This window comes from Stegodyphus dumicola, chromosome 12, assembly GCF_044657685.1.
Source record: "Stegodyphus dumicola isolate Sdum_Otavi_A_Nest chromosome 12, ASM4465768v1".
Lineage (NCBI taxonomy): Eukaryota > Metazoa > Arthropoda > Arachnida > Araneae > Eresidae > Stegodyphus > Stegodyphus dumicola.
The window spans coordinates 102,680,895-102,825,073 of NC_140779.1; the positions used below are offsets into that span (position 1 = coordinate 102,680,895).

General features: G+C 31.4%; 2 protein-coding genes across 5 annotated transcripts; one reads left to right on the plus strand and one right to left on the minus strand.

Moving 5' to 3' along the window:
• The first annotated feature begins 4,290 nt into the window (after positions 1 to 4,290).
• Positions 4,291 to 54,082, plus strand: Kyat (Kynurenine aminotransferase). 4 transcript variants are annotated; one of them, XM_085806747.1, is made up of 14 exons: positions 4,291 to 4,421; positions 5,173 to 5,328; positions 5,692 to 5,750; positions 7,659 to 7,809; positions 10,511 to 10,660; positions 15,647 to 15,733; positions 27,244 to 27,366; positions 30,817 to 30,937; positions 33,368 to 33,444; positions 36,392 to 36,481; positions 40,852 to 41,038; positions 43,451 to 43,524; positions 51,997 to 52,083; positions 53,919 to 54,082. In XM_085806747.1, the coding sequence occupies exons 2-14, from the start codon at positions 5,206 to 5,208 to the stop codon at positions 53,982 to 53,984; spliced, it is 1,395 nt and encodes a 464-aa protein (XP_085662873.1). In that variant the 5' UTR covers positions 4,291 to 4,421; positions 5,173 to 5,205; the 3' UTR covers positions 53,985 to 54,082. The 4 variants fall into 4 exon arrangements, with proteins under 4 accessions (XP_085662873.1, XP_085662871.1, XP_085662872.1 ...); XM_085806745.1 differs by lacking the exon at positions 36,392 to 36,481 and adding an exon at positions 36,528 to 36,617; XM_085806746.1 differs by lacking the exon at positions 36,392 to 36,481 and adding an exon at positions 36,528 to 36,617 and having other exon boundaries at positions 4,302 to 4,421; positions 5,194 to 5,328.
• On the minus strand, positions 54,049 to 97,168 carry LOC118186784 (uncharacterized). The gene is made up of 3 exons (XM_035356928.2): positions 96,922 to 97,168; positions 83,536 to 84,244; positions 54,049 to 55,580 (listed from the first exon to the last, which is right to left on the minus strand). The coding sequence occupies exons 1-3, from the start codon at positions 96,966 to 96,968 to the stop codon at positions 55,410 to 55,412; spliced, it is 927 nt and encodes a 308-aa protein (XP_035212819.1). The 5' UTR covers positions 96,969 to 97,168; the 3' UTR covers positions 54,049 to 55,409.
• Between the last annotated feature and the right edge of the window lie 47,011 nt (positions 97,169 to 144,179).

Below are 144,179 nucleotides of genomic sequence, written 5' to 3' on the forward strand. Positions count from 1 at the left end.
GCTGGGGAAAGTGGGATTAAATCATCCGGATTTTCAGACAGATAGGTAAGAGGTCTAGAGTTAATTACTGACTCGCAGTCACACAATACTGTGTACAACTCCTCGGTTGTAAGAACCGCGTTACCGAGTGTCCTTCTCAACAGTTCCTTTACTACACGAACTAACCTCTCCCACCAAGCGGCTGTGGGAGGATTAAACCTTCCATATTATGCGTTATATAGCAGTTTGACTGAAATTTTTTCCCAATGTTACTAAGTTCTCTTTGCGTTCCTCTGAAATTAGTTCCTTTGTCGGAATAAATTATTCTCGGCCTCCCGTTTCTGGCTACGAATCGTTTCAACGACAACAAGAATGCGTCGGTAGACAATGAGGAAGTCAACTTCAAATGAACGACTCTATATATTGCACATGTGAACAAAAAAATCCAAATTTTTTCACCTCCCTTCACATGCAAGGGTCCTGCCAAATCAACTCCTACCACCTCGAACACCGATGCGTCATTGACACGATCGCCTGGTAGGGACACCGGCTCGCAACCGGGAGACTTGGCCTTGTATCGATTGCATCTTACACAATTTCTTACGACTTTCCTGACCGCTCTTCTGTCCCTCACTATCCAAAATCGCTCCCTTAATACTCCGAGTAATATTTGGGTTCCAGCGTGACAATTTTGTAAATGATACTCGTAATATTCTATCAGACGCTGAGTGAAAATGCACCGGACTGGTAAAATAATTGACAGATAAATTCAGGGTCGTCTGATCGCTCTGTAATGCGCGTTATCATCCTTTTTATACCCTCTCTATCTGAAATGACACTCATATTGGGAGTAAAGTCGGCGGAGGGAAAATACTTATTTTGTACAATTTTTATAATAGTTTTTTCGGCATATTCCATCTCATGAACGTCTCTCGAAACGCACGTTTACTTTTTGCGTTTTTCACAAACCGCAATATCCCTGCGATTAATCGAATGGTGAATTGAAAATTCGAAAACCTAATTGCATACCAAGGTATTTCCTCTTCAACTGAATTAAGGTTACACAACCTGACCTTCCTTTTTTCTTGTTCTACCTCAGAGGTCTCGTAAGCCAAACGGTCTGGTGGCCAGTTGTTATTAGGTTCCAGGAGCCAGGACGGACCCTCCCACCAAAGAGAATCGGAAAATGAACGAGGAGAACTGCCTCTTGAAAGCATATCTGCCGGGTTTAAATCACCTGGAACATGGTGCCAATACTGAGAAGGAATCAGACTGTTTATTTCTTTTACTCTATTCGCAACGAACTCTGACCTATCACCACGGTTCTTAATCCACCAGAGTGCTACCATATAATCACTCCATGCAATAATTTTCAAATCAGGCAAATCTAAAGCGGCGTATACTGAGTGTACCAGTCTCGAGCCAATGCAACAGGATATCAATTCTAACCAGGGTATTGTCAGATATTTTAACGGTGCTACCCTGGATTTGGCTCTGATCAATCGAATTTTGACTCCCATGGGCATTACAGTTCTAATGTAGACACATGCACCATAGGAGCTCTTTGATGCATCAACGAATAGATGTAGCTCTGACTTCTCATTTATCTCTACATATCGTGGAATACTAATTTTCTCAAGATATTTAATTTCATCCTGCTACTTCTGAAAAGTTTTCTGAATGTTGTCTGGCAAGGGGCTCATTTTAATTTCATAGTCCAAGCATTTTAATTTCATAGTTGTCTGGCCCATTTTAATTTCATAGTCCAAGCATCCTGTAATAGTAACTTAGGTAATAAGGTAGTTGGACTCAAAAAACCCTGCGGATCAAACATTTTATGTACTATAGCCAAAATATTACGTTTACTTACCTCATTATCCATTGAATAATTAAGATTACATTTTAATGTATCGTTATCCAAATCCTATAAGATTCCAAGAAGAGAAGTTATACCTGAACTATCGGAAATACAATGACCTGGAACATTACTTTCCGAACCCGTAGGTTAAAACATCCCTGAGCCATTACTTCTGTCACCTTAACTATAAAAGTTTCTTGCTGTTTGATATTGTGAACCCCAGTGACACAATTGTCAACATAAAACGAATGCTTTAATTTTTGGGTCACATCGTCAAATTCGGCAGGGGAATTATCCAAGAGATGCTCTATCGATGCAGAGAGTTGGAATGGCGATGAACAAACGCCGAACACCACGTTCTGGGATAATACTCAGCTGAAGAAACGCTTTCTCAATGTCCGATGATAAAGCAACGGAATACCATGTAAAGCTGTCAATTATATCACGTATGAGTTCAATTCGGCCCTCTATTTAAACAATCATTTAGGGGCGGTTGATTTCTCTCTCGGGCTGAAGCATCGATCACCGGCCTTACCTTCATTGCCTGGCTAGTATGCTTTATAACAGGTCTATGGGGCAAATAATAACTCAAATTATCAATTTAAGTTTCAGGAACCTTTTCTATTACTTTGAGATCTTCCCATAGCTTAAAAACTACCTTATAGTTATCTAACTGATTTTCCTCATTAATTCGTTGACACATTCTTTGATGCCTTTTAAAAGTCAAAGACTTATTGTTAAGTAACAGAATTTCAGATTTAAATGGTAGTGGCAATTCATATCGCCCATCAGGAAGAACATTTAATTTCTCTTTAAATTGCTTAACGGTGTCAGAGTGAGCAAGTTTACGTTTAACATCTTCATTTGGGTCTGTTATGCCAATGTCATTTAAATTCCAGAGTTCGGTTACGCTAAGATTAGCACAATGCAACGAAACTACATTATTGCACAAATTATTTTCTAGTAATGCTGGAATAGTAGCTCAAGCAGGTTCTTTAGATAAGCTGTTTACTTTACAAATCACAGTGTATCCGAATTTAGTCTCAACTACAGTTACACCCAAGTTCAGTTTCAGGGAGCTACCAGTAATAATGTCCCCGATGGCATCTGCTCCTAAAAGCAATTCAATGTCATATTCTTTAGTTTGCAAATCAGACAAGGGGATATTTCTTTCTTTTAATTCTTTTAGGGAATTGGGATCAACTACTTTTGGAACACATCCACATATTTTGTTTTGAGAAAGTACTTCAAAGTTATGGTCATACGTTCCCTCAAAATTTCTTAAATTAACATCAAACACTAAATGGGAATGAGGACTTCTCTCCCCCCCCAAACAAACCGTGTATAATGGTTTGTTTCGATTTAGGGCGCAGTTGCAAAAACGCGATGACGATTTGTCAAAGATAAGATTTCTGAGGACCACTGTCCAAAATCGTACGAACTGTAAGTTGTCTACCTTCGAATACTAATTTTAAAACAAGTGTTTGCAAATACACATTTTCATTAACAGTTGACTGATTAGACAATACATTACTTTACTTGAAATAACAATACTGTCAGTTTCATTTGGCTTTACAGGTTCGCTATTTGAGCACATAATGGTATAATGAAATTTATCACAAGTTAAACATTTTACTTTACTTTTCCATGTCCGTGAACTATGTCTAACTTGTAGGCAGCGAAAACAGACACGCTTTTGCACCAAAAGCTTTCGTTTATCTTCTAAAGACATTCTAAGAGCAGAAAAACATTCGGCAGAACTGTGGAATTTCTAACAAAAATACAACGTAAATTTCGCCTACCTGTACTGTCTTTAACATTTACCAAGGCATCAGCTGTAGAGCAATCCGGATCATTAGCATGTGGACGCGAATGTGCAGAACTTGAAGCTCCCAACCCGAAGCGAGCTTAATCATTACCTCACTTTGCACTTCATTTCGAAGAAAGCACAAAAGTTTATCCAAAGAACGCGCCCTATCTTGCTGTGACGCAGTATCTTCTATCGAGCGACTTCTTTCCCACGCACGAAGAACAGTCTCTGGTAAACGAAGAACACTCTCTGGAACAATCTCTGGTTAAATATCTTCACTTCTTTGTTTCTCTGACAAATGAGAAAGATTCATAAGTATTCATCTACAAGAATAAACATGGATAATAAACTAACCATAAATCCCTCATCAAAAGCAGGACGGATGGTAGTTTAAGTAGGAATTTTTACTAGAAATGCTTAACTTCATTCTTCTCAGTCTTTAAAAAATTTTTCGTGTTTATGTTAGCTGGATCGTTCAAGTATCAAGAAATGTGTACTACACTACCGCTGTATGCAGTGCCGTAATCTTTGGAAAAAGACCGGTTTTCTCCTTTAACAGTGTTTCCTTTTGGTCATTAATCTATATTATTAACTCTTGCAATTTTTTTTGTTTATTATTATTCTTTCCTGCACATGCGTGTTTCACCTTGCAGGATAAAAGACTTACTGGCTGCAAACCGGTATTGGTCCTCTGTCGGCCTGGATATTTTAAAAGGTGTAGAGGAGGGCTAGTTTTGTTTACTGTAACAGGAATTTCTGGAATATCAATACAAGGTTTGTGAATATGTGTTTCGATCTTTTGAAAACTGTGTAGCGATTTTCATACGTGTACTGAAATAAATATTATATATGTATTTGATCCATATTTTGTAAACGTATGGTTCCATAATTAGGTACTAATTAGTATTTTTAAAAATCTTTCATTGCAGTATTTTTATAATATATATACACCAGTGCTCTGAGTTATATTTGAGGAAAACGTGAGATGTAATCTACGCAAATGCAATTAAAATTGTAGTGAAATAACCATAAATAACTATATAATTCAGTTTTAGAAATTTTATTTTCTTTGCAACATCAAATCAGTGTAATGACTTCTGTCGTGTATCTTCTCTGAGCCTTTTCTAATAGTTTCCGCCCACCCCATAATTATAATCACTGGTATCATTTAAGCTTCAGGCCACAACTTTTCCGGGTGCCTAACTCTGGGACAATTCATCGTTATTTATATGATTTACTTTAGCTGTTATTTATTTTTCTGAGTTTCTTGTGGAAAAAATGAGTGACTTTATAATATTAAATGCTAATGATTTGATGTGTAATTCCTTTCATAAATGTCTGTCTAGACTTGTGTGATTTGCATACTATTTATCATTATTTTATATTTTTGCAAAAATTCCTCATATGTTATAAATTTTTAGAATTATTCTGTTTATTGTTAGAATAAGACTTGTTCTAATGCTTTGTATTATTCATTTGAAATAGTTCAAAGTTACTTTTATTTATTTTAAATTATCTTTTTTAGTGTTATCAATGCTATTTATAGATTACTTGAAAGATGATAAGGCACATGAAAAGATTATGGACTTTAGAAAATAGCTTGACAAAGTTTCATAAACCTGTCAGATCTCATTCTGTTATAGGACAAGCTGTTACTATTTCACCATACTTTCAAAATAAAGTAAGATCTCAAATTATGAAGACAATTTACATCTATCTTTAATTATTTATTTAGCATTAAGGTTTAATTTTTCAAAACTTAAGTTTTCATTCATATTAATATTTGCTTTCTGAAACTATCAGTAATGAGTTCCAGGTTTATTCTTTAGAAAGCATGATAGGTCAATGCAATCATTTTACATCAATCTGAAAGTGAAGGACTTTAATATGAGGAATAGAATTGGGGGGAGGGGGAGAAGATTCTTATACGTTGTTTACTTGTCATTAATTCTAAATTTGCTTTTATGTATAATTTTAAGAACTGTAAAGATAATTTGATATTATATTTCATTTAGTATACTACAGATATTATTTTCCATTTCAGAGAAATATGACTTCTCATGGCCCTGCCAAGCGACTTGAAGGCATGCAAGAGAGTGTTTGGTGAGAATAATTTTTCTTGTAATATATACATAATAACATTTTTACATGTAACACATTTACATGCAACCTGAGAAAAATGTGATTTTTTTCTATATTCTCCCTCGAAATCCATCTTTTGGAAGAAATTTGTTGATATTTTTGTCCTGCGGAAATGTTTAGAAGATGAACTTAAAGCTGTTTTTTGATTTAGTTCAGAAATTTCCTTTGTCCGAGATTTAGGATTATCAAAACTGATTTCAGTTTTCAAAAATTTCTGTGTTTTAAATTATAACTTTAAATCTATTAAGATGACATATAAACATGGCATATAGTGATTGCAGTACAGTACATCGGTATATCAAACATTGGAATTTTGTCCTATTTTTAAATTTTGTGAAACCAGGATTTGCTGAAGTAAAATCGGGTATTTTGGGTATTAGCTGTAAATAATGATTTTTTTTTATTATTAAAAAATTTAACTTATTGGGTATCTGCTGTTATTTGAAATGCATATTTCTTTTATCAATCCAAATGTACCATCATCAGTCATTTTCTGTCTCACTTCCATTCCAATATCCTATCTTTACATAATGTCAAGGTTAGGCATAGACCATGTATGAAATGTAATCTCACATCATGTGACTCAACTGTACCAGCGAGCTTTTACTGAACTATTTGATTTTTTTCATCATCACTTTACTGTAGCCTTGTATCTATTGCTATGCGATGATCTTCCAAACATTTATAAAAAGCAAACTCAAACCTAAACAGAGGAATTTGTTGAAGGTGATGTTGATATTAATATCAGAACAGAATTTTTGCATTATAAGAAATTACGGTTAGCTATAAATAAAAGAAATGCCGCAAAGAATAATACAAAAGTAATATAAAAAATAGATTTATGCAAAACCATCATTCGAGCCCCCGATTTATGAGATGATCAAAGACTTCAAGGCAACTATTTAGACTAAGTATATCACTCATTATTAATAGTACCACCTCAACCAGCATGGGTGCAGAAAAAGAGCATTTTCAGCTGCTGGTAATTTGTGCACAAAATATGTTCCAGTCTTAATAGTAGTTCAGTAGAAGCATTGTGTTTTTTTATGGTTACATTTAAAAAATATGCAATTAATAAATTAGTTTTTTCTATTAATAATTATTATACAATAGATTATGCAACAAGATTTTTATATGATATTTATATTATTTTATGTACTCTTCTTAATTGTTAATATTGTATGTTTTCTTACTTTACTGTATTGTAATCCTGTATTGGTTTATTTTTAATTTTACATTTTTTGTTCCTATATTATAAATTATTATTTTACTGCTCTTTTAATATTTGATTATAACATATGTTTCTTTATTTTGTATTTGTACATAACTAAAATTATTTATATTTTAATAGTTTATGCATTTTTTGTATAAAACAAATAAATATGGCAAAGAGACAACTGTAATAAATATGGCAAAGAGACAACTGTTTGTACCTTTCTTTTTAAAATTCTAATACTGATATTCTAGTTCAACATTTAAAAAAATAGCAAATACTAGTAATATATTTTTGGTCTGGTATTTCAGTCATTAATGGCAATATTATCAGATAGAAAAGGTGTCATTGTTTAGGTCAGATAGAAATTGTAAGTTCTCTATTTGTCCCAAAACCAGATTCATAACTGAAAGAATTGAATTTAAGTAAAATTTAAGAATTGCATTTATGTACTTTGCCTAGGCTTATTTTACACTTATCTTTAGTATATGCTTAAAAAATTACCATCCTGTCAGTCACTTCGAAATGCAAATGAGAAATTCTTTTTCAGGTGTCTTTAAATCTGATTGTAAAAATGCATAGATTCGAAGAATAATTCTTGTAATGTAAAATATGCTTCTAGTACTGTACTTGTGTTAAATAAAATACATTTATAGGGTGGAATTTATTCAGTTGGCTCTTGATTATAAACCTGTAAATCTTGGTCAAGGATTTCCTGATTTTGCAGCTCCAGCACATGTAGCAAAAGCACTCAGTGATGCAGCTATTGGCCCTAATGTTCTTCTGAATCAATACACAAGAGGGTTTGTAAGTGAAATTTTATTTCCAAAAGTGCTGAAACATTTATGTATTTGTGTTATCCTCATGCTGTTAGCTGCTACGTTTTAATTTTTTTAAGTTGACTAAAAAATATAAGGTGGCATAGCTGGAACTTTTTTTGCTTAAGGTGGTCCCTGAATTTGCTGCCTTTCTCAGTAAACAAAAAAAACTATAAAAAATGATGTATTAGAAAGTAAGTTGATATCCTATGTGTGTTTCTAAAGTGAAACCTTATATTCCACCGTTCTTAACTATTGTTTTCTTGCTTTGCTATTAATAAATTTGTCAGAAGAATTATTAAAATATTTTACATTACTCAGATGTTGGTGTGAATATATAGTAAGATTTTATAAATGCAAGTTACTCATTTAGAAAATTGCAGGTACAGTAAAAGTGCAGCTATCCAGCATTCAACTAACCAGAAAGCTCAAGTAATCAGAATATTTTTTTAATTTTAGAAAAAAAATTTTGCCTGAAAAGTTTAGTAAATGAGAGATTTGTTAATGCAATTATAGAGCATTTAATTCTGTTAACATGTATTAATTGTTGCCAAGCAGTGTGTTTACCACCAGTAATGTATAAGCGTGATGTTGGAACACAATCTTAACATATTCGCTTTGCTTTAATATAAATTTGATTAATTCTCAATAAGACAGTTTAATTTTTTTAAAGAAGGATTAATATGTGGGATTGCATTAAGTGGAATATTTTCAAAGTTACAGTCTCCAGGCATCAACAAATACCTTGATGCATGACTTTAAAAATGGATGAACAATGGTGATGTAATGTGAAAAAATATGATAAGCAATTTAAGTTTTTATATGCTATAACTCTTTATTATTTAAGTAAGTAAAAGATTATATGTTCATTTAAACTTTTGCTGAAATGATTAATGAAAGTTCTACCAACTTTCATATTCAACAGGATTTCATAATCGGATCAGATGTTTTACTTTAATAGTTAAACTCTATGAAATAAATCGGCTTTAGTGTCTAAAATGCACTTTTTTTCAAAATCTAATATAATTTTAAATGTTTTGATAATTGTAACAAATAAGATGATTATTTTTATAATTTTAGAGCAGAAATTTTTCCCATTGATTAGGTTTTTGCTAATGCAAGTTCTATTTTTTGTATGCTCATCTTTCCAGAATTTAGTATTTCCAGAGTTCCCAAATAGTTGAGCTTTTACTGTAATTCTTTTGTAAATCTGGAGTTTAAATTTTTATTTCTTTCAGTTGCAAATGTAATTGTTAAAAATTAATTAACATATTTACTCAGTTTTTCCTCCTTAGGATTTCAGCACAAAGTTCTGAACAATTTTTAAGTATTCATTCAGAAAATGAGATTACTTAAATTTTAAAATGAATTAGTCCACATAGTTGTTGTTTTCATCTTAAGTGATTTGCTTATGGATTTTGGTGTATGGGCTTTGACAGGTAAACAATGATAGTAAAGATCTTCAAGAAAACAGAGATCTCTTGATGGTTCTGAAAATTGTTACATGGGGCAAGATAGCCCGAATGGTAATGAAATCGATGACTGTGGTGTCAATGGTGATGAACTGCAAATCATGGTAGACAATACAGACAACAGTTACAGCTACATTGAATTATTAGAGGCCTAGAGAGTAGCAATGAGCAAAATAAGAGCAGGCGAGAATCAGAATGCCAAAAAAGTGGAAATGTTGTTATTTTATTAAGAAACTATAATGATATTATTAGTATGTATTCTTATTGAAAGTAGTTTTCTTTAAAATAAATAATATTATTGTAGTTTAGTTATTCATGACTACTTTTCATTTGTTATAGTCTAAGTGTAACTGCATTTTTTTAAAATAAAAGTATTCGCATAATTTTCTCTCTCTCAGTTTTCAGACAATGACATTAGTAAAAAAGAGCAGCAAATAGGCAATTATATATGGGTATGTGATGAACATGTTAATAGAATAAAACTGTGTTTCATGTCAGAAGTACCATCCTTTAAAATGTGCATTTGAGGCAGGCGACCCTCTCTGCTCACTCTAGCTATATCATTGGCATCTATTCATTATCTTATGTACCTGGTATATGTGCATTTTCTCAAAAATGATGCCTTTAACCAAGCATGAGCATTTCACAAATTAGAACTCAAAATTTTTTGTGTTATAGAATTTTTTTAATTTGTTTGAAGACTATTGGATACTTCCTTATTATTATGGTCCCAATTTTTTTTAAATACCAAGTTGGTGCTTGGGTTATTCCTAAGTTCTTTGCTCTTGTGGACTTCTATTCTGCTATGTTTCCACAGCTTCTTTTAATATAGCATCAGAAGTGTTTCCTCATCTCAAAACTTTTGCCACATGAACTCCACAATATAAGATTCATTATTAAGGCAAAACATACCTTGTTGATTTGTATTTAGTTCATTAGCAAAGTCTGACAGGCTTTCAACAGTTTGTGCATGAATTTTACCAGAAGTGTTAAAAACACTGAGAAACAGTTAATTCAGCAGTTTGTATCCACAAATAGTAGTGTCAGCTACCAGAAACCTAAAATTGTTGTTGAGAAATTGGTTCCAAATTATTCATTGTTCAACTTGTGAGGGTTAGAATGTAATAAATGATAAACTTTGTGTAAAATTAAATTAATTGAATTATGTTTTAAATTTAGTTTCCAAGTATGATTAAGAATTATTTTATTTATTTTTAGGGTCACCCTAGACTAGTTAATGCTTTGTCAAAGTTATATTCTCAGTTACTGGGAAAAAATATCAACCCTCAGAAGGAAATTCTTGTTACAGTTGGAGCTTATGAAGCAATATATTGTTCCATACTTGGCCTTGTAAATCCTGGAGATGAAGTATGTTGTTTTGTTTCTCATTTTTAATACATTTCCCTTATTTATGCATACATATTTATTTTCTTTTACAAGTTTCTTTCTGATATGCTGTTGGTAATTTTGACTACAGTATAACTTCGAGATATGAGCATCTCTGTGTACGAGAAATTCGAAGTACGAGGAAAGTATGAGCGAAAAATTTCTCTAAATACGAGCAATGAGCCAGACTGTTGGTGCACGTGGCGCCATTTCTCGATCCGGCTCAACTCGGGAAATCCCCTTGGTATTCTTTGATCTATGTGTTTGTGCGCTTGTGAGTCAATTGTGAAAATAATTATTTCATGATGCCTTCCAAGAAGATTGTTGCCTCAGATAGTGCTGCAAAGAAAAATAAGGAAGCCACGGCCGTTGAAATTAAGAAAGAAATCGTAGATAAACAAGCGTGGTGTAAGTGTGACAGAATTCGTGAAGACTTACAGCCTTTCAACATCTATGATTTTCAGTGTTCTGAAATAGCTATAGGAGTTACCATTAGCACCATCCAAAACTCCTAGAAGATATTGAGAAGCTGTTGTTGGTGTGGATTAATGAGAAGCAGTTCAACGGTCCGTGTTGGTGGAAACTGTCATAAAGGTAAACTATGGTTATATTATTTACCAGTGTTATTTATTAGAAAAACTGATTTTTATATTGATATTTTTGGGGGTGCGGAACGGATTAACTGGATTTCCATAATTTTCAATGGGGAAGTTTGTTTCTAGATACGAGAAATTCGCTATACGAGCTCAATGCTGGAACGAATTAAACTTGTATCTCGATGTTCCACTGTATTTGTAATCGTTATGTAAGCTTTCATGTGGCTATTTGTAATAATTATTATTTTTAAAGTACTTTTAAATTGCTGTTATTTGCTAATAACAGAATTGTCAAACTTTCCATAACAAAATATTAATCTCAAATAATATAACTATTTATCATCATATAAGATTTGTATGTCGTTTTATAGTTAATATTTCATTTTGTACAATACGGTTTGCTAAATAAACTACTATATTTAGTGTGCTCTTAATGATTTCAGAAATGATTGGAACCATTTGCGTTTTAAAAAAAATAAGCAGTTTATGTTCTTGTGATTTATCTCACTTGTCTGACAGTAGTATCAGAACAAGCCCATGAAATTTATCATGCCAAGGAGTGCAAGATTGTGCCTGTCGTCGGCAAGAGCCTTGAGCAGCATGCAAGTGACAGTACAATTTCACTTATTCCGTCCCCAGTTTTTATGGGGGGGGTGGATCCAAGGGTCTCCCACCATTCTTTTCCTACCAACTTCTCGAGAGGACTTTCGGCTTGCCATATATTTAGAGTGCCCCCATGCCGCACAGACAGTATACATTTACAAACATCCATGCCTTCTCCGGGATTCAAACCCCGAGCCCTTACCGAGGTACCACAGTAGTAACCACTATACCATCTGAGTGGCATAAGCAGTTTATTAACATTATTCTAACAGTATTATTATTATATATTTTTATACTTGTAAGTTTTAAAGGAATTACCTTGTTCGCTCATCTTTAAATGTTTTAAATGCTTGTTAAATCATAAATTGTGATGATTAATATGGCAATAATGTTGCTTATATATTTTCATATAGTTTTATAAAAATAGTGTAGAATTGTTTATTTATTCGTAAACATTTTATGTCATTTTCTAGATATCTATTCCTTTACAAGTAGTAAATTCAAATAATTACAAATAAAGTAGCTGGGAGCTGTAACATATTTGTTACTGCCACAGAATCATGGAATGGCTTTCCTTATTTTTTACCTATCTGAATGATTAGCAGTTGTTAGAAAGTTAAACTTTTGGTTAAAACAGTTATCATAATCTGCATTAAAAATCAAAATGTCAGAAATTGCAGGAAATTTATTGCATTGCTGTCACTTCCTTAGATATATTGGATAATATAATTTACTAATGTGTAGTGCTGCAATCAGTCAATAAATTTAAGCAGCAAGAAATATCATTAATAAAACACTTAATTTTTTTAAGAAATCTTTTCTTTTTTGTGTTGTTTTCATTCCCATGCACATAATGGTCTGTTTTTGCTTTAAAACAATCAGAGTTGAACAAACTCGACTTTGTATAATTTCTACATTGCACATCAGTCATATATGTATATACTTGGGGTGTCAAATAAATATTTCTGTAAATCTATCTTATGTGGCAACATCATAAGATGTCACGTAGCTATTTACTGACCTACTGCTTTGCCTCATAAATACTTTTTCAATTACAACTTTCTGGTGGGCATGTGGATAATAAAAAAATACTGTAATTTTTTTATAAAGGGACCTTAAATGGTTAAAAAAAACTTTAGTTAAGTTTTATGGTGTTCTTAAATATTAAGATTTTGATACTTAATGTGTTGTAGCCATGTACAGGGTGATTATAATTAAAGTTTAAGTTTCAAAACTCTATAAAAAAAGAACCACTGATGAAAATGATGTGAAATTTGAAAGGAATGTTATTGAAGAAGGCGGAACGAGTATGGCAGAAGAAAAAATTTAGTTTCAAAAGTTAGCAACAGATGGCGCTGTAAGCGGCAGAATCATGACGAGAAACGAGAAATGTTTCGTAAAACAACGGCTAAGGTGGAAGTTACACATTAAAACGCATTGACAAATTAGAATTGTTGAATAATTTTATTTGCATGACTGTACATATCACATCGGAAGGGACAAATCGGTTGGTTTCAAGAGTTTTGCGGCGGCATACCGCATAAGAACCATTCATCAAAGAAGTTCAAAACTGTCGCAAAACATGTTCAATATGGTGTCCACCGTTGTGTGCAACAAGTTGAAAGCGACAAACAGCATGTTCCACAACGGATCGCAGTGTCTCCGGGGTGATGTTCAGAATGTTTTGCGAAATGCGTTCCTTTAATTCCGCTAAATTTGCAATTGGAGCATGGAACACAACATCCTTCAGATATCCCCACAGCCAGAAATCACACGGAGTAAGATCAGGCGATCAGGACGGCCAGGCTGTAGGGAAATGACGGCTGATAATTCGAGCATTTCCGAAATGGTGCCTCAGCAGCTGCTTCACAGGATATGCAATGTGCGGAGGAGCGCCATCTTGCATAAAAATGATTTCATTCACACATCCACGCTGTTGCAGAGCTGGAATCACGTGGTTGCGCAAAAGAGACGCATACCTCTGACCAGTGACGATTGCGGTAACAGGACAGGAAGCACCCATCTGCTCGAAAAAATATGGTTGTAGGATGACTAATGCCGTAAAGCCACACCATACCGTGACCTTTTCAGGATGAAGTGGTACGGGGTGCGTTGCCAGTGGATTTTCTGTTGCCCATATTCGACAATTCTGGGTATTCACGTATCCTGTCATATGGAAATGGGCATATGGTCATATGGAAAGTGGATAATGAATGGCCGTGGAAAATTTCCAACGTTTCCCTAGCTGTCAGGTCAGAAGGAAGCAACTCCTGCACATGGCCAATTTTGTACGGATAGCATTGCAGGATGTTTCGTACCTGTCGTTTCGAATTTTTGCATCATTTTCTTTAGACCTACGACACTCATTGGACCAACGCCTTCTTTTATACCCTTCAGTGTCCTGAATTTTTGCAGAGCTACTCTTGCACAATCATCATTCTTGTAATACAGCTTTACCAGCAGAGCGCGGTCCTGCAGTAAAACACCCATGGTGAACGCCTGAGTCGCGAAATGAGGAACTGCTTGGTACCTGGCGGCTTTATAACACTGAAATTTAACTAACATTTTAATTTACGTCTTCTTCCGCTTGCAGCGCCATCTGTTGCTAACTTTTGAAACTAAATTTTTTCTTCTGCCATACGCTTTCCGCCTTCTTCAATAACATTCCTTTCAAATTTGACGTCATTTTCATGAGTGGTTCTTTTTTTATAGCGTTTTGAAACTTAAACTTTAATTATAATCACCCTGTATTTGACAGTATCATTTCTGTCTGTATACATTCTGCAAGTTAGTGTCTCAGAACCTTGTGGCAGCATGTATGATCTGTCTTTTCAGTTCCCATGTAGAATGCCTTCTTATAGGTATTATGGGGTTATTTTCTACCTCCTTTCTGCATGCCTTTGTGGTCTTACACTCATCTCATCACTTATTCGAGAGGTCCTGGTGAGAACATTACTCATTTTTCATGTCCTCCTTCTTCAAAAAAACCTAATGACTCTGCAGGGGTGCCCAAACTGAAAGGTAGTGGATGGTGACTCTTAATACCAGGATTTGGCAACTGGGTCCTCTAATCTCCAGTCGCTTTTTAAAAGGGGAAATATATAAGGTATTTTTTCCCTCCTTTCTGCATGCCTTCATGGTGTAATTGTAGCACACTTGGTGCATATTCCAGAAGTCCAGGTTCAAGTCCCGGCAAGGGCATTGCTTATTTTTTATTGCTCCTGCTTCAAAATAACCTAATGATTCTACAGTATATCAATATTTTATTTCTTTGTAAAGGTAATAAATTGTTTGTAAGTGTGCTTTATTATTGGGTATTATTGAACAGTAATTCAGCTTGCAGTATATAAATTCAAGAGCAAGAAGTAATAGGAATGACAAGCGAGATTTATTAATGAAACAATTTATTAATAGCTGATCATCTAAGATTTAATGTTGAGGCCATTCTTATTGCAGATCCAATAGAAGTGGCAAGAGAGAATTAAAATCTCTTAGTGAATGTACTCTAAATTGTAATTTCAATGTTCTCTGTCTAGTAATGGTTAAAAATAGGCATAATTAATAGTTAATAGATGTTTCTTGTTGTGCTGCGTTATCTTGAACTGAAGGACCAGGAAAAATGAAAAGCTATTCAAATTTAAAAAAGACAGTATCAGTCAGTTTTTGGGTTAAGTCAGGTAGTCAGAAAGTACCAAAATTAAAATTTTCTTTTAAATATAATTAAACTTTAATTTTGAGTTTTCTTATTTTTTTCATTTTTATATTTTAGGTTATCATTATTGAACCTTTTTTTGATTGTTATGAACCTATGACGAGAATGGCTGGGGGTGTTCCTGTCTATATTCCTTTGAGACCTGTAAGTATTCCTGAATGTCATAATGATCATTTTATATATTTATTATTTTATTGCTTTTAATAATTTTCTATGTATTGATTTTAATATTACAATTGATTACAATATATTAAAATTAATAAGCAGAAAATTATATAGTTATATATTATTTTAGTATATATATTATGCAGAACAGAACAGAACTATGCTGGAGTAGGTTCTTGCTTTGGTATTAACAGTACAAAATTGTTGCCAGCCTGGCAGATGTATTTTATATCTAAAATGAGTTAAATTAGAACATTAAAAGAAAATTAGATGAACACTAGAAGTGCAGATGGAATCATATACACACATGTAATTATATAAAAAGTTAGGTTATTTAGATTTAAATAAGTACTCATGATGTAGTGTAGGTATATACAAAAAAAGTCTTTTTATAGTTTTGAATAACAGTGTATGCTGCATATTGTAAAAGTAGAAGATATGAGATGATTTATAGTTATGTACATCTCTTGACATGTTAGTTCATCACCTGAGATGAAAAAAAGCCACAGTTCAAGTTGTGAAATTGTTTATCATAGCCCAATAATATGGTGCAGTTTTGTGAGAGCACCAACTGTAATATGATATGGCTGATTTCTGTGGATGTACGGAAGCAGTCTTTTCCCTTGAGTGTTTCCCAGTTTGTTTAGCAAATAATTGCCTTTATCACTATCATCTTCTTGGCTATCATCCATATCATTATCTTGGCTGTCCTTTCTGATGATATTTGGATTCTCTGATCATTTTGCAAAAATTACATATATGTCTTGCTTCTCATAATTTTATTATGTACTGAAAATGATTCTTTGCATTGAATTTTTTTGTCAAGAAAATTAGTGTTTATTAGATTATTTCCTATTTTGAGAAATTAACAGATGCTCCAATTAGCGCATATTTCCTTATGCATATATTATCCAATAAAATATGCTCAGTACTGCATACATTACCTTAGTATATGTATTATTCAGTAAAAGATATTAATAATTATACAAAGATCCTTTTATTTTGCTTAAAACTACAATGTTTTATGTTGTTGTTTTTAACATTGCTACTGATGTCCAATATCAGAGTAAAGACATCGAAGCAACATTTCATTCATGAAACAAACATTTATTTGAAGATAATCGCAAACGAGAATCTTTTAGATCTCCTCAGATGAAAATATTACATTTCTAGAAATTATCGTAAAAATCGCATTATTTTAGAAATGAGTCTTTAATATTTTTCTAGTGTACTTTCTCTACAGTGCGTCTAAAAAATTACTATAAAAATAAAACTCTCTTGCTCTTGATAAGCATTAGTCGCAAAACCTTAACCAAAAACAAAACATTGTTCTAAAATTCTTTGAACTAAGAAGAATTTTACCTGTAGCCACCAAAACATAGTGAAATATAATTAAAAGTACAAGACTGTTTTTATTCTTCCTCACATATTAGATGGGGAAATGTAAAGGTGCAGTTTCTAACATCTTCCCACCTAAGTTAACTTACTCTCTTCTAGAACATTTTAAATCTGGTTATAATGAATCATTAAATAGTATAAAAGAACATCCTTGATAAGGTTCAAATAATTTTATATTGTCTGTGTTATTAATGCTTCTCTGTGTATGTTATACCTTCAGCTTAAAGCAAAATCTGTGATTTTAAGTTGGCAAGAATATAATTGGGCTACATTTATACATTGAAGACGAGAGATATCAATCAAACTTTGTTTTCAAATCGGTAAGGGAAAAGAGTAAAGTGTTGTTCGTCCCCCTTCCCCCCAAAAAAGATGAGAAAGATTTGGATGTTTTTAGATATTTACTTCTGAAGGTCTTTCTGTTAAATAAAATGTTTGCTCAGCACTTTGTCAAACTGTGTAATCTAAACTGTGTAATCTATATTTGATATTTAAAATTATTTCCACTTTTCTTGCATCAATGAGTATTTATTAGTTACATATGCAGTATAAAGTAACTAGTTATGGCAGAAGAAACACTAAAATAATATGTGTCTCTCTTTAGGTATATGTATACTATACACACACACACTATAGTTTGCATATATATATATATGTATACGTGGCATATTTTTTAAGTAAGGGCTGTCTTGTGGTATACACAAAATACATGCATAGACTCCAACTACTACGGATTCTCCATAGTTTGTATGGAAATTCATGAAAAACTACGAGCTACGAAAAATATGGAAAAAACTACGGATTTTACAGAAACAAGAGCAGAAGAACCAGTACGCGAAAGAGAACCAACTAATTCATCCGATGATTGGCTGAATACTCATGTTATCATATATCACGTGTTGAGTGCGTTCTTAGTTTTGAAGAATTAGCCAATCGTAGATCAGTAACTCCAACCGTTAACGACTTATCAATAGTTCCACCCAATTGTCTGTCTCCCAGGTTCCTCGCTGATGCGTGTTTAGGCTGCATTCGGCTGCATTGTGTAGTTTACGGCGAGAGCTTAGCGTGTGTCTTGTGAACTGTGAATCAGGTGAAAGATTTTTAATCATAATGCTGCCTCGAACGAAGAAGCCAAAATTATCAAATCAAAAGTTTAAAGATTCATATTCTTCAGAATTTCCATGCATTAAAGCGTCTGAAATTTCTGTGAATCACGCACACTGCAGTGTATGCAACAAAGACTTCTCAGTTGCTCATGGCGGAAAAGATGACTGTAAACGGCATGTGTTTTCTCAAAAGCATATAGAACTTGGCACCGTAAATTCTAAAGAAATAACAAATTTCTTAATAAAATATGATGAAACAGATCCTATAAAAGCCGAATGCTATTTTGTTCATTTTTTAATTGAACATAATCTACCGCTTTCTGTTTCGGATCATTCCAAAGAGCTTTTCAAAGCAATGTTTCCGGATTCTGCCATAGCAAAAAAATTTAGCTGCGGTCATACCAAAACTGCTGCTATTGTGAAAACGCTTGCAGAAAATACTGTTGCTGATATTATAAAATCAGTGTGCAGTACATCATTTTCTCTAAGTACTGATGGAAGTAATGATAACAATGATAACAAACTGTACCCATTGGTTATAACATACTACAGTAAAGAAAAGGGAGTGATAATTACTTCATTGATTTCTATTTTAGAATGCACGAATAATACAGGAGAAGGTATTTTTAATTGTATAAATGAAAACTTTAAAAACAAAGGTTTAGAATGGAAAAATTGCTTATCATTTTCTTCAGATAATGCTAGTAATATGATTGGAAAGTTTAAAGGTGTAGCATCATTTATCAAAATGCATCAACCAAGTATAATCACCCGAGGTTGTCCGTGCCACCTCTTGCATATAGCTGCAAAAAAAGCTACTGAAAAATTAATTGGCTCAGAAATTGAAATGTTGATAATAGATATATATTTTTACTTGGAGAAAAGTTCGAAATGGAAGCATAGCTTCAAAGTTGCTCAACAAATTTTGGGACAGAATGCAAAATCTCATAAAATTTTGAAATATTGCAGTACGAGATGGTTGTCTCTTTTAGAATCTATAACAAGGATTTTGGAACAGTGGGATGCTGTGATAAATTTTTTTGGAGATAAACCAGATAACAGTGAGAATGAAGGAAAGAGATTGCAAAACATTAAAAAAATTTTACAGTCACCGACCACCAAATTGTACTTGTTATTTTTGAAAAATACTTTGCCTTTGTTTATAACAGTAAATATTAATTTGCAACAACAAGCTCCTTATATACATAAATTGAGAAGAGAACTTTTTGAACTTTTAATGAATTTATTTGTTAGATTCGTAAAACCATCAGTAATTTCTAAAGAAAATGAAGATGTTACTCTAACGTCTATTCCATTTCAGAAGTATAGTAAACAAAAAGAAAATGAAAATTTAGTGATTGGTGCGGAAACAAGACTATATTTAAAAAATGCCAAGTTGAATGAAAGTGAAGTGAAATCATTTTTCAATTCTGTGCGAGCTTTTTTTGTAACTGCATGTTCATATATAATTGATAAATTTCCACTGAGTGATCCATTTCTAAAACATGCTGAAGTTGCTGACATCAACTTGAGAACTGAAGTCTCATTTTCATCTGTTCTTTACTTGATGAATACTTTTCCATCCATTATTGATGAAAAATGTCTTAATCAAGTAGAAATTGAATTTTCCATGTATCAAGTAGATGATTTGAAAGAAATTGTAGATTTGCGTATTGATATAGCATGGGGAGAAATTGCCAAATTAAAAAATATGAATGGGTGTATTAAATACAAAGTATTGCCTTCTGTAATGCTTGCTGTCTTAATAATACCTCATTCAAATGCAGCTTGCGAAAGAATTTTTTCTATTGTTAAAAAAAATCAGACGGAATTTCGACCAAATTTAGGTCTTAAAACTCTTGAAGCAGTTTTGATTGAAAAAATAAATATGCAGGCAAATGAAGAACTGTGTTATAAAAAAACATTCTCAAAATCAGAACTTAAGCTTGCTAAGCATGCTACATATAAATCTTTGCATTCATAAATTATGCGTATTTTGTTTAATACTTATATGTATCATTCGTGGTTATTTAAATTTTATTTCCCTGTAGAAATCATATCCAGAATAAAGATATGATTTATAGCTTCTGATTTTTTCTATGATTAGTAGTGATTTGAAGTACTTTTTATTAGTGAATGCTTGAGGAGTTAAAAGAAAATTTCTAATTAAATGTGCATATAATTTACAAGGTATATTTTTAATTATTCAGTTTTATATGTATATGGATTTTAAATGTAATAAAATTGATTACAATTAATTATTAATTTAAAATTAATGAATGGTTAATTACAACATACGCTACGCGCACATTTTCAAAGTTGTAAAAATGTCGTTCGCGCGTTGACTACTGACAAGGTTTGCTGAAGGTTGGAGTCTATGTACATGTCGTGCAGGCAGCAACGAGTGCTTGCATCATGTCCCGGCATTCCTTGGAAACAACTGTACTCAGTAGCAGCTGTGTAGGTAATCTGTATGGTCTGTTCTGTGTCTTTAAAATGTTCAAGATTATCGAATCGCCTATCCCGTGCAAGGTATGATCAGTGATACGTTTTTTGTTGACAAGAAACTTGTCTACTGCAGACATTCACTGACAGATTTTTGAAGTTTACGGAGCAACTGGCATGAGTGAAGGGAAAGTGCGTAAGTGGGTCAGAGACTTCAAAGATGGCCATCACAATGTCCATGATGAGTCTCACTGCGGTCTCCCATCTGTGATTACAGACAATATGATGGTTTCAGTTGAAGCAAAAGTTGAGAACAGATGCTTCACCATAAGCACTCTTTCAAACGATTTCCTGAAGTGTCTATCCTAGGACGTGAAAACGGCCATGACCTCTTAGTTATCAGAGCAGGCAGCAAATTTCTATGAAGAGGGTATTCAAAATGTAGTTCTAAAGTATGATAAGTGTTTAAAAAAAGCCCCTCATATATATATATACGAGGGCTATTCAGAAAATAAGGAACATTTCTGTCTAACGTCGCTAGGCCTAACGTCTAACGTGTCTAACGTCACGTATATTTTGGTGTCTGCTTGCTCACCTCCAGCCATTAAAACAGGAACATTTCCATGCTACCCGTTTTTCCGATATTCAAATTTAAAATGTGCGTTGCAGTTGAAAATCCGGCCAGTTGTGAGGTGCGGTCTGTGATACGGTTTTTGTTGGCAAAAAATCTAAACCCTATGGAAATTTTTCAACAAGTGTGTGAAGTGTACGGAAATAACTTAATCAATGAAAGTTCAATCCAAAAATGGTTCATTCAGTTTAAAAATGGCCGAACTGACGTTCCCAAGGAAGAGAAGAGTGGACGCCCTAGCATAGTGACTGCCGAACTGATCGCTAGAGTTGATGAAAAGATTCATGAAAACTGCCGTTTCACAATAACGGAGCTTTCACTTTGTTTTCCACAAGTTTCACGGACTTTGTTGCTTGAAATTGTCACACAAAAGTTAGGCTACCGCAAATTTTGTGCAAGATGGGTGCCGAAATTGCTTACAGACCACCATAAAGGACAGCGAATGGGGGCAGCTTTGACATTTCTGGTGGCCTACGACAGACAGGGTGATTCATTACTGGATCAAATCGTAACTAGTGATGAGACGTGGGTGAGACAAGTGAATTGCGAGACAAAATTACAGTCCATGCAGTTGGGGCACACAAGTTCCCCCAAAAGACCAAGAAAATGTTTGCAAACCTTGCCACCGAAGAAGATTATGGCGACTGTGTGTTGGGATTGGCAAGGTGTGCTTCTAATTGATTTTATCGAACATGGTGCCACAATAAACTCTGAGTGGTACTGTCAAACTTTGTGCAACCTTAGGAGAGCAGTTCAAAACAAGCACCGAGGAAAGTTGACATCCAAAATTTTATTTTTGCATGACAATGCCTTGACCTCACACAGCAAACTGCACTCAAGAACTTAATTCATTCAAATGGGAGGTTTTCCATCATCCGCCTTATAATCCCATTGCACCTAGTGATTTTCACTTGTTTCCAAGAATGAAGAACTGGCTAGCAACACAGCGCTTTGACGACGAGAAGGAGCTGCAGGTGTGCATTGCTGAGTGGCTGAGATCGCAGGCGGCAGAATTTAATGATGAAGGAATGTTAAAGCTTGTTCACTGCTATGATATGTGCCTCAATTTGTATGGCGACTATATAGAAAAGTAGAATTTTAGTCGCTCTTTCTGATGTATATAGTATTTTTTTTTCCCTTGTACTTTCTTTTTAATTCTAAAACGTTCCTTACTTTCTGAATAGCCTATGTATATGCACTTAGGAATTTAGTTACATAGTAATATGCATAATGAAGACAAAGACACTTTTGAATGTGACCAAAATTAATTATTTCCTTTTTAGTCATGGTTAGCACACATTTTTAATTAATCCAACAAAAATGAAATAGGCACTATTGTGCTTTGTTTTTAAAAAACGTTTTACATTGAGTAAACTTGGTGTGTGTTAGCAAAGTGAAGCAAGTGTGTGTGTTAGCAAGAGTGAAGCAAGTGGAAAAGTGAATATGCATTCAGAAGAAATGTGGGAGATAAGTTAAAAACCTTCAGTTTTTAATTGAAATCTTTAATCTGATTGGTTAAATGGTATATGTAAGATAGTATGATATAGATTAATTTTGAAATGAGAAGTTTAGTGTGATGTATTATAAATAGTTACTATTTTTATAACAGAAAGGGGAAATACCCAAATTAGAATGAAGAATAAAGGTGCTGCTGCAAAATTTAAGTTAAGAGTTTGCTTTCATTTCTTTAAAGTTTATGCATATTTGTATGTAAGATATAAAATATGTAACTCAAAATTCTTAATTTTAATCTGGCAATAGTCCATTTTATTTCCCATTATAATTTGGCTATGTCCCCTTTCTGTTCTAAATTGTTTATAATAATTTTTCTGAACTGCATCTTCTGAAATTAATTTGTTCATGCTTGCCTATATAATCCTTCTGCATTGTAGATGGCTCTCATCCAGTCACAGAACTCAAAATTTAAACAAAGAAACCAAGTCTTAAAATGCTACTGTTATTATTGCATAGCCCTTTTTCCCCAGCATCAGTTTGCCGCTAGCCACAAAGAGTTTGCTTTCCACTTAGTCCTTTATCTATGAAGATGTAAGCTGTGCAAAATTGTGGTGTGCATCTCTCACCCATGAATGATGCTAGAATAAATCAAGAGCATCTTTTTGGAATCTGTTTATGCATATCAAGGCTTGCTCTATTATGAAAATAAGATTATATGTTCAAACCCACAGACATGTCTGAAACCTTTTCTTTTCCATTCTATCATCTTAAATAGACACACAGCTGTTTTTTTAATTGTCAAGTCATCTATTCAGTTTGATATAGTTATTTTTTATCTTACATATATATATATATATATACATATATATATTTATGTAAGATAAAAAATATGTGAATCAAAGCTAGAATTTAAACTAACAGTAAAACATTAATTTTCCTTCTCTGTTCTAAAAATCGCAATAACTTCTCTGGGTTGTGTCATTTCAAGATCATTCTATGGCCTGCGCAGCTCTGATGACGTAATAATTGGGAACTGAAACTACCATTGTAAACCAAAACTTTTCTCTTCGCGTGCTTCCATCTTTCATAACTACGCACTTCGGCTTCTGTCTGTGCTGTGCTTGGATGCAATTTTGCTACGCTGCTACCTATTGCTATAATATCAATAATGAAAATGTTCTTGAACAGGCACAATTAGGGTGCCAAGTGATCTGTGGCCATATAATATCAATTGGAAATAAAAAAGGAATTAAAATCACCTCGACTGCCAAGTTTTATTTATCATGTCAACACATTAGCTTACGATGCAATCAGAATACTTCCTCTTCAATATAGCATAACTACGCATCAACAGTGTTTCAGCTTTTCCTTTCCTTGCTTTTATTATGTCATATATATTCAGTCAAATACCGAAAATCCGCCAACTCCTGAAATTCGCGTTGCCTCTCAAAATATAAACATTCAGTTTATAGGTTCCGGAAACCGACCCTTTGAGTATGAAATATCGAAGAAAAAATTCTTACCGAATAATAATGTAATAATTACTGAATAATAATGAGTCATAACGGAAATACCAAATTATTGACGTCATGATAAAAGTTTTGGAGGAGTAGAACTCAATTTCCCAAACTGTGATTAACTATGTTATTGCCAGCACGAGAATACTTTATGATATGTGTGTATAAGTCAGGCAACATCACATTCCATATTAAATTAATAAGACCATTTGAGTTTTTTAATGCTTAACTCTCCTTGTAACGTATTAGTACCATTTTTGTTGTTTCATGCTGCAATTTTACATCATATACAGTTATCTTAAATTTTTATGTTTGTAATTATGTTATTGTGTAATATATCACTTCACACAGATTCATAAATTTGTATTCTACAGTTTCTGAGAAATACGTGATTTGATGCATGTAAAGATAATTTTGGACATAGGTGTATCATTCTTTCTCTCACTCATCCCAAGATGAGTAATAGTAATAGCGTTTTACTGCCAGTTTGTGTGTGGGTGTTCCTCTTTTCTTTTTAAATATGTACTTACCCTGAATCATTCATTAATATGTAATATAACACTTTTGAGAGTACTTTAGATTTAAAAAATATTTTTGGTGAAATTGTGAATAGTTATGCTGCTGTTTGATGTTTAGTCAGATATCAAAAATTAATATTTCAAATTTCTATGTCATTTTTATATATAAAATGATTTATACTTCTCTCCAGCTCAAATTGCTGTTGGTTCCTCATGTATTAAAATTCCATAGACATTATCTGTTTTATATTAAAATATTTATCTATGATTGTAAAGGAAAATGCTGTATATAAAAAGGTGAGGTTATATAAATATCTAAATCTTGTGTTTATGTTTTCTAATTTTTTAAAGATTTCATAGGTAATTAATTAGTATTTGTTATCTATGTTGATATCGTACAGCATGGGTATTTATATACGAAGATTTAAGTGATTTTCATTTTATTGCTTGGAGAGCTGCATGCAGAGTATCCATTTGAGACCACTGCCTTAGTATTTTTTATATCACAAAGAGTTACTTTATGTCAAGTGTATGAAGTAGTTTTAATCTCTGTTAAATAGTCATATATGTATGTTTACGTTAAAGTAAACTGTAACTTTTACCATAGTCAGTCATATATCTAGCATATTTTGTTTAGGCTGAAAAATTATGTTTTGATTTATTTCATGAACAGTGTGGAGGTATCTTTCTGGAACTGATCACTTGAGAAGTCCAAGAAACAATATTTTAAAAGATTATAAAACTGCATGCCCAAGTACCAGAATTTTAATGTTTTTTTTCATTGTTACATATCTGCATTCATTTAGCAGTTAATTTTTTTATCATTATGTATATCTATTAAGAGGCATCATCTGGCCTGTCCTACATTGTCCAAAAACGTTGACCATGAGAAGTTTAAAGAGCTTCCTTGTTAAGTCATTAGTTTCTTCACAGTGCATTCTAAAATCCCCCTCCCCCCAAAAAATTAAGCGTTATAATTAGTTGTTGTTGATATGGTAAATGAAATTTAATGGCTGAAATCCTTTACTTGAACTTGATAGTTGAAAATTTAATTAATGCAAGACTAAGTTACGATTAAGCTTAAAAAATAATTCAGTTATAGTTTTTATTTCAAGCACTTTTTTGGTGCATTAACTAGCATTTATAATATAAATTTAGAAATATTTTTATCCCCCTTTTTATGTATTAACTAGCATTTATAATATATATTCATAAATAATTTTATTGGTTTTAAAATCAGATTAAGGATTTTACTATGCTATAGCTTACATAAAGAGAATGTTTAAATTTCAGTTGTAAATGTAATGCATAATGTTTATGATTTTCAAATGAAATTAATTCTTATGGTAAATATAAAATGCCTGGAATCCATTTGTATGGATGAACCAAATTAAACAGTTTTAAATTTGCAATGCAATTATGAGGTTGGTGGGAAAGACAAGTTATTCCATCTATCAAATCTTAGTCAACCTACAGTAACAATTGCAGAAAAGGGGAGGAATTATCACTTTAAAAAGAAAATACTACTGTCTATTTTTATAATTGTGTAACATACTTTCATTATTGTATAGCTGTGTAACAAAATTTATCTTACCTGCAACAGAGAAGGGGAAAAAACAGTATTGATCTTTTTGTGCTACCTTTTATTTTGCACTCATCACATAGCAGTTTATAAAATAGTTTTAAATTTGGGGAATTGTGTCTGCTGATTAACCATGTTCATTGCTTTACACTATTTAGCAAAAAAAAAAAAAAAAAAAAAAAAAAAAAAAAAAAGGTGGGGGGGGAAAGAAAGAACTACAGTAATAATCATTTTACTGTAGTTCTTTCTGCTGTTTGTGGTAATAAATCCAGAAATGCTAAAGTTATATTTATACAGCAAATTAGCGAATAAATACTATCATTAAATAATTGCTATTTTCTTTTTATTCATGACCCACTGATGGCTGAGTGATAAGAGTGCTAATTACTAATAGTTTGACCTGTATTCAAATGTGACAAATGGGCTAGTTGCATCGAAGTTCTGGTTTCCCCCATCTGAAACATGAATGTGAACCAGTTCCCATTAAAAAGTCATTCACAAAGCCATCTCTTTCTTTGGACAGATGGCATTCATGTGTTTTGCCACAATTTAAAGAATCCAGTCATTTTAGTCATGAAATTTTTCAAGTATTTTCAAAATTAGTATCCTGCATTTAAAAATTTTATGCTGTTTCCAGACATATTTTATAAATATACATTTTTGAAATCACTAATATAATTAATATTTTTATATATTTAACTAAAGAGTTATTATAATATTTAGCTTCTGTTATGATATCCTGCCTTGATTCAAAACTTTTACATTTTCTTTCAGTATGTTATTTTTAGTAGGTTTAAATGTTGTTATTTATTTAATTTTCTATTGTTTTTCAATACATAGAAGAAAACTGGGCAGAATGTTTCAAGTAATGACTGGGTGCTAGATCCAAAGGAGTTAGCTTCAAAATTTACTGATAAAACAAAAATGATAATTGTAAACACACCCCATAATCCATTAGGAAAAGTAAGTTATGGTTAAATATTTAATTCTATATTTATGTGAAACTTACTACTATAATGCATTATACATCAAAATTTCCTAATACAATTGTGATGGTAATTATAAATAATGTAGTATATATTTCAATATGAAAGATTATAATTAAGTATTTAATTCTAAAATTTATATGAAATCTATCACATAATGTGTTAAGTTATATTTAAGTGGGGTTAATTTTTTTTTTTTTTTTTTTTTTTTTTTGCATGTACTTTTTACATTACAATATAAGTAAGATATCATTTATTAAATCTATATATAACGGGTGGGCAAACTTCATGTCAGCAAGAGCTGCATGTTGGAATTCAGAGAAGTTCAAGAGCCACAACTAGATAACACTACAAAAGAAACAAGTCCATATTTACATAATTTAAAAGTAGTGAAACAGGTTTCATATGAAAAGAAACTTCTGATTTTAAGTAAACATTCAATGACAATTTGCCTTACTTTCTTTTTGGCTTTGAGTAGTTTTAGTTTATCATATTTCACACATATATTTTATTTGCATTAGAGCTGCACTATGGCCACCACTGGTATTTCATATAGTATTTTACAATGTTTATCTGAAGTGACTTATTTATAAAAATTTATCTGTACGGTAAATAAATTAAATAAAATGTACATGCAGATAACTTTCATATAACAGTGTCATTAAATACCTAATAACTATGTTTTATGAATTTGTGACACATAAATAAAAAAAAATGTAAAAGCAAGTCTCAAAAATTAAATATATGGATTCACTACTTTCATTTTGTAACTAAGATATATGTAAATGGAAGCAATTATTGATAAAAATACTTCTTATTAATAAAACATAAAATAGTGTTTATTATCATTGTTAAATGTTTTTTTTTGGGAGGGGGAGAGGGAGAAATATCTTCATAATCCCAGTTTTCCTCAACATCTTTAGTTATGCGTTACTTTTTTTTTTTTTTTTTTTAATCCATTATTTTGTATTGTTTGCTTTTGTTTGAGAGATTTTTATGAATTGTGCATTAAGCATTTGCAAAATTCTGTCTTAAATGTATGCTTCTTCATGTAGAAAATATAATATTAGTTTAGTTAAGGCTAGACCATGGGGAGGGGTAAAATACTTAGTTTTCATATACCTGTATTATCATCCTTTGAACTAACAAACTAATTCACAAAAAAAGAAGTGTTTAACATTTTTTTTTTTTTTTTTTTTTTTTCAGTAGTAATATATATTTGAAATGGTGTAATCAACATAATTTGTGCACACACAGTCTAGATGCATTAAAAGAAATACTGATTAAGATAACATTTGCTTTAAAGAAATCATGTTCCATGTGGAACATGATTTCTTTAAAGCAAATAAGAATTTCCCTAATTCTGGAAGCCTGTAGGAATGATTTACCCAAATTCTTGAAAAGTTATGGCAGTTTGGAATGCTGTTGCTATGACAATATGGAGTGCAGTCATCATTCCAGAATCTCACTCCTATGTCTTCCTTCTAAGAGGATAAACAGAGGTCTGCTCTGTGCAGCAGATGATTTTTATACCCAAGTGAAGCACAAATAACTATATGACTTAGATGAACGAGTCACATGGTCAGGCACCTGGGTGAATGCCCCATCCTGTATAGAACTGCATTGGCAGAACATAATGTAGAATTATGGCTAACATGATGATGTGGAAGAGAGGGAAAAGGTAAAAGCCATTTCCGAAGTCATGAAATCATCCAGACAAAGATATACCTCCAGAGTAAAGTTTGGTAGAATGATTATAGCATTTTGTATGGTGAGTATGTGAAATATGATGAGAATTTAGGGAATGAAGTAGTAAGTAGAAGATTGTGAATGTTAGAGAGCATGACAGAAGTCCAACATCTTGTAAGGCATCCAGCAACAAAATTGACTTGAAAATAGAAAAGTATGGTGAAAAAGTATGACTTGAAAATAGAAAAGTATCATTTAACAATGATGACTCAAAATAGAAAAGTATGGTGTTGAGGACAAAAATTTATAGAGAATCTAAACAGTAGTCAGAGAGGCATGGCAATCCACCATGATGTACCATTGAAGAAATTAATGAGAGACTGGAAGGAGGGAATATATTAACAAACATAACAGGCATTGGTTGGAGATGAAGCTTAGACTTTTAAATAAGTTGGCCGAAAGAGAATAAATTAAGTATGTAATTAGAATAAAGATTAATGTGTAATAAAAATACTACCTAAGGTGCAGTAATGCTGCAACAGGCAGTTTTCTATTGAGAGCTTCTGTAACATTGTAGTCTATGAGTGGAATAGATTTATTGTTATTAAGACTAATCTTACTGGAATTTTTTTAGCTATTCTTGCTATGAATGCATAGATGACTTCAACATTTAGTTCATCTTGAATAGCAGAGTTTTTAATAAACTACCTGCTTTTGGTTATTTGTCTAAATGTGACAATATGAAGAGTCTGTAGTCTTTTAAACTGAGTGTCACTAATAATCCCCTGGGTGGGACAGGTGTAGGTGGTGATAGGCCATAACATGTTTTTATACAGGAGTAACTTATTATCAAGAGACAGAATGGAGTTTCAGAAAATTAAAGGGCAGAGTGAAATTTTTAGAAGCCAGGAACTTGTTGGTAATATATGTAATGTGGGGGATCTATGAACGTCTTTGGTCTAATATTTTACTTGCTTGGTCCATGGGATAATTGGTATTGTACATATTGATGATATGATATATTGATATTTCTTTTTTTGGTGAAGAGAACTGCTTCACACTTTCCTACATTAATTTTTATTTTCCATTTGATGAGGCAAGACTCAAGTGTATGTATATGTTCTTGTAGTGACTGTGTAACAACACAGAGCTGCATTTTGTGCTAGGATCACAGTATTGTCTGCATATATTGCTAGTATAGTGTTAAATGATTGTGAAATATGGATGCAAATAATTATATCTGCTTCTTCACATATTTTTTATTTTGTATTGATGATAATTTCTTTTAAGTAAGTTACATTTTTAGGCATTGATATATCTGCCATATCTACTTAGTAATTTATGGTCAAACCATCTTAGAGAGAAATTGTTTTATGATTATGTCATATTATTAGAGAATTTTTCATAATTCTCAAAATAGAAAAGTATGGTGTTCGAAATGTTATTTTATATGAGTTTGCATGTAGATTATTATTAAGATCTTTACCAAAAGTTAAATTTTTAATTATTTTTTGCTAATTATCTATTCAGATTTTTAAGTTAAGGCCAGGCTTATTTATTATTTGTTAACATTAAACAAAAGAGTTTAATCTGTAATAAATATTTAATGTAAAAGTGAAGCATGTACTGATAATTTAAAATGCTGGAAAATATGTATTGTGCAATTATTTTATTTAAGAAAATTTTATTTTAAAATGCTATGAGCTATATATAATATGAGGTTGAATTTGTAAAATAGATATTTTCAAGAGATGAACTAATGATGATAGCTGAATTATGCCAAAAACATGATGTCATTGCTCTCATGGATGAAGTTTACGAATGGATAGTGTATAAGGGAAATGAACATATAAGAATGGGTAACAATTGCTATTTTGTTATATAGTATATATGGCAATTTTTACTTTAATATAGCATTACAATGCACATCTGAGAGCAGATATGCTTAAAACTTTCATGGGTAATATAAAGCAATCAATTATTAATGCTATTGCAATCTTATTATTATTATTATTATTATTTCTTGTAAGAATGTAGTAACAGGCTGTTTTATTGGCATATTGCTTACTTTATTATTTATGTTACTTTACAAAGTAAGTAGTTTTTAGCAAATTTTGGTTGCATTTTCAGAAAGAAACTTGGATTCTTTTCAGATTTTAGCATTTTAAGATTGGCCATTAGAAGAGTAGTTGAGATTACTGAATATGGATTTTTACATCTAGTTTTTAATTTTTCATTGAAAACATTTTGGCTACAGAAGCTTTTTTTTTTTTTTTTTTTTTTCTCCACTTCATTGTGTTTTCAATTTAACCCCTTAACGCATTTGCCCGTGTCTCACACGGGCGAAAGTTTCCGGCAAATTAGCACATGCCCGTGTCTCACATGGGCGCCCTTGTATCTCGCGTTATTTTATTTCTAATGCTTGTCTGAGATCCGTTCCAGTAAAAATAAATAGGCTAGATTATAATTAAACTTATTTGACATAGATGGCACCACTATTCAGCATTTTTCTTGTGTAAACCACGTGGCACATTTTGATGATTAGCTATAAGTTTGCTAGGAATTCTTTGCTATAAAGTAGTCGTTTGGTGTGGAAAAGGTAATATATTCATTTTTATTACATAAATATAATAAAAGTAAGCAGTTAACTGCAAATTATATTACTAAGTGTTTTTGTAATTTAAAAAAAGTTATCTGATAATGAGCGACTCTGACGATGACAATTTTGAATATGCCAATTTATCAGACAGTTTCAGCGATGAGAGTGATGATTTCTTGAGTGATGGAAGTGAATCGGAAGATAATGACAACGAGATTTTGGATATAGCAAGGAATTGGTATCAAATTAGTATAAATCAACCAAACATTGCACCACCGAGATTTCGATTTGAAGCTAACCCTGGCATGATTATGCAAGAAAAAAAATAGGTGATTTTTTGACCGAAAATTAGAAATTAATGTGTGCCTTAAGGGGTTAAATATAAATCGATCTACTGTGAGAGGTCCATCATGAAAATATTTCTTAAGATATATAGCTACTGTATGGTTTTTTGTAACATATCGCCTATCTTTCTATTATTTACTTCATTAGTGATACCAATCTAAATGATATGTTAGTTAGTATATGTGCAGCTGGACCTGAAAACAAATCCTCAACAAAGTATGTGTACTTATATATGCATATATGTGGAATGAGACTCTTAAAATTTCTAAATTCAGTTGCCTTAAAATTTGTAAATTTGTAAATTCAGGTTAGTAATAGAGGCAGAAGATGACACAGCATTTAAATTGCATTTGCTGAGATATATAATTTAAATTGCATTTGCTGAGATATACCATTCTTGGTTATAACTAGAAAGCAGATTCCACTGATAGCTATCAGGCATTTTGCGTAAATGTCAATACAAATAAATGTATGTCAGAAATTAGCATTAGACAGATAGAACGATTCTTTATTTCAAATAAAGAATAATCCCAAAAACAATTTTTTTGCCATTAATGCAGAATAAATAAGATCACTGAATGCTGGTTTGAGCAAGGTTTCGATCCCAGGAAATGGGTTTACTACATGGGTTTTCCCATGTGTTATGTGAATATAAGGAAATTTCTTTAGAATGCTTACAAGAAGGCATCAGGTCCACCAGCAGTAAGTTGCTGAACACTGATAGTTCATCCCAGGTTCAAATCCCATTAAATGGACTTGTTACATGAGGTGTTCATGCTTTTTCTTATTGCAATGTGGATACAAACCAATTTCTTTTAAAAAGTCCTTCACAAAAGCATCTCTGCCCATAGGCAAATAACCCCCAAGTTCTTTTCCTTAATGAAATAACATCTAAGATGACAATTTTTCCCTCTTAGGCAATTAACTGACAAATCACACCGGCATGGGATATTATATATTCTCTAAAAATTGCTATACAAACAAGAATATTATATATTCTCTAAAAATTGCTATACAAGCATGTTGTGCATATACAAGCAAACTAGCCATAAATTATTATGTATTTGGCTATACCAGCAAACTAACCATAAATGCTGGGTATTTAAAATCTTATGGCCATTTTTTTCCAATATTAAAATTGTAATCTGATGGTATCAATAGTTCAGTAATAATTCAGTGGTAGATTTTTTTCGTAGTACTATATTTTCATTACAGTTAAATTAAGAGCTTTCAGCTCTATCTTATTTATGTGGAAAATTCTAACCCCAAACTTACATATAGGTACTTACAAACTTATACATATGTAAAAATGATGTAATGATATCATATTTGTCTTTATTAATAGCTACACTACCTGGCATGTGGGAACGAACCTTAACTGTTGGAAGTGCTGGGAAAACATTTAGTGTTACTGGTTGGAAGGTAAGTCAAAAATTAAATGCATTTTTATTGAAGATGTTTATTCGATTTTACAGTAACTGTGTTATCAAGTTTGTATGGGTTTATTTTAAGTTTCTAATAGCTATTTTTATTTTAGAACGAGACTTTCCTTTACTTCCTCGTTTCTCACCTATGATTCCCTACCAAAATAAGTTTTCAGAATTATGTTTTATGTAAAGGAGATAGAAACAAGTATTTAAGTTGGAGTCTTGAGTTATTTCACTAGATGAGCCTAGGAGAGTGTGTTCTGCCTTCTAGCCATGTCTAAGTCTTACGACTATTCGGCCATATTGTTACAGCTATATTGAGTTAAAGCCCAAGTGGAGGCTTTGTATAAGCCTAAAAAGGGGCTGTCTGTGTATCTATTTTGAGTTGGAATAAAGAGTAAATTTAATCCTTCTTTGGAAGAAAAGAGACTAGAACTCTGCTCTAAGTCGCTACACAGTTCTTCAATATTCTAGCCCTCAAGGACTTCCAGATTATCTAGGACATTACAAGTTTTAAAATGCTAATAACTTATTGGTAGAATTAGGAAATACAGAATGCAAATGTGGATACATATTTGATTAATTATTAAATAAGATATGTATGTGTAGTATATCATATTCTCTTACTGTATTTATTTATTATAAATAAAAGAAATAGTATAAAAATATGAAGCTGATATGATCAGTATGCTAAATACTACATTCTAAGATTAAGTTATATGTTAAAAAAGAAATATGATTGTAAATGTAATTTTGTATTAGTAAAAAGTAATATAGTAAATATAGATGTAAAATTATCGTTAGTAATTTTACAAATAGCTAACTAAGCTAATAACCCTCACTAATAGGAAGCAAGATACATTTGCTACTTATAGTGGTGTAGTGTGTAATTTGCTTGAATGTGATGGTAGTCTGTAATTAGCTCTCTGGCAGTGTAGGTTGTTGGCTTAATATATACAGAGAGAAAACAGTAAGTGAAAATATAACAAAGCTAATACATTTGCGTCTTATAGTGAGGTATTAATGTGTAATTTGCTTGATAGTGATGGTAGTCTGTAGTTAGCTCTCTGGCAGTGCAGGTTGTTGGCTTAATGAGCATTAAAAAGTCTTGTTTTAATGCTAATTAAGCTGCATGAAAAAAAAAATCATCATATTTCCTCATTTATTCTCCCCCCTAGCTTTTTAGTGCCAGATTCTGAAAATTAAAAAATATATTTGTGTAATTTTTCCCTTCCCCAATGCTTTCAGAGAATGAACTGTCCTAAATTTTAAAATGATTCACCCACATAGTGATCGTTTTCATTTTACTAAAAAAAAAAAAAACCTCACAAACTGCATGTGAAAATCACACCGAGCCTTTCCCATCTAACTATTGAACTTCATGCCAACCTAATGCAAAAACCAACTCAAAGCACAATGAAGCAATATTCAGTCCATGATTTTTCTGAGTTGGCTGCACGTTCACCTTCTCTAATTATTTATGGATCATTTGAGGCCTAAGTAGTAGCAGATTGGGCTACTACTTAGGCCTCAAACCAACAATGGGCAAGATTCAAGCTACAGGGAAATAAAAATGAAGATATCTTATTAGATATTTTAATATCAATATTACTATTTATTCTTTTTGAAATGTAGGTTTCTTTTAAAGAACTAATATTGTACCTGCAAGTTTGTTTATGACTGCTTTTCAGTTGTTTTGTTCTTACTGTAACTACGTTCTTCGGAAATTAAATTATTCACAAAATTTTAATCTCTTGATTTTCAGATTATAAAATTAGTAAAAAAAGGGGGGAATAGTCAAGAAAATATGTTATATATAAATCGAGGCATGCTTCGAAAGCAGAAAAAGAAAGTATTAAATAAAATTAATTGTTATCATCCAGAGACAGTGTGACAAATGATTAAACTGTGTAAATGTAATAATAGAAAGACTAATTAGAAATAAACTGTAGTTTTATGAAAAATCTGAAGTGAACTTGTAAAGCTGTGTGAACTTTTTAAGGAAACTGCAGTTGTGTGAAAGGTGAAGTAAAAAGCCAATACTACGTAATAGTAAAACTAGTACAGTCTACAAATTCCTCATTAGTCCCTATAAAAGTTGAAGAAACATGATAATAATAAACATAAAATGTAAAATGAACACAAATAGTGAACAAAGAAGAAACAGATAATAATAAACATAAAATGTAAAATGAACACAAATAGTGAACAAAGAAATTATGTGTATGTCTTGTCAGGAAAAAAATGAATACACATCTTCTTACGAGCTGCAAAACTGCAACTTTTTTATTATTGAAAAAGTACAGCTGTGAGATTAGAAATCTTTAAAACTGTAGAAGTAAACTCTTTTTGGGTGCTTTTGTTTTATTTTAAAATTCGACACTGGAAAGATGTTAAGAACTTAAAATCAGGTTTGTGCTGTTCTTGCATCCACATTTGTACAGGATTAACAGTTAATCAATACTTCTATAAAATATTTTCATGATCACTAATTTTTTGGTTTGAAGTTTTGTACCTTCTATTTTATGGCCTTAAAATTTTTCTGCCACTTATTTTAACTCCTTTCCTGTAATCATTTTGTATATTTATAATATAAAAATGAGTTAGTTTTATATAGAAAATCCATATTTTAAAGACTGTCAAGCATCACAATGATTGAATTCTGATCAATTTAAATTGTGAATGAAATAAATGACATAGAATAATATCTAAGAGGTATGCTAGGGCTAAAATGCCAACTATTCGATTGTACAAGTTAAAAGAGCCAGGAAATTTTATATGCTATTAATTGATATAAAAACCTTTTATAGGAAAAAAAATCTTATAATTTATATCCGATATCTTCTTGAAGTGTTAATATCTTTATCATCTTTCCTGTAGTAATGTTATTAATATTTAAAAGTTTGATTCAAAAATGTAAGTAAAAATTTTATTTCCATTAGCTGGGTTGGGTATATGGACCAGAATGCTTGATAAAATGTCCACAACTTCTTTTTGCAAACTTCCAAAGAGCATGCGCAACACCAATCCAGGTAATTATTATTAAAATTATTCTAATAATCTTGAAATTCTTTTCAGATTGGCTGGGCTTATGGGCCACAACATTTGATACATCCTTTGCAGCTCCTTCATCAGAATTGCGTTTACACTTGTCCAACTCCTATTCAAGTATGATTTTATTTATTTTTAAGCTTTGGGAAGTGGATCTTTGTAGTAATATTTTATTGAACTCATAAAAGGAATTTAATGGATTACATCATTTAAATTTCTAAATTAGTACTTGCTATAAAGGAAAAAAATAACTAAAAAAATATTAATATGGTAGGAAAATAGTACAAGTAATGGATAATTTTTAAGTTCATTTGTTACTAATTGCTATGAATATAAATAAAATCTATAGCGTTTTTATCACTGTTTAAAGAGGATGATGCCAAATGTATCTCTTGAAACATAAGTAATTCCTCCCATTTCAGGAGGGTATATTTTTCATTCTCTTTCATTAAATTGCATCTATTAGAACATCTTCTAAATCTGGGAATATCACTTTGCTATGATATTTTCATTGCATGCACAAAATGTGTTTAATTACTACTGCAATGTATTTTTATAATGATCTATTTGGTTGTATATTTAAAATAAATTTTTTGTTTTGCTTATAGATTCAAATGTTTAGGTGGTGTTTAATGTAATTAATATAGAAAAGTGTTAAAAATATAAAAAAGGAAAAAATATGCATCTTTTATTAATATTATTACTCAACTAAAATGATTCAGTTTTATATTAATATTATTAATATTTTTATTAAATAAATTCAGCTGTTAACATTTTTATTAATAAAAGCCTATTCTGATTTATGTAACACTGAACCATTTTAATGAAGTATTTAATGTTTCCACATTCATCATTCTAAAACATTTTCATATCAACTAAGTAGCTGAGTTAATCTAAGAAAATTTAACATCTGTGTTAGTTCACAAATGGATTCTTAAATTTGCATGAGGTTAAATTTTGTTATATAAATTTTGTTTGCAATACTTTATTTGTTTTTGCCTACTGTTATTCGTTATAAGGAAAAGGCAGATGTGTTTGGTACTTCTTCCTAGATTATTTGCATTATAGATAAATTTGTTTAGATATAATCTGCATTAAACCTTTGTTTCTGTAATAGTTCTTCAGAATTTTATAAAAAGATTATTTCTGGTTTTATTTGTATATGTAACATATTTCTGTTTCGTTCAAATAAAGCTTCTTCCTTTTGAATATAAATGTAAACAAAAGGGGAAAACATTATTTTAAATTTTTTGACATGTAGTCACATCAATTTAGACATTATGCAATGATTGGCATGTTTTGTTGGTCATCAAATGCAATAAAAGCATTCAGGTATTTTATTTTGAAAATTAGTAATATTTGATAAAATTTCCATGTGGTGGTTGTAAAGTATTGCAAGTAATATTATTAAAATAAAAATGTTACAAAAGCACTGTAGTTATAATGTTCTGTTTGTAAATTTGAGTAAAGAGCTTTATGCAGAATCTAGTTAAGTATGAAGGAAATAAAAATTATTCTGATAGAGTGAAGTGTATTTACAATGTATGAGCAGATAGGAAGATAAAGATATCATTTATCCTGGCATTTTACAAGAAAATAAAGCTTAGAAGTTGCTTCATATGTGACTTATAATAGATGGCTAGCAAAATTTAATAAAATAACACTTCAATAAATAAAAAATTTTATAATTCTTATTATATAAAGATATTCAGATTTTTTTTTTAATGTTAAATTAATTCTGGAATTTCAGGGCAAAGTATTGGCATTGACAATGTGAATTTTTCTTCCTGTATTACAGAAATATTTTATTATATAGTAAAAAAGTAACTTAATCAATTCAAGAACATTTTTAGATTTCTTATTGAATATATTTTAGGACAGTAGCCAGTCTGAATTCAAAAATAGTCAACTTCTTGATATGGAAACATTGGTTTTAAAAATTAATTTACTATTGGCTAAAATAGTATGCATAAAGTTCTGTATAAAATTCCCTGAAATATCTTTAAAAATATTGAAATCTTAGGTTAAACTTTATCCTCCTTTTTATCTTAAAAAAAAAAAAAAAAGAAAGAAAAAAGTCTCACAGCAATGTAAATATTAATCCCCATAATGTTTCTAATTAATACAATAATGTTTCTGTGGTGTTGTGTGTAAAACACTATTTAGCTAGATAATTGCAAGAATCAAATTAAAGTGCATGTGCCCAATACTTACTGGCCTGAAAAACGATATGTCGTATATTGCATTGTAACCCTAAAATAGAGAATCATAAAATTACTTCACTTACCCACAAAACACATCTGCATGAGACTTGCAGAGACACATTTCTTTTCTCAATCTCTCTTTATTCAATTATTTAAACATTATCTGTATTAAATATATCAATTTGATAACATAGCACACAAGAATGGAAGAACATGAGAACAAGCTGTCTAGAGAAGATCGAAAGCAAAATTTATATCTTATTTCATTGTTCACTTTTTGAACTGGACATTCTTCCACGTTATGTGCACAGCTTGCAGATGTTGTTTTGTACACGCTTATATTAATCCTTTTTTTACACACATTCTTCTGGTCAGCACAAGGTAAATCCACGAGGAGACGAGCGGATGACACTAGCAGCAATTTCTTAATGCGAAACACATATTAACAATTTATATCAAGAGGGTTAAATTTTTAGCATAATTATTTTATAGCTGGATTAATTTTCTACATAATCTTTCAGGCTAATTTGTGCAATTCTCATGCTGCTTCGCTCCTTCTTCTCCATCAAAAAAAGACGTCATTGCATGAGTATGAGATATGCAAGGTTCGCAGCCCCGCATACTCGAGCAGGCCGTAGTCACAGCAAAGATAAGAGAAAAACCTGTTTGGCGGGTATTTATCTGCACATGCAGTTCTACGATTCCGTTTAATGTTACGATAGTGTCCATGCTGATGAACTGCGTGGTGTGAGAAATTTCTATTCTCAATAGTTTCTAATAATAATAACAATAGGAAAAACTTTGGGAAGTCTTCCTTTATTATAGTATTCAGCATAGCATGTGGATGATATTCTCCAGTGCTTCGATTCAACTGGATTTCACTGAAGCCAAGCTGCAGCACATCTCGGTTATTTTAAGGATTCCATCTGAAACCATCTATTCCATCTGGAACATTAGATAGATCAGATAGAATGAGATAGATTCTAATGATGTTTTCCCTGAATAGGTTTAACTTGACTGCTGTTCAAATTGTTTAGATTTTATTGATCTTGGTTCTAAATATAATTATTTTCCTCAAATTATATTTTTTAATTGCATTTTATTTTAACTTTTATTATTTATTTATTTGTTATTCAAATATTATTATTTACATATATATTTTTATGAATTTTAATTACTCATTATTTGTTTATTTTTATTTGTCATATCTTATAACCTTCCAATAGGGCTCTAGTATTTTTAGTTTTACAAATAAAGCTTTTATTTTTTATAGCCTTTGTGTAAGGTGCAAAAGCATTTCCCTTTCACTTTCAAGTTCAGTTGTATGGAATTCTCATGTTCAATTCTAAGGAAGGGAAAGAAATCACCGGGAGTTTAATCAATATGATTGGCAAGTGTAATGTCACTGGATATCAAAAGCAGAAGCAACTAAAGCAGTGATGGCATAAACATGAGGACAAGTCATTCTCATGTTCAATTATGATAGACTTCATTGATATGTGTCAAAGACAATCTTGTACCCCAGCCAACATCATAAATCAGCTTTTAGCATTTCAGAAAAATTTGATTCAATTTTGCAAAATTCTCTGGCATATATTAATCAAAGGACAACTAGAATTATTATCCCCTTCAGCTGGCATTCTCTATATTTTGATATAATTTATTGTTTAGTCCAAAACATTTTCACTGAAAAGTTGTTGAAACATATTTGTTTTTGCATTACTTTTATAACTTAGTAACAAAATTGAATGCCCACTTGTACTTTTTTACATAATCTATTTTCACATTCAATAAAATCTCAAACATACTAAACATAGTGGCAAAAAAGAACTTAGTGAAAAAGAAAAGCTAATGAAGATGAATTTAGCACATTAGTTTAATTTAGAAAGGCTTTTTGGAATGGCATCTGGCTTATATAGGAAATACTAATAGTTAAGGAGTTTCTTCAATTTTTCATGAACTTTCAAGTGGCACCTGATATATTACTTGACTGAATTTTTAACTATCTTAATTTAGCTTTAACTAGTTCTCTGTATAGTCTTTTTGTAAGATTTAAGTAGTTTTCATATAGTTCTTCTTTTAACATTGCTAATGCATTAACTATTATTTATTACTAATTTTTATTTTATAAATGCATTTCATATTAGGAAGCAGTTGCTATTGGTTTTGAAACTGAAATAGCACTACTTGGTCATCCAGATGGTTACTGGAAAGAACTTTCTGAAATGTTAGAAAAAAAGAGAGATAAAATGGCTAAGTTTTTATCTGAAGTTGGAATGGCTCCTATTATGCCAGAGGGTGGTTACTTTATGATAGCAGACTTTTCTGCTTTAGGTAAGCTTAATTACATTGCTTGCTATATGGTTTTGAAAAATTACCTATTTTACATTATCACATTTTCACCATCCAGCTGAAAATTAATTTTTGTGTAAAATTCTTTCACTCTTACATTTTATGTATCTTGCACTTTTTCAGTTATGCTAACCCTCTCCTGAATTCCCCCCCCAAAAGCGCTTCAAAAATTGCATACTTTTTTATTACATATTTCAAATACATATCTATTAGAATGAAAATATATATGCAGATATTTATAACCAAGATTTTTTTTAATATAGATTTCCTCCATGAGAACAGGCTTTCATAAAAATCAGTTTTAAGAATAACTGTATAAAGACAAAAATTCTAAAAATAAATCTCATTCAAACTACAATTTGCTTTATAGAATGAAATGTAAAGTATGTATACTAATGAAAATATTCAATATTTACATAAATTACATTACAAATTTAAGTTTTATTATTATTATTATTATTATTTTAAATTTTATTGGATTAGGATGTATGTGGCTTGCAGAATGGTGAGCTGTTAGTCTCATACAGTTAGATCTTTCAGGTCTGTCATATATATCACCATCTGACTATTTTTTGGATACTTTGCTCAAACATTTGCATATGAAACTTCAGAAGCTTTCATTTTTGCAATGGGTTGTCCTTTTTTGTAAAGCAAATAAACATTCCTCAGAGATTGTGGATATCCTGTTTTCAGATTCATCACTATCTGGAAATGAATCTGAGAAATAACAATCTGTTTTGATATTGCTGTCTTCAGAATAACGAAAAGTACTTTCAATATCATAAATATCACCAGGAACATACATTCTGTCACTTGCTGAACATTTTCTGAAAGCCATATTCTGAATGTAAAAAAACGATAACTGTGAAAGCATTTTGCAAAATTGGTGAACTCCTTTCAAATATTGAAACTGAGCTGACAATAATGCCATCTGTTGATCAAAACACAATTCAAAGTTTAAATGTTGTAGAAAATGTATTATCAACAATTAAACTGTGGAAGAACAGGATGCACATTTTTAAACAGAGGGAAAAATTGCATACCCATGAAAATCGTAGGAATGAGCAGATTTTGTTACTCTCGTGTTATGGGATAAGCAGTCTGAGGGTTAATCCTTTGATTTTGTTATTGTGCTTGCTCATCAGAATTATACTGAATTATTATTGCAGCAACATGTAAAATCAGCTAACTGTTGCTTGTATCAAATCCCAAAGTAAAACTACCTGTCTCCATTTATCACCTATTATTCTAATGATAAATAGCATCATATGAATATTATAAACAAAAAGTAATCCATAAAAGTGTTTTATATTAGCACAATCATCAGACAAAAATGTCTTAAGAGGTATAAATATGTAGAAAATTTTTTAATACTGTGTAAGGTTCATCCTAAGTTTCTAGCAGTTAATTTTTTATTAAAGCTACTTTCCTGTTCTTCCTAATTTCAGCTGACAATTTCCTACCATAATGTATTTTTAGTATTACGTTTAATGCAAATGAGTAAGAATAGTATTTAAGTCGAAGTTCCACTGAATTCGAGAGAGAGCTTCAGAGTTACCGAATAGCACGCGTTCGCCTTTTTTTTTTGGCTACATCTCTCTAAGCTGTTACTATGCTCGGCCATATAACAGGCCCTTTGATAGCTTCGCTAGCTTATTCGATATTTAGGGGCCAACTACTTAGAATTTTGATAGCTTCAGCTCTATCTTTTTAGTTAAGCATTAGTTAAGTCTTATTTTTTATTACTTTAAGTTCAAGCCCAATGAATGAATGGCTTTGTTGTATGCCCTGAGAAAGAGACCATCGGTTAAACACTTGTTTTGAACAATAAAGGGTAATTAACCCTTCTCGAGATTCTGTTCTTTAATTAAAGCAATTAGTCACTTAGTTGTTCATTAGGTTCCTCTACATTTAGTTGTTAGATAAAATGGTGAAACCCCACAGCTGTTTTGAATTTTATGCTATTTTTAATATAGAAAGTAACACCTATCCCAAAAAATTCATATAAACGTTATTCTTTTTCCAAATATTTTATAGTAGTTAATGGTAAAGTATACTTACTATAGTTGACAGTTTTAAATTGTTGACAGCTTTAAATTGTTTTAAATTGTTGACAGCTTTAAATTGTTTTAAATTGTGGACAGTTTTATGACTGGGAATCTAAATTAACTGGATTTTTCTTTTGTAACCAATAGTATCCTGAAGTAAAATCTTAATGTATTTTCAATAATATTTGAATCCATTTAGAATATCCCTATTGACTATAAGGAATTTTGGACATTGCTTTTAAAATCTTTCTCTATAAATATTGTAGTTTTCAAAAATTTCATGCTTCATTTTATTCTATGAAATTTCAAGAAGTATTGAATAATTAATAATTCACTGTTGTTATAGGATCCAAAGTGAATATTGATACTGAAGAAGGTACTAAAGATTACAAGTTTGTAAAGTGGCTGTCAAAAACAAAAGTATGTCAGTGAAATATTTTACCTTTTTGGATTTATCGTTCTGTTTTTAATGTTTATAGCATTAATACTTATGCTTAAATGAATGTTGATGTTACATTTCATCTGTGTATTATTTTTAGTAACCTGATATTTATATCTTTTGTGAAATAGTGCTTAATTTTATTTGTAATGTTAATTTAGCACTTATGCAATTAAAGCAGTAATATTAGTGTATCTAAGAAAATAACTTGGAACTTTCACTTCTTAGATTTTGAAATTTTAGTTTATAATTTTCTTTGCACTTCCATGCTAAAATATTAATATCACTAAAACATTAATAAAAAATATATTAATTCAAGTATTTTAGTTGTACCATTGTACATTTAAAAAAAAATGAAGAAAAAAGGACAGTAAAAAAAGAATTGTTTTCAAAGCATGAGGGGAGTAAAAATAGATTTCTGAAATTTAAAACAAGACATAAATCCATTTACAACTTTAGGCATTTATAAGGGAAAGAGAATATCTTAAGAAAATATGGCAAATGTAATAAAATATTAAAATACAGCTGATGGACACTTTTTTTTATGAAAAAGTATGTTATCTATTATTATTTTTATTAATATTTTCAGTTAATTAAGACACAATAACATGCCGAATAAATACTAATTCAGAAGTCAAACAACAAAATAATATAACGCTGATTTTTGTTGTTTGACTTCTGAATTTTCAGTTAACTTTATTATTATTCTTTTATCAAGAAATTATCTTATTTATTATCATTATTATTTTTATTAATAAATTCACTGTTTATTATTCTCTTTTGAATCAGTATGAATATGGTTCTTGTGAACCATGGTTACCTGCATCTTAGAGTCATCATTAACAGGCTAATTTTTTTAACCTCTGTTTGCAGGGCCTTATAATATGTTATCTTCTGAGCCAATGGAAACATTGGTAACGAGTATTTTAAACAAATGCTACAGAGTACTTTTTCTAAATCTTAAAAGGAAACTGATAATAACATTAAAACAAAAATTTATAGATTTTGAGTTGCATTGGTATTTACATATTATTGTGACCGCAATAGAAGTTGCAAAATTTTTAGAATGAGCCAAACTCTGGCAAGCATGTATATTAGCATTCTTTAGCAAACATGCTCATAACAATCCCTCAGTTAAGCTACAGTGCCATTTTCGTATGCATTCTCTTTGTTGTACTCCAATTGTTAATTTTTACAGACAAATCTTTTGTCTTTAACTCAATCTTAAAATATCTCTTGTGTACTTCACTAAAATGAACAATGATGAGATGGGTTTGGTAGATGCCGAGTTTGTGGAATCCTGTTTTTTTTTTTTTTTTTTTTAAGTGAAAAGAGATCACTATGTTCATGGAGAGAAGGACAGTGCTAAAAATGCAAAGAAAGATTTCGGAAAAAATATTTTAATTTTTTTAATGTTTCATGTAATTGTTATTTAATAATCAAAATTTGTACTTTAAAATGTTTTTTCTTTCAATATGTTGATAATGTTTGCCAACTTACAACTACTATCAATAGTTTGAAATTTTTTTTTTTTTTTTTTTTTAAATCTTGAAAATCATGAACTTGCAGCTGCTAAGTAATTTTTACTTTTGCATCCGTAAAAGACCACCAGTTTGTGCCTAAGTGATTGCATTAATACATAAGTACCAAAGCATATTTGTTTTAGAAGTATTTATGTTGTAAAAAGCACAAAAACATATCTTCTTAAACAAACAAATATGATATGTTTTTTTTTTTTTTTTTTTTTTTGTGGGGGAACATAGCTTTTAAAAAACATTTGCATATAAAAAGAAATGAATCTTTTTAAAAATACATTAAAATTTAAATACAGCTGGCTAATATTTTATTCTATATATAAAAAAGATAATTATTAATATTTTATTTATTAATGTTTTTCTTATATGTTACGGGGCACTGCGAGTACCACCTGTAAAAGACATCACATTTTACCACATATGCCAGAGACAGCGGCTTTTGGTATGAGTGGTAAAGATGTAAGGCTCTAGATCAAAAGGTCCTAGGTTCTAAACTCACTGGTAGTAGTAATCAGATGAATATGCACTCCACATGCGCCCTTTGTTGGCAAACATTGACATTAAAATATCAGACAGAAAAGACTGGGAACAATTATTCACATTACCAATTTTAGATGGCATGATGAGACCATAAGGTCAGCAACTAGAAGCTTCAAGACCTAAATGATCTCCACAGCAACATAAAAAGAACTTTATATATTTAAGAATTTAAAATACCTGTAATAGAAGAATTTCTATTTTAATCATTGCTGATTTGTTGTTACATAACCCTTTCATATAAATGTAGTGGGGGAAATGATGCTAAATAACAATTCCAACGTGTTTTCCACACCACAGAACATTTAATAAAGACAGACAGAAGAAGGTACAGATTAGATTAATCACAAGTGCCGTTTGATCCAAACAGGATTCCGCATAGCTTTTGCCAGTCTTATCACAAAACCGATTAGTGCCTACTCGCACTTGCTGAAGTATTATACAGTCAATTTACCACCTTCGCATGGAAAACTACAGTTCCTTATTCTACACCTTCACATGTAGACAGACATCTCACCACCTTCATGTGGGATAGCAGAAGAAAGTCTTTGTCATACTCCTCTTTCACCTCGCTGCTGGCGCATCGGTGAGGCCCTCTGGTGGTTGTGTCACACTTACAGATACTACAGCTTGTCTGTCCTGACACTTTTTCGTCCTCGAAAACATGGATCAGCAACACTGGAACATCAAGACAACACCTGAAAATAAATTTAAAAAAAAAAAAGAAAAGAAAAGGAAAAAAAAAAAAAAAAAAGAAAGAAGTGCAGAAGAACCACACATAGTTCTATATAGTAGAAGTCCACGGCTTCATGAGATCAGCTGCTGTAGTGGTACATACAGGACCTTCATGGTGTCCCAATTTTTCCACCTGGTAACAATCTTTGCCTTTCCTCGCTGTTACACGATATGGACCAAAGAACTTTGTCCTTAACTTTAGACCACCTCCATACTGCGTTCTTCGTATGGCAATTAAGTCGTTCACATTGTATACTTGTGCCTCTTTTCTCTTCTTGTTGTATGTTTTTCTATTCTTTTCCTGAATTTTTAGAATGTTTTTCCTTGCTTCCTCTCTCATATCTTCTCGATCTTTCATCATAATATTTCTTTCTTCTTCGTGGTGTCAAATGGAGAACTCTTTGTGCTTCTGCTCTTAGTACTGTTTAAGATCCTTTGTACATCTCCAACATATTTGTACCATTTGGTTGGATCACCTGTGGATAATTTGGATAGGACTGAAATCAGAGTGAGATGAATCCTTTCCACTTGTCCATTTCCTCTAGGAACGCCTGTAGTTGTAAATATGTGCTGGATCTTCTCTTGACTACAGTAATCTTCAAAGTCTTTAGAGGTAAACGGTGTACCTTTATCACTTATAATTCTCAAAGGACTACCGAAAGTTGATTGTTGCAGTTTCAGCTTCTTCAATGCCTCTTGAGCTGATGTAGACTTTACTGGATAGAGCCGCACGAACTTTGTGAATGCATCAACCACGGTTAAGATGTGATTCTAATTCTTATTTGTTGAAGGTAATGGTCCTATAAAATCGATATGAAAAGTGCTCAAAGGGATACTATCTTTTGATATGGGATTCAGCAATCCTTCACTCTTACCTCGTTTTCTGTCGCACAAAATACATTCTGCACAATTTGAAATGACTTGCTCAATTCATTTTCTAAGGTTAGGAATATAAAAGTCGATTTTCAGCAGATCTTCCATTTTAGACACTACGAAATGTCCCTTATTGTGGATACTACGTATGATTTCTAGTTCTAATGCTTCGGGTACAACAAGTAACTCATGACCACTGTCGAACTTGTATAATACTCCATTTTTCACTAGAAAATCTTTCTTTATCCTATGCTCGACTAAGGATTTTAGCAACTGGAGACGCTCATCACTCCTTTGCGCAGCTGCAATTTTGGCTGTAACTTCTCCCTGAGAACAAGTAACCATCATAACAGCGTTTCTACTTAATGAATCCACATTCATTTGTTGCCTAGATCTGTGAACAATTTCATAGTCAAATTCTTCTAGAAGTAACGCCCATCTCGCGACTTTAGGAGTTAGATTTTTCTTAAACATGGTCTTCTGGAAAGCATCGCAATCCGTAACTATCCTGACCTTAGATCCTAAAAGGTAATTCCTGAATTTCTTTAGAGCTTCTACTATAGCTAAAACTTCAAGCTCATAACTAGATAGCTTCTCTTGTTGGAGACTAGTTTTTTTACTCATGAAGTAAATGGGGTGTAACTGTCCATCATCTGACTTTTGTAGCAATGCAGCGTCGAAACCATGACTGCTTGTATCTGTATTCAATTCTAATGGTGCTCCTTGTTTAAAAATATGAAGAACCGGACGTGTATATAAAAGTTCTTTCAATTTATTAAATGCATCTTTTTGTTCAGGCCCAAATTTGAATTCTGCTCCGTTACGAAGAAGATCATTCAGTGGTTTTGCTATTTTTGAATAATTAGCAATAAATTTCCTAAAATACCCAGTAAGGCCCAAGAAACTTTGAATCTGCTTGAGGTTTTTGGGTTCTGGAAAATTTTGAACAGCCCTGGTTTTTTCAGTAGAGGGGCGAATTGTACCATCCTCAGTAACATACCAAAGAAATTATATTTTTCTTTTCAAAAACTGGCATTTCTTAAAATTGATTTCTAAACCGTATTCTTTGGCTACTTCTAAAACGCGTTTCAACTTTTCTAAACCTTCTTTCTCATTTCGTGCTGAAATAATAAAATCGTCCATGTAAGTAACAACAGTGTCATCCCAAATTAAATTTCTAAACATATTAAAAATAAATCTTTGGAACACACTAGGGGACGTGCATAAACCAAAATATGCTTTTAGAAATTCATACAAGCCTGCATGAGTAATAAATGCCAAATATTTAGTACAGTTTTCCTTCACTGGAACATTAAAAAAACCATTTTTTAAGTCTAATGTCGAAAAAACCTTTGCTTCACCCAAACGATCTAAAACCTCTTCTACTTGTGCCATGGGAAAAGAATCCTTAACTATTTTTTTATTTAATTGCCTGAAATCAAGACAGATTCGTGTCTTGCCCAATTTTTTCCTACACAAAACAATTGGCGAAGCATATTCGGAACATGGCGGCTTTATAATCCCATCCTTTAACCATTCATCTATTTGATTATCAACAATTTTTTGATCAGCAAAGGAATTCTCCTCGAACGCTGAGAAACTGGAATTTCATCTTTTAATATTACTTTCATTTTTAAGTCTGCACTGCGCGGCTTTTCTCATTTAACGGTTTATACTCATTAATAAGATTGGAAACAGTATTGCGTAATCCTTCATCTTTAATATGCGATAAATCTGTTTCGCTGTCTCCCTCAACGGCTGCAGAAATAAAAGACAAAAAATTCCTTTCCGAAGAGACGGAATCATTTTCATATTGCGTAATCATCACCTGGTCACAACAGATCATTTTTAGACAGGAAGGAGGGAAAATTACAGTCTGTTATCAAGTCATCAACCATCGCTGCTTCTATCTCTTTTTGTTTTTTGCTTTCGCATAAAGAAAAAACAAACTTCGCCGTTTCCGCATTAACCACGTGACCAAACGAACTTTTGAGTTCTATACATCCACTTCATAATTTATTCGGAAAAAGGGATTTCTTTACAACTATCAATTCACTTCCAGAATCTATTAAACATTTTACTTTCTTACCATCAATCAACAGTTCAATAAATTCTAACTTATTTCTAGCTTCATTATCCGATTCAATCTTTAACGGAGATACCTTTTTTAGAGACGAACTTTCCTCCTTTTCTACCCGTTTGGGACAATTTCTAGCAAAATGAAATAATTCCCCTTTACTCCCACATACATAGCAAATACGTTCTGGTTTACTACTACCCTGATTTACAGTTCTAAGCTTTTACTATTAAATCACTTTTCTTTAAATTATTTAAGAAACACATTTTAAAAATGAAACAAAAGTATCACTATCTTCAAGAAAGAAATAAAGCAAAGTTTTCACAGTACCTTCTCTGAAGTATTCAAATATCAAGTATCCAAATATCCTGGCTGAGTCCCCAGATTTTTTGTAGCGAGGGAATTAAAGATGCTAAATAACAATTCCAACGTGTTTTCCACACCACAGAACATTTAATAAAGACAAACAGAAGAAGGTACAGATTAGATTAATCACAAGTGCCGTTTGATCCAAACAGGATTCCGCATAGCTTTTGCCAGTCTTATCACAAAACCGATTAGTGCCTACTCGCACTTGCTGAAGTATTATACAGTCAATTTACCACCTTCGCATGGAAAACTACAGTTCCTTATTCTACACCTTCACATGTAGACAGACATCTCACCACCTTCATGTGGGATAGCAGAAGAAAGTCTTTGTCATACTCCTCTTTCACCTCGCTGCTGGCGCATCGGTGAGGCCCTCTGGTGGTTGTGTCACACTTACAGATACTACATATATAAGCCATTAACAGTTAAGAGTAGTGAAAACTGCTAGCAAACCCAGGTTTTAATTGCAAGAAAGTAAGCTTGCTGCTTGCATTTAACTGAGTCTTATCTATGTTACACATGGAAGAAACTACAAAACCCCCCATGCAGCTTGCCTGTTTACCTAGACTTGAACCTAGATTTAACTACCAGTGTACAATTGTTTTACCCCTCGGCCATTTGCATGGCTGTTTTATGATTTCCCTCATGTATAATATAATACAAGACAACTCCTTCTGAAAATTCCTTACATAGAGGAAGTGTGCCTTAAGAATGCTTTTTAAGGAGATAACCTCTGTTTACTTTGCTGTAGTAAAATAAACAAACAATAAATGTTTTATGTAATTACAAATTAGAATCAATAGATTAAGTTATTTAATTAGCAATGACTTTTTTTTCAGTTTATTAAGCTAATGTCTAATTTTGCATGCTTTGAAAATATATCATGGTTAAATGTCTAATATTCATTATGTGATATGCTGAAACAATTTTACAGATCTCTTAAAATTCAAGACTTACTGGTTAATAGTTTGGGATAGCCAGCAACATATAAAGCTGAATATTTTTAACCTTTTTTGTATAGTAAAATAATTAATATAAATGTGTAATATTATAATAGTAAAATAATTAATATTAATGGAATATCATAGAATATATAAACAGTCTGAAGTTTCCCGATTAACATTTTTGCTGTTGGCCAAGTGAAGTTGTATTGATAGTTAATGTTGTGTTATAGGAATAGATTGTACCCATATGCCCACTTACTTATTACAAGAAGTATGATTTAAAAGAGGTAACAAAAGATTATTATGTGTACCATTACTAAGCCTTTAAGCATAGAATTTTATTACAACATGCCAGTGCATGATGATGCCAGTGCACGAGGGGTAAAATTACTTCTGCCGTATTGCTATGCCATATTACCCACTGACACATGGCATTTTAAAAGTGGAGTAAAATAAGTAACAATATGCATTATTTTGGTATGAAACTATATCACAAGCAAATATATATATTGCAAATGAATTTATTACAAGATAGTTACTGTAATATTGTTCTAAACTATATATTTCAGAATGTTTTTCATGTATGATCTTTGCATGATATGAAACTGCACGATATGTTTCCATTCCAAACCACATACATTTACAACTAGTTTCTGACCTTCACTCCACGCCAATACCAGCATATATATTTGAAACATAATGCTGATTGAACTTAAAAATAAACAATGAGATGTTGCTTTTACAGTGCCAGTGTGTGAAACACCTGAAGTATCACCCCACACCACACGCAAGAGCATCATTGGCTCTTCAGCATTAACTCCAGTTATGTGCCAGTGTGTGATCAGCATTGAATGTGTTAAATGCAACATTGTTTACTCTATAATATGTGGCATATTAATTGATTACTGATTATTAGTTGATCTTGCAATGATTGTATAAAATATATCAAATAAAAACTCGCTAACAATTGTATCCTTGAGCATATGTGTTTATGTCTTTAGGTTCATGAACATACATTGATGAGGTAATGAAAATATGAACCAGTTTTTGCTAGAATAATCTCCATGGAATGAAAATAGTGTTAGGAAGACAGATATTCTTGACTGCATTGTTATAATAAATTAGTTAAAATAATGGATGTTGATCAATAGTTGGAATAGCAGTCATTCTATAACTACAAAAATGAATGTAGTCATTACACATTAGTATAAAAACTTATGCTCATCCTTAGAAGATATTTACTTTAAGTAGATTACAATTTCTGAGCTTTTTTCTCCATGTACATATATCTTTGTGAAATGGGATAAAAAATGCTGATTTGCGTTTTCTATAACATTACATGTTTAGTGATCATAGAATGAAATTTTTTTTTTCTTCTCCTAGAAACTTCAAGGAATCCCGCCAAGTGCCTTTTATTGCAATGAAGATAAACATTTAGCACAAAATCTAATTAGATTCTGTTTTATAAAGGTGAGTTTTAAAAGTTTTGTACAAATTCAACTGCTTTTCTAAAACCTGTGTCAAGTTTTTTTTCTTTTTTTTTTTTTTTTTTTTTTTTAATTCATAATTTGAACTCTCATGAATCATCATAAAATCTTAAAAATGTCTAAATTTTTTATTAGTAGTTTATTTTGCAGATAAATGTATTGAGTTGTTTGCTTATGTTATGGGGCTATTTTTAATCATTTAATATATTTCAATTTATTATAAGTTATTAATGTGTAATTTATTTTATGTCATTTTTCATATATACCTGGCTGATCAGGAAATAACAAAATAAAACCTACTAAATTTTTAAAAAAATCTTGAGTTAAATTTTATCAATGCTAGTTTAAAAGTAGTCCTTCCTGCATTTATGCAGTAGTTGTTTTATATTTAGTAATAATGTTACAGTGGAGCTGTCTAAGTCTTGTTTGAAATGTGCTTAGCTTTGCTGCTCGCAGAGACAAAACATTAGCCACCCAAAAGGTATAATGACTAACTAATAATGCTAATTATCATATGAAAAGGCCTGGGTTTGAATCTCAGAGAAGGCATGGATGTTTGTAAAATATGTAGTGTTTGTGCAGCATGGAAGCACTCAAAGTATACAACAAGCTGAAAGTCCTCTTGAGTAATATGATGGCAGGGAAAGAGGGGTGGAAGATCCTCAAATCCAACCCCTAGGGTGCTTCAAAATTTTAAGTGGGAAAAATTGTAGTGTCACCTGTATAGAGCTTAAGGATCATGCCAATGATGGATGAAATGTTGCACTCCGTGCCTTAATAAAATTTGTGCTCTTGTTCTGATTAGGTTGGACAAGCGAGTTCTGATTAGGTTGGACAAGCAAACCACAGCAACAAATATGATCCTTCACTTTAGATTTCAGCCTTTGATAAAAGCCCTCAGACACCACATCTTTGAGTAAAAGGATGATACCCACTGGGAATTTTGTTTGTGTCAAAATTTATTGCTTCTGTGGGAACTGTAAATCATACACTGTCATGATGAAGCAGAAGATTATATTTTTGAATGAGTTCTTTTGTCATAAATATCCTCTTTTAAGTGTACTTCAAAGTGTCACAATAAAACAATTTATTGATTGTCTGACTTCGAAAACTGAATTTTTAATTCAGCATTATCCTTTCAGATTAAAGAAAATTATGAATACAGTTCTCCCCCCTTTTTTTTCATTCCTAGCTTTAATTCTCATTCCTTTTCATGGAGAACTTGAGATCTCTCATTTTGGGCTTGCTTCATCTCAAAGTTTATGAATCACCCTTTATTATGGTTTGAGACATTGACTGTAGAGAGCAGTCAAGCTATACTCCACAGACGCTGGCCAGTCTTCAATTAAAAGATTATGATGGATAATTTCGGTCATTGTGTAAGACCTGATAGTAAAGCAAAGTGTGGACGAGGATTGTTTTGAAGAGTGATGAGACCAGACTTAATTCAAATATGTCTTAATTTTGTTTACCATGTCTGGGTTGTTTTCAATCAGCATGGTACAATAAGGTGACTTTTATTGTTCTGAAGCTTAAATGATAAAGCTTGAGCAAAATTAATTTTTCATATGATAGACTTTTAATGTTGGTTACATTTCTAGTTCTTTTAAACAGCCAATGCAGTTTGTAATGAATTGCATAAATCTGATGTTCATTTAAAGTAATGAAGCATTTTAAGTCTTCATCTTTTGTTTAATTTCTAAAAATGTATGATTTTAGAATATGTAATAAAGAATTTTATATGTATTTTACATTTTAAAACACTGATTGTTTTATACTGTTTTTAGTGTTAATACCCACTTTTTCTTTAACTTTTAGGAAGATTCAACTCTTGAACAAGCTGAAAAAATAATAAATGATTTAAAGAAATCATTATCTGCATGATTTTGTAAATATTGTATCATAGTATGCAATATATGTTATGATTATATACTATTTTGGAAAATGGTCTGTTTCTAATAAAGTTTATTTTATTAAATTAATACATGACTGCATACAATTCTAAACCCATTTACTTATACATACAAATATATACAATAATGGTTCTAATAATAAAATAAATAAAACAAGCTCAAAACAATGTTAATTTAAAAAAATACGGTAACATTCTCAGTATTTATTTCTGTTGCACACATAAAGGTTTGTTGTTAAAGTTTATGTATGATTTGATAAGTGAAAGAAGCAAAATTTTATTAAAAAACAAATATAAACTGATTATTTTTTACTGTGGTGAGGAATTTTTAACCATTGTCTTTAAAATGAAAATTTTAGTAATAATATCGATGTAGTTTGGACCTTAAAAAAGTGGATTTCAATTAAAATGAATGGCTATTTTTTCTTAGTATTAAAATGATGTATTGTATTTGGGGTTTAAATGTATTACATTCCTCTGCATTATTAATAAAAATGTAATTTTATATATGGGGAAATTTTGAAATTAGTAATTAATAAAATACAGCTTTCATTATGTATTGATTTTGCAAGATAAGGTAACCATTCCATGCAAATCCATTTATTTTTTAGGACTAGCAAGTTCTTTAAACTATACTGAGCATAATTTATTTTAAACTAATACCAAATACTGACTGAATTTTACCAGTTTTTATTTTTTCTTTGTTAATGTTTACCAGTTTTTATTTTTTCTTTGTTTATTTTTTCTTTTGTATCTGATAGGTAAGAGGTATAAGTTTTTATGTTGATATATTAAAGGACTTGCAAAACGTCTATCAATTTTTTTTAAAATTTTGATATTTAATTTATCAGAGTCTTAAATATTTGGCATATCCTTTTTTATTAATTTCTAGAATGTTAATGATGTTTTATGCGGTGTTAAATCTGTGTAATTTCAATAACATGATGAGAAATGACAGATTTGTAATGTTTATACACTATCATTAAATGATTAATAATTTAGTTGCACTGAAGTCATGATATATACTCCTCTAAGATCTCAAGTTTTGGTATTACAATGCAAATACTTTTGTTTATGATTGCATATGAAAGGAGAGCATATGAAATATATATATCGCAACAAATTAATGCATCTTTTTAAGCAATACCTACATTTAATGTGTGTCACTGTGAATGTCCAACTTTACTGCCATGTTCATCTTTTGGCAGTAAATGGAATGTTTATCTCTTTCATACATGTTTTCTTGGCACCAAACCAAATGTCTTCCCCAGTAAGAATTGGCCTTTATCCGAGAAGTTAATTGTGCCCATGATTTGAGAGATTTTATAGATTTCTAATGGTCTGCAAAAAAGACCAATCAGTGTTAATAATAATAACTTTTCTAGCAATCATTCTTGCTAGCATGGTTGAAGATTCTTACAACAAAGATCAACTGAGAGTTTAGTATCATTCTTAGCCCCGTGAGGTTCACATGCATGGTCTCTTCGGAACCACGGGACTGTCGTGTCCTTGCCAAGTATTAAACATGCATCTGATCTTGTCTGAGCTCTGAGGTCCTCGCTACTGAACTGTAATAAAAGAAGCATTTGTTATTTTAGATGTAAGTCATAACTTTTAATGTTAATAGAATTGTACTTTTTATACATTACTGCATAAATTTAATTACAATGGCATCATATATATATATATATTATATACACATATTCTATTTCTTTGAAATTATAATATTGCTGACTCGTTGTTTACCAGCTTTCCATATTATTTTTTAATTTCATTTCTTTTATGAAGAAAGTATTAAATCCATTGAAAAGGGGTTACTCACAGAACAATGAAAATCATGATTGAGAAATTCATACAAATAAAGAAATTATACAGACATATAGATTTCCACAGTAATTCTATAATATGGCAATATATAGTAATATTAAAAGATTCTTATGGATTTTAAGGAGGCTGTGATATTGTGTACTGTAATGTCTTAACATACAAAATATTGTTTCATAAAAAAATGTAACTTATTTTTAAAGTTGATGATTATGCAGACTGACAAAAATGATGAAACTGATTTTTTAATATAATAAACAAAATTAGTAAAGCATCTGTAGTTTCAGGCATGAAGAAAAAATCCAAATGGTTCCATGATTTTTTTTTTTTTTTTTTTTTTTTTTTTAGATATTCCGAGAAGTGATGCGGTTAAATTTTGATCAACTGAGATTGGGAAAAAATTTGAGACTTTATGCAAATTATGCTTGGAAATCATCTAAAATTCCACACAGATCTGCATATATTTAAAAAAAAAAAAAAAAAAAAACAAGATGCAAAATTACTGTATGCATCAATTTAATTTAAAAAGTCAAATTTTTAATCATACATTTGTATAAGAAAAAGGTGCATTTAGTCACATGAAAGCATATGGTTCTGATTGATTGATAAAATACATGTACTGCTACACTATTAAGGATGCAACACTGCCTGTTCCTCCATCTTAAATCTCTATATTAGGTGGAAATCAGACAAAAAGTCACTTTGGATAGCTCAAAGACAATCATTTCCTGCCTTCATCAGTAAGTCCAATACTTACCTTACACCAGACTCTAAAAATTCTTTCTTTATCCACTGCTGAGCTGGTCTACGAGAGTCACAACTCCCAGCAAATAGAGATCATGATAAGCTGCAACTATATTAACCTAAAAATTTGACTGGTCACTTTGCTACCCACAAGCAGTACATGGGCTACCTATCATTGGAGGAATTACACAACATGGGCAGCATGCATGGAGCTGCTGAAATGACTGAGTATTTAAACAGAATACTTTGTGGGCTCCGAAGCATGCACTGAGGTACTTATAACATCAGCTGAAGGATTTATACCCCCTCGGCCTGCAGAAAGTTGGGATGATACTCTTTCCGCACAGCTCATGGGAAACTCAAGGCTCATTGTTTTTAGCCCACAGTGCCGAGACTGCCAAAATTTAGATCACTGCTAGTACAATAAACGACTGCCCATAGGAGGATGTGGTTTTGATGGAGTATGAGACTGTATATATGTAAGATTTACTTCAAAGTAATAATGAAAGCTAAGAAAGAATTAGTAACCATATCTTTCATTTTAGCAACAGTAATATTGTGAGGAAACAATCACTTTCTAAAAAAATATATCTATAAAATATTTGAAAGCACAGAATAAAAATATGCCTCATCAAAACAGTTGAGTTTTGCTTTGCTTCAAATAAAAGTGCAGTTTCTTGGTAAGAGACGTTAAAGTTTCAGATATTGAGATTCGAGATTAAAAACTCAAATTATTGCGCTGATTTTTTCATTTGAATTCTTCTATTTCTAATCTAGAAAACATAAGTGTTTTAACTCAGAAATTTGAAAAATTAGTTTTATAGATGTTCAGCAGAAGCATTCACAGCAAAATATCAGGGGTGATTACCAATGCCACATACAAAATTTTTAGGAGAGAATATAACATTCCATACTTATTTATCTTATGTATGGATTTAGTGTATTCATTCTTAAAATAATAATCATAGTTTTACATTTGCTTTAAATGAGAAATATTCTGGACAGATGTAAAATAATTTAGATCAAATATATCTTGACAAATGATAATGAAAACTTGAATTTTTTAATTATGTTGTTTATTTACTAATTTTGTTTGTATCTTTTCAGTTGCAGTGCAACTAGCCTGTAAGTGTAATTTCACAGGTCCAGCTAGTAATTAATAATAACTGCGATAAAAAACTTTGCTTTTAATTAGTTTGTTAATCAATAACAGACAGATTAAATTTGGAAGGAAAATTGAATATCAAAAGTACACTTTGCCAGATGGCAACAAACTGCTGCATGATAGTTAAAAATATTTTACATTGAGCAGTGGCAACACATTTTTTTTAAATAGCTGAGTTTATTTATTATTAGCCCAAAGGGGCATTATCCAGAAGGGCAACTAGTCTAGAAACTGCATTTTGCATTAAATCATTTAAATAAGATGGATCACTTTTCAGATTGTGGCCACCAAATATAATCGTCCTGGATTATATTTAAAAATAACTAAATAATGAAAAATCTGCATGAATGTGTGTGTGTTTCTCGTATTGTTAAAAAACAAAGACACCTAGAGCCATCAAATTTTGAATAATAATAGTCCTCCACCTGAATATAGGGCATCTGGAAGCCCAACTTGGAATTTGTTTTATTGTTTGTTTTATATTTTGTAAAACTTTGACGAATTTTTGATTAAAAAACTGAACAACTTCAAAGCGAGCAGTGGCAACACTGTAGGGAATAAAACATTTTTATCTCCAGGGCGTGAGACTGTCTATCAGAAATTCCGTAACTATTTTTAGCCCAAAGTGACGTTAGTCCAAATGCTCTCGAAGCGTGTTTGTCTGTGTAAATAATAATTTAAAAAAAAAGGCCGATTGTTGGGCGTATTATAAAATTTGCAAGTTTTCGTGTTTTTTAATTTTCTTTCCTATTCCCTCATTTATATATATATATATTATTACTATTAAATCTGAAAGATAGATAGATACCTTTCACCTTGCTGTGTGACAACACATTTCTTTCTAATCACCGAATTTTCAGATTAAAATTGAAATATAAATATCTTGCACTTTGCAGAGTGGCAACACATTACTTTTTAACCTCCGATTTTGGTAAATAGAAATTTATTAAATTTGCACAAAATATGTAATAAATCAAAACAAATTCAGAATTACCACTTTGAATTGCATATGTTTGGATGCAGAAGTTCTTGTGTTCAAAATTGGATAGTTGTGGGTGCCGCAAAGAACATACATGCAGGTTCTATATTTATAATAGAAAAGAGATATATGTATTTTTAAGAACTATGTTCTTAATTCTAAAGAAGGTGGTCTTCCGTAATTGGGGCTAAATTGCGCTGCTTGGTCAGTCTACGGGATAACACGTAAGTAGCCAGAAACATAAACATTTATTTTCACAGCATTTTAATTGGGAAAAGCTAACTTGAAACCTGGTCGAACTACTTGTGTTCAGTGACTTTACTCTTCGATGCTGGTGCGCCTATTTTTGCTGTTGAAGAAGACGGCCCTGGGTCTAATCGGCCGCAAAATCGACAATTCAAAATTTACACCGAACTAGAGTTGCTTTTTCTTAGCCCAAAAGGGCTATTAGTCTCAAAACGGCATTTTGTGGCATTTCACTTTTTAAATTGCTGCCACCAAATATCGCCCTGTATTATATTTACAGAAATTAAATCATGAAGAATCTGCATGAATTTATGTATCTTTCTCGCACTGTGAAAATCGAGGGTACCTACAGCCATCGAATTTTAAATAACGTGATCATCCAGTCGGACCTGGACGCGCGAATTTTGAATTTCGAATTTGTTTTATAATCTATTTCATATTTTGTGAAACTTTAATGAATTTTTGATTAACAAATGGTGCGATTTCAAAGTGAGCAATGGCAACACTGTTCGGGAAAAAAACACTATCTTCAGCGCGCGAGACTGTCTATCGAAAACTCTAAAGGCAGGCTGTTTTTAAATATTTTTACCCAAATGTTTTCGAAACGTATATGTGTATGTGAATGAAGAAAAAAGCCCCTTTGGGCGAATTATAAAATCTGAAAACTTGCAGCAGAGTTTTTGTTTTGTTTTGTTAATTATTCTATAATATTTTGATCATATTAGCCGAATTGTAAGTGAATTATCTTCCATGTTTTCATATGCAAACAGGCAAGATTTCTTCAGATGGTACAATATCCGAATTAAGCGGCGTTTGCTATATTAATTTTTATAATTTTCCTTAAAAAATATATTATCAGTACTACGAGTAGAAATGTGCAGATAAATAAGATTAGGAAACCGTACAAAAAAAAAAAAAAAAAAAAAAAAAATTACGCTATGAATGAAATGCAATTCGGATCATTCAATAGTTTATAAGTCATATTAAATTAGTTTTATTCTGAATTTAAAACCTCAGATAAGGCATGTAGTAAAAATAAGGTTAGTAACACCGTTTTGAAGCTAAACCGTTAAAGTTACGGGAAGCCAGTTAAAGATGTCATTAATCGCCTTAGCTGAATGAAATTCTAAAACAGTTTAAGAGGCTGAAAGGGAATTTTTTATGACAATGAACTTTGAAGAAAAGATATAACTTAATGCGATTAAAAACAAACGCATATTATTTATAATTCTATTCCTAGTCACAATTTATTTTTCAACCCAAAATTCCGTCATTTGTGTCATATAGACATCATTAATTTGTGGATCGTTAAATGCTAAGGACTGTTTTTTTTTAGTAAACTGTGTTGTTTTTTCTCAGATGAATTTCAACTGACAACATGGAAAAAGTTCTCATGTAACTTCCTTTCTCACATTACCGATGCTTTTTCATTTTGGAAGAAGACTCACGTCATATATTATTGTTCGTTAAGATAAGTTTTATGTTTTATTATTTAGTAAATGATAGTAATAAAATAACTCGTAAAAGAAGGGAAAGTTTATTGGTAACGTCGTTACGATGCAGCCCACTGGTCAGCTGGAGCTCACTGAGATGTTTTTTCCGCTACATTAATGTTGCTGCAGTACATTCACCCTTATTAAGTAGCTTTTAAATATACTTACATATTATGCCATTTGATAATCCCTCTTATTTATTTTCGTTTAAATCAATAATAGGCAGTTAGTGAGTGAGAAGAATTCATCTTCTGATTTATGGGTAAGTTACGCTGAAAGACTTGTTCAAATTGGTTATGGTATTTTATTATGGCAAAGTATTAAAAGACTGTCTGCCTTAAGACAGATGCCTTTGTGAAGAACTCTTTAAAGGAAATTGGTTCACATTCACATTGCACACAAAGGAAAACTTCGTGCAGCTAAGGACCGAACCCAAGGTGCATAATTCGTAAGGGCACATTAGTATAGCAACCGAGGGAGGGATTTGTAAAACGGACCACTTGACTAGTATAGTAGTATTGATATTTTCTGTTCTGTCACGTGACCTTGGTCACACTTAAAGTAGGATGGTTGAAAGTACTTTCCCGCATAGTTTTCGCTACAAAATAATAAACGTGGATTTCTTGAGAATATTTTCAATGCGAAATTGGATCACATATTAGATACTAATTACAAAGATTCCATTATCTAGTTGAAAGGAATATAAATACATGCTAGGTACTATGAAACATGTTTGAAATATAATATAAACACCCCTAAACGACTATCAGTTTGAAATAAAACGACTATCAGATTCAGCGTTACAAAAGCCGTAGAAGCCCATTGGTCCAAACTCGAAGCCCCGCAAAAATTGCAGTGAGTTTTATTATTATATGCAAACATGCAATTTATAGTATTTTACATGTTTTTGTTACCAGTCTCACTTGTCTCTGACAATGGTCAGCATAAGCCCACGACATACATCATGGCAAGAAGTCAAATGCGCCTGTCTCTGGGCCTTGGGCACCGTATAGGTGACAGCCGGACTTTAACTCAGTTCCGCCCCTAAGTTTGAGAAAAAGCACTCCGGGAGGACGGGCCCTACCAACAACCTCTCGAAAGACTTTCGGCTCGCCACATAATTAGAGTGCCCACATGCCGCACAAAAACGTAATAAACAGCCATCCCTTCTCCGGGATTCAAACTCGGACCTTCGGTACGACATTCAGACTCACCAACTACTATACCTGTTGGTTTCGGTACCGATGTGCTAGAAATTATACGCAAAGAATGAAATGCTGATATTTAGTGGTCTTATCCGCTTGACCAGTGGTGGGCTCATTACAGATGCGTAAGTTTTTATATTTAAATTTGATACAAAAAGAATTGAACCTAATTCTCTGACATGATATTGTAGTCATTAATTTATAGATTTATTTACTGACTTATTTAAGCTTGATTATTAAAGTATTTGAAAAAGTAATAGAAGTTATTTGTATTTTTATGCCATCCAGATGTGATTATTATTTTGTTTTCATAATTTATTACAAGAATTACTAATCTTAATACAACACAAATAGTGTCATAAAACTTCCATTGGCTTTTAAAATCAAATATATATGCTTTTTCATAGATCTGATTTAAATAAGCATGTCACTCCTTTCTAGTTATCTAACGTTATTAATAGTGATAGATATTCGACTTTCAAATCGTAGTAAAACAAAATTCTTAGTGAGTTTAAGTACTATACAAACTTAGTCGAACTGTTGGCCACATTTTTGATAATTTTATACAGTTGTTTTTTTGTATTTTATAATAGCTGTGCTTATGTAAGGAATAATTCGGATAATTATTCTTTTCAAAATGAAGAAAACCCATATTTGCTTTAAAATAGTTTCTTCGTTTAATGTGCAAGTCAGATGTTAATCATAGAATAAAAATTAGGATAGATCCTTTTTAGTGTACGTTAGGATTGTTTTACTCGATCATGTATGGTTTATCGTGTGTATCTTTAAATGCGATTTGTGCCAGTAATATTGACATCCAAATGTCATCATTTGTTGTGGACTGGGTGCTGCAATTAATTTTTTACTTGTAAAATAGGTGAAAAAGTACGAAATTATGTAATAATAACACTGAAATAACATAGAAAATATATGTAAGTAAATAGAAAATATATGCAAGTAAAAAAAGGCATAAAATTAACCAGTTGTGCTTTAACATGGTGTCGGCAACATATATAGAATGGGTATAAGACGATATTTAAATTGAATCAAACTTATATTAATAAACTATAGTATAAAAGTTTTAGTGAAAATTTTTGCTGTTATACATTGTTAAAGTTACTGAAGAATGAATGCAAATGTCTCCTAATAAAACGATTTATATTGATTGCTGTGTTTAACAATAAGAACATTTTTCCGGGCATTGTATGTTGTATGGAGAAGAGAAATATGCCAGTGAAGAATTAAAAATTAAACAAAATTTTAACTTAGAAAGTTTTGCATTAAGCAATAAATTTAGAAAGATTAAAATGTTTCTAATGTAAAGTAAATAAATAAACCTGTATTCTACATAGAGGTATGTAATATATGGCGTTAGAAACATATTGTTGCAATAATGTGGCAGATCTTTTTAAATTATTGTGTATATAAATTAAATTTATTTAAAAAAGTAGAATTACCATTGTACTAAGACAGATTATCTTTCCAGAAAAAGCGGAGTAAAAATTATATATTCACATATTAACTCTGTTTTTAAAATTTTCAAATAAATTTCACATAGATATGATCAGTGTTACTGCAAAAACAATTGAAATCTTTCGTTCATCATCTGTTTATGTAATAGTTTGCCGCCCAGCTGGGATAGTGAATCTGACTGCCGTACCAAAGGGCCTGGGCTAGAATCCCGGAGTAGTTATGGCTGTTTATAAAATGTCTGTGCGGCATGCGGGCACTCTAATAATGTGGCGAACCGAAAGGCCTTTCGAGAGGTTGCTGGTTGGGGAAGATTGATGGGAGACCCTTGAGCCCGTCCTCCCGGAGTTCTTTCTCTCAAAATTGGGGGCGGAACTTAGCTAAATCGGGCTGTTGCCTATACAGTGCTCAAGGCGCTTGCCATGGTGACCATTATCAAGCTTGTGCTTGTGGGCATGTGCTGACCACTGTCAGGTAAGTGAGATTGGTAACAACAACAAAAACATGCAAAACTGTGTAAATTGCATGTTTGAAAATAATAAAACACATTGCAATTGTTCAAAAAGTTATAATCTTTCATCCACTTTCCTATAAGTAACTACTTTTGGAATGCCTGTCAAGACGCATCATTAACTGTTTACTATTTGAGAGAAAATAAAAAAAATACTTCTAAAACAAAGAATTAAGAATGAGCTTGCCATTGAGTTATTATGACCTCTTTCTGTACAGATTCGTTTTTTGGATTCTGAAAAAGGTGTTCTAGAAAACGAGATATCAAGAGATTCCAATCCGGCTCAAGTATCCTGTTTCGTACTTAACGGTAAAATTATGCACGGTTTCTGCACATTCTGGGAGGCCTGTTAAAACCAGAGGAAAAGTATTCTTTAAACGAGTCAATCGTGCATTACTTTTTATCTCATGGATTGTGGCTGAATTTGATGTCAAGGTTTATCAAACGACCTCTAAGATCGATACCGTGGCATTTAAGAAAACAGTAAAACGCTCTTTTTTGTTTTTCATAGCTAAAACTGGAAAGCTGAAAAACTTTCTTAGTTAAAAAAAGTCATAACATGATATTTTACGGCGTGGCCAATTGATGAATTAGAGCAGAGGTCTCAAACTTCTGGCCCGCGGGCTTCATGCAGCCCCCGAAGCAATTATATGCGTCTAGCGAAGACATATAAATTATGAGTTTGTTGAGAATACATTGTTACAAAGATTTTAAAATTTAAGTTATTTGAAGTCCGAGTTTACATTATTTTCATGACCATTAAAAAGTAACGGGAATAACGCGTCAGAAAAATCTATTAAGAGCTAGCTTATTTAGAATGTGATATAAAATTTATTCAAATATTTATAGATGCAGATTTTATTAAACTTTTATTCATACTTGCCAAAAAATATACCATAATAATGAGTTACGAATAATAATAACAAGTTCAGTTGCGAATTTTCTCACTAAGAATAATCGCTTTGTTCGCGAATACATTTACAATTGAAAAGTCCCCCTCCCCAGTTAATAGGAATAAAAAAACGATTAACCGAAGAGCATCTACAATCCGTAATGAAGACAATTTCTAATAATTTCTTGGCAAAGCTTTTACAAATTGCAGATTATAAGAATATCAAGGAAGGGAAAGGTATTGTCAGATTCAGTTTTAAAGGGGAATTGGGTGGTTGGATTAGTCAAACTTATAATAGAGAAAATCTGGGATAAATCTTCTTTATTACCGTCAAAAAGCGCAAAAGTATCATCTACATAGCAAATCCTGAGACGAAAAGATATTTCTCAAATAATAGTACGTATAAATATCAGCAAGTACAGTCCTGAGGGGATTGCCCATAGCTAATCCTTCAATTTGGAGATAATATTCGTTTTTAAAAACAAAGTGTGTTTGACTCAGAGATTTTCGTAAGAGAAATTAACTCTTCAATTTCGGTATGTGTGAAATGGAATTCTAGAACCCTAGTTTCAAGACAATTTAGTGCTCCTTCGACTGGAACATCGGTAAGCAGTGATTTAACATCAAAAGAAACCATAATGGAACGCAGGGGAGAAAAATCTTGAAGTTTATCGACATCTTCAAAAATTTTTACGGTGTAAATATTGTTAGAAAGTAAAGGAGAAAATCTGGAAACTAAATATTTGGGCAAAGGATATGATGACATTCTTTAGTTGGAGACTATAGGTCGAATCGAAATTATAATTTTGTGGACTTTGTGGAGAAAACATACCAGAACAGAACCTTATAATCCGCAATGAATCTGATTTCATTACTATTGGTTTACCGTAAATCCTTATGCGTCAAAAAGCGCGTCCGTTTACCGCCCATGCTAAGTCATGTCACCTGGCTATCAAAAAAAGGCTTCCTTTTGCTATTATGTATTTCGCGCTTTCAAAGTTTGTTCCTCAGAACCTTGCTTATTAATGAACTCGAGTATTTGAGATCAGTTGCCATTGACCGAGGATTTTCTTCTTAAAATAAATGTCAGCTTACCATCAAATAACACATTCCGCTATTAGAAATAATATTAATAACCTTAATCGTGTTTTCATTTCATTCTTCACTCAGTTATAAAATTGCACGGATTCTCTAGAACAGGAGTTCTCAACCGATGGTACGCAAGAGAAAAATAGGTGGTACTCAAAGAATCAAAATATTTTTAACTATTAAATTCAAAAATTAAACCCTCAACATCCTGATTGAGTTTTTTCCTCTAATATTCGTAAATTTATGCGATCTGAGCTTTGCTCAAGAGTGGTGAAGGTAGTAGTAGTAGTACTTTGTAGTGGTGGCACTAAAGGTTTTTAATTTTTGTTTAGATGGTACGTGTTAGTCAAAAGGTTAGGAACCGCTGCTAGAAGGTCAATTTTCAAGTCATTCTCTGGTCATTCAAGTCAAGTTTTAAGTCATTCTATCAATAAAATCCATGGTTCCATTTATGATTTAGTTCTTGGGGAAGCTATAGCATATATCGTATCTGTGTGGTTTGAGGCATATCGGCCAAACTAAAAGACCTATCAATAAAATATGGTTTATCAATAAAATTCATAGATCCATTTTAAAGATTCCATTTATGATTTAATTCTTGGAGAATTTATAGCATGTAGTGTCTGTGTGGCTTGAGATAGATCGGGAAAACTAAAAAAGCGTTTAAGTTTTGTATCAGGGAACACGAATCTTATTCCCGAAAAGGCGAAATTAACGTCTTCGATACTTAATTATAGTTGGAAATTTAACCATAATTTTGACTTCTGCAAAAATTATTCAGAAAGCTTCTTCAACTTGTGAAATGGATTTTTTGAAACTTTTCACATTCATAAATTTATATCTTGTTAAGTTAATGACTTTAAGTTCGATAGTTTAAGTTCGTTAATGACTTTAAGGTCCTTCCTGACGTTTTTTAAAATTAAGTTAATTTTTCAATTTCGTTACCATTTTTGCCGACAGACGGCGCTACCTTCCCGTTCCCTTTTCTGATGTAAGGTGTAAATACGATAGTCCCCCCTACCGCTACTCTCCAACCCTTTCGTAAACACTGCCAAATATCTGGGAGTCACCTTTAATAGATTCTTCACTTGGTCAGCCGCACATCAATACACCAATACTACTTTAATCCATAATATCATGTCATGCGGAAATTTTATTTTCTACTCTCAGAAAACTCAGCACTCAGCATGACCAGGAAAAAGCGTATTTATATCACCATCATCCGTCCCATCTTTTCATATGCCTTGCCTGTCTGGGCAAATGCAAAACGTAACGAAATTAAAAAACTGCAAACTATCCAAAATAAATTTTTTACGACTAATTACTGGAGCGCCTTACTTCATCAGAAACAAAAATCTTCATAGAGAGCTGAACATCGATTGCGTTAAGACCCACCTTAACAAACTGAACGAAAGTTTCTATCAAAAAGCCATCCATAACCACTTTGCTGATTTTTGATGATGATAGTGCTAAACTATGTAATAATCGATGACGACTACTTTGCTCGGCCCTTCACAGCTCATATCTTTAATATGTTGAGTCAAAACCGCTAAAACTATCTCATCCCACGTCGAACGTTGGACGCTTTCTCCACACAAGTTCCTAATCTGCTTCTTAGTCACTTCATATTTTACCAAGCATCGAGCATCAATAGAGTACCGAACGGATAAAGTATAGACATAGATATCTGCAGATCGTCAGTTCGATGTTCAGTGGGTAACGACTTTTAGAAGTACTGGTCTTCTCCAAGATCTCCAGCAGATTCTTCACTTTCCCAAGTCATGTTTTTGGGTCATTTTCTTTCTTTTGAATGCTGATATCCCATCTTCGGATCTACTCGTGTAAACCTCATCACCATGCCCATTGTGGAAATATCTCAGGTTGCAGGGAAGTACTGCTGCCGCAGTAGAAACCCTGCATAATCACGTTCGTATCAAAGTATCAAAGTACTCTCCAACAATACAATATTAGTAATACGACTCAAACTGCACAAAGACCTCAAACTGCAATTAATTGATGAATATCTAAGAAAACTGAATAAGAATTTCTTTGATAAGGCCACAGTTTGTGAACATATGAGCAAGTTGCATATTTTCTTTTACAAAGTTTTAGAGGAGGATCGTGAAGACCATTTACAGCCCACCTGACTAGGGACTCAAACTTTCCCACTTAATATGGTAATTACTTTTGTTTTTATTGTATTTGTAATTAGTATTTTATGTATCTCATTTTCATTTTTATTTTACTTGTATCTTATGTTTTGATACACCCTCATGACTTCTCACGCTCGCCTCGCCACACTCAGTTGTTTGCACTTTCAGCTCTTAAGTTTTTCGCTGCTTGCGATGCTGGTTATCCTCATCCTCGACTTCTTGCTTCCTTTGTGTATTTTATCTGTTAAGATAGTTTTACGTGATTGAGCCCTTTGGCATAATGTTTATCGAGCAGGATAAACTATATTTTCTATATGGTATTCCGGCAAAATAATCATCAGTAAGTCAGTCGGCTATTCTTCAGCCTGCTTTCCAGTCTTACAGATCTGTTTGCTTCTGACTAGAGGGACTTGTACCTGTTTGTCCTCGAAATCGGTTGAGTTTGTCCTCGAAATCGGTTGAGTTCTTTGCTAAATCTACGCCAAACACAAGATTGTTGCTTTGCTAATTTTACGTTTCTGACGTGTTCCTCTTCTATTTTGATGTTTTTAAATGTTGAAATTTTCAAACTGCAAATATCAAACAGTCGAAAAAATGGAGCAATTTTAAAAAATTTGCCGAAAATTCAGATACTAAGTTATAATTTTCATACAAGTTCCATTCACAATATTTTTTCCTCTCTATTCTATTTGGCGAACAGTAGAGTTCTGATATGCTTAGTTTGTTCATTAAACGAAGACATGAGCGAAAAATCGTTTTAACATGAAATAAAATAATCTAAATCGAATTTTGAAAAAAAATCGCTTCACCACATTGCATTGTCACCGACAGTGTGTGTAGAATATTTGAACTCGATAAAGGAAGCAGGTTAAAAATCAATGATAAAATTCCATTCACAGTGAAACGTCATCAGTGAACTAAATAACAGCTTATAAAAAAATCTTCAAACAGTAAGTTACATAAATGCATTTTAAATAATAAATGCATTGCAATCAGTTTTGTCCTGCTTAACACATGAAAATTTATGTAAACTTTTACATTGTGAAACATGCGATTCAATCAACTTGATATTTTTAATAAGCAGAAATACTTGCTTGTACCTGCATGTATTTGGTTTTACTGTTGTCAATTTAAAATGTATTTGTTACAAGAACATATACCTTCTTTTTATAAAAAATTCAAGCAGAGTGTAAACAAAGTTCTACTTTAATTGACTTTATTCAGTAAATTACGCATGCTAATTTCTTTCTTTTCCTTAATTACTTCTTCCGTACCTCATTACCTTTGAAACTGAGCATAAAATGTTCGTCCTTGCGTAAAGTGATGAAATACTTTGCTTGGCAAGACAACAGAGCGGTTGATTAAAATTGCCACAATCTCTCAATTATTACCCATAAAGAAGAACCACAGCAATGTAACTGAATTTAACAATATACCTTGATATTGTGAGATTATACTGGCAGGCTAGAAAATTTCTAAATATCATTCATATATCGAATTTCCTCGCGTATTTCCTCTCTTTTTTAAACTAATTTTACCATTCGGCGAATGATTTAATTTTCGAAGGAGGACACGGTTACAGTAAGAACGTAACAAATAAAAAGTAGGCATGGTTAAACTGCTGGTAACTGTTCTAATATTATTTCTTTAAAAGAAACCCACATTCCAATAAGAATACATATATGATGTACTATTATAATATTATAATATCTGACTAATACTAGTATTATAACATTATAATAGCTGTCCTATGTTGAGCTGATATCCGACAGTAATTGTGCTGAAGCGGGGGATTTAGCTCAACTACCTCGTATCTTGACGTCAATTTCCAAGAGGAATACAGGAAAGGTAAAAGAGAAGCGCAAGGCGAATAAAAGACCCGGATTTAAAAAAAAATTGGACACGTCAGCAGTGTATTAAGTTACAATGAGATGGAACGTAAATAACAGAAGTAAGCTGAAATCACAATATTTGGAAAGTTTCATAAGTGTGAAAACGCCTGCCACGTTCAAGTCACTTAAGAATCTGCACTAAGCCCGTTTCAAATAATAAACGCAAGGGGAATAAAATGGGTGAAATATTAATACAAAATGCAAATATAAACTGATTACATTTATATAAGAAAAATTTTTTAATGAAGGGAACACAATTTACTAGTAAACTAGCCCTCAGAGAGGGAAAATTGTGCAATAGAGGAAGGAGGAAATGAGGCAAATATTTTTTTAAGTTTTTAGAACTTAGCATTAAAATGCTAAGAGCTCTTAGCATTAAAATATTAGCTCTTAGCATTTTTTCTCTTAAAAAATGAGCGAGAAGATACGGTGTACATAAAACCTGCCCCATTAGGTGAAGCTCTTGTTTATATATAATTCACGACATATAACTAGCCCGTCGATGGTAAATGCTTGAAATTTTGTCACATTTTGAATACTGGTTGCTGCATCGGCTATTTTCAAGTGCTTCATTCCGATATGTAAACAAAGATGAACTAATTTCTACAAGTTCAGTATTAAAGCGTTGCTCTGAGTGTATATTGGCTAGTGGAAGGTAAATTCTACGCTTATGAGCTTAGATTTAAGCCTGGTATAAGGGGAAGGCCTTCATAACAGTGCTTGCGTCAGAAAGGTACAGGTAGGCACCTTTAAGCAAATTAGTTATTATTTGAAAAGACAGAAACGTTCATAATGTTTGACATAAAAGTGCTCTATATATATGCAGATCTGTTTCTAATGTGTGAAAGGTAAAATACGAATATAGGCCGAGGCATCGCTATGCAAGTAGAATTTTAATTTAATTTGCTACTAAGAATAATAATTCTACTTGCATAGAGGTGACGCTGGCATAAAATTACCCGTACTTTTGATATAAAAAGTCCTTAAAACGTAGAACACTAGAGAGAGTTCTTGGCGTGAAATTGTTGTTGGACACTATTAGAAAATACACGATGCAAAGAAAATGAACTCGAAATTAAATAAATTAGCTTTGAATATTATATGCAATATACACCTTATGTCCAAAAAGTTCCAAGACTTAATGCAATTTAGAGAAAACTCAAGATGAAGGTTTTTAATGCTTATGTCAGCCATATGAAACTGCCAGAAAAGTCCTTGTTTAAAATGTTATTCAACTTATGTGTCGCTGTAGTTATTCAACTTATGTGTCGAATGTCGGTTAGGTCAGGACAGTGTTGACCAATCATGTGAAGTTAGGTTTTCGTTAATTAAAAAAAAAAGTCACTCGGCGCCAAATCGGGCGAATATGAAGGGTGCTGGCACGTGAACTGGCACGCGTTTTTTTCGCAGTTGATTGTGCACATTGTAGCGCAACAAGAAAAAATCTTTCTCCTCCCATCACTCCGGATGAGCCTGCTGAATCCTCTTGCACAATCGATCCATGAGACCCGGGAATTCCATTCCGAATTTTATCCCAGTTATTATTATGTGCCAGGTAAAAAACCTATTTCGGAACTTTTCGGACAGACGATATGTATAGTACAATGGCTATTGAGCAACGATGTTCTACAATGCGATAAAAATTTTGCAGCAGAAAGTTTTACAAGTATAGCAACACGTTCATATTCAATATTTTGAACTCGTGAAAAAAATTGTGTGCGCCGTATTATGTAGTTACGAGTACGTTACGTAGTAGTATAAACGTTACGTAGTACATAAAGAACTCAAAATTTAACATCCTCAAGAATTTTCAGCACTACACTTAAATCGACATTCTCAGCACTGCACATAATGCCTGTCACAAGTTCAAAACTATGAATATGCACATATATTACTGTGCTTGGTAACTGTCATCCCACTTTGGAAGATCCTCATAAGCGTCCCGGGACACACTAGTATCCACTGGCTATTTCTCTGATTATATTATATATATTGTTTATAGTTAATTCATTTAATCAATATACTCTTTTTTTGGCATTGTGCATTTCCTATTATATCATTGCCACTGCAGTATCTTACAGTCTTACAACATTTTCACAGCACCACAAGAACTTTTTTTTTGTGTGTGTACTATTTTTGGTACTTTTTTTATGCCAGACGAGAAAGTGGTTAGTTAGTGACTCTGACTGCTAAACCTAAGGGTCCAAGTTCAAATTCCGGCTGTAGTTTGTCCTTCCCTTCATAGGCGGCAACGCTGGGGCACCTATTAGATTCCTCCATAATAAAGCCATCACCGTTTCTGGACTTAGTAGTGGCCAACGACTATAAAAGTCTAGATCCCGTCATTGGGGGGGGGGAACTTTTACTTTTTTTCAAGGACCATTTCTATCTCACGTCTACAACTTCAATGACTCTTTATCATCTTACTTGAACATCCTCGCCTATACGATGCTTCCATTCGTCTATATGACGGTGTATATACGCTTTTCTTTTTTATAATTAATACTAATGTGCTTAGAGCCCTATAACTACAAGTAAAACCCTAAATAATAATCATGGTCTAACGTCTACTGAGGCTGAATTTTACAAGTTAAAAACTGGTCTTTATAAGATTGTAGGCACCTTCATGCGTGAATCAGCATGTTATGAAATTTTTGGCTTTTCGAACTTTGACCAGCTTACAGCTTACATAAATATATCGATACCTTTATGATGAGGCACTGTCTTCAAGTAGACCCGGTTAGAAAACGGAAGTTTGATTATATCATTGAGGAATGGGGGCACTTAATGTCTATTTATAAGAAAGTCCTTTGAATGGATTGACGATGGGAATGATGTTCTAGGAATGCTATGTGTCAAAACTAGACTCGGCGCCAGAGCAAGGGCAACCAGTGCTGCCGAATTTAAAAGAGAAATTTTTTGTTAGAATTTAGAGAAGCATCGAGTAACAAAATTCAGGGATGGCAAAATTTTTGAAATTTAAGAGAGGCTCTGGCAGCATAAGTAAGGTACTACAAACGAAGAATAAGCATAACTAAGAATTTACGGAGCCACCCGGCAACAGAATTTAGGACTTACAGAGATTGTACCGGGCCACAAAATATATAGCTCCGGCACTAGTCAAGTACTGTGTTCGGTTTAAATAATTTTTATTACATTCTACTCGAGTATGAATCTAAACTGAAATTAAAACGAACAATTTTTATTACAGATTTTTATGTAATAGTTTATGATTTTGACCACTTGAGACCAATCTTTATTTTTTTTATCTCGAGATAAACGTAATTAATTCATCTTGAGATAAAAATTAGGTAAGTATTTTTTTTACCTTAAGCCGTCTTGAAAAACAAAAATAATTTTCTAAATTTCGCCATTTTTGTCAATACAGATTTCTATTCCCGAATTCTTATCGGTGCTTCTCTTGCTTTATACGCCAATTAGAATTCTTCGAAAAATTACTTCTCTGGAACATTTAATACTATAAATATATGTGTCTCAAACACTGAAGATTACAAAATTACAAAATTCAGCATTCGAATAATAATTATTTATACAAGTAACTAACATATTTTTAAAAAGTATTGGCACATTTTAAGCAAACTTATCGAATAAAAATATAGTTTGATATTGTGGATTATAGTATCTGGAAAAGAATAAAACAAAATCTGAAACTGATTTTCAAAAGTTCGTTCTGCATTGCGATTAAAAGCACTGAATACGACGAAGATAATAAAAAATAAAGAAACTATGTTACTTACGAAGATCACGGCGGTATCTAAAACAAGGCCTTCCTTTTTAAACTTTTTTATACGTTACTTTTTCCTTCGAGATGATGAACTAATTTATATTCTTTTTTATGTTTAGACAAATGGCTATGTTGGAAGTTTCTTTTCTTTTCTGATTCTCATTCCTTTGAGAGATTTTATTGTTTCTTTTCACACTCTATAAGCTCTTTTTGTCATTTTATTTTGCGCTTTATTCGTCTGCAATGCATGGATCAGTTATTCGTCTTTCGGATGCATGTCAAAACCAAATTGCATGAATTACTTTCTCACAGCCCAGATTAGAGTTTCATGCTTTTAGACGATTAAATGTTGAATCTGTGTATCGAGAAGTATCAGATGGGGCTGGACATATTTTGTCAACGGTATTATCATATTATCATAATGTTAATGTACTGAAAATTAGTGCCCTCCCGCTCTCAGAGAGAAGAGAATACAAATCTCTTGAATATTTTGTAAACAGCAAACTGAAAATTATGTTTATGAAATATTGTCAGATATTGTAAATCATTATTTCGGGCAACATGAATTTTAAAATGTATTACTTATTTAATAATAAGCCTAATATTCTTATAATATATAAATAAGCCTAATATTCTTATAACATGGTTTCTCTCTTAAACGATAAGAAAATTGAAGAAACTCTAGTATAGCAGAACAACACAGTTTCAGTCTAGCACGTTAATGAGTATGCATATACCTCTTCTAACGCTTTTTGTATGTGCATATTTAGATAACACAAATTTAATTCTAAACATTTACAAAATTAAGTTGTGTACTATACTATCGTGTGTAATAACAATAATAATCTATTTATTTATACATATGAAATTAAATAAATTTCGAGATTGCTCGCAGTCTTGTACATCGAAATTGTTTTGAAATTTAGTCGTGCCCGTCATTTTGTGCTTTAAGTATTCGGTTGATAGATTGTATAAACTTCTAAAAAAGTTATTTTTGAGTCTGTATTACTAATCTCTTTTGCCATTTTTAGAAGTAATTATTGCGAAATTATATTTCATTCCCAGATAATATATGAAAGTAAAAACATTTTTAATGGAAACTTTATTTCTTTGGTGATAAAAATACAAATTTTGATTGTAGGTTAAAACAAAAAAAAGCATATCACGTTACAAAAAGCCTAAATTTATAGAGATCACAGTGAGAATCGTTAAAAAAATATTTTGTTTTTAAACTTTTTCGGCATACATCCCTCTATTCTGTATTGGTGTTTAGTCTCGTATAGCACGCTATTTTCTTGGAACATATCTACCGTGTTATATGAAGAATATCTGTGTATCCTTTCTTACTGCCCTCCCCCGAAAATTAAAATGTGTGCTTTTAGTTAATGTAATCAGCTAATTATTTCAAAAGCAAATCATTATTTTGAAGTAAATTGTCATAATTTTATTTGTGTTGTTCATACGCATATCTCATTCTGAGAGTTATCTCGTAAAAGTTTCAGCTTAGGGTCTTACTAACCTTGTTCTAGGAATTAGATTACATTACACACAGATATATATATATATATATATATGTTCAAAGTGAAGTAAAAAATCGGAACATATATATATATATATGCGTAAAGAAACCTAATATAAGGCTAAAAATTCAAAACAATTTTTTTATTCCTGTCCTGCACTATGGCTGTTGGATTGAATGTGCAATAAACTTAAAGCATAACAAAAACTGAGGAACGTCTTTGAAAGGTACAAAGTAAAAACCTATGTAATCCGAGGAAAATCATAAAAACTGCTGTGTAAGAGACGGGAAAAAAATTCAAAGTGCATATTAGATATCTTTCTGCTCTAAATTTGCATAGTAATTTTCTAATGTAAATTCAAAGTGCATATTAGATATCTTTCTGCTCTAAATTTGCATAGTAATTTTCTAATGTAAATTCAAAGTGCATATTAGATATCTTTCTGCTCTAAATTTGCATAGTAATTTTCTAATGTAAATTCAAAGTGCATATTAGATATCTTTCTGCTCTAAATTTGCATAGTAATTTTCTAATGTAAATTCAAAGTGCATATTAGATATCTTTCTGCTCTAAATTTGCATAGTAATTTTCTAATGTAAATTCAAAGTGCATATTAGATATCTTTCTGCTCTAAATTTGCATAGTAATTTTCTAATGTAAATTCAAAGTGCATATTAGATATCTTTCTGCTCTAAATTTGCATAGTAATTTTCTAATGTAAATTCAAAGTGCATATTAGATATCTTTCTGCTCTAAATTTGCATAGTAATTTTCTAATGTAAATTCAAAGTGCATATTAGATATCTTTCTGCTCTAAATTTGCATAGTAATTTTCTAATGTAAATTCAAAGTGCATATTAGATATCTTTCTGCTCTAAATTTGCATAGTAATTTTCTAATGTAAATTCAAAGTGCATATTAGATATCTTTCTGCTCTAAATTTGCATAGTAATTTTCTAATGTAAATTCAAAGTGCATATTAGATATCTTTCTGCTCTAAATTTGCATAGTAATTTTCTAATGTAAATTCAAAGTGCATATTAGATATCTTTCTGCTCTAAATTTGCATAGTAATTTTCTAATGTAAATTCAAAGTGCATATTAGATATCTTTCTGCTCTAAATTTGCATAGTAATTTTCTAATGTAAATTCAAAGTGCATATTAGATATCTTTCTGCTCTAAATTTGCATAGTAATTTTCTAATGTAAATTCAAAGTGCATATTAGATATCTTTCTGCTCTAAATTTGCATAGTAATTTTCTAATGTAAATTCAAAGTGCATATTAGATATCTTTCTGCTCTAAATTTGCATAGTAATTTTCTAATGTAAATTCAAAGTGCATATTAGATATCTTTCTGCTCTAAATTTGCATAGTAATTTTCTAATGTAAATTCAAAGTGCATATTAGATATCTTTCTGCTCTAAATTTGCATAGTAATTTTCTAATGTAAATTCAAAGTGCATATTAGATATCTTTCTGCTCTAAATTTGCATAGTAATTTTCTAATGTAAATTCAAAGTGCATATTAGATATCTTTCTGCTCTAAATTTGCATAGTAATTTTCTAATGTAAATTCAAAGTGCATATTAGATATCTTTCTGCTCTAAATTTGCATAGTAATTTTCTAATGTAAATTCAAAGTGCATATTAGATATCTTTCTGCTCTAAATTTGCATAGTAATTTTCTAATGTAAATTCAAAGTGCATATTAGATATCTTTCTGCTCTAAATTTGCATAGTAATTTTCTAATGTAAATTCAAAGTGCATATTAGATATCTTTCTGCTCTAAATTTGCATAGTAATTTTCTAATGTAAATTCAAAGTGCATATTAGATATCTTTCTGCTCTAAATTTGCATAGTAATTTTCTAATGTAAATTCAAAGTGCATATTAGATATCTTTCTGCTCTAAATTTGCATAGTAATTTTCTAATGTAAATTCAAAGTGCATATTAGATATCTTTCTGCTCTAAATTTGCATAGTAATTTTCTAATGTAAATTCAAAGTGCATATTAGATATCTTTCTGCTCTAAATTTGCATAGTAATTTTCTAATGTAAATTCAAAGTGCATATTAGATATCTTTCTGCTCTAAATTTGCATAGTAATTTTCTAATGTAAATTCAAAGTGCATATTAGATATCTTTCTGCTCTAAATTTGCATAGTAATTTTCTAATGTAAATTCAAAGTGCATATTAGATATCTTTCTGCTCTAAATTTGCATAGTAATTTTCTAATGTAAATTCAAAGTGCATATTAGATATCTTTCTGCTCTAAATTTGCATAGTAATTTTCTAATGTAAATTCAAAGTGCATATTAGATATCTTTCTGCTCTAAATTTGCATAGTAATTTTCTAATGTAAATTCAAAGTGCATATTAGATATCTTTCTGCTCTAAATTTGCATAGTAATTTTCTAATGTAAATTCAAAGTGCATATTAGATATCTTTCTGCTCTAAATTTGCATAGTAATTTTCTAATGTAAATTCAAAGTGCATATTAGATATCTTTCTGCTCTAAATTTGCATAGTAATTTTCTAATGTAAATTCAAAGTGCATATTAGATATCTTTCTGCTCTAAATTTGCATAGTAATTTTCTAATGTAAATTCAAAGTGCATATTAGATATCTTTCTGCTCTAAATTTGCATAGTAATTTTCTAATGTAAATTCAAAGTGCATATTAGATATCTTTCTGCTCTAAATTTGCATAGTAATTTTCTAATGTAAATTCAAAGTGCATATTAGATATCTTTCTGCTCTAAATTTGCATAGTAATTTTCTAATGTAAATTCAAAGTGCATATTAGATATCTTTCTGCTCTAAATTTGCATAGTAATTTTCTAATGTAAATTCAAAGTGCATATTAGATATCTTTCTGCTCTAAATTTGCATAGTAATTTTCTAATGTAAATTCAAAGTGCATATTAGATATCTTTCTGCTCTAAATTTGCATAGTAATTTTCTAATGTAAATTCAAAGTGCATATTAGATATCTTTCTGCTCTAAATTTGCATAGTAATTTTCTAATGTAAATTCAAAGTGCATATTAGATATCTTTCTGCTCTAAATTTGCATAGTAATTTTCTAATGTAAATTCAAAGTGCATATTAGATATCTTTCTGCTCTAAATTTGCATAGTAATTTTCTAATGTAAATTCAAAGTGCATATTAGATATCTTTCTGCTCTAAATTTGCATAGTAATTTTCTAATGTAAATTCAAAGTGCATATTAGATATCTTTCTGCTCTAAATTTGCATAGTAATTTTCTAATGTAAATTCAAAGTGCATATTAGATATCTTTCTGCTCTAAATTTGCATAGTAATTTTCTAATGTAAATTCAAAGTGCATATTAGATATCTTTCTGCTCTAAATTTGCATAGTAATTTTCTAATGTAAATTCAAAGTGCATATTAGATATCTTTCTGCTCTAAATTTGCATAGTAATTTTCTAATGTAAATTCAAAGTGCATATTAGATATCTTTCTGCTCTAAATTTGCATAGTAATTTTCTAATGTAAATTCAAAGTGCATATTAGATATCTTTCTGCTCTAAATTTGCATAGTAATTTTCTAATGTAAATTCAAAGTGCATATTAGATATCTTTCTGCTCTAAATTTGCATAGTAATTTTCTAATGTAAATTCAAAGTGCATATTAGATATCTTTCTGCTCTAAATTTGCATAGTAATTTTCTAATGTAAATTCAAAGTGCATATTAGATATCTTTCTGCTCTAAATTTGCATAGTAATTTTCTAATGTAAATTCAAAGTGCATATTAGATATCTTTCTGCTCTAAATTTGCATAGTAATTTTCTAATGTAAATTCAAAGTGCATATTAGATATCTTTCTGCTCTAAATTTGCATAGTAATTTTCTAATGTAAATTCAAAGTGCATATTAGATATCTTTCTGCTCTAAATTTGCATAGTAATTTTCTAATGTAAATTCAAAGTGCATATTAGATATCTTTCTGCTCTAAATTTGCATAGTAATTTTCTAATGTAAATTCAAAGTGCATATTAGATATCTTTCTGCTCTAAATTTGCATAGTAATTTTCTAATGTAAATTCAAAGTGCATATTAGATATCTTTCTGCTCTAAATTTGCATAGTAATTTTCTAATGTAAATTCAAAGTGCATATTAGATATCTTTCTGCTCTAAATTTGCATAGTAATTTTCTAATGTAAATTCAAAGTGCATATTAGATATCTTTCTGCTCTAAATTTGCATAGTAATTTTCTAATGTAAATTCAAAGTGCATATTAGATATCTTTCTGCTCTAAATTTGCATAGTAATTTTCTAATGTAAATTCAAAGTGCATATTAGATATCTTTCTGCTCTAAATTTGCATAGTAATTTTCTAATGTAAATTCAAAGTGCATATTAGATATCTTTCTGCTCTAAATTTGCATAGTAATTTTCTAATGTAAATTCAAAGTGCATATTAGATATCTTTCTGCTCTAAATTTGCATAGTAATTTTCTAATGTAAATTCAAAGTGCATATTAGATATCTTTCTGCTCTAAATTTGCATAGTAATTTTCTAATGTAAATTCAAAGTGCATATTAGATATCTTTCTGCTCTAAATTTGCATAGTAATTTTCTAATGTAAATTCAAAGTGCATATTAGATATCTTTCTGCTCTAAATTTGCATAGTAATTTTCTAATGTAAATTCAAAGTGCATATTAGATATCTTTCTGCTCTAAATTTGCATAGTAATTTTCTAATGTAAATTCAAAGTGCATATTAGATATCTTTCTGCTCTAAATTTGCATAGTAATTTTCTAATGTAAATTCAAAGTGCATATTAGATATCTTTCTGCTCTAAATTTGCATAGTAATTTTCTAATGTAAATTCAAAGTGCATATTAGATATCTTTCTGCTCTAAATTTGCATAGTAATTTTCTAATGTAAATTCAAAGTGCATATTAGATATCTTTCTGCTCTAAATTTGCATAGTAATTTTCTAATGTAAATTCAAAGTGCATATTAGATATCTTTCTGCTCTAAATTTGCATAGTAATTTTCTAATGTAAATTCAAAGTGCATATTAGATATCTTTCTGCTCTAAATTTGCATAGTAATTTTCTAATGTAAATTCAAAGTGCATATTAGATATCTTTCTGCTCTAAATTTGCATAGTAATTTTCTAATGTAAATTCAAAGTGCATATTAGATATCTTTCTGCTCTAAATTTGCATAGTAATTTTCTAATGTAAATTCAAAGTGCATATTAGATATCTTTCTGCTCTAAATTTGCATAGTAATTTTCTAATGTAAATTCAAAGTGCATATTAGATATCTTTCTGCTCTAAATTTGCATAGTAATTTTCTAATGTAAATTCAAAGTGCATATTAGATATCTTTCTGCTCTAAATTTGCATAGTAATTTTCTAATGTAAATTCAAAGTGCATATTAGATATCTTTCTGCTCTAAATTTGCATAGTAATTTTCTAATGTAAATTCAAAGTGCATATTAGATATCTTTCTGCTCTAAATTTGCATAGTAATTTTCTAATGTAAATTCAAAGTGCATATTAGATATCTTTCTGCTCTAAATTTGCATAGTAATTTTCTAATGTAAATTCAAAGTGCATATTAGATATCTTTCTGCTCTAAATTTGCATAGTAATTTTCTAATGTAAATTCAAAGTGCATATTAGATATCTTTCTGCTCTAAATTTGCATAGTAATTTTCTAATGTAAATTCAAAGTGCATATTAGATATCTTTCTGCTCTAAATTTGCATAGTAATTTTCTAATGTAAATTCAAAGTGCATATTAGATATCTTTCTGCTCTAAATTTGCATAGTAATTTTCTAATGTAAATTCAAAGTGCATATTAGATATCTTTCTGCTCTAAATTTGCATAGTAATTTTCTAATGTAAATTCAAAGTGCATATTAGATATCTTTCTGCTCTAAATTTGCATAGTAATTTTCTAATGTAAATTCAAAGTGCATATTAGATATCTTTCTGCTCTAAATTTGCATAGTAATTTTCTAATGTAAATTCAAAGTGCATATTAGATATCTTTCTGCTCTAAATTTGCATAGTAATTTTCTAATGTAAATTCAAAGTGCATATTAGATATCTTTCTGCTCTAAATTTGCATAGTAATTTTCTAATGTAAATTCAAAGTGCATATTAGATATCTTTCTGCTCTAAATTTGCATAGTAATTTTCTAATGTAAATTCAAAGTGCATATTAGATATCTTTCTGCTCTAAATTTGCATAGTAATTTTCTAATGTAAATTCAAAGTGCATATTAGATATCTTTCTGCTCTAAATTTGCATAGTAATTTTCTAATGTAAATTCAAAGTGCATATTAGATATCTTTCTGCTCTAAATTTGCATAGTAATTTTCTAGACTGCGTCTTTCCTTTTCCTGCTCGCTTATGTAATCTTCCTGCATTGCGACAGATCGTATCCAATTGCACACCCAAAATTTAGACAAAGAAATCAAGTCTATAAATATCACTGCTACGAATGCACAGTGCTTTTTTCCCTCCCTTGCCTTGCCTAGTGCTAGCCACGCATCGTTGCCACTCCGCTTCGCCAATTGTTTAAAAGATGTAAGATATACAAAATTATGGAGTGCATCACGCACCCAAAAATAATGTGGACCACAAGAATTACGTGGGAAATAAAATTATGTGTCTTGTTATCTACGCCATCTATCTGCCTGCTATCTATCTGTTTCTTCTACTCCGTATCCATCTGTATGCCAGCCACATCTGTAACCATCTCATCTATGACCAACAAGTAATTGGTGTCCTCTCTCCTATGTATCCTAAATTTATAATATACATATACATGTAAAAATGGTTTTCAAAGCTTATACCCGTTTCGCGGATAAAAGAATAATCGGACAGCCTTCACAGATTTTCTTACGGTATTTTCATCTAAAGAACATTTCAAAGCGTTATATAATGTTCACTATCAGTAAGTGTTTAAAATGCATCTTTAAAATGGCAATATATTTACAATATGTTATGTCAAAATACACTGTTGTATGTGGGTTATAATATTTCTCATTTATTATCCCTTACTTGATCAACTGGTAAAACTTAATAAAATACGCATAAAAAACCCAACGGAAATGAGTTTACAATTGTATCAGAAAAAATTAACGCGAATAATTTGAGTATTGGTCAAAACAGCCAAGAAGAACACGTGCACATTTGAAGTTGGGTCAAAAAACTGAAGGCTATTGGCATGAATTACGCTTTGATGAAAAAGAAAATTAAGAAACATAAAAGGGAGAAAGACAAATTCGGATCAGTTAACTGGCGGAGAAGGGAAAAGGAAAGAAAGAAACTCGTTAATCAAGTTGCAAAATGAGTAAGATGAATAAAAATTATAAAACTGAAAGAAAGCCAAAAGAGAAAAGTTAAATTTTACCTCATTTAGTGTTAAATAGCAGAGTGGTATCGGTTCAGAATAAAGTAATGAGTTGTGAAACTAATGATCATAATTCATAAAGTAATTCAAATTGCGTATAGGTAAAGGTAATTTTAATTTTTTGCATTAAGTAAAATTATTAGAGACCCAAAAAAGCAGCCTTTTGCGTTAATGACTTATGAAGAAAATTCGATTGGCTTTGTTTATTTGATTATGGCAGATCTGTCATGAGCTATCTGCCTAAGGGAAGAGATAACCTTCGTGGAGGACTTTCTAAGGGAAACTGACTCCCATACACGTTACACATAGGGAAAACCACGAAAACGCTCATGCAGCCAGCCCGTTCGCCGGAAGTTGAACCCCGCACCGAACTACCAGTGTTCAGCGTCTTTACCGCTCGGCCGCTGGTGAGCTAATGAAAATTAAATGATTTAATTATTAATAATTAAATGATTTAATATTTAAAATGATGACTTTATAAAATGATTTAATTCAGACTTAAAAGTGAAATTGTTCAAAATAATTAGCCAAAACTTTTAGATCGTGTCTCAAGTTTGAATCTTCCTAAATGCATTACAGGAAGTCAATATAGATCTAGACCAATGGTTTTCACCGTTTTTTGGTACCATGTAACTCCTTTCACCATTGCTAGATTATCATCCCCTCTTCTCGTTTCCCAAACTAAAAAAATATACGTATATTTATTTAAATTTAGACTATTTTTTAATGTAATTTATAAATTAAACAAGAAAAAGGGTGGAAAATGTAGAAAAATACCAAAATCTGAATAAAAGTAGTTTTTCCATATTTATGAATTTATCAGTCAATCATAAACTTATCTTAAAACTAGGAACAGCATTTTATTTTTATATTCACTATCTTATTCATTTTAGTGAACGAACCGTTCTGATCGACCTCATAAAAAAGTGATTTTGAACATCTCTACTTGTTGAAACTATGAAATTCCCCAACGGAGGGAATTCCCATCTGTTTGAGATCCTTGATCTAAAGAGAATGACATAATATTATGTTTTACATTGCACTGGGGTATGTTTTGCATTTTATCTTAATACTTTAAAGGTCCTAGCATTATTTATATTACTAGAATTTGACTCATGTCTTTGGTACTAAATTCAAGAAAGGTTAGTAATTTTAAATAAAAATCCACTTACCAGGTTTGTGCAGAAAGAGTTGCAATCTTTGAGATCAGTGCATGAATAAGAGGATCTCATATCTGTGTGTTTGTAGACAGTCAATTGCCCTACATGAAGCGAGCAGGAGCAAGATTTTTCTGGTTTCATATATGTTGCCGGATGGTGCATGTGTGTAGATGGATGATGAACTGGCAAACCATGATGGGCAACAGGCCTGTTTTGTAAAGGTCTGTTTGGCGTAAAATGATGAGGATAATAATGATTAGGATAATATGGATGGTGCGGTAAAGATCTAGGTCCCGTGCCTCCGAAAAGGAATGGTTTTATTTTTGCAAAAATGGATGGCCTGGGTACCTGTTGACTATAGGCTCCATGGTAAGGGCTACCGAAAACATTCTTAAAGGGATATCTTGGGCTGGAAGGTGGAGGCATGATGTGAGGACCTTTGAGCAGACTATGATGGTGACTAGCAGCAGGTGCGTAGGGAACATGATTATACATTGGATGTGGTGGAGGAGGAGGAGGTCGTGCAAAGAATGGAACAGGTGCTGCGGCTCCTCCGTGTAAAGGTGGAAGAGGGGGTCCATATTGAATTGGTCCTGGTGGTCGAGCTGGCACTGGACCAATAAACGGAGCAGGTTGCGGGTTTGGAGGATAAGGTGCATAGTGATGACGATACACTACCCTTGGAGGATGGGACTGCTGTCCATGCCAATATGACAAAACGCTGTAAAAGAAATCGTAAGATTAAAATTTAATTTTATGTTCAGAATTTAATCTTATACTTTCACAAATAATGAGTAAACATACAAAATAAAGAGTCTTATTGTTTCAGAAAAGGATCACTAATACATAAATGATTATGCTGCTAGTGGACAATCTGAAGTTAAATGGAATATGCCGTAAACTGTAGCAAATAGATAGTGTTTAATATGTAGCTGAGTTGCTTGGAATTGTCGTCTCGAGTTGTTTAAAGACCTTGTCGAACTCGTGGCGCCATCTGTCAATGGTGCTATGAAAGGTCCTTGGCCTGCTCAGCTAGATATATTTATGGCAATGTTTAGCCAATAGAGTGAATGATGGAGGCCGTGGCGCCATCTCTTTACCATTATAGATAATCGAAACTATAATGTCCACCTTTATCTAGAGCAAACTGCACCACGTCCACGTCCACCTTTATCTAGAGCAAACTGTACCACGTTCACGTCCACCTTTGTCTAGAGCAAACCCCATGGATGGCAAATTGAGGCGATATGAGCATCCCAAACCGAATAGAATCAATGGAAGGCCAACTGGCCAACAGAAGACCACCTATAAAGGTGCTTGTTTTTTTTTTTTTTTTTTTTTTTTTTTTTTTTTTTTTTTTTTTTTTTTTTTTTTGCTAAAGTTAGTGTCTTAGGAAAGAATTGTGAACCTCGGTGCCGTGGCTGATGGTCAAACCGATCGAATCAAAAGCAGCTATCCTTTACGCAAGCGATTTTAGCGATATCTTTCTTGGGCATGGTTCGAGCAGTACCATAAATTTACTTGTCATTTCTGTTGTAGAATAATTAGCTAACACAATCTTTCGTGAAAATAACTGTATTTAAAATGTCATAAAATAAATTAATGCAAATCAAGCTCTATTTTCAGTGAAAGACTGCAAAATTTATGAAAGGAAACAGACTTAAGATCAGGTATTGCTCCAACAATTTTGACGCTTGACACATTCGCAGTCTATCGCAACTCCCTGTTTACATCACAAATCGGAAGAGCAAAAAATCGTCTCTTTAAAAATCCATCTTTATTAATCTACACCACAATTACTTCTTTTTTTTTCCATTCCTGTGCCTTAACGTAGAAATCAGTTCTGAAAATGGCTACTAAAATGAATTCTCTGCTTTGAAGACTAGGAATTGTATTATTAATTTAACTATCTTTGTAACGTGGAAAGTTCTGTACACCTACAGTAAATAAAATTGGTATATAAAATAAATTTCTAAGTTATAAATCTGAGGCTCATGAAATTCATTTGTGATGTTAAAGTTTGTCAGGAATCGAATCCTTCAGGTTCTTATACGAGAAGTATGGCGATTACGTTTGCGGAACCTTGGTGAACAGCAGATATCTCATATCGTTACTCTTACTCAAATTAGTCAATACTTTTTTACTCTTTCTTAAGAATTATAGGTTATAGTGCATATCTGCCGTTTCCGTAAGAGATTAAAAATCCAAGAAAAAGGAAGTACAGAAGGAGGTGCCTGGAGTGCAGGTAAGAAACGTCTAAGTTTTGTTATGAATGTGCATTATGACAGTTTTTTTTTTTACTCAGTAATGACATCTTAAATGAAAAAAATTTCTAAATGGAAAATATTGCTGGGATAGAATTTGTATGCTTAAAGCTAATGTTACTTCACCCAAATATATTTTAAAATCGTGGTAGTTCTATATAAAATTAATACAAATACTAAGGAAACATGCAGCATGCAGGTGAATACGATAGGCTTTTTTCTGAAAAATTAGAGATTTTTTGGTGAGTACCAAGCAGTGTGAGGCAAGGAACAGAGGGGGGGGGGAGCAGGTGAATGTTTAACATTTAAAGCTCTGGCGGCAGAATTTAAAAGCTGCAGAGGTTGGACTGGGCGGCAAAATGCCTAGCGCCGACCATAAACACACATTTAATTTGTCATAGAAAAATAACCAATATTCTCGTATTATCTGTAATATTATCTTAATTTCTATTTATCCTTTAAATTGCTCTTACAAGGAACCCTTTTTAGTTTTCTGCACGACGATTCAGAATGCATGTGAAGGGGCTAATCCTATTTTTCAAAAATCTGCTTTGACTGGCTAAGAGATTTAAAGCTCGAGTTTAATGGGAATTAGCACCAGGTCTTGTTGAAACCATTAACTAGCATTCTGAAACCATTAACTAGCATTTCTTCATCGTATAGGAGGCGCCCCTTTTATGTGATCACGTTTGTCCATGACTCTTTTTATAACATTAATCGAATGATAACATCAGGAAATAAATAAAAGGAAAAAAAAAGAAATAAACAAAAGAAAATAAAGTAACAAATTCTTCAAAACAGCAATGAAATTTAATTCATTTAATACAAGGTAATAAAGCAAACACATAAAACGTTAATAATGAAAGACAAAAAGCAGTTTTGTAAAGCCCTCTTTAATAAGAAAACAGAATATTGATATGATAAACCGAGAAAAAGACTCAAAAAAAAAAAAAAAAAAAAAAAAACAGAAAAAGGTATGTCAACACTTTACGTGCATCTGAAAATTTTAAACGTATATTACTATGCTGATTTTAAAATATTTGTAATTTTGCTGTTATATTATATATGGCGAAAGTCCAAAGACAATGGTGCTTCATAAAAGCTAAAAAGATTTTTAAAAAATGGATTAGTAGATGTGAATGTAACAGTAGGCCGGTAGACTGCGAGCTCAGCAAGAACGTAAAAAGCATTAACAAACCCTTTTGAGAACCTGTTAACATCTGAAAACTTTCAGAATTTTTTCTTTTCTAATTGATGTTTTTACTAGTTAATAAATTCACTTCTTAATTCTGATGTAAAGAACTGCATCTTATGAAAACCGACTGTCAGTGAAGGGAAACACATGTAACTAAAGACAGCAGTTTCCGAGGCTTTGACCTTTTATATTCTGAGACAGAAATACTTATAAAGAGATCTTTGTCTAAAGTTTTAATCCCTACACTTGAGTGCACCCACACCGACGACCTCAGATATGCTTCATTTTCGTTAACATCAAAAGAGGTACGAGCCGTGGAAAATGCTAATTTGCGTTCTTAAAAGCTTAGAAAAGTTTAAGTGGTTCATTTAGGGAAGAAGCGGCTCGAGAAATAACTTTAATGTCAAAATAACTTTTATGTCATAAGTTTGGTGATCATGATTCTAGCCCTAGAAATTTGATGGTTTAAAACGAAGTAAAATGCTGGAAGATATTCAGCATGATAGAAAGGTTTGTACCATAAAATAGGAATACAGCAAAATAACTCAACGTAGTTGAATAAAATTTTGATTTCAGGTCATAGAGAATTAAACATCAGTGTAATTTAACAAAGATAACCGACTATTTAGGAAGTTGGTTGGTTTATTCGATTGAGCACTCGAGAACCATCTGCCTAAGGGGAAGGATGTCGCTATGGAATACCTTCTAAGGAAAACTGGCTCGTATACACTTTACACATGGAGAAAACCTCGAAAATATCCATGCAGCCAGTCCTTTTGCCGAGAATCGAGCCCAGAGCGAACTACCAGTGTTAAGCGACTTTACCGCTCATCCTCTGGTGGTGCATACTAATTAAAAGTGATCTACTTTAATAACACACATCGTCCCCACAAACTCGGCTTTTATTTTCACAAACATTGGTCGTAGACAGATACCTCCAATTACAAAAACTTTTAAGTGACACGAAGACTCATGTTTTGGTATTTTTTAAATAATAAAAGAAAGCAAATTTTGTATGAAATATTACATTTAACTTTTTACGCTATATTTCGGCTCCTGCACTTATGTTTAGGAAACTCGGTACTCGGTATAAAAAATAGAACACGTTGAATTTGATTCGCGTAAGGCAAAATGAACCGAGATATTCGATATTAAAATCCTAGATTATATTCAGGGGGTGTGCACAAGTTGAAAAGCGATATGTTTGCATTTGTACGTAACTGAAAATAAAATACGTTTAGAAAATAGTTCTGATATTAAAAAATTACGTGACGAGCATTTCAGTGCATATTATTATGAAAAATATTAACCATTATAATTTTTTTTTAAATGGAGATCCTATTCACAGAATTTTACAGAAATCGTGTTCTAGAAAAAACTGACAGGCTTCAGTATTGGCACGTAGACAAATAGTAATATTATTTGCATATATTAAAAATGAAAAATATTTGGACATTAATTTTTTTATATTATCAAATTGTAATTCCAAAGTAATAAAATTTGAAGAGAATTTAAATTACGCACTTTTTTTAGACTTTGAGAACTTATAAATTATTTGCGTAAAATGCTTTCGGCATGCCAAATGTTATAAAATTATAAAGTAGAGCCACTAGTAAATCACAAAACAGTACACTGAATGGCATTTAGGGGATCAATTTCGATTTAATTTAATTTATTTACTAGCCCACACCTCAATGCAAATTGAATCTAATTTGATGGCAGATTTTAAAATTAAATATATCAGTCAATTTTTGTGATACTTAAGTCAAATCTTTAGTGTTGTATTTTTATAATGTGTACAAAATTTTCTTAACATAAATATAGGGACCTGAGGAACGTATAAAACGTTGCGTTTCCTAATATTTACAGAATTGATGTCTTTAAATTTAAAAATATCCAAACATGAATCTTCGTATCATTTAAAACAATGGCAGACATATAAATCTATTCATAAAATTGAATATTTTTAAATAGATTTATATGTCTGCGACCTGCGGTTCCGAATATAAAGAAGGCCTTCTATGGGTACACAGTGAATTAGAAAAAGGTAGTTGCAGCTTCCTTAAACGCTGAGACTAGAAATATACTTTTCAACTACAATGTTTCTTAAAATAATGTGCAGCATTTTATAAAATCTGTCATATCTGTAGGTAGGAAAGCTTCTATAAACTTTGTTTGAAAAAAATAGCAAAAGAAAATTCATTTACTTGGATTACAGAAAGCACGTATTTAGCCTACAGGTAAAAGACAACACATTACGGCTGACTATGATGACTATTAGTATGGATAGTTGCAGTTCGGTATATATGCTCCGGATTAATATTAAGAGCAGAGATTCCAAACCCTTTTCTTACATTGATCCTTTTTAAAGAATGGTCTTGTTCATCGACCCCCCTACATTTTTCTCTGTTATATACAGTACACGATATAATTATATTACAAATAATTGCACATAAATAACTTCATGATAACAATTAGATCAAGAATAAAAACAAAAGTTTCGAAAAATAGTTTATTCCATTTATGTTTAATTATTTTTTTTTTTGTTATTATCATTTTTAATTTTACAAATATAAACAAGTTTCAGAAACATAATAATAGTTTCTAATTGCACATTTTAATAGTTTCCAATTTCACAAATATTCGATGTTAATAAACGCGGTCGCTGCTTTTGATGTAGTGATATATATATTTAATTACTTCTTGTAAGTTTTAATTAGGTCTTTTAAAGCATATTTTTTAATTTAAGTTCTTTGGATTATATGCTATATGTTGAAAGGAAAAATTTTGATTTCAATTTTTCACTGAAGTATTTTATTATTTACTTAGGTTTTTAATTCTTTGCATGAAATAGAAATCTCTTTAATTAAAGTTATTTTTTTCTGATTAGAATTAACTTTGTTTTTTCCTTGAATTGGGGAAGGGTCAGAATTTTCGGAAGAACTATTATAATTAAAATGCATTGAAATGGTTCTTCGGCTAATTTTGGATACAGAAAAACAAGGATTTTTGTGGAAAAGAGATTTCAATTGATTTCAGTATTTCTTCCCCCCCCCCGAAGAAATGGCATTGAAGTTGATTGAATTCCTCTTCTGTTATGTTCATTTTTCTTCCAATTTGATTAATTTTTTTAAATGGGGTCTTGCTTGTTTGAAAAAATTAGGTTTTTAACATTTTTTCAATTCTTTGCTGCATTTATAGGATTATTTGAAATTTATTTATTATGAATTTCAATTTTTGGCCTTTGTGAAAAATAAGTTTTTAATTTCTTACTTTATGTCTTTAATGATAAATTTTCAGCAGCTTAATGTGCAAAAATATGAGGCATGTTTATGTTTTTTTTTAAACAAAAGAAGGTTTTGTGATTATATATGTATATATATATATATATGGCATAAAACTACCTAATTTAATTTTTAAATCATCTCGTTCAAAAATATTCAACCTGTTTCTTGTTTTTCATTCTTTGGCTTGCGTTGAGCGTATTTTATTACCATTATTATTACATTTTGTTGTGTTTCTGCGTTTTACTTTTTAATATTACGATTATTTTATAAAAAATTGTATTTAAAAATATTATTGGCTTTTAAAATATGTAGAGACATTAGGTATTTTTTAAACAGGAGTACATGAAAAAGGAGCAATGCCATCGCCCGCACCCGAGCCTAGACACTCGAATACGCCCCGAGTGTGCTACCGTTACACCACGAAGGCATGCTGGAAGAAGGGAGAAAATAGCGTATAAAAATATTAAATAGTTTTAGTATATTTTTAGTCCAAAGCGGCAATTTGCCCAGAAGGATTATTAATTTCGTTTTGGTATTTTGCGTCGATTCACTACAAGCGTTGTTTCACTTTTCAAATTGTTGCCACCAAATATTATCGCCTGTATTATATTTAAAGAAATTAAATAATGAAGAATTTGCATAAACGTATGTATATTTATCGCATTGTGATAAAACAACGGTACCTAGAGCTATCCAATTTTGAATAAGGTAATCCTCCTGCAAATATGGGCATCTGGAATCCCAAATTTGAAATTTGGAATTTGTTTCATTATCGATTTCATATTTTGTGAAACTTCAACGAATTTTTGATTAACAAACTCAAAGATTTCAATGCGAGTAATGGCAACGTTGTTCAGAAAAAACATTTTTATCTCCAGCACGCGAGACTGTGTATCGGAAATTCTAAAGATATGCTCATTTTAAAATTATTTTGCGATATTGCTCTTGAACTGAATTTTATGGTTTAAGTGCGAAGAACATGATATTTAATAAATAAGATAACATACAAAATGTTTAAAAAAATACCCTTTGGACATAATTTTAAATCTGAAACCTTTCAGAATTTTTTTAAATAATAGTGTGCTATATTATGATTTATAATGAGCGAGATGAAATGATGTTTTAAATAGTTTCAGAGCTAGTATTTCCTTATATTTATTTTATGTGATTTCTTTCTTGCTGTATAATACAGCCTTCCATCAATAAGCAATTAATAATCAGTTACATTAATACCTTTTTTGTAACCAATAGGTAATCAATGCAATTTTGTAATCAATGTAATTCATTATGTGCCTGTGCATATTCGGCTACCCAGCTCCATTCGACACCTTGGCCATCATTGAGCATTCCTAATATTTCATTGATGCCCAGGAGTCAATATCGACCCCATTGGGAACCCCTGATTTAAAGGAATAAAACCTTCGAAAGTCGCTTTCTATTAACTTGTATATATTGGAAAAAATCAAGCTTAAATTGTAAAATAAAAGTTTAACATATTGTTAAAGAGACTATCAATACTTAATGTGGTTTAAAAGATATTTTTTTAATATTACACTGCGTATAAAATAAGATGTGCTTTTCATAATTTCTAAGTGGGAGAAATATTTTTATTTGAAAAAAAAAAAAATGAAATCTGATTTTCAGTGAATTGAGGTAACACTGGATGTTGTATGAAATGAAACAGACTGGTGATTATTGTCTGAGATATTGCAAAATTTAACGAACCACGGTCTGATTCTCAAGTAAAATAAAGAAGAATGATGTGATATTCTTATTCGAGACTGCAGTTTTGAGTGATTTCCTCTGTCTTGCTTTGAAATCAGGGTAGGAATTTTAATGGGAATAATTTTCAAAGCAGGGGAAAAATTCTACCGTTATTTCGATTCTATTCAACAATGCAGATAACATAATAATTACTTTCACTCCCATCACCAATAAAAACTGGCTGTGATATTAAACAAGTTGCAAGGAAAGGGGTTGCCGTAGCAAATACATATTTCGATAAGCAAGTAATTTTTATTATTATTATGTATTCAGTTTCACGCTTGACTAGAATATAAAAAAAAAGGAATTTTCAATTCCGAAATATATATGCAATTCCAAGTTACTGGCGAAAACATCTTGAATGAAAGCGTTGAAAAGAACAATGCAATGAGAAAATATCTTAATACGAAGCATCGTGAGAGAAAAGAAAACTAGGGGGAGAGAGGAACATCGCGGGTTTAAAACATCGTGGTATAAAACTTTGTTGCAGATAATAAAAACTTCGCAGTTTTAAAATATCGCTATAAAAATATCACGTTAAAAATAAAACACCTAAAAATTATCATATAACATCGCAGACATGCGTTATCTCATTAATATAAATTAATTTTAAAATTTTCGTTGACGTAGTTTCTTTAAATTCATATGTCTAAATTAAATTTTCATGACACCTGCTAGAATAACGACCCACAATTTACGAAACGCTGAATAACTGCAAAAATTTTTTCAACTACAAGAATACAGTTTTCGTTCTTAGTGAATCATTTTTTGTATATGTAGGAATCAATACCACCTCCAACAATCAGTCTCATCTAGCTCAAATTCCTGCAATAAGACCGATGATTACTGGTAGTTCCACCTGCCTTTATGTCCAATCCCAGGCAAACGGGTTATCTGCAATGTACGTTTTCGTGGGTTTGCTCGTGTGTAAAGTGAATACGGGCTATTTCTTCTTAGAAAATCCAGTACAAAGACATCCCTCTTCTAAGGTACATAACGCACGTGGCTTTGCCATATTCAAATAACCTGATATAAACTGTCTATGCAATAGAGCCCATTTAGGCAGTCATAGTTCCTCTCTAAATCAGGGATTATTCTGCACTTGTGAACAAAACTGACTCCCATTTCTCAGCATCTCTTCCATGTCCAGTCTTCACTTTCTTCGAGCTCTGCATTGATTATTTATTGACACAGAACATTAATAGTAACCACTATCTCATTTTAAAAGTCGAATGGGTTGTTCGAGGAGCCAATTCTTATTAAAAAACTGATTGATCTTATTTACTCAGAAAACTAAGAAAATTTGGAAAAGTGAACCGATATGCTTGTTTAGCCACCAGAAATTCAGGACCAACTATTTTTTAATTCAGGAACAACTATAATAGTTTTCTACAGCGTTAGCCCTTCAGTTCACCGTTGGGTTTATTAAGAGTCTTCCATAAGAATGATATATTACAAAATGAAATAAAATAAAAGTTATTTTAGATACAAACAATCTTTATACATTTTAATAATTTAAAAAAAAAATTTATGACATTATATTTTGAATAAAACATCACTTAAATGTCCTCCTCGAACTTAATGCACACGAGCGAATTGCTATGGCTGTATAAAATAACTCGAGCTGAATGTTTCGCATTCAGCATTCGATGATTGTTCATAAGGCCTCTAATGTTCGTGTTGGTTCGCATAACCATTGATTTTAAATTAACCTGCAAAAAGTAAAACGTTATATCACAAGTTCTGGGGACAAGCTGTCTTGGTATCATTTATGGTTAGAACTAGGGTGCTGCACTAAGGACAGACACAGCCCCTTCACCTAACAGAATGGCTGCTCTATGAAATGGGCTTCATCAGTTCCAAAGAACAAAAAAGGCAACCATCGGGCCAGCTATGTCCCTAACTAAACACAACTATAAAATTACAACTTAATTCATTAACATAAACTCCTAAAAACCAAGCCATGTGACCCGAGTATCTAAAATTTTTAATCTAAAAAAACAAAGAAAACTAAAAATATACGACCCGAAAATATTTCTCATATTTAACCCCTGGTTTAAGGAAAAAAAGGAAATACGAATCCCTCCATCTGTCCCTCTTAATCATAACCGAATGTATTCCAAAAACTAACAAAACAGAACCGTGGTCCCATTTCATTATACCATGCACCATTATTCAGGCAGCGATGAAGATCATCAAAGGAAACCAGCTGGCTGTTCAGAACAGGCAATAACCACCGGTAGACGGACCATCCTTTTGGAACTGAGATCTAATAACGAGTTTTTTAACCGCAACAACTTTTAATATACGCTGTTGGAACTGGAATTACCGCAACCGTTGGGACCACACCTGCCCACTAATTGATCCTCGTTGAAGGATTTAAAGCGATACTCTTCCAACTTACGGGGTCTCAGAAAAGTCTCCTCTTGTTGTTTTTCGTCACTACCTCTCCGTTTTGAGAGTGGGTAATTTGCTCACCTGCTACCTTTCTTGGATGTTCCAGCTGATTCTTATGCTCCCTCTCCAAAACTGAATCCCGATTCTCCGTCAGGCGTTATGACCATGGTAGGCGCGTGAAATCGTCTCATGGGTAAGTCGATACTTGTGAAGAAAACTTCTTCTTGCGCAGATAAATAGGAGAAACTGAATATGTCTTCTAAAGCAGCATTGTACTACTCACTGTATTTCCTTTTTCCTGGTAATAAGGTCCAGTAATTAACCATATCTTCCGCTTTCAATTAACTGCTCTGCTTCAATCAATAACAGTTCCTTTTAATTCGCAATGGAAAAGAACAAGAATGCATAAAAATTCGTTTCATTTACCACTTGAAAAATAAATTTCAAACTGTTACCTCAGAATTTCGAGAAGTGAACATACTTTATTAGATAATAATTTTCCAATAACAATACAATTTTCGACAAAATACTTTAAGGTTTTAAATGGTGAAAAATTTCTCTTTTCCGAAACTAACCCATAAATTCTCTCAAACCTCTTTAATTTCTCATGGGCACTGAAAACAGTCAAAGAATTACCTTGTAGACAGAGATTTAGTTCATTTATCTTTGAGAATACATCTGAAAGATATGCCATGATATACTTCACAATTTCATACTTGCACATGTAGCAAGCATGAAATTATGTAAAATCTTGGAATTTCGTTAAAAAATAACAAGAAATTTTTGCAAATCTAGGAAGGCAGGTTTCGAGGACTCTTTGTGGTCCATTGACCGCAATTTGAGAAACGCTGGCTTACATGATTGATAATGTATGTTTTAAATAATTTCTCTTGAAATAGCGCGCCTGTCAGCAGCTTAGTGACCCAAAATTGAAATTTAAAATTTTGCCTTCATATTGGTAAATATTAGAAAAATTAAGACCAAAGAAAAGTCTCATAGTTTCTTCTGAATAGGAACAGTGATATTTTGGAACACAAAGCAAAAGTCAAATATGAACTGCAATATAAATTCATCACTTTTACTGCATAAAATAGTAGAAATTTCAAACCTTGTTCGAAGAGAGCTTTTAGTGTCTCTGTAGGTATTGCATAATCTGTTGCTTTCATTGGTCATTATCACTATGGGCAAAAGTTTGCCATCGATTTTTGAACTATACCTTGATAAGCTACCGAACTCAAATTTTGCACACATTTTTACCTTTATTTTACTCTTTATCCAAATGTGATAAATAGTTACATTTTTACTCTTGTTATGTCCTTAAAATGCACTGTTTCAATTTTTAAGTGATTATACGTAATGTAAATTCCTACATAAGATAATCACGAATTACTAAATGGAACGAATGCATAATCTTCTAAATAGCTGTCATTGCTGGGGATTCCTTTCATATTTATACTTTTTATGTTTAGAAATATGTATTTTGCAAAATCAGTCTACATCAAATTTTTTACCTATCATAATCAGTCATCAAGTCGCTAAAGATCGTTTACTTTAGCTTAAAACGCAGTTTTAGTTTAATGTACAAAGAATTTACAGAATAATTAATGTAAGAATTTGAAATCAGGTCTATATTAAATATGAAATGCTTAAAATTAGAAATGTTCTAAAGATATTTTATGTCGTAATTACGATTACAATAAAATAATGTAATAATGTATTAAATTCCTAAAAGATCTTTGCAAATATCATCAATTTGCATTACTAAAAAATATAAATTTCAAAAAACCTGTTTTTAGTTAAAGCAATTATAATTGGATTTATTTCCTAAAACCCATTAAATATTTAGTTAATTTTTTTGTTAAAATATTATTGTTTTTACCTGAGCAATAAAATCAAAGGTAAGTAAACCTTATCAATTTTGACACTCAACACCAATAATTTATTTTTGCACCGAAATAGAAATAAATTTATTTATTAAATTACAGATTGCTGATTATAACCCATAAACTTCTGTTATTTTATCGCAGTTTTTCATATAATATATGTATTAGCTTTTGTTCAGAACTTAAATTACGAAAACATTAGAATAAAAAATTTGCATTTTGCAAATTCTATGTGTTAATTTTTAAATTAGGTAATTCAAAAACTGCATTACATTTTTAGTATAATGATGATTTGATTTGGTTTATTTAATTACCCAAAGCACACGAGGGCTACCTGCCTATAGATACACAAAAATAATGATTAACAACTAAAACATTTCAACCAGTAATTAGAATGAATAATATTTTGATAAATCAGCGCGATTGTATAAGAAATTAATTTTAACCCTGCTAAACAATATTATTCGATTAGAAAACGATAACCACCTGGAAAATGTTTAGAAAATAATCACATTTTTTTAAAAAAACTTTTACTAGATATTAATTTTTAGAAGATTTTTAAAAAGCAATTAAAAGGAGACTTCAATAAAATAATCCTTTTCACTCACCAGTGAAGCGTCAAACAAATCAAGAAGACTACAGCTAATCTACCCATGTCTATTCAGAGGACGTTTCTGTAATCGTAACTCCAACCACTCAAAACGAGACACGCGCGTTTTGGTAAAAGAACACCGAGAAAGAACGGCTTGGTAAAAAAATCAACACTTATGAGAGAGAAGTTCGTTCAGGTCCACTACTTTTATAGGTGGATCTGTGACGTCACTCATTGGAGGTTTTCTGGTGTTGGTATGTCATCGTGTACAACAGCAATGACAGCTTGAGGTTCGTTCGCTCTTTATATATTGTTTGTTGGAATTCACGCAGAGAAATAGTGGTTTCATTAAGTAGAGAAGATATAGAATCTGGAGTTGGGTCGTACCGGCGGTGGATTAAGGGAACTAACAGGTTTTGGATTAAACATGCTGTGTTAATCCCTGCTTCCTGCGTGCTGTCTTCTCACTGTCAAACACTCTCTGTCATCGAAAGTGAGCGGAAATTATTGAAACTGATTAGATTAAATTATAACCCGGAAGATATATCGCCCATTTTTTCATGATTAAAATTTTATTTTAATGTAATTTTTTTTATTTTTAATCTGGTTTCATTTTGAATTACAGGTATTCATTTTATAATACAGTTTTCTGCAACACAGTTTTCCTCTTATACAATTAGGAATTGAGGAAACCTTAGTACAGCACGGCATCACGGTTTCACCCTAGTACGTAAATGAATATGCATAAAACCTCTTATAACACTTTACGTATTCACATATTTCGATAACACGATTTATATTCTAAACATTTACAAAATTAGGTTACTATATTCCATCATGTGGAATAACAATAACAACCTATATTTATTCATACAACCAAAAATAAAATAAATTTCAGAATTACCCACACTCTCAACACATCAAAATTCTTTTGAAATTGAGTCTTGCCCATCCATCACTTACATAACAGGTATCATACGCTCCAAGTGTTCATTTGGCATACTGTATATACTCACAATTACATAGCTTACAAATTATGTAATTATGATTTTTGGAAGATATTATTTTAAAAAATTTGTTTATTTCTTCTAATTTGATTTGTCTTTTTTTACGAGCAATTATCGCCAGATTATATTTGTCCCAGACTATGCTTGAAAATAAGAAAACTACTTTTAGAAGATAATTAATTTTTTCGGTGATTAAAATTCAAATTCTGAATAGTTTGTTAAAAAGAAAAAAAACGCATCTGACATTTAAAAAGTAAAGTTCTAAGTTTAATTCAGGCAACAGTGAGAACTAAAAATAAAGAAAAAAAAAATCTGAAAGGTTTCAGATTTTAAATTATGTCCAAAGGGGCTTTCTTTTAATTTTGTGTGTTACCTTTATTTATTGAATACCATGTCCTTCGAATTTAAACCATAAAGTTCAGTTCAAGAGCAATATCGCAAAAAAATTTTGAATTGGGCATATCTTTAGAATTTCCGATACACAGTCTCACGCGCTGGAGATAAAAAGGTTTTTTTCTGTACAACGTCGCCATTGCTCGCTTTGAAATCCCTGAATTTGTCAATCATAAATTAATTAAAGTTTTAAAAAATATGAAATTGATAATAAAACAAATTCCAAATTTCCAATTTGGACATCCAGATGGCCATATTCGCAGTAGGATAAACAAATTCAAAATTGGATGGCTCTAGGTACGTTTTTTTATCACAGTGCGAGAAACACACATAAATTTAAGCAGATTCTTCATTATTTAATTTCTTCAAATATAATACAGGGCGATAATACTTGGTGGCAACAGTTTAAAAAGAGAAACGGACATTCAGGGTGATTCGACGAAAAATCACAAAACGAAAACAATAGTCTCTTAGGGCTATTGTTTTCTTTTGCTGCTTTGGACTAAAAAAATATGTCCTTCAAAGTTTTTGAAGAGATTCTTCTATTTTGTACTGATTATTAATCTTATATAATACGCTTTCACTCCTCATGGTACTTCTAGGAACTTATCTATCGTGTTGCGAAAGGGATATACCTATATTTCTCTTAAACTGTCTAGAAAGAAATTGCTTTTATAATTTCTTGGGGAACAGGGGGGGGAATTTGAATTTTGATTAGTACTGTAATATATTATATGGTCTACTTAAACAGCTGAATATTTACAGTCAAAATGAATTAAATGGTTAAACTTTCAACTAAATAATTTTAAAAACATTGTCTGACTTCAATACGTATACAAAGAGGAAAAAACATAGATTTAAAGCCCTTATGTAAAAATACTAAGATTAAAATTTGGAACGACAACTTTTACTTAAAAACCAGTCCAATTCTATTTTCAACAAAAAGAAATCACTTACATATCCCCGCCAAGAAATGAAAACATCAAAAATGGATTTCTAGTACGAAATTTAAAAACTCGATCTACAGATGGTAATGTCAAAATTTTTCAATGTTGGCTTTTCAATTTTTAAAATATGATTGCAATTTTGTGATTTAAAATTTAAATTTATATCATAAACCTAAGAATGCATTTACTGAACTGTTAGCATCAGTGAACAGCTTTTAAATGAGCATAAAAGAACTAATTATATTTCAAATATTATTTAGAAAATTTTAAGCTAGCTTATCTTTGTTAAAAGTCTGCAAATATTGTGAAATGATTGTCATTCGCATTAAGGCACTTTTCTGTAGCCAATTTAAATTAGTAGCCGCAGTGTGTCAAGCTACGAACCCGTATATGCTACGAAAGAGTATGACACTATATCGAACATTACTATGACATGATTTAAAATCTTGACGGTGTTAATTCAAACGACTTTATGTTTTGATCAGATCCTAAAATCCAACATTAGTTATATTGAATATTATATTAAAAAGCCTTTGTAACGGTAAAAATCAAATGCAGTTAAAAAAATATGAAAGGCCTTCAGATTGGTTTTGTTTAATTTCTTCAAATATAATACAGTGCGATAAAAATTTTGGCAACAATTTGAAAAGGGAAATGAACAGTTATATTGAATCGACAAAAAATGCCATTTTGAGACTACGTTTGAAACCCCTTTGGGCTGACGCTTCTTCGGGCTAAAAAAAAAAAAAAAAAAAGAATTTTTATACAATAAGCTCTTAATAAAATGTATATGATAATTAAGGCATAAAAGAAGAAGAAGAATTTATCGTATAGTTTAATGGCAATAACAGATTAAATTATTCTAATTACAAAAATCAATTACAATTTGACATAGCGAATAACAAAGGTGCGAAATGCCTATGATAAATCTTAAAAAATAGTAGCTTATAAATTTATATATTTGACAATGCAATTAAATGATGGAAAACTTAAAAAAATAATGGCTTATGCATATGAAAATGCAATTCAATAAAAAATTAAAAAATATAACGCATTATACATTGGATATGCAATTAAATTAAAAAATTTCGTTTAGTGCATTAATTATCACAATTTATGCGCATTAATTATCATATTCATTTTTAATAAAAGGTTATTGTATAATAAACTTTTTAATTGAGTTTGATGTTCTGTTTTTCATTCTCAATCACACTTTATCAATGATGAAATTTTTTGTCACTATTAAAACACAAGCAGTAAATTATAAGAAAATTACGTAGTAAAGAAAAATAACTGAAAGTCATTTCAGTGAAGGAAGAAATCGTTTTGAATATTCAGTTTCGGAAATTGCATGTAATGACAATGTTACAACGAATATTTTACTTGAAGCTGAAACGAAAAAACGAGTACCGTAAGTTCATCATTAAGTGCACCAATGTAGCATACTCAAGAAAAAAAATTTCGCTAGAAAATTGTTTGCTTTAGACTGCAACACATGTTTAAGAAAATGGATAAAATCGCTTAATTAATATTATTTTATAGTTCTTGTTTCAAAAGAGAGCAAAAAGTCTGTTTTATGGTTTGTGAATATTTTAAAACTGCATCCGATACGTTTTTAGATATCGAAATTGAAAAATCATAAACGGCAAATAATCTAAAAATTTGGCAGTTTTCAAAAATTCACCAAAATTTAAAATAAAGTTACTATTTTCGTAGAAGTTTAATTAAATAGATTTGTTTCTGCTCTATTCGATGGTACAAACAGTAAAATTCTGATATGCTTAGATTCGTTAGATAAACGATGACGCGTGCGAAAATTTGTTTAAACATTAAATAAAAAAAGATAAACAGAATTTTGAAAAATCCTCTACCACACTGTATTATCATCGACAAACAATGTATGTACAAAATGTGAACTCGATAGCTTATCGGAAAGTAGGTTAAAAATCGATGGCAAAATTTCACTTGCCGTGAAGCACCATGAGTGAACTAAATACTCTCGTATTTTTCCTTCTCATATTCGTATTTCTCCTTAGTATTTTAACACAACGTTCAGGAAGTTTGTTTTTAATATTCACGTAATTTTCCCTTCCTTGAGACATTCAGAAACAGAGCTTTCCTCAGTTTCCAAATGGATTCATCCACATAGAGATTGTTTTCCTCTTACTAACTGATTTGCACTTACGTCTGGATGCGTGAGCTCTGATTGATGAAGCAATTATAATGGGCAGCTTTCAAGAAAACGAAGCTATCTAATACTCTTGATGGTGCAGAAATTGATTGCACGTGGAAAAACAGACCAACGGTGATTAAGACGATGGTAAGCCTGACGGTGACGACGACTTGCAAATTGTATCAGACTGTACAGATAGCAGTTCCAGCAACCTGGAATGCTTGACGACTAGCAAGAAGCAGTGGATACCAATAGGAAGCAGCAAGATTCAAGATCTGAGTAAGTAGAAATAAAAATGTCTTTTTAGATAGTTTGATGTTAATATTATTATGTATTCTTACTGACATGTAGGAGTCTTTTAAATAGATTATATTGGGACAGTTACCGATAGTTTTTACATCAGTACTTTTTTATTTGTTAAATTTGTGGGTACCGACGTCAGGTAGCATTTCTGACTCCAAATATAAATGATCAGAACATTTGCGAGGTTGCGTAATATTTCCGAATAATAAATATGTTTTGAGTTCAAAATATATTTATTACAATTATGAGAAGCTCTTTACACACACATACACACACACATATATATATAATTCATGAGTAGTCTAGAATAATTACTGTAGTGAAGTATAGTCCTCTTGACGTGAGGAGCCTGCTAACGATGGTCTCTCTAGTCGAGAGTTCAAGAGCATTCTAGCTTGTTATCCCATTCGTATTGTATATTTTCTGATTCCTTATATCTGAAACGATACTAGAGGAAAAACAAGATCTTTGGCTCGTCAGCCCTCCTGAAATCGAGAGGCTTTGACTACAGACACAGTTCAGAACGCAAAAATCTCTTAACACTGGCCATGAATTTATGTCTCTTGCACTGTCAGTTGGAACGAATTATTGCGTCTGCTATGTCAAACCCATGTCATGTGATACATCGTAAAAGCTTGGACTCAGTGACTTCCGGGGACAGCACACACAATTTTCATAAATCTGCGTGGTCCGCCACACCTCCTTATTGCAACCACATGCTTCGGAATATAATTATTAATTATTCGCATAATTTTCCACGTTCGATTTTTGTAAGATAAAATTAGTGAAAAGAGGACAAAATACTCCAATTAATTCGATATTACAAAGGTTTTGTTGAAAAAATGGCATCTGACACTATCAAAAAATTAATTTTATTAGAGCTTTATTTATATCCCTATAGGGCTTAGATTAATTCATTTCTTAAGACAAAAAGCTATCCGCCACAGAATGGATGCATGGAAAATTTGCCAAAGGGAGAGTTCTATATTCACTTTTACTTGGGATAAATCTCTGTCTCCACGTCCTTTCATTAATTAGGCTACAAATACAGAGCGCTAGGACCTCTCCCAGGATACTCAAAGAAGCACTCCATTTTCGGGGTTGTAATTTTCCAGGATCCAAAGACGCCGGCCCAAGTCGGTGCTGGCCCCACAGCCCTTTCCCGGCTTTATACATAGCATAGGACGGTTTGTAATACTTGACAGAATTGTTTGCTGAGACTCCTTAGGCCTCATTGCGTTATATATCCACGGTTTCCAAAGTAAACAGGTCTTTTTTTTCTCAGGAGGTGGAGCTACCTTCTCGTCTGCCTAACACCTTTCGGGTCTAAACACAACCTTAGCATTCCCTTCGTTGCAGATTTCTTTACTCCTAATGAAGAGAGACCTTTACCTATTTAGCTCGAAATCGAGATAGTTTTGACTAGAATCTATGCTAGACACAAGTTTGTTGCTTTTCTAATTTTATATAAGGAAGCGGACATTAAAAGAAGTGAGGAAATTACCTAACACACAATTAATTCACAAAATTTTAGCATATAAAACAGGGAATACGTTTGTAAAATTTGCTATTATATTTCATTAATCAGTTATTTCATGTTTTGTATCTTTACTGTTACTTCTTTCCGCTTTCTCGCTAGAATGCAAGTTAGACTAGAGTATTTAAGCTGAAGTTTTAAGATTCTAACGACAGAGCGTGTTTCTGCCTGTGTGCGCGCACGTTAATTTTTTACCCAATTCTTAATAGCTTGAATTTCTCGGCTTTATATTATTTGCTGTCGATATTTTAATATCTACGCCGGTATGGTTCGTGCGCCAATTTCGAGTTAAACTGATATGTGTAGGCGTTGACTTCTAGCTTTTTTAAATTTCAAGTGAGTTTTATTTTTAAGTTATCTCGCCGTAAGTGCTAACCAAGTGTGTAAGATTTTGTTCTATTTTACTTATACTAAAACGGTCTTTTACTCTCATGTCTGAGATGTTAATTTTAGATTTAGCGATAATTCTCTTAACGTCTATTGGAAGATTGATAATAGTTTATGCTACCAAAACAAGTCAAACTTTATAAATTAAATAAATAAACGAAACGTGTTTGTAGTTGGCAACTGTATCCTTTTATATACTTAGTGACAATACCATTGCGTTATATATCCACTTCATGTCAAGAATTCTATTCGCAGAACAAGCAAAATATGTGACGGTAATAATTCTAATTATAGCATCATCTTCTCGAGCGATTGATCAGGAACATAAATAATCTCTAAGATATTTATCAGATCGATGCAGAAGTATAAAATTTACCTGATATTTAATTCTCTGCCAACGAATTTCTATGGTGTGATATTTTATTTTCTCTTAGCTTCTATAACAAGAATAGATTTATATATTAAAAAAACGTTGTATATTAGATATAGTTTATGCTACCAAAACAAGTCAAACTTTATAAATAGTTTATAAATTGTAGTTGGCAACTGTATCCTTTTATATACTTAGTGACAATACCATTGCGTTATATATCCACTTCATGTCAAGAATTCTATTCGCAGAACAAGCAAAATATGTGACGGTAATAATTCTAATTATAGCATCATCTTCTCGAGCGATTGATCAGGAACATAAATAATCTCTAAGATATTTATCAGATCGATGCAGAAGTATAAAATTTACCTGATATTTAATTCTCTGCCAACGAATTTCTATGGTGTGATATTTTATTTTCTCTTAGCTTCTATAACAAGAATAGATTTATATATTAAAAAAACGTTGTATATTAGATATAGTTTATGCTACCAAAACAAGTCAAACTTTATAAATAGTTTATAAATTGTAGTTGGCAACTGTATCCTTTTATATACTTAGTGACAATACCATTGCGTTATATATCCACTTCATGTCAAGAATTCTATTCGCAGAACAAGCAAAATATGTGACGGTAATAATTCTAATTATAGCATCATCTTCTCGAGCGATTGATCAGGAACATAAATAATCTCTAAGATATTTATCAGATCGATGCAGAAGTATAAAATTTACCTGATATTTAATTCTCTGCCAACGAATTTCTATGGTGTGATATTTTATTTTCTCTTAGCTTCTATAACAAGAATAGATTTATATATTAAAAAAACGTTGTATATTAGATATAGTTTATGCTACCAAAACAAGTCAAACTTTATAAATAGTTTATAAATTGTAGTTGGCAACTGTATCCTTTTATATACTTAGTGACAATACCATTGCGTTATATATCCACTTCATGTCAAGAATTCTATTCGCAGAACAAGCAAAATATGTGCGGTAATAATTCTAATTATAGCATCATCTTCTCGAGCGATTGATCAGGAACATAAATAATCTCTAAGATATTTATCAGATCGATGCAGAAGTATAAAATTTACCTGATATTTAATTCTCTGCCAACGAATTTCTATGGTGTGATATTTTATTTTCTCTTAGCTTCTATAACAAGAATAGATTTATATATTAAAAAAACGTTGTATATTAGATATAGTTTATGCTACCAAAACAAGTCAAACTTTATAAATAGTTTATAAATTGTAGTTGGCAACTGTATCCTTTTATATACTTAGTGACAATACCATTGCGTTATATATCCACTTCATGTCAAGAATTCTATTCGCAGAACAAGCAAAATATGTGACGGTAATAATTCTAATTATAGCATCATCTTCTCGAGCGATTGATCAGGAACATAAATAATCTCTAAGATATTTATCAGATCGATGCAGAAGTATAAAATTTACCTGATATTTAATTCTCTGCCAACGAATTTCTATGGTGTGATATTTTATTTTCTCTTAGCTTCTATAACAAGAATAGATTTATATATTAAAAAAACGTTGTATATTAGATATAGTTTATGCTACCAAAACAAGTCAAACTTTATAAATAGTTTATAAATTGTAGTTGGCAACTGTATCCTTTTATATACTTAGTGACAATACCATTGCGTTATATATCCACTTCATGTCAAGAATTCTATTCGCAGAACAAGCAAAATATGTGACGGTAATAATTCTAATTATAGCATCATCTTCTCGAGCGATTGATCAGGAACATAAATAATCTCTAAGATATTTATCAGATCGATGCAGAAGTATAAAATTTACCTGATATTTAATTCTCTGCCAACGAATTTCTATGGTGTGATATTTTATTTTCTCTTAGCTTCTATAACAAGAATAGATTTATATATTAAAAAAACGTTGTATATTAGATATAGTTTATGCTACCAAAACAAGTCAAACTTTATAAATAGTTTATAAATTGTAGTTGGCAACTGTATCCTTTTATATACTTAGTGACAATACCATTGCGTTATATATCCACTTCATGTCAAGAATTCTATTCGCAGAACAAGCAAAATATGTGACGGTAATAATTCTAATTATAGCATCATCTTCTCGAGCGATTGATCAGGAACATAAATAATCTCTAAGATATTTATCAGATCGATGCAGAAGTATAAAATTTACCTGATATTTAATTCTCTGCCAACGAATTTCTATGGTGTGATATTTTATTTTCTCTTAGCTTCTATAACAAGAATAGATTTATATATTAAAAAAACGTTGTATATTAGATATAGTTTATGCTACCAAAACAAGTCAAACTTTATAAATAGTTTATAAATTGTAGTTGGCAACTGTATCCTTTTATATACTTAGTGACAATACCATTGCGTTATATATCCACTTCATGTCAAGAATTCTATTCGCAGAACAAGCAAAATATGTGACGGTAATAATTCTAATTATAGCATCATCTTCTCGAGCGATTGATCAGGAACATAAATAATCTCTAAGATATTTATCAGATCGATGCAGAAGTATAAAATTTACCTGATATTTAATTCTCTGCCAACGAATTTCTATGGTGTGATATTTTATTTTCTCTTAGCTTCTATAACAAGAATAGATTTATATATTAAAAAAACGTTGTATATTAGATATAGTTTATGCTACCAAAACAAGTCAAACTTTATAAATAGTTTATAAATTGTAGTTGGCAACTGTATCCTTTTATATACTTAGTGACAATACCATTGCGTTATATATCCACTTCATGTCAAGAATTCTATTCGCAGAACAAGCAAAATATGTGACGGTAATAATTCTAATTATAGCATCATCTTCTCGAGCGATTGATCAGGAACATAAATAATCTCTAAGATATTTATCAGATCGATGCAGAAGTATAAAATTTACCTGATATTTAATTCTCTGCCAACGAATTTCTATGGTGTGATATTTTATTTTCTCTTAGCTTCTATAACAAGAATAGATTTATATATTAAAAAAACGTTGTATATTAGATATAGTTTATGCTACCAAAACAAGTCAAACTTTATAAATAGTTTATAAATTGTAGTTGGCAACTGTATCCTTTAATATACTTAGTGACAATACCATTGCGTTATATATCCACTTCATGTCAAGAATTCTATTCGCAGAACAAGCAAAATATGTGACGGTAATAATTCTAATTATAGCATCATCTTCTCGAGCGATTGATCAGGAACATAAATAATCTCTAAGATATTTATCAGATCGATGCAGAAGTATAAAATTTACCTGATATTTAATTCTCTGCCAACGAATTTCTATGGTGTGATATTTTATTTTCTCTTAGCTTCTATAACAAGAATAGATTTATATATTAAAAAAACGTTGTATATTAGATATAGTTTATGCTACCAAAACAAGTCAAACTTTATAAATAGTTTATAAATTGTAGTTGGCAACTGTATCCTTTTATATACTTAGTGACAATACCATTGCGTTATATATCCACTTCATGTCAAGAATTCTATTCGCAGAACAAGCAAAATATGTGACGGTAATAATTCTAATTATAGCATCATCTTCTCGAGCGATTGATCAGGAACATAAATAATCTCTAAGATATTTATCAGATCGATGCAGAAGTATAAAATTTACCTGATATTTAATTCTCTGCCAACGAATTTCTATGGTGTGATATTTTATTTTCTCTTAGCTTCTATAACAAGAATAGATTTATATATTAAAAAAACGTTGTATATTAGATATAGTTTATGCTACCAAAACAAGTCAAACTTTATAAATAGTTTATAAATTGTAGTTGGCAACTGTATCCTTTTATATACTTAGTGACAATACCATTGCGTTATATATCCACTTCATGTCAAGAATTCTATTCGCAGAACAAGCAAAATATGTGACGGTAATAATTCTAATTATAGCATCATCTTCTCGAGCGATTGATCAGGAACATAAATAATCTCTAAGATATTTATCAGATCGATGCAGAAGTATAAAATTTACCTGATATTTAATTCTCTGCCAACGAATTTCTATGGTGTGATATTTTATTTTCTCTTAGCTTCTATAACAAGAATAGATTTATATATTAAAAAAACGTTGTATATTAGATATAGTTTATGCTACCAAAACAAGTCAAACTTTATAAATAGTTTATAAATTGTAGTTGGCAACTGTATCCTTTTATATACTTAGTGACAATACCATTGCGTTATATATCCACTTCATGTCAAGAATTCTATTCGCAGAACAAGCAAAATATGTGACGGTAATAATTCTAATTATAGCATCATCTTCTCGAGCGATTGATCAGGAACATAAATAATCTCTAAGATATTTATCAGATCGATGCAGAAGTATAAAATTTACCTGATATTTAATTCTCTGCCAACGAATTTCTATGGTGTGATATTTTATTTTCTCTTAGCTTCTATAACAAGAATAGATTTATATATTAAAAAAACGTTGTATATTAGATATAGTTTATGCTACCAAAACAAGTCAAACTTTATAAATAGTTTATAAATTGTAGTTGGCAACTGTATCCTTTTATATACTTAGTGACAATACCATTGCGTTATATATCCACTTCATGTCAAGAATTCTATTCGCAGAACAAGCAAAATATGTGACGGTAATAATTCTAATTATAGCATCATCTTCTCGAGCGATTGATCAGGAACATAAATAATCTCTAAGATATTTATCAGATCGATGCAGAAGTATAAAATTTACCTGATATTTAATTCTCTGCCAACGAATTTCTATGGTGTGATATTTTATTTTCTCTTAGCTTCTATAACAAGAATAGATTTATATATTAAAAAAACGTTGTATATTAGATATAGTTTATGCTACCAAAACAAGTCAAACTTTATAAATAGTTTATAAATTGTAGTTGGCAACTGTATCCTTTTATATACTTAGTGACAATACCATTGCGTTATATATCCACTTCATGTCAAGAATTCTATTCGCAGAACAAGCAAAATATGTGACGGTAATAATTCTAATTATAGCATCATCTTCTCGAGCGATTGATCAGGAACATAAATAATCTCTAAGATATTTATCAGATCGATGCAGAAGTATAAAATTTACCTGATATTTAATTCTCTGCCAACGAATTTCTATGGTGTGATATTTTATTTTCTCTTAGCTTCTATAACAAGAATAGATTTATATATTAAAAAAACGTTGTATATTAGATATAGTTTATGCTACCAAAACAAGTCAAACTTTATAAATAGTTTATAAATTGTAGTTGGCAACTGTATCCTTTTATATACTTAGTGACAATACCATTGCGTTATATATCCACTTCATGTCAAGAATTCTATTCGCAGAACAAGCAAAATATGTGACGGTAATAATTCTAATTATAGCATCATCTTCTCGAGCGATTGATCAGGAACATAAATAATCTCTAAGATATTTATCAGATCGATGCAGAAGTATAAAATTTACCTGATATTTAATTCTCTGCCAACGAATTTCTATGGTGTGATATTTTATTTTCTCTTAGCTTCTATAACAAGAATAGATTTATATATTAAAAAAACGTTGTATATTAGATATAGTTTATGCTACCAAAACAAGTCAAACTTTATAAATAGTTTATAAATTGTAGTTGGCAACTGTATCCTTTTATATACTTAGTGACAATACCATTGCGTTATATATCCACTTCATGTCAAGAATTCTATTCGCAGAACAAGCAAAATATGTGACGGTAATAATTCTAATTATAGCATCATCTTCTCGAGCGATTGATCAGGAACATAAATAATCTCTAAGATATTTATCAGATCGATGCAGAAGTATAAAATTTACCTGATATTTAATTCTCTGCCAACGAATTTCTATGGTGTGATATTTTATTTTCTCTTAGCTTCTATAACAAGAATAGATTTATATATTAAAAAAACGTTGTATATTAGATATAGTTTATGCTACCAAAACAAGTCAAACTTTATAAATAGTTTATAAATTGTAGTTGGCAACTGTATCCTTTTATATACTTAGTGACAATACCATTGCGTTATATATCCACTTCATGTCAAGAATTCTATTCGCAGAACAAGCAAAATATGTGACGGTAATAATTCTAATTATAGCATCATCTTCTCGAGCGATTGATCAGGAACATAAATAATCTCTAAGATATTTATCAGATCGATGCAGAAGTATAAAATTTACCTGATATTTAATTCTCTGCCAACGAATTTCTATGGTGTGATATTTTATTTTCTCTTAGCTTCTATAACAAGAATAGATTTATATATTAAAAAAACGTTGTATATTAGATATAGTTTATGCTACCAAAACAAGTCAAACTTTATAAATAGTTTATAAATTGTAGTTGGCAACTGTATCCTTTTATATACTTAGTGACAATACCATTGCGTTATATATCCACTTCATGTCAAGAATTCTATTCGCAGAACAAGCAAAATATGTGACGGTAATAATTCTAATTATAGCATCATCTTCTCGAGCGATTGATCAGGAACATAAATAATCTCTAAGATATTTATCAGATCGATGCAGAAGTATAAAATTTACCTGATATTTAATTCTCTGCCAACGAATTTCTATGGTGTGATATTTTATTTTCTCTTAGCTTCTATAACAAGAATAGATTTATATATTAAAAAAACGTTGTATATTAGATATAGTTTATGCTACCAAAACAAGTCAAACTTTATAAATAGTTTATAAATTGTAGTTGGCAACTGTATCCTTTTATATACTTAGTGACAATACCATTGCGTTATATATCCACTTCATGTCAAGAATTCTATTCGCAGAACAAGCAAAATATGTGACGGTAATAATTCTAATTATAGCATCATCTTCTCGAGCGATTGATCAGGAACATAAATAATCTCTAAGATATTTATCAGATCGATGCAGAAGTATAAAATTTACCTGATATTTAATTCTCTGCCAACGAATTTCTATGGTGTGATATTTTATTTTCTCTTAGCTTCTATAACAAGAATAGATTTATATATTAAAAAAACGTTGTATATTAGATATAGTTTATGCTACCAAAACAAGTCAAACTTTATAAATAGTTTATAAATTGTAGTTGGCAACTGTATCCTTTTATATACTTAGTGACAATACCATTGCGTTATATATCCACTTCATGTCAAGAATTCTATTCGCAGAACAAGCAAAATATGTGACGGTAATAATTCTAATTATAGCATCATCTTCTCGAGCGATTGATCAGGAACATAAATAATCTCTAAGATATTTATCAGATCGATGCAGAAGTATAAAATTTACCTGATATTTAATTCTCTGCCAACGAATTTCTATGGTGTGATATTTTATTTTCTCTTAGCTTCTATAACAAGAATAGATTTATATATTAAAAAAACGTTGTATATTAGATATAGTTTATGCTACCAAAACAAGTCAAACTTTATAAATAGTTTATAAATTGTAGTTGGCAACTGTATCCTTTTATATACTTAGTGACAATACCATTGCGTTATATATCCACTTCATGTCAAGAATTCTATTCGCAGAACAAGCAAAATATGTGACGGTAATAATTCTAATTATAGCATCATCTTCTCGAGCGATTGATCAGGAACATAAATAATCTCTAAGATATTTATCAGATCGATGCAGAAGTATAAAATTTACCTGATATTTAATTCTCTGCCAACGAATTTCTATGGTGTGATATTTTATTTTCTCTTAGCTTCTATAACAAGAATAGATTTATATATTAAAAAAACGTTGTATATTAGATATAGTTTATGCTACCAAAACAAGTCAAACTTTATAAATAGTTTATAAATTGTAGTTGGCAACTGTATCCTTTTATATACTTAGTGACAATACCATTGCGTTATATATCCACTTCATGTCAAGAATTCTATTCGCAGAACAAGCAAAATATGTGACGGTAATAATTCTAATTATAGCATCATCTTCTCGAGCGATTGATCAGGAACATAAATAATCTCTAAGATATTTATCAGATCGATGCAGAAGTATAAAATTTACCTGATATTTAATTCTCTGCCAACGAATTTCTATGGTGTGATATTTTATTTTCTCTTAGCTTCTATAACAAGAATAGATTTATATATTAAAAAAACGTTGTATATTAGATATAGTTTATGCTACCAAAACAAGTCAAACTTTATAAATAGTTTATAAATTGTAGTTGGCAACTGTATCCTTTTATATACTTAGTGACAATACCATTGCGTTATATATCCACTTCATGTCAAGAATTCTATTCGCAGAACAAGCAAAATATGTGACGGTAATAATTCTAATTATAGCATCATCTTCTCGAGCGATTGATCAGGAACATAAATAATCTCTAAGATATTTATCAGATCGATGCAGAAGTATAAAATTTACCTGATATTTAATTCTCTGCCAACGAATTTCTATGGTGTGATATTTTATTTTCTCTTAGCTTCTATAACAAGAATAGATTTATATATTAAAAAAACGTTGTATATTAGATATAGTTTATGCTACCAAAACAAGTCAAACTTTATAAATAGTTTATAAATTGTAGTTGGCAACTGTATCCTTTTATATACTTAGTGACAATACCATTGCGTTATATATCCACTTCATGTCAAGAATTCTATTCGCAGAACAAGCAAAATATGTGACGGTAATAATTCTAATTATAGCATCATCTTCTCGAGCGATTGATCAGGAACATAAATAATCTCTAAGATATTTATCAGATCGATGCAGAAGTATAAAATTTACCTGATATTTAATTCTCTGCCAACGAATTTCTATGGTGTGATATTTTATTTTCTCTTAGCTTCTATAACAAGAATAGATTTATATATTAAAAAAACGTTGTATATTAGATATAGTTTATGCTACCAAAACAAGTCAAACTTTATAAATAGTTTATAAATTGTAGTTGGCAACTGTATCCTTTTATATACTTAGTGACAATACCATTGCGTTATATATCCACTTCATGTCAAGAATTCTATTCGCAGAACAAGCAAAATATGTGACGGTAATAATTCTAATTATAGCATCATCTTCTCGAGCGATTGATCAGGAACATAAATAATCTCTAAGATATTTATCAGATCGATGCAGAAGTATAAAATTTACCTGATATTTAATTCTCTGCCAACGAATTTCTATGGTGTGATATTTTATTTTCTCTTAGCTTCTATAACAAGAATAGATTTATATATTAAAAAAACGTTGTATATTAGATATAGTTTATGCTACCAAAACAAGTCAAACTTTATAAATAGTTTATAAATTGTAGTTGGCAACTGTATCCTTTTATATACTTAGTGACAATACCATTGCGTTATATATCCACTTCATGTCAAGAATTCTATTCGCAGAACAAGCAAAATATGTGACGGTAATAATTCTAATTATAGCATCATCTTCTCGAGCGATTGATCAGGAACATAAATAATCTCTAAGATATTTATCAGATCGATGCAGAAGTATAAAATTTACCTGATATTTAATTCTCTGCCAACGAATTTCTATGGTGTGATATTTTATTTTCTCTTAGCTTCTATAACAAGAATAGATTTATATATTAAAAAAACGTTGTATATTAGATATAGTTTATGCTACCAAAACAAGTCAAACTTTATAAATAGTTTATAAATTGTAGTTGGCAACTGTATCCTTTTATATACTTAGTGACAATACCATTGCGTTATATATCCACTTCATGTCAAGAATTCTATTCGCAGAACAAGCAAAATATGTGACGGTAATAATTCTAATTATAGCATCATCTTCTCGAGCGATTGATCAGGAACATAAATAATCTCTAAGATATTTATCAGATCGATGCAGAAGTATAAAATTTACCTGATATTTAATTCTCTGCCAACGAATTTCTATGGTGTGATATTTTATTTTCTCTTAGCTTCTATAACAAGAATAGATTTATATATTAAAAAAACGTTGTATATTAGATATAGTTTATGCTACCAAAACAAGTCAAACTTTATAAATAGTTTATAAATTGTAGTTGGCAACTGTATCCTTTTATATACTTAGTGACAATACCATTGCGTTATATATCCACTTCATGTCAAGAATTCTATTCGCAGAACAAGCAAAATATGTGACGGTAATAATTCTAATTATAGCATCATCTTCTCGAGCGATTGATCAGGAACATAAATAATCTCTAAGATATTTATCAGATCGATGCAGAAGTATAAAATTTACCTGATATTTAATTCTCTGCCAACGAATTTCTATGGTGTGATATTTTATTTTCTCTTAGCTTCTATAACAAGAATAGATTTATATATTAAAAAAACGTTGTATATTAGATATAGTTTATGCTACCAAAACAAGTCAAACTTTATAAATAGTTTATAAATTGTAGTTGGCAACTGTATCCTTTTATATACTTAGTGACAATACCATTGCGTTATATATCCACTTCATGTCAAGAATTCTATTCGCAGAACAAGCAAAATATGTGACGGTAATAATTCTAATTATAGCATCATCTTCTCGAGCGATTGATCAGGAACATAAATAATCTCTAAGATATTTATCAGATCGATGCAGAAGTATAAAATTTACCTGATATTTAATTCTCTGCCAACGAATTTCTATGGTGTGATATTTTATTTTCTCTTAGCTTCTATAACAAGAATAGATTTATATATTAAAAAAACGTTGTATATTAGATATAGTTTATGCTACCAAAACAAGTCAAACTTTATAAATAGTTTATAAATTGTAGTTGGCAACTGTATCCTTTTATATACTTAGTGACAATACCATTGCGTTATATATCCACTTCATGTCAAGAATTCTATTCGCAGAACAAGCAAAATATGTGACGGTAATAATTCTAATTATAGCATCATCTTCTCGAGCGATTGATCAGGAACATAAATAATCTCTAAGATATTTATCAGATCGATGCAGAAGTATAAAATTTACCTGATATTTAATTCTCTGCCAACGAATTTCTATGGTGTGATATTTTATTTTCTCTTAGCTTCTATAACAAGAATAGATTTATATATTAAAAAAACGTTGTATATTAGATATAGTTTATGCTACCAAAACAAGTCAAACTTTATAAATAGTTTATAAATTGTAGTTGGCAACTGTATCCTTTTATATACTTAGTGACAATACCATTGCGTTATATATCCACTTCATGTCAAGAATTCTATTCGCAGAACAAGCAAAATATGTGACGGTAATAATTCTAATTATAGCATCATCTTCTCGAGCGATTGATCAGGAACATAAATAATCTCTAAGATATTTATCAGATCGATGCAGAAGTATAAAATTTACCTGATATTTAATTCTCTGCCAACGAATTTCTATGGTGTGATATTTTATTTTCTCTTAGCTTCTATAACAAGAATAGATTTATATATTAAAAAAACGTTGTATATTAGATATAGTTTATGCTACCAAAACAAGTCAAACTTTATAAATAGTTTATAAATTGTAGTTGGCAACTGTATCCTTTTATATACTTAGTGACAATACCATTGCGTTATATATCCACTTCATGTCAAGAATTCTATTCGCAGAACAAGCAAAATATGTGACGGTAATAATTCTAATTATAGCATCATCTTCTCGAGCGATTGATCAGGAACATAAATAATCTCTAAGATATTTATCAGATCGATGCAGAAGTATAAAATTTACCTGATATTTAATTCTCTGCCAACGAATTTCTATGGTGTGATATTTTATTTTCTCTTAGCTTCTATAACAAGAATAGATTTATATATTAAAAAAACGTTGTATATTAGATATAGTTTATGCTACCAAAACAAGTCAAACTTTATAAATAGTTTATAAATTGTAGTTGGCAACTGTATCCTTTTATATACTTAGTGACAATACCATTGCGTTATATATCCACTTCATGTCAAGAATTCTATTCGCAGAACAAGCAAAATATGTGACGGTAATAATTCTAATTATAGCATCATCTTCTCGAGCGATTGATCAGGAACATAAATAATCTCTAAGATATTTATCAGATCGATGCAGAAGTATAAAATTTACCTGATATTTAATTCTCTGCCAACGAATTTCTATGGTGTGATATTTTATTTTCTCTTAGCTTCTATAACAAGAATAGATTTATATATTAAAAAAACGTTGTATATTAGATATAGTTTATGCTACCAAAACAAGTCAAACTTTATAAATAGTTTATAAATTGTAGTTGGCAACTGTATCCTTTTATATACTTAGTGACAATACCATTGCGTTATATATCCACTTCATGTCAAGAATTCTATTCGCAGAACAAGCAAAATATGTGACGGTAATAATTCTAATTATAGCATCATCTTCTCGAGCGATTGATCAGGAACATAAATAATCTCTAAGATATTTATCAGATCGATGCAGAAGTATAAAATTTACCTGATATTTAATTCTCTGCCAACGAATTTCTATGGTGTGATATTTTATTTTCTCTTAGCTTCTATAACAAGAATAGATTTCAGTTCGAAAGGTACAGTAAAACATATACTTTTTGGTTGGTTTTAAACTGTATCGCGTAAAATACGACAAAATGATTATCTATATTTGGAAGTTGATGACTTTCACAGAGATTGCTGTCACACGTTTTAGACGATTTTGCTTTCCTGTAAAAAAAAATCATCTTCTTGGAATTTTTTAACTGCAATTATATTTTTGAAAGTACACATTATTATCTGTAACTTGACAATTTTGTTTTCGTGCAAAATGTCGCTTTTAAAGAAGCATTGATTGAAGGCTATGCTTGTGTTCTTTCCGAAAAAACCATTCGTATCTAATTATTAAAAAAACGTTGTAAAAGCCATGGGTTATTCAATACTAAAGCGAGGATACGTAATGTTGTCAACCACAAAGGAAAAAAACGTCCAAATTAAGTTCAAGTGGAAAAATGTTCCAACTCGGTATCCAAGTTAAAAACGGAATGTTGCAAAAGTAAGATCTTTAATGTTAAAAGAAAATTCGACAATCCAAAGGACAATTGTAAAATAATTAAAATATTCAGAGTGTCAACTGTAAACAAATTGACTAATGCTGACATGAATTTTAAAAAGACGGAAAAACATAATGTGCATCGTCTTTCTCCACGACGTACCGCCGAACGCAAAACGCGCTGCAGAATTCGTAATGAGAAACATTTATCCTGACAAAAATGGAAAAATGTTCTCACACTAGATGAATCTTGGATATACTTAAATGACTACAATAAAAATAAATTCATTTATTGTCACCAGAGGAGAAAAAATCTTAAAAGATGGTTAAAGGAATCGGAATAAAGTTTTTCTAAGGAATTTATGATTGTTGCTGGTTTTTCATATTATTTATGATTGTTGCTGATTTTTCATATTATTATTTTCATATATTTTTCTATTTTTTGAAAGTCATTTGCTATTATATAACGTTTTTCATAAAACTGAAAATTAAAAATAAGGAGAGTGGAGGAAAATGTTAAGCTCAACTCCAAATATTATCAAAAATATATTTTATACCCAGTTTTCCAATTTGAACTATGTTCTCTATAGACACAGTGTGATCAGTGAGTAGAACTGCATCAAGACAAAACATGCAGCGACACGTCAAAATCTACTGTTAATTTCTTGAAGAAAATGGGACAAGAAACGGGTATCCTTCACTCATGTTCCTATTAAATCTTCTGATCTGTCACCAATGTATTTTCTCGCTTTTGAACTTTTAAAAAGCGGGTTGTCCAAACTTTCACATGCAACCTCCTTAGACTTTGGAAAGTTGTTTCAGAGCAACGGGATATTTTAACTCTTCCGATGCTACAAAAGGCTTTGTTGCCTGGGAAATTACGGTGTATAAAGTTAGTGAAGAATAAAGGTTACCAAATGGAACATTTTAAACATAAAATCTTTAGGTAAAATATTTCTATAATCACAATAAAAATCGTCTAACAAATGTGCGAACATCCTCTGTAAGTAATAACTAAAAATAATCTAAAACCGTTTTTCTATTTTTAGTTTTCTTTAATCTTTTTCACTATGGTACTGTCTGACCTTACTAAACGGTTTATCTTCCATTTTCCGATATGTACTTTGATTCTGGCTGATAAATAATTATTTCTGGGCAATGCTTTTCCCAGTTCGTTGCTCTTCCTAGCGTGCGAACTAATGTTTCAACTTCATGGTTAAACTCACCTGATTCAACCCCGGAAAATATCAGTAAGTAAGGTGAGGTTGCCGAGTATCGGTTGAACATAGACACTTCTGCGTGTAACTTCTTTTTGATTTTTTCGTGAGAAGGCTATACTCAGTAACTAGAATATCTGCTTTCTGTGGACCATACTAATATGCGCGACACATTTTTGTTAATATATTATTTTGACCTTCTGTAAATAAAAACCGTGTTAAATGCACTGAGGTATCAGTGTGTGTTGTATTCACTATTCTTGTTAAAATATTAAAACTCTAAGCTGAATACAAAATTTTCAATCAAATATGCTGTTTAATGATTTAAATTAAAATGCTTTCAATCCACAGGTCAGATCAGATTGAAGTACAGTGACCCAATGTAATGTGGTAATGTAATATGGGTACTTACTACGTAATATGGGTATACTCCAACTGCACTAACTATTTAGACCGCAGCACACTGCAAGGCCACACAAAGATTGGTAAAAGCGCAGAATAGGCTGCATCAACAAAGTTCAGTAGGAGGAGCTGTGTGACGTCCATAAATGGGTGGGACTAAGCTTATGACGTCGCAATGTAGTCTCGCATTTACACTACGTGTACTTTCTATTTTCTCTTAAAAATAACAATAATAAATTGTTTATTATTGTAAATTAATATCAAATTCTTTACTTTTAATTTACATTTATAACATTTAAGCTTAGGCGACACTGATAATAAGTATAATAAATCGTTTATATTTAAAATTACCATGATACAGTGAGCGAATTCTACCAATTATTAAAACGATCTTCGTCGCAGTCTCTAATACTTGTAGAGCTTCAATATTTTCAAAGATTTTTATTAAATTATTATTATTTTTATTAATTTTTTTTAATTTAAATTCATATTGTGGAACATTTCAATTTTATCATTTTTACAAATTACCTTCTTGCTACGTAACGACATAATCCCTTACATACCAATAATTAGACAATTTTCATTATTTCTAAAAATTTTAAACTTTACATTAATAAAAAAAGAAGAATATTTTTTATTGCATATGAACATCATTACACAGCTTTCATATCAGTTTCTAAAATTCCTAAATCACGCCATATTCTGTGTAGGCATGCTAGAATTCTACACATTACTAAATAAAAAAATCTAAATTCTCAGAATGAAAGAAAATAATATAATAAAATAAATACTACAAACTTGGAACACTAAGCAATGCTTCACATACGCACACATACACATATTATCAATGAACTCATATTATCAAGTGCAATTACGATACCAAACACTACGCATTAAAATATGAGGTAAACGTTACTTCAAGTTTAAAGTTAACAATTTTGCTACTGTTGAGTAGATCGTCGGGCTATCGATATATGTCGTAAGTCGGAAAGCGTTATAAACATATCAAAGCCAAAAAATTAAAAATACAATTTAAATGAAAAATGACGTCTTAAATATAATTCACAATTATAACAACAATACAAATTTAAAATACACTAACAATATGTTAAACATTGCACATAAATAAAGTTACATTACTGCTCGGCATTACACACAACCTCGTTTTCTCTTCTACACAACGATCAGTATTCTCTCGAAAAACATCAAAGAATTCCACAAACTCAGTGTCCATGTGCTCATCCATCTATTGTCACTTAAAGAAAAATCAGAGAATCGCTCAAACTCGGCATTGCGCACCACATTGACTTTGACCATGTGCACATCGATCTATTTTCACTTAAAAAACATCCCAGAGTTGCACAAAATCAGCATCGCGCACAACCTCGGCATTGCGCACCACACTGGCTTTGCCCATGTGCACATCGATCTATTTTCACTTAAAAAAACATCCCAGAATTGCACAAACTCGGCATCGCGCACAACCTCGGCATTGCGCACCACATTGGCTTGCCCATATGCACATCCATCTATTTTCACTTCAAAAAACATCCCAGAATTACACAAACTCGGCATCGCGCACAACCTCGGCATTGCGCACCACATTGGCTTTGCCCATGTACACATCGATCTATTTTCACTTAAAAAATCCCAGAATTGCACAAACTCGGCATTGCGTACTACACTGGCTTTGACAATGTGCACATCGATCTATTTTCACTTAAAAAAACATCCCAGAATTGCACAAACATGGCATCGCGGCATAGCGCACAGCATTGGCTTTGCCCATATGCACATCGATCAATTTTCACTTAAAAAAAATCCCAGAATTGCACAAAGTCGGCATCGCGCACAACCTTGGCATTGCGCACCACATTGGCTTGCCCATGTGCACATCGATCTATTTTCACTTCAAAAAAAAAAAAAATCCCAGAATTGCACAAACTCGGCATCGCGCACAACCTCGGCATTGCGCACTACATTGGCTTTGTCCATGTGCACATCGATGTATTTTCACTTTAAAAAATCCCAGAATTGCACAAACTCGGCATCGCGCACAACCTCGGCATTGCGCACCACATTGGCTTTGCCCATGTACACATCGATCTATTTTCACTTAAAAAATCCCAGAATTGCACAAACTCGGCACTGCGCACCACACTGGCTTTGCCCATGTGCACGTCGATCTATTTTCACTTAAAGAAACATCCCAGAATTGCACAAACTCGGCATTGCGCACAGCATTGGCTTTGCCCATGTGCACATCGATCAATTTTCACTTAAAAAAACACCTCAGAGTTGCACAAACACGGCATTGCGCACCACTCAAAATCGTCTATACGTCTCAAAACCGTCTCTCTACTAATTACATATTTGTTCCACAAATTGGGCACTTATACGATATTGCAATCAAACTTTTCTCCATACACCACTCAATAACGCTCTTTTTGCCTCTTCGCTCCAACTGATTAAAAAAATCCAAATTCAGATACTCATCCATTCTGCAGTAAGCACCGATTTTGACACACTCATCAATAATCAAAACATTCTTTAAGCAAAAGAATTCTTTTCTGTATTTTCAGAAGTTACGGTTATAATTTTTAACTCATGCATTCAATATTTTCAATCGTTTGGTAATGATCGTTTTCAATCGTTTGGTATCTTAATAATACATTTGTCAGAGATAATTCGTAGCGTTAAATGTTAACACTACCACACACCACACACCACACAAAAGTAGATTTATAATTAAAAAAATCTCGCGCAGAACATTATAAACCTACCCTTTCAACTCAGTTAAAACTTCATTTAAGTTTTCTTTAAATACGAAGCTATAGCATACTTATAACTTGTTTTTAAAAAGAGGCATAACCAATATTACGTCATAAAAAGGCGTATCCAAGCATAAGAGAAGTAAACACAGCATCGACTGATGCTCTGCGATTTAGCCCAAAGATTCACCGAGTACCTTGAAAATTGTTTTGCAGATGGTGTTTTGTGCACTAGCAAAAGGTTAGAACAGTTAATGCCTTTCGCACTCGCAAAGATTTAGAAAAGTTGGTACTTTGCTTATGTGATTTCAAACTCAAACTGCCCGTGGGCCGAATGCGCGATCTGAAAACAGCTTAAGAGCGAGAATATTTTAACAAAATTAAAACATTTTTTATTAACAAAATAAAAAATAGTCTAAATGAATTTTAAATTTCGCTTATTCAGTATTTTTCTAAACATACATAAAGAACAATAATAATATCGCAAAGGAAAAAAAAATCAAACTTATATTTATTTTCTATCTGAAATCTAAAGTTTGGTATACCCGCAAGACAATTTTGTTGGTTGCACTTAGTAATATTGACAGCTAAATATTAAATTTTCGGGCTCGCATTTATTTAAAATGGTTATAAGCAGTTTAATTAATCATTGTACAACTTAAACTGAAACAATTCTGAAAACTTTAAATTCTGATAGAAAATTTTCCTTGTAAGACAAAACTTCAGAATAAATACTGAAACTTAGTCTCTTTTAATTATTTATGAATTTTTTTCGAAGCATAAAAAAATACACTTGTTTGCGGTTAAAAAAATATAAATTTCTTTATTTGTTTTTAGTTTAGATTAGCCTGATGGCGTTTCCCTTTTTATAAAGTCTGTAGCCTTGGAAATTATTAGTAATTATCTTCTTCATTGATTGTAGATGCTCATCTATCAACTGTTTTTTTTTCTTATTAATTTTTGTGAAAGTAAGCTGTTCGAATATTAATGGATTCACTTGTAAACAGATTATTCTTCGTGAAAAATTTCGTTACTGAACTCATTTATTTTTTGACTAGTACTAATAAATTAATCGAATTTGCATTTTCAAAACTTTAAATAATATTTATATCTCGCTGCACATCAGTTAGCTCCCTTCATAGATTTTCTGATGCATTATTTGCATTAGTTTTATTGACAATGAAAATAATGTATACTCGGACTTCAAATAATTAAAATACTGAAATCTTTGTAACACTATATTTGCAGCAAATTCGTAACTGAAATGTGTTGGCGGGACGCATAAATTTGCTTCGGGGGGGGGAGCAGTACGAGGCCACTAACTTATACATGTATAAAAAAAAATCTGAAAGCGTTCAGATTTAACACTACGCCCAGAGGAGCGTTTTTTAAGATTTTGTGTGTTACCTTTATTCGTTAATTATCATGTTCTACGCATTTAAACCACATAAAATTCAACAATTTCACAAAATATTCAAAAACAGCATATCTGTAGAATTTCCGATAGACAGTCTAGCGCACTGCAGAAATAAATGTTTTTTTTTTTTTTTTTTTTTTTTTTTTTTTCCCCTTACAGTGTTGCCATTGCTCGCTTTGAAATCGTTGAGTTCGTTAATCAAAAATTCGTTAAAATTTTACAAAATATGAAATAGGTAATAAAACAAATTCGAAATTCAAAATTCGGGCTTCCAGGTGCCCATGTTCTGGAGAGAGTGTTATTCAAAATTGGATGGCTCTAGGTATCGTCGGTTTTTCACAATACGAGAAACATACATACATTCATGCAGATTCTCTATTATTGAATTTCTTTAAATATAATACAGAATGATAATATTTAGTGACAACGATTTAAAAAGTGATTCGCCGTTTATAGTGAACCACTGCAAAATGACGTATCCAAATTAATAGCCCTTCTGGGCTAACGCTCCTTTCGGCTAACAACAATTTAGAACAGTTACAGAATATGGTTTTCATAAATACTATGACGAACCTAAACATATTTTAAGCATCTGAATGTGTCAATTTCAATAAGAGCCGTAGTGGATAAGGAATGGCCATGGTATCCTAACATCATGATGGAGTCTACCTATATCATAAAAGTGGTATGTAGTCTATATGACTTCGAACTGCAGCAATGTTTAAGACTTTTGTGCTATAATTTTAGCAAAGTTATCCTGGAAAGCTTGCGTTATGCCTTCGTAAAGGACGGACTTTCTAAGGGAAACTGGCTCGTATACACGTTATACATAGCGTAAACCTTGAAAACCAACATACAGCCAGCCCTTTCGCAGGATTCGAACCTCAGACCGAACGATCAGCGTTCAGCAACTTTACCGCTCGGCCGCGAGGGTAACTAAAAATTTATGAAAAGGTCTTAAATGTTATAATAAAGTACTAGAAGTAGTCACTTTAGGGATCGCATTCCCTCCTCTTGTTCTAAATCAAAGTTAATTTCTGTCTTATTTTATAAGATTAAATTCAATTTGACTTAATTTGAATAATAGTCTTACCTTCTGGATTGCCAGGTGAATTTTTCTTCCGACCTTGTCTGTCAATACTTAACACTATTGAATAAAATAATGTAAAACGAGTAAAGATCTATTTTTAATTTCGGATCGAGATGCAGAAATAAAACAATACACGAAATTATCTTTCATTTCCTACTGTAATGACAAACAACAAATTTTTAAATTTAGAACCTAAACTTTTGTTCTACCATTTCAAGACTATAACTAAAATGTTCAAATGGAAGAAAACTCATCAATTAGTATTAACAGTGCTAATAACAAATAATGATAGGCGAACTTCTCTATTGCATGATGATGTTGTCAAACCTCTCTCTCAAACTTAAATTTTCATTCCTATTTAAGATATTCTGGTGTTAAAAATGTAACATTAGAAATACAGAACTAATTTTAATATAAGAAATAACGTGTTAATTTAAAGAACATTTCCATTAGGATTTCCGAGTTTTTATGTGTCCCGTCGGTAACCGAACGATTAAAAGACTGCTGAATACTAGTAGTTCGTCCCGAGTTCGATCCTAGAAGAACGGGTTGGCTGCACGTTTGCGAGCCAGTTTCTATACAAAGTTCTCCATCAAGACATCCGTCCCTGTGGCAGATATACCCCATTGCCTTTGCCGTATTCAAATACTCTAACAAAATATTCATAATCGTAACACACCATCGTAAATTTTGTTTCACATTTCTCAGTTCTATAATAAGATGTGCCATTTCAACAGCAAATTTCTGTTAAATGTGAATTAATAGTTAATGATGAAATAAGTTCCAGCTAATATTATCCTTCTTTAAATAGTAATTTTTAAACAATTATTTATTTATTTTGTAGAGTTTGTTTACTTTGGGAGCATAAACTATATAAAAGTATTATCTCTCTCCTTTCTGCATACCTTCGTCGTGTAACGGTAGCACACTCGGCACGTATCCAAGAAGTCCAGGTTCGAGTTCCGGTGAGCACATTGCGTACTTTTCATGTATTCATGCTTCAAATAACCTATTGTATTTTATAGTGGCGCCCGAACTAAAAGGTGGTGAATGATGATTCTTCACCACAGGATTTGGCGATTGGGTCCCCTAATACCCGTTCGCCCTTTAAAAGGGGGAGTATATAAGGTATTTTTTCCCTCCTTTCTAAATGCTTACTTGGTGTAACGATAGTACATTCTCCGCGCATTCGAGAGGTTCAGGGTACGAGTCCCGGCGAGATTAATTAAATTTAAATCGAAGTTGGCTCAGAACTCTAACTGGAAGAACAATTTAAATGTCGGCAATCAATAGCGCAAAGCCGAATAATTACAAACTTTTCCCAGACGGGAGAATTAAAGTAACGTGGCCTCGGAAAGCAGAAACATACTCTATTTTGCAATCCGAAAACCTGAGCTTAAATTCTATCTAAACTTATTTGCATTCTGTTCAGAGACAGAAAGGAGAAGTTATATCTCACTCTTTACCTACTTTAAATAGTAAAGTAGATAAAGAGTGCATTCTGACTTGCAGTAGTAAATATGTGCATTCTGACTTGCTTCATTCTTGATAAAAGTCGAGCTTCACAAAAATCAGCGTTCTTCATTTCCCATTATTTTGATCTATAAATCCCTAACCTTATTTAGCTGCGCATTTTTATGCGAAATATGAATGTTAGAATACAGAATGATAAATTAGGAATTAGTTCACAGAATTTTATTTTGTTTAATAAGAATGAAGTAGAAAATGACGTTTAATCGTCTTTGTACGGACAAAACTCAGATTATTTATTATGGAACTTGCATTTTAAATGAAAGCAGCTAATTGTATTATTTCTTTAAATTTTCAGTCTTTAAACTTGTTTCTCTTTTAAATGCAATTTGATGCTTGAACAAAGTAAAGTGGAAAGATAAACTATATGTGCATTTGAGTTTTCAAATTTTTCTGTGAATTTCAATGCATAATTATCATGTTAATGGAAAGGTTTCGTTAAATTTATGTATTTTTTGCAAATATTTATATTATATTTACAACGTTTTGTAGATTAATTGTATATACTCGTATATCTACAAAATGCACTGAACAAAATATAATGTGACTGATAAAATCTCAAACATGTATATCATTGGGCTATTTTAGAATGCACCCAGTAAGTGAAAATTTGATTTAAAAAAAAAACTTATTTCAGCCTTATGTAGAGCAGGACTATAGTTACTAGATATTATACGATGTATTTTTAAGAAAACATTTCACATTAGTTATGAATGTCTACTGAGTAAATGCTTTTGTTATATGTAATATTTTGATTAATTACGATGCCTAATTAATTAATGGTAGTTAAACATTTTCTTCTTCTACAGGCCAAGATAGGCCCTGATCTTCTCCAGAAGTCTTCAAGTGGCCCACTTCAGTTCCGAAAATAAAGAAAAGTATATAAAAACAAGTAACATAAAAAAAATTTTCAAGCCAGTTTCCTACTTAAATCAACAAAGAAAAATTTTAAAAATACAATTGTTAAATTGTATTTTTTAATTAAAATTTTTTAAAAAACTGTATTAACATCAAGTGTCATTCACTACAAGTTTTAAAAAATGTATTTGAACCTGAGTGGATAAATAAAAAGCATTTTATTACGAATGAAAATTTGAACAAGATATAGGGACAGCGGGAGCTAGTAGTAGGAATTTAATAAATCGTAAAATATAAATATGAAATAAACCCTTGAAGAACAATAAATAACAATACTAACATTTTTGTTTGATTATGAAGTTGCAGTGGACGGATTTACATTTTTATTTTTTAAAAACAAAAAATTGTGACATAATTTCAAGGACAAATCGATAAGATTGGCAACGCCAATCCGTAATTCATAATTCAAAAAAATTGCCTTTCCTATATTGTATCTTTTTGGTTTAACTTATAAATGCGAGCAAGTATTTTCACACATGAAATTAATGTTCACTAAGAACAAGAGAAGCTTTAACTACTTAAAATTCAGATGCTTGTGTTCATCTTAAGACATTAACTATAAGCCATACTTAGCTAAGTCGACGTCACATCTCAGCACCAGAAGAGCCATTGATATCGAAGAGAAAAACTGAAACTGAAAACAAAAGTTTATTCAGTTACGTTTACTTTTATAATAATTTTAAATTTTATCTTTAAAGCGTATTATAATTATTTCCTCAATAAAATTTTTCTTATTATTCACCAAAAAAGAGTGTTTTAAATGAAAATACCAGCGACCGAAACATAATCTTAATACACGCATTTTGGTTGATTTGAGCGGCAACCAAACGTTGTTGTCGGCGCATGTGATAAATGATAATGAGGAAATTACTGCTAATTATTACTCCAATAAATGCAGCCATACCATCCTTGCCTTTATGACGGTTAGGGAAAGCTAAGATCCTACTAGTCAGCTCGTATTAGAATACGTCATAGAGTTTGCAATGCTTTTTCCTCTCCTTGCGAGTGTAGCATTGGTTGACCGGGTACCTCTTGGACGTAGTTCTGGATTATGAGACAATGATATGACTAATGAGTTGTGCCATTTTCCGACGTATACCATGATCGGAAAGTGCACAATTTTTTAAGAAATAACACTATATAAACCATATAAAAGTATTTCTCTCCTTGCAACTTTAGCCTTTCTAGTTCGATTTTCCACAAACAGGTAAAATGTGACAGAAATACCTGCAAGGTTTTCACATGGCCATTAGCTTATTTAATACCTTACTAGCCTATAAAGCGAGTTACTGGTTTAGTCTGCAGCAGATGAGAAGTCGTAAGAAGGTTAAAATAACATTTTTGTTATTCAACTGTTTAAGAACAGATAGCACTGCTTTTGCTACCCATAAACTTCCGCTACTTGCAGAAGTTTATGTAGTAGGATGAAGTTTATTTCAAATGTATGTAACGTAGTCTGAGATTATGCATGAAGTAAACTACTTTAAGCTGTCTGAAGATAATTAATGGCTGAAGATAATTAAAGGTCGACTAGCAAAATGCTAAAGCCAGGATAATTTTGGCAGAACTGTCAATAGTACATAACTGCAAGGCGAGGCTGCTAGAAACTCTAAAATATTCAAACCCTGGGCTTAATGGTTTATTTGCTTACAGCAAAGCACACAGGGGCTAGCTGCCTAATGGGAGAATGTCTTCCTAAAGGACATTCTAAGGGAAACTCGCTTGTATACTTGCTACACATGGGGAAAAGGATGAAAACGCGTATGCAGTTAACCCGTTTTCCGGGATTCTAACCCTGGACTGAACTACCAGTGTTCAGTGACTTTACCGTTAGGCAACTGGTGAATCCCTTAAACAATTAATTTGCATTTTTATGACTACGGAAAGAAGTTAAAAGTAAAGCTTCAAATAATAATGACTGGTGAATTAGCATAAAATCCCATATAATTAGCAAATTATCTTTTCTTGCACAATTGAAGCACAGCAGATTAGTTGATTTCAGGTAGTGAGTTTCTCCGCTGCTTGAAAGCAACAACATTAGAAATAAAGCTTTGCGCTTCAGAATAATAACAATATTGACATTAATAGGTAACGTTTGAAAAAGTAAGTTTTCTGCAATTAATCTAGTATTGCTCAAAGCTAAATCTCATACGAGTAAAACAATAGAATTATGATAAAGAAGTTTGAAGAACTATTAAAATTATCACCTTTCTTCTTTATATCCATTGTATATTTTGGCTTTCAAATGCTCTGCTTTTATTTATAATAATTATCAAAAAAGTTTATTTTGCAGAAAGAAAAAATAAATCATTTAAGGTTATTCTTATCAGACGGCAATCTCTCAGACTGTCACATAACTTCCATCAATCACTGTCAAATTACCACGGTTAGGAAGTAGGCTTCGTTGGATAATTTTCTGTGATTTGGAACGGTGGCGTAAAGTGAGTTTAATCTCGCGTGATCACGTAATTGCTGTAATGGTCCTAATAGTAAACACAAAATAAAAATTTGCAAAACATTTTCAGTGGTGGGTTAAGGTGACTAAGAATTTTACAGAGAAAAACCTTCTGGAATCAAGCTTATTGTCTGAAATTTTTGTTAATGAGATCCGAAGCGTTCGGTTTAGCAAGAATAACTTTTTCTATTTAAACAATCTGAGCACAATTCTTTATTAAAAGGCTTCCCTTATAAAGGATATAAAACTTTTAACCAGGTAAATGCCAAATCAATAAATGTACAGGCTAATCTCGATTATGCCGGCTAATGCCTAGGAAGCACATCACGGGTAACTTGAACTATCAGTTTCAAGTGGTGCATTAAAAGTATTTATTTCTTAAAGAAATCAATAATTTTACTTTGATTTGGAGAACCATTAAATGTTCGTCAAATTTCACTACGTATTTCCCGGAAGTGGTATTTTATCATCGTATTCGAATACTCTTTGGTCGCTGAAGTACAGCAGAGTTTCAGTAAAAGTCATTGCTGTCTCGGCATAAATGTAATTGTCAATATCTTCTTCGCTTAGCTCTTCTTTGCAGTTTCTGTTCGTTTAACATTTAAGACGATATTCGCATCACTCAAACATTCAAAGCCTTGCTCAGTGGAATCGCCATCGAAGCATTTTCCGATATGTTCCCAATCGACATTTTGAAGAATTTATATTTTCCATACAACTTCATTTATTGTCTCAATGTTTTCGCAATTAGATAAATCTTTAATTTTTTTATATTAGGAAGATTTTTTCCTCCATGATCGTACCAGTGTTACTTGTTTTACTTTCGACCAAGCCTTTTACTACTCCATATAATATGGCATCTAATACAGTCAGATTTTTCCAGAACTTCATTAAACTATCATCTTCCTCACTAAATTATGAGAAAACCAGAATTGTTTCACTGTTGATATGACACTTTGACACATTAGCTGAATTAAATTGGAACATTTAGCGCCAAAAATTTAGAGCCATCATTAGACCGTCCGTTGTCTTTTACAAATTCTCATACCAAGTATTGAGGGCGCATTCGCAGGCTCCGCCACGCACTGATAATCCATATCTGGATAATCGGATAATCCGTATTAATCCGTATCTGGATAATCGAGAGTGCAGTGCAGTTAATTTGCTAATTTTTTCCCTTGAAAAAATGTGCTTATTTGATTTATAGTAGTCATGTTATTAGTCATTTTGTCATTAATATTTGTTTGAAAGCTAAAACCTTCACACAGTTATTAATAGTTGGAAATATTATCTTTTAATTAAAAACAGTCTGTATTCATTATGCAAATATATTAGAATTTTTTTTATATTCTTGCAATTATTTTAATCACAGTTTTCTTTTCTTTTTAGTCCAAAGGGATTTGAATCCCGAAGGACTATTAGTTTCGTTTTGGCATTTTGCGTCGGACTCATAAATGTCGGTTCACTTTTCAAACTGTTGCCATAAAATGTTAGAGTCCTGCATTATATTTGAAGAAATTAAATAATGAAAATCTGCGTAACTGTATGTATATTTCTCACATTGTCATAAAATAACGGTACATAGAGTCATCGAATTTTGAATAACGTAATCCTCCAACGAATATGAGCATGTGGAAGACCAAATTTGAAATTTGAAATTTGTTTTATGATCGATTTCCTATTTTTTAAAACTTTGACGAATTTTTGATTAACAAACTCAAGGATTTCAAAGCGAGCAATGGCAACGTTGTGCAGAAAAAACATTTTTATCTCCAGCGCGTGAGTCGCTGTATCGGAAATTCTAAAGATATGCTCGTTTTAAAACTATTTTGCGATATTGCAGTTGCACTGGATCTTATGGTTTAAGTGCGAGTAACATGATATTTAATAAAGAAAGGTATCACACAAAATGTTTAAAAAACGCCCCTTTGGACGTAATTTAAAATCTGAAACATTTCAGATTTTTTTTTTTTTTTTTTTTTTTTTTTTTGTCTATGCATCTGAAAGTTTGTCCCATTTATGTGCGCGCTTTATCAAGAGTTTATGCTGTTCTGACGACTACCTTGTCGCCCGAATTCCTAATCTTCAACTAGTCATTCGCTACTTATCTCTTTAATTCCTGATTTGATTAATATAATGATGTTAACAAATCGATTTGCTGGACTGCAGATTTTTCTTTAAGATTGAACAGATCATATGGAGTGATAAGTAAAAATAAATAATGCTGCTATCTACATTAAATGAAAAAACAGACTATTATTTACGGTGGTGTAAATTTTTAATTATTCTTTACATGATCACAAGAATTGAAAAACGAATGACATTTCTAATCTTCTCACACTGTGTCTTAAGAAAAAAAAAACAGCATTGTTATATGGCGTGTTTTATTGTAATCTCTAGTCGTCACATAACAACTAATCTGCAGGATGCAGGACTAGCCGGTACAAGTACAGGTAGATGCAGATTAGACAGTCGCACCAGACGACATAGATCTCCAGCCCAGGTCCGACTTGACCCATACAGAGTTTAGATATCTATGGTGCAAGGGACCTCCTCCTCGCGGGCGCAATCACTGCAGTCCCCTCCCGGCTTTATACAAAGCATAGGGCAAAACAAATGTACAGTTCCATACATAAAGACGCCATTTCGGGTATAACTACTGGGATATATATGCAGGATTCCTTGCCAGTAGTTTAATTTACATTGGTCAAACTAAGTTAGCCTTAAAATCGCGTGCTAAAGAATATAATGCATATGTTAGGGAAAATGAAGCACCTAAATTTACTGTTATCTAACACTGTTGGTCAGAAAATCATATTTTCCTTTTTTATGCAGCCAAAATTATTTAAAAAAATCTTCCGTTGGCAAGTTAGATTTTCAAGACGCGTTCACGTTCATAAAAATTTTTCATATCTAGTTAAAGATCCCAATTACAATCCGAATTTACCCTCAGTACATTAGGGACAGTACACTGTCCCTAAGAAGAGGCCCTCAGATCTTGCTACATTTATATTTGCTACATTTGCCCAGATCTTGCTATACGTTTAATCTCTCCAAACCCTAGAGGCATAACCTCTTGGTCAACCCAGGGGGACTTATATATTCACACAGTCTGGGTTTATGTACCAAATTCGGGGGTGGACGGCCACGCATCCACGAACAAAGAGAAGAAAATGTAAAGTACGTCCCCAGCTGTTGACTATAGGAGCCAAACTGCCAAAGACAACCTTCCTAATCTAACTACTATGTAGCCACACAGGCAAAGGGACAGAGAAGACAGTAAATATAGTTCCTGCCAAGCCTGAATCTACCACCGCATTAAAGATGGTTCTGGCCCTGTGAAGATTGATTTTATACCTCCGTAGTCCAGACTGCCTAATTATAGAACCTAGCCAGTAGCTTTACTAATTTTATTGGCATCGAACATCCAATAGAAATTATGCTATAGTTATATTCATTCTTCATCAAGAGAGCACCAGTAACTTGAGTTCATTTAACTCTTATTGCCATATCTTATCTTATCACTAGCTTCTCTTTCGTCATTTACACTTCTGCAGCTGAAGAAGGGGGTTCTAAATTAAAATCTTCAAAACTAAAATTGTAAATCCATGACTATTACTTGTTGCTTTAACTCTTCCAATCATTGCTGTTCGAAGTTCTATATTACCTCAAATGTTATACCATCTAACCTACTATACTGAAAGAATAAAATTTTGTTGCAATGACTTCATTCAGCGAGATCTCAGAACAATTGAGAAAGGAACAGTAAGATATTAAATTGTTTCTCCTTCTTATTCTGAAGCAAAGAGTTACAATATTCTACGCCCTTCTAGGTAACTATATGCCTTGAAAATGCGCTGACTATCTCATTATTCTTGCAAGAAGTGTACAAATGAATCCATTAATCAATAAATTATCTATCCCACGATCTACCCATCTGCGTCACTTTTACAACGAATAAAATTGGCCTTACTGATGGAAAAAACGTCATCGAGTAAAGTGATTAATCAAATTTCTTTATGAAAATTAAAAAGATCCAAAAAATAACAGTTGCATTAACTTAGTATTAATTGTCAATTTTAAAGCCCGATTCATTGACGATTTCATTCATTTCATTGTCATCTGCAACAAACATTCCTGTTGATGACTGTAAATAGAAGGAATTCGATTGTTAATCCTGTTTTTTGAATTATTTACATTTTATTCCCAACGAAATAGTGAACCCCTGAGGGTTTACACTTAAATACAATTTACTTTTTAGAAAATAAGATTCGACTTTGAAAAAACATTAATGAGATGCTAGGTATTATTTAACATATCAAAATTTTATCTGAAAGTTACCATTTTTACATACAACTATAATTACATTTATTTATCAATGAACTAAATGACGTGATGAATTTCCTTCAAAAGTCTTACCGGAAGTCAGCGATAAAGGTTATTTTCATGTCACAAAGATAGTGATCGATTTCCTTCTTAAATTACAGGTATTAAAGGGAACGAAATGCTAGTTACGATGCTGTGCGACCGATTAACGCCTTTGCTTGCGGCGCAACTGATTTAGAGTGAAACTTTACATTTACTAAACGAAATTTGAGAAAATCTAGATTCGATTTACTAATGACATGTTTATTAATTCGTTTGTTACTTATTTGTCCATTTTGGGTAGCTGTTTTTGCTTTGCTCTAGATCACTTCAGGCGGTACCGCCCAGGAAAATTAAAAAAATTAAAGTCGAAAAAAATAAGAAAATATTGGCTATTTATTTCCATATGATATTTTACTTTTCTTCCAAATTATAACAGTATTTTGATTATCGCCATTTCTGTTATTAAATAGTCATGAATCTGTATGTATGTACGTATGATGAAGAATCTGTATATATGTATTCATACAATATGTATGTAATGATGTATGTAATGAACGAATGCATGTCTGTGTGCATGCATTTTGATTATCCCCATCCTTGTTATTAAATAATGAAGAATATGTATGTATGTATGCATGCTATATGCATGTATGTATGAATGAATATATATATGTATGAATGAATGTATGTATGTACATTGCTGGCCATTAAAGTTGCAAGAACATGAAGAACAGAATATATTTAATATATAATATATTAACAACAAAAAAGATATTTATTGTACTTAAAAATAGCATGGCATGAAGACAAAATGATTAAATTTGTAAGCAGTTTGTAAGTTTACAGGGGTGCGAAATTAGTAGAAACAGCTGCCACCCCTGGCAGCTAAGACGCCTTTCCCCGGTTAGGCATGGAGACGAACGGGGTTTGGATGACAGAAGCGGGAAACATATTCCATGCTGCTTCAAGTCTATGCCACACTTCATCAATCGCATTAGCTGAAGAAGGGTGGCGGGCCAGTCTCTCAGCAAACCATGCCCAGATGCTTTCGATGGCTGACAGATCTAAAAACTGTGCAGGCCAAGGCGACAATTGAATACCCTGTGTATCGAGGAAGGTCAGAACACAACATGTGGGCTTGCATTAGCCTGTTGGAAGATGGCGTTTCGCAGGCCTCGAATATAGGGCATAACCGCTGGACGTAAGATGTCAGAAACGTACCGATCTGCGTTCAAATTACGGTCGACCCGGACTAGAGATGTGCGTATTGTGTACCCATGGGCTGCCCAAACCATCATACCAGGTGCAAGGCCCCTAGGCCGATATCGAATGCAAGGAGGCGACGAGCGGTCTCCTCGGAGCCTCCAGACACGTATAGTCAAAAATTTCTTCACGCAGAACTGAGACTCGTTTAAAAAGATGTGCCACTCCTGTTTAATTGTGCCACTCCTGTATCCAACTTTGTCGTTCGGCGCACCAGAGTTGCCGTCTCTCTCTATGCTGCGCATGCATCTGTATGCGAACATGCGTTTTTCAGGTTTTAAAAGTTCTAAATGCATTTTCGCATATTGATTTGGTAGCATAAGAAGGAAAGAGGGTGAAATTGTTAATGACATTTTAAGGATAAACGGAAACAAAACAAGATATAATTTTCACTAAAACAATAACAAATTAACAAACGTGAAAGAAAATAATTTGATAATTAACTAAGCAATTAGTATAGAGGTAACCTGATGCAGTTATTTACCTTTCTTTTTCAAACCTTTTTAGACTGTACTTTTTCATAAAAAATTATCAGTAAAACTTTATTAAAAAAAATCTGTAATTTTCTATGTAAATTTAAAGTGCTGTAAGTTGCATTAATTTTCTTTTCATTTTCAGTTTTTAAATGCTTAAGTTTCCCTCTTACTTTTTCATCAAAAAGTTATTAGTTCATTCAAAAATATGAAGTATAGGAGTAAAAATATGCCTTTTTCCTTCTTGCTCTCCCAAATCATTATGCAAAAATGCACTTACTTTTAAAACCTGAAAAACGCATATGGGCGATGTTATCGTCATGCGATGATTTGCAGGTACTTTATTTTCTACCAAGATATTTTAGACAACAATGTGTTTAAAATGCGAAGTTTTAAAGGTACTTTATTTTCAACGACGATATTTTGTACCACGATGTTTTCCCTTTGCTTTCTTTTCTCCCACGATGGTTTTGTACAACGATGTTTTCGCCTTTTGCGTTGTTTTTTCCGCAGCGTTTTCATCCGCGATGTTTTCGGTGGACACCATGAACTGGAGAGACGATGTTCTACATTATCGACAGGTCCACTTACCGGACATCATTATCGTGGTGAAGTTATCATCCTCGACGCGCATCTTTTCCGGCAAACCATTCATTTTTCCTCATCCTTTGAGTAGAATATTGTGCTTCTGTAGTATGAATTTCATATCTCCCAGTTGATTTTTTGCGGAATTACGGCCCAAATCGGAAAAGTTGCTTAAGTTTTGTTCACTCATTCAGTTTTCCTTAGATCATATATAAGGAGACTTCATTTACAAACAGTATATTTTAGACAGTGATAAATTATTCACTTATCTGAGTCTTTTTCATAAGAATTTCAATTAAATATTGAATGACTTGCATCGGTGATATAATGAAATTGTTCAAGAATTCTGACTGATAGTGAGACTTATTTCAGGATGATATTGCAGCAAAATTACTTATATAACAGCAAAAAAATAGCCCAGGCTAATAGAAAAGAAGGAGGCGTTTGTGTATTTGTATTATTTTGTATTATTTAAATTTCTTTTACAAACATAAAATTACAGCAAAGAAAAGTAACTAATTAATTAGTGTTTACAATCACTATTTGTTGCAAATTTCCACTAAAAGAATTTAAATTATTGTGTCTTTAAAAGAGAAAAAGTAGAAAACAGTTTTGCACATTCGTTTGAAACCGAGAACAAACCTGTTCTGACGAACTTCAAGAGCTTTGAACAAGTGGGAAAGAAATTAAAACATTCACAACTCTTAACTAAAGACGAAGACTTTAAATAGAAATAAATCGTATTAAATTACTTTAAATAATTAAATAAATAAAAATACCTGAATAAAGCACTTGACTGAATTCACTCAGCATTACAGTTTTCTGAAATAAAAGTTTTACCTTTCTATTTTCAGAACGATTCTCACTGCGTAAATTTAAAAAAAATTAAAATTTGCTAGAGAACGTTAATGTAATATTTTTAAAAGCTTTAATTCCAATTTTTGAGGAAAATTGTGCTCTGATATTTTTGCTTTACTGCATTTAGTGTTATTCAACTTGGAAATTCTTAAAAACCTGTGGATGAGGATAGGGAAAGGAGTAATGAGTAATACACTACGTTCACTTAAATGAAAGTACTAAAGACCTTTTGCACACCTATTGAAATATAAACAAACTAGAAGAGTATTTAAAGCACCATTTCATGTTTCTTTTTTTCCTCATTACAGATGTTAATCTCTTAATCCAAACACCTTACTGAACTTTCACTTCATTTCCTTATCACCAGTCTGGTTCATTGAGCAAACATTAATAATGCTAAAATAACACATTTTTGTTTAGTTTTTCCTCGTGTCCAAATAATCGCCACACTGAACTTCACAAGAAAGCTTATTTATAAATTTTAAAATAGAACTTTACTAAAAACGCTTGTATATGGAAGGTTTTATATGGACAGCTTAAAACTGTTTTTTTTATTGCGCTTTAATTTTTACCTTTGAAATAATCTATTTTCAAGTTATTACCCCTCTACATTACAATGGTTTTCCTAGGTGTAGCACCAAATTGTCTTATTTATCCTCTGGTTCAAATCTTAAGGGGGCTTATACACCTTAAACCCGTTATGATCTTCGAATATGTGACTGTTGCAAGAATTGGGATATTTTATTTATTTTAAAAGCAATTACTTCTACCTTTTTACAGCTGACTACATAATATAGCTGCTTTGGAAACTAGTATTCAGAAAGTTTGTGTTGCCACAAATATTTTTGTAATTTAATCCGCTTTGTGACAAAATGTATCGTCATGTTTCCACCTTGCGGGCATGATATTTTAAAAATGGCTAATGGTACATACTTAAAATTGGATGGAATTCTTTATATGGGCACTATTTTCTAACTGAACCAAAATTCTGATGAATATATTAATATTAAAAAATTTTATGGACGAAAACATTACAGATTTTTTTAATAGAATAGATTTTATAAACTCAACTCGAAATAAAATAAAAATTTAACATGAAATTCTTAGAATTTTTGGTTTACAGTAGTTTCCAAATGTTATGAAAGCTATAAATATGGAATTAAATTATGCAACAGAATGTTTTAAACTGCGTGCGCAAGGTGGAAACACGACGAAAACTTTTGTCACAAATCGGATTAAATTATAAAAATATTTGTGGCAACGCAAACTTTCTGATTACTATTTCAGAAAGCAGCTATATTATGTAGTAAGCTGTAAAAGGTTGGAAGTAATTGCTTTTAAAATAAATAAGTTATCCCAATTCTTGCAACAGTCACATATTCAAAGATCTTATGGGTTTTAAGGTGAAAGCAAAGTATTTTAACTTCTAAATTCAAAAATTAAAACTCCAGCATCGTAATTGAGTTTTTTGTCTAGCACTCGTAAAGTTATGTGATCTAAACTTTGCTCAAGGTCAATAGCCGCTTATAGACTTTAGCAAGAGGCTAACGATCTGTCTGCATGGCAGTTTTTGTGGTTCTTCCATCTTGTACGTTTCACAAATACTCTTTTAGCCATAGGCGTAACAAAATTTGACATAAATAATGTTTTTAAAAGGAGTGATAGAAATGGATGCTGTATTTAATAAGAAATAAAAAAGATAATAGTATCTCATTAATTCTCTTACAGTTTATCGATTTATTAGCACGTCAGCACTTTATATCGCCATTTCCGGGCTCATATTGCTCCATTTTCAATGAGAATCATTTTTACGTCGATTTGCTGTCTCTAACAGCAGGTATTTTGTCTTCTTGTTGCTTTGTATTTCTTACTTTCTACGCGATTTGACAATATCTTCGTCTGTTTTTGAATAACTCGTAATATATTGTGCATTTAAATATTTGTGAAAAATTAATAAAACAGACCTAGATTTTTCAAAATGGAAAAATGGCTAGGATTGACTAAGAGGAAAAGTGACGTTTCGCAGGTGATGGATTCAAGACAATCTACTTGCACTAAGAATTTTGAAAAGAAAAGAAAAATTGTTTCTAGAAAATATAATGAAAGTTATTATTTGGATCTACTAGGAATGGAGATGAAATGGACCCTCAACCTCAATGTGTTGTTTGCGGTGAACTATTATCCAATCAAAGTATGAAACCATCGTTTCTTAAAAGACATCTTGAATCTAAGCATGCCAATTTAAAGGATAAATCTGAAGAATATTTTAAGAGGAAATTATGGGAGTTTAAAAATAGTAGACAAGTAATGAAAGGTTTTGCTTCTTTAAGAGAAAAAGCTTTGGAAGCTAGTTACCTGGTAAGCCTAAGAAGGCTGACGTCGGCCTTTGTGAGCCTGCCCAGTCGTAGGCAGGCCCAGCCTTCTCACGTCGAGGCACGGCAAAATTGCATAAAACTCTAAGCTTTATTATTAAAAATTGTAAAATGCAGAAAACCCTAAAACTCAAAATACGGTTGTGAACAGTTAACTAAAAATAAGTTTTTACAATTAAAATTAGATTTTGTAGACAAAAAACAAGCAATTTGGCCAGCAGGCAGGAAGACATATTTTTCGGTGCTCAAAATTGAAAGCTTACTTTTGGACCCACTAGGCAAAAGGACACTGAAGTTGGTGCAAAAACTGACTTAATTCACTACTCTACTAAGAGTTTCAAATGTAAATAAATGGCGGCTGCCTTAACGTTAGCATCACTTAGCAACTTTTAAATTAATGATAATTCTATAACTATTTCATACAGATTAACTAAAGGCACAAAAATCTTAATTGGAACATGAGAACAACATATTTCAATCGCTTTTAAAGTAAAAAATGACCAGTGAATTTACCAACATATAAGAATAAAAAATATTGAGCTCACTGAACTGGATAACAGAGTGGATATAAATATAATCCCATATACAGAATTAGTACTCAAAGAGTCCGATATACAAAATTCTTATGCTCTAAGTTTACTCGTTTTTGAATTATGCGAAGTAAATATGTACGTACGCGTGTACTTTGCATAACAGGTGTCACGAAAAAAATCTGTTACGAATACATTTTAAATCCAATTTACTATCCTTTTTGGAAAAAAGAGTGTCTTAATCTGTCCGTACTTACAGATGTTAATTAAAGACATGTTCAAACGGATTTGAGAGCGGTCAGAATAGATATTTATTCGGTGAAATAGGATACTCGATTTTTTTACGATTACAACACTTTCTTTACTTCGTAGAAGGAAGTATAAAAGGGAAGGAAATATGGTATTTATTCATCAGTACGGCAGTTTATCCAATTTATTAAAAGTTGCCTTTATTAAACGGCTGATGTTATCTGGATGTGAAAAATATAAAATTCTACTGGAATCAATCATTTTGTATCCAAAGACAACCAGATGCAATCTCACGAAGTATAATTTAAATGCTGCATATTTCCAATAAGAAGATATTCCAAGTTGTTGTTACTTTCGGAGAAAAGATTAGCCCACTGACATCCAAAAAAAAATAATCTCAAATTCTTTTTGTGATATTCAAGAAGGAAAATCCGGCGTTGAAGCGTAGCAAAAATGGAATAGTGGTTTCCTTTCTATACTTAACGGATGTTTTGGGGACATAGTTTGTGTTCACTTAGCTATGTGGGACATCAATGTCTAATGCGAACTAGAGTGGTGAAGGCGCCAAAGAGGAAGATTAAAATCGTAACAATCGAATCAAATTATCTCAGAGATCTGAGATGATTGGCTTCGTAATCCGTTGCAATGCCTTCGGTAATGTCACTATTTTTTTTTCTCACGGTTTGCGTATTTTGGCTAAGTATTTTGATAATTGTGTGTTATTGTATTATTTTAGCTAATGAGTCTAACTACATTTTTTAATTTAAATTTAGCTATGTGTTGTCTGCATAATAAAATTTTCTAAATACTTTCTCATTTTTAACCTCTGAAATGATTTCATACTAGCAATGTGTGATGAATATACAAATTTAAACAACTGAAATATATATGGGAGATTTTAACAATTGAAAATGGCAGCAAAAACTACGAATTTCAAAATCAAATATATCAAAATTAAAATTAAATATATATTCAATATAAAAATCAAAATTAATTTTTGTCTTAAAGTACTTCATAACGAGTATTAGAACTTTACCAAATATAAGTATAGAAATCGAAGAAACCGCATTAAAAGTTATATTTTGTTATTTGTCCAAAATATTTTTTTAAATTCAACTTTGCAAAAATATGAATATTTTTCTCTTATAAAACACTTCTGTAATTGGAAATGTATGACTACAACAAACGATTTAGAAAATAAAGCCCGGGTAAGGACTTTTAATTCGCTTAAGGGGTATATGTATATATATATACTTTTGGAACTGCTGATTGCAATAAAAAAGGGAGGTGCACAACTAGATGTTATAACAGTCCCATATACAAAATTTCAAAGTTCTATGGCTAATCATTTTGAGCTCTGCGAGACACATACATGTGTACGTCCCGTAAATGTCCTTTTTGAATCCATTTTAAATCAATTTCCCAATCCGTTTTGGAAAAGAGTCCTTTATTCTGTCCATACACATTTTAAGCAAACAAGTTGTTCATATGAGTTTGGGAAGGGTCGAAATGGATATTTCTCTTGAAATATGTCCGAAATTTTTCGTTATTACAAAACTTCCTTTACTTCGAGGAAATAAAAATATGTAAATTAAAATTTTACTTAAATTTGCTACAGACCCTCAGCTCTTCATTTTAATTTGGGTATTTTTGCTTTCTAGTCTAAAAACGTAATTGCTTATAATGAGCTTTTCTGAACTGCGTCATTTCCAGATTTACGCTGGTGACGTAATGGTCTTGAGAACTAAAACTCAAACAGCCAATAATAATTTTAGAGCTTTATTAATTAGCCAATCAAATGATATCCAAACCTAAACTAACCCATTTTGAATTTAGTCCTGAACAGCATTCACTTCCATTCAGCTCTTCAGCTTCGCTAGATTCCTGCCTGCTGCCTCTCTTCTCACCACAAAGCTATAAAAAAGTAAATGTTATGTTCTTCAAATGGTACGATTAGTGTCCTAAGTTATTTGAAACCGAAAACGTCAATTTAAAATAAAAATGAATATGTCAAATTGCCATGACTCTATGTATTGCATGTACTACATGGCTTCAAGTATTTTTAAGTTTGAACCATCATCCACGTAATCCTCTTCTGGAAATTATTGCACGCACATATTTATTTTTTCTGTAAAGATTATTTTTTTTAAAAACTAATAATTTTTTTAAAAATTTAATTTCACTAATTATTCGCTTTCATTTTCAAAAAATAATAAGGGTGATTTAATGTCATCACCATCAGAATTCAGAGCGAAAACCGTTCTTAAATTTTTTTCGTCTAAGATTCCTTGCCGTAATTTTTATTATGTCTTCCTTTCCTAGTCGTTACCAGAATTCAAATTAATTGTTGTGGATTTAAGCCGAGGGTCTGAATGTTATAGGGTTAAAGATTCTGACAGCATCACCTTTCACTTAACGTACTATCACCAGCCCTGCCCCAGTTATTCATGCTCTTTAGCATCTTGGCAGCTGATGTTTAAAATACGCGCCGTTAAATTATCTTGAGCCAACTTATTGTGTGAGTACTTTCATACTCAGTTACCTGCATCAAAATTAACTTCATCTTATGTTCTGTAATAAACCCGCAACTAATAGAGGCTCATCTGTATGCCTTCTGCTCGTTTAAGAGTGAGTTATTTTAACCATCTTGAAGCAAATAACATTTGGTTATTTGCTTCACCCTATACTAAAGCAATAACTCTCTTCCCAGTTTTGTAGGGTCTGCAGGATATTGAGATAGGCTTATAGACATAGCAGAACCCTACTACTATAAATTTCAATTTACAAGCTCCTAGAAATAAATGTATATTACGTATTGTACAACCTTGCGAAAAAAGTGAGTATAGGTGGAAAGCATGAGAATTTTCATACTTACAGACACTTTTATCTTAGCTTCATTCGTATTATCATTTCCCATTTTGTGTTATTTCATCATATCATATCACATTAATGTTATCATAATAATTTATATATCAGAAACAAATTACTGCGGAGTATTCTAACTCGGTAATTCTATCTGGTTGTGTTTTTTAGATCCATTAGAACGTTTGCGAGAGTTAATCGCCTTAAAAGGCTGAAGAAGAGGGTATTCGAAGAATTAACGGCTCGTACTTATACCTGATATATAAAGTAAGTATGATCTAACTAGATGCCAGGAGAAATTCCAAATAACACAAAGCCAAAGAAAATATTATAAAAACAAATTCTTAAAGCTTTCAAAGATTTTCAGATTTTATATTACGCCCAAAGGAGCGTTTTTTAACGTTTTGTGTGTTACCTTTATTTATTAAATATCATGTTCTTCTCACTTAAAATTTGTTTCATCAGTTATATCATAAAATAATTTTAAAAGAGCATATCTTTAGAATTTCTTTACATAGTCTCGCGCTGGAGATAACATTTTTTTGTTTCGTACAGTGTTGTTATTGCTCGCTTTAAGATGATTGAGTTTGTTAATAAAAAATTTGTTAAAATTTTACAAAATATGAAATAGATAATAAAACAAGTCCCAAATTCCAAATTTGGGATTCCTGATGTCCATATTCGAGTGGAGGACTACGTTATTCAGAACTTGATAACTCTAGGTACCGTTGTTGTTTCAAAGTGCAAGAAACATACATACATGCATGCAAATTCTTCATCATTTAATTTCTTTAAATATAGTGCAAGGCTCTAATATTTGGTGCGAACAATTTGAAAAGTGAAACGCCGTTTTATAGTGGACGAAGCAAAATGTCAAAACGAAATTAATAGCCCTTCTGGGCTTGAAATCAATTACTTAGTAAAAATTATGGCCTTTTATAAAAAATGCTTTAAACTAATAAATTGTTTAGATAATATATTTTAAAAAATAAAAACAAATATGAGTTAATAAAAAAAATGTCGGAAAAAAGTGCTTGTATAAGTGCGTAGTGTCTTTATATATTATGAGATATTACGATGCGGTAACAACGATTTAGTCTCTTGTTCAAACATTATTAATGATGAAGTAAAAAAAAGTCAACATTTTAACTTCTGATTTAGGTATATTGGTTGATTTGTTTTGTTGCTAAGATGATTTCTTTTTAAACAGAAGAAGAAAGAGTTCTTCAGCATCACAAAGTAAATCTTGGCCATCAGCAGTAGAACAAGGCAGCATTCGTGTGGAAAAAAGAGGACAATATGGATATTAATAAAAACTCTCTCAGCTAAAGTAGCTCTTTTTTTTTTTTTTTAAAGAGATGCATATGCTGGAATGAGAAAACACATTTACATTGCATCATTTTTCAGTAATGCGCATAATAATGTTTCCATTTGTAATTCACTTTCTCCTCGCAGGAAATAAAAATTCCAAAAAGTATTTCGCAGTAGGCATATACAGATTTCAAATGCTGAACAAATAAATATGTTTCGCTGAAACCGATACTCGTAAATTAGCCTCGGAAATGTTCGTGAGTATAATGATGATGGATTTTGACAACATGTTTGCGCTTTCTGCATTGTTGAGTTAAATCGTGTAGTTACAGATCGAAAACTGCTTCTTAATTTGGCCACTGAATTTGAACTGACCTAGATTTTTCTGTAACCCTCAGCCAGTAATTAGTGTTTTTGTAAATATATCCCCCCTCCCAAATGGCGCCTCCTCCCGTTAATAGGCCTTGGCCACGGTTGAGACGGAAGCCGCC

Excerpts from the sequence above, each read along its gene's own strand:
- Kyat (XM_085806747.1), top strand. The coding sequence starts at position 5,206 with ATGATAAGGCACATGAAAAGATTATGGACTTTAGAAAATAGCTTGACA. Across the intron at positions 7,810-10,510 it reads ATCAATACACAAGAGGGTTT|GGTCACCCTAGACTAGTTAA; the intron begins GTAAGTGAAATT and ends ATTTATTTTTAG. Across the intron at positions 10,661-15,646 it reads TTGTAAATCCTGGAGATGAA|GTTATCATTATTGAACCTTT; the intron begins GTATGTTGTTTT and ends TTTATATTTTAG.
- LOC118186784 (XM_035356928.2), bottom strand. The coding sequence starts at position 96,968 with ATGGGTAGATTAGCTGTAGTCTTCTTGATTTGTTTGACGCTTCACTG. Across the intron at positions 84,245-96,921 it reads ATTTGTTTGACGCTTCACTG|CGTTTTGTCATATTGGCATG; the intron begins GTGAGTGAAAAG and ends TTTCTTTTACAG. Across the intron at positions 55,581-83,535 it reads ACTCTTTCTGCACAAACCTG|TTCAGTAGCGAGGACCTCAG; the intron begins GTAAGTGGATTT and ends CTTTTATTACAG.